At 41.5% G+C, this 138,957-nt stretch overlaps 13 protein-coding genes across 23 annotated transcripts in view; 4 read left to right on the top strand and 9 right to left on the bottom strand.

Annotated features, from left to right (window-relative positions):
• Positions 1-483: 483 nt before the first annotated feature.
• On the bottom strand, positions 484-2,484 carry gem (GTP binding protein overexpressed in skeletal muscle). The gene is made up of 4 exons (XM_022766218.1): positions 2,080-2,484; positions 1,675-1,751; positions 1,348-1,552; positions 484-1,248 (listed from the first exon to the last, which is right to left on the bottom strand). The coding sequence occupies exons 1-4, from the start codon at positions 2,432-2,434 to the stop codon at positions 965-967; spliced, it is 921 nt and encodes a 306-aa protein (XP_022621939.1). The 5' UTR covers positions 2,435-2,484; the 3' UTR covers positions 484-964.
• Positions 2,485-10,539: 8,055 nt separating this feature from the next.
• On the bottom strand, positions 10,540-23,503 carry rad54b (RAD54 homolog B (S. cerevisiae)). Of its 2 annotated transcripts, none has more exons than XM_022766178.1 (16): positions 23,476-23,503; positions 22,171-22,349; positions 21,837-22,032; positions 16,258-16,506; positions 15,216-15,515; positions 14,852-15,014; positions 14,471-14,696; positions 14,040-14,126; positions 13,830-13,950; positions 13,611-13,750; positions 13,243-13,533; positions 12,867-13,030; positions 12,494-12,755; positions 11,446-11,512; positions 11,148-11,345; positions 10,540-11,067 (listed from the first exon to the last, which is right to left on the bottom strand). In XM_022766178.1, exons 2-16 carry the CDS (start codon positions 22,315-22,317, stop codon positions 10,844-10,846), a joined length of 2,835 nt encoding a protein of 944 aa, XP_022621899.1. In that variant the 5' UTR covers positions 22,318-22,349; positions 23,476-23,503; the 3' UTR covers positions 10,540-10,843. The 2 variants fall into 2 exon arrangements, with proteins under 2 accessions (XP_022621899.1, XP_022621898.1); XM_022766177.1 differs by having other exon boundaries at positions 23,401-23,497.
• fsbp (fibrinogen silencer binding protein) lies at positions 17,699-19,258 on the bottom strand. The gene is made up of 2 exons (XM_022766179.1): positions 18,858-19,258; positions 17,699-18,254 (listed from the first exon to the last, which is right to left on the bottom strand). The coding sequence occupies exons 1-2, from the start codon at positions 19,232-19,234 to the stop codon at positions 17,699-17,701; spliced, it is 933 nt and encodes a 310-aa protein (XP_022621900.1). The 5' UTR covers positions 19,235-19,258.
• Positions 23,504-24,683: 1,180 nt separating the features above from the next.
• Positions 24,684-27,725, top strand: LOC111237197 (RING finger protein 151-like). Its single transcript, XM_022766193.1, has 6 exons — positions 24,684-24,925; positions 25,053-25,259; positions 25,422-25,561; positions 26,582-26,744; positions 26,853-26,973; positions 27,251-27,725. Exons 2-6 carry the CDS (start codon positions 25,054-25,056, stop codon positions 27,653-27,655), a joined length of 1,035 nt encoding a protein of 344 aa, XP_022621914.1. The 5' UTR covers positions 24,684-24,925; position 25,053; the 3' UTR covers positions 27,656-27,725.
• An 805-nt stretch (positions 27,726-28,530) lies between these two features.
• On the bottom strand, positions 28,531-42,773 carry virma (vir like m6A methyltransferase associated). The gene is made up of 28 exons (XM_022766192.1): positions 42,697-42,773; positions 42,138-42,250; positions 40,647-40,733; positions 39,688-39,736; positions 39,440-39,602; positions 39,172-39,291; positions 38,442-38,663; positions 37,122-37,852; positions 36,625-36,762; positions 36,316-36,542; positions 35,668-36,195; positions 35,395-35,549; positions 35,228-35,310; positions 34,620-34,713; positions 34,047-34,435; positions 33,784-33,939; positions 33,454-33,689; positions 33,118-33,367; positions 32,802-33,019; positions 32,537-32,669; positions 32,231-32,374; positions 31,934-32,088; positions 31,611-31,707; positions 30,542-30,708; positions 30,067-30,416; positions 29,060-29,206; positions 28,858-28,938; positions 28,531-28,827 (listed from the first exon to the last, which is right to left on the bottom strand). The coding sequence occupies exons 1-28, from the start codon at positions 42,757-42,759 to the stop codon at positions 28,709-28,711; spliced, it is 5,415 nt and encodes a 1,804-aa protein (XP_022621913.1). The 5' UTR covers positions 42,760-42,773; the 3' UTR covers positions 28,531-28,708.
• A 983-nt stretch (positions 42,774-43,756) lies between these two features.
• Positions 43,757-55,893, top strand: esrp1 (epithelial splicing regulatory protein 1). Of its 4 annotated transcripts, XM_022766197.1 has the most exons (17): positions 43,766-43,832; positions 43,946-44,077; positions 44,531-44,689; positions 44,837-44,953; positions 45,342-45,453; positions 45,984-46,127; positions 46,515-46,569; positions 46,708-46,818; positions 46,958-47,090; positions 47,252-47,294; positions 47,987-48,306; positions 49,178-49,402; positions 49,493-49,745; positions 50,925-51,102; positions 52,477-52,618; positions 53,137-53,226; positions 54,628-55,893. In XM_022766197.1, the coding sequence occupies exons 2-17, from the start codon at positions 43,946-43,948 to the stop codon at positions 54,760-54,762; spliced, it is 2,349 nt and encodes a 782-aa protein (XP_022621918.1). In that variant the 5' UTR covers positions 43,766-43,832; the 3' UTR covers positions 54,763-55,893. The 4 variants fall into 4 exon arrangements, with proteins under 4 accessions (XP_022621919.1, XP_022621921.1, XP_022621920.1 ...); XM_022766198.1 differs by having other exon boundaries at positions 43,757-44,077; positions 49,493-49,733; XM_022766200.1 differs by having other exon boundaries at positions 43,757-44,077; positions 53,137-53,259; positions 54,628-54,701.
• Positions 55,894-57,525: 1,632 nt separating this feature from the next.
• epb41l4b (erythrocyte membrane protein band 4.1 like 4B) lies at positions 57,526-74,876 on the bottom strand. 2 transcript variants are annotated; one of them, XM_022766154.1, is made up of 23 exons: positions 74,578-74,876; positions 71,948-72,052; positions 71,813-71,855; positions 71,287-71,365; positions 70,954-70,998; positions 69,502-69,554; positions 68,530-68,650; positions 67,817-67,904; positions 67,638-67,726; positions 66,689-66,758; positions 66,410-66,579; positions 65,563-65,672; positions 65,068-65,101; positions 64,737-64,770; positions 64,495-64,598; positions 62,039-62,178; positions 60,951-61,072; positions 60,742-60,855; positions 60,591-60,646; positions 60,351-60,503; positions 60,012-60,132; positions 59,698-59,831; positions 57,526-58,627 (listed from the first exon to the last, which is right to left on the bottom strand). In XM_022766154.1, the coding sequence occupies exons 1-23, from the start codon at positions 74,854-74,856 to the stop codon at positions 58,564-58,566; spliced, it is 2,328 nt and encodes a 775-aa protein (XP_022621875.1). In that variant the 5' UTR covers positions 74,857-74,876; the 3' UTR covers positions 57,526-58,563. The 2 variants fall into 2 exon arrangements, with proteins under 2 accessions (XP_022621875.1, XP_022621876.1); XM_022766155.1 differs by lacking the exon at positions 59,698-59,831.
• Positions 74,877-77,288: 2,412 nt separating this feature from the next.
• On the bottom strand, positions 77,289-91,547 carry LOC111237175 (tyrosine-protein phosphatase non-receptor type 3-like). Of its 2 annotated transcripts, none has more exons than XM_022766157.1 (27): positions 91,404-91,547; positions 90,629-90,695; positions 89,919-90,060; positions 88,739-88,873; positions 88,537-88,579; positions 88,262-88,343; positions 87,562-87,606; positions 87,416-87,468; positions 87,107-87,224; positions 86,895-86,982; positions 86,697-86,785; positions 86,554-86,617; positions 86,039-86,241; positions 85,819-85,944; positions 85,204-85,365; positions 84,643-84,736; positions 84,484-84,561; positions 84,279-84,335; positions 83,438-83,594; positions 83,156-83,331; positions 82,736-82,826; positions 82,437-82,498; positions 82,179-82,325; positions 81,309-81,437; positions 79,910-80,044; positions 79,591-79,726; positions 77,289-77,965 (listed from the first exon to the last, which is right to left on the bottom strand). In XM_022766157.1, exons 3-27 carry the CDS (start codon positions 89,985-89,987, stop codon positions 77,943-77,945), a joined length of 2,562 nt encoding a protein of 853 aa, XP_022621878.1. In that variant the 5' UTR covers positions 89,988-90,060; positions 90,629-90,695; positions 91,404-91,547; the 3' UTR covers positions 77,289-77,942. The 2 variants fall into 2 exon arrangements, with proteins under 2 accessions (XP_022621878.1, XP_022621877.1); XM_022766156.1 differs by having other exon boundaries at positions 79,899-80,044.
• A 4,871-nt stretch (positions 91,548-96,418) lies between these two features.
• On the top strand, positions 96,419-99,957 carry LOC111237181 (serine/threonine-protein kinase Sgk1-like). Its single transcript, XM_022766165.1, has 12 exons — positions 96,419-96,599; positions 96,946-97,021; positions 97,121-97,190; positions 97,301-97,326; positions 97,508-97,565; positions 97,653-97,736; positions 97,860-97,991; positions 98,295-98,407; positions 98,776-98,995; positions 99,087-99,242; positions 99,330-99,419; positions 99,513-99,957. Exons 1-12 carry the CDS (start codon positions 96,533-96,535, stop codon positions 99,672-99,674), a joined length of 1,254 nt encoding a protein of 417 aa, XP_022621886.1. The 5' UTR covers positions 96,419-96,532; the 3' UTR covers positions 99,675-99,957.
• Positions 99,958-100,033: 76 nt separating this feature from the next.
• LOC111237182 (transmembrane protein 244-like) lies at positions 100,034-103,049 on the bottom strand. Of its 3 annotated transcripts, none has more exons than XM_022766166.1 (6): positions 102,967-103,049; positions 102,454-102,539; positions 100,938-101,011; positions 100,722-100,847; positions 100,585-100,629; positions 100,034-100,487 (listed from the first exon to the last, which is right to left on the bottom strand). In XM_022766166.1, the coding sequence occupies exons 1-6, from the start codon at positions 102,997-102,999 to the stop codon at positions 100,393-100,395; spliced, it is 459 nt and encodes a 152-aa protein (XP_022621887.1). In that variant the 5' UTR covers positions 103,000-103,049; the 3' UTR covers positions 100,034-100,392. The 3 variants fall into 3 exon arrangements, with proteins under 3 accessions (XP_022621887.1, XP_022621889.1, XP_022621888.1); XM_022766168.1 differs by lacking the exon at positions 102,967-103,049 and adding an exon at positions 102,651-102,678; XM_022766167.1 differs by lacking the exon at positions 102,454-102,539 and having other exon boundaries at positions 102,967-103,010.
• A 1,210-nt stretch (positions 103,050-104,259) lies between these two features.
• l3mbtl3 (L3MBTL3, histone methyl-lysine binding protein) lies at positions 104,260-114,707 on the top strand. 3 transcript variants are annotated; one of them, XM_022766176.1, is made up of 22 exons: positions 104,260-104,320; positions 105,782-105,916; positions 106,275-106,470; positions 106,605-106,803; positions 106,902-107,031; positions 107,217-107,268; positions 107,835-107,929; positions 108,031-108,135; positions 108,256-108,391; positions 108,493-108,584; positions 108,701-108,852; positions 109,106-109,182; positions 109,604-109,689; positions 109,794-109,904; positions 109,989-110,103; positions 110,334-110,433; positions 111,068-111,262; positions 111,416-111,517; positions 111,626-111,690; positions 111,792-111,964; positions 112,234-112,296; positions 113,231-114,707. In XM_022766176.1, exons 2-22 carry the CDS (start codon positions 105,806-105,808, stop codon positions 113,357-113,359), a joined length of 2,484 nt encoding a protein of 827 aa, XP_022621897.1. In that variant the 5' UTR covers positions 104,260-104,320; positions 105,782-105,805; the 3' UTR covers positions 113,360-114,707. The 3 variants fall into 3 exon arrangements, with proteins under 3 accessions (XP_022621897.1, XP_022621895.1, XP_022621896.1); XM_022766174.1 differs by having other exon boundaries at positions 109,106-109,209; positions 113,231-113,359; XM_022766175.1 differs by lacking the exon at positions 104,260-104,320 and adding an exon at positions 104,543-104,580 and having other exon boundaries at positions 109,106-109,209; positions 113,231-113,359.
• A 10,829-nt stretch (positions 114,708-125,536) lies between these two features.
• On the bottom strand, positions 125,537-134,633 carry msh5 (mutS homolog 5). Its single transcript, XM_022766203.1, has 25 exons — positions 134,514-134,633; positions 134,302-134,425; positions 134,061-134,141; positions 133,708-133,761; positions 133,472-133,593; positions 133,255-133,364; positions 132,890-132,925; positions 132,486-132,568; positions 132,346-132,391; positions 131,824-131,962; positions 131,619-131,681; positions 131,402-131,530; positions 130,954-131,026; positions 130,749-130,858; positions 130,478-130,558; positions 130,309-130,396; positions 130,141-130,208; positions 129,226-129,344; positions 129,022-129,148; positions 128,303-128,452; positions 127,982-128,056; positions 126,378-126,524; positions 125,945-126,082; positions 125,782-125,855; positions 125,537-125,681 (listed from the first exon to the last, which is right to left on the bottom strand). Exons 1-25 carry the CDS (start codon positions 134,631-134,633, stop codon positions 125,561-125,563), a joined length of 2,478 nt encoding a protein of 825 aa, XP_022621924.1. The 3' UTR covers positions 125,537-125,560.
• A 1,750-nt stretch (positions 134,634-136,383) lies between these two features.
• Positions 136,384-138,957, bottom strand: part of LOC111237215 (SPRY domain-containing SOCS box protein 2-like) — a 2,781-nt gene continuing 207 nt past the window's right edge. The window contains exons 1-3 of the mRNA XM_022766220.1: positions 138,810-138,957; positions 136,880-137,663; positions 136,384-136,742 (exon numbers count right to left, since the gene is read on the bottom strand). The exon at positions 138,810-138,957 is cut by the window's right edge and continues 207 nt beyond it. Coding sequence (XP_022621941.1) covers positions 136,612-136,742; positions 136,880-137,621 — 873 coding nt within the window. The 5' untranslated portion in view covers positions 137,622-137,663; positions 138,810-138,957 and the 3' untranslated portion in view covers positions 136,384-136,611. The remainder of the gene's footprint in view (positions 136,743-136,879; positions 137,664-138,809) is intronic.

The raw sequence follows: 138,957 nt of genomic DNA on the forward strand, positions 1-138,957 counted from the left end.
TTCGGTGTCACACTGTGACCCAAATCTCTGATCAGTCCCTGAGCAGTCAAATCATTGTACCCAATCAGCTAGCCGACACACACACACAGACACACAAACACACACACACACTTTCTTTCTCTAAGTTCAGCTTTAATGACTCATCTTTTATCAGCTCAGTTGTTTGTGTAAGTGAGTCTCTCTTGTGTCAAAGCTGAGTCACACATGGCGATAGCTCATTAGTGAGGGTTGAGATGACAAAAAGACAAAAGGAACTGTTTTTTTCCCCCCAAAATCAGATGATGTCACTTTATTTCATCAAGCAACACTGAAACCACGTCCAAGTAGCAAAATACGGTAAATTATCAATCTGGTATTTATTTACAATAAGTGCAAAATACAGACATTATAAATAATGTCAAAGGAACTACTCAATGATCATCTTCCAAAAAAAAAAAAAAAAAATCAGAGACAGTAATCACACTTAATAATCAGTAGCTTACAACTGGTTATCTTAGCACTTAGGGACTGACAGTCAACAAAACCTGTCAGGGATGAGAGCAAAAAGATGAGGAAAAAGAGGAAAGGAGAGAGAAGGCTAATGTCTGAACTACATCACCTCCCATCAGTTCATCTCAAATCTCCAACATTTCTGCCGCACATACAGGGGAAGTCTTCACGACAAGAAACGCTACTTCATTGACTGATAGTCTAGTCCATTACAATGGCTGACAAACGGAGCTCAGTCCACTCAGTCTAGTTTTGACTGCAACATATGAATGTCAGTGTAGAAATGTGTTGCACACCATTCCTGGCTGTGCTGAGGGTGGATGTGAACCCAGTGAGGACTGGGTTTGAATCACCCAGCTTTCAGCCCTTTAGAAGCAGTCTTCTCTCTCCAGCCCATGTCCATGAATTCTGCTCTCTTGGCTGTTCACCTCCTCATGGGTTTGGTGTGGAGTTAAAATGAATTTCTGTTGGGCCCCTACAGCACAGACAGATCATGGCAGGACTTAGACTTTAGCCAGAACGCCATACTGGGGTTGTTCTTTGCCACCACCTTGTCGAGGAAACGTTTGGCCTTCATAGGAAGGCTCTCGCGGCGTGTGTTACAGTTTATGTGCCTGCGACGTTTGTTGGCTTCCTTGGAGTCTCGGCGTAGACGCAGTTGTCGTACTATGCCGTGGAAGGCCTCCCAGACATTGTGCTGCATGGCAGCTGAGGTCTCGATGAACTTGCAGTCAAACACAGCAGCACAGGCACGGCCCTCTGAGGAAGAAACTCAAAGATCAGCACTTGCATATAGAAGAAAACTCAGAGCGACTAGTGTTCATCACACACAAACACACAGGGATTGATTCTCCTCACCAGTGACTGACACCTCTCTGCGTCGCACCAGGTCACACTTGTTCCCCACCAGGATGATTGGTGTGTGCTGAGCAGGACGGAAGCGGCGCAGGGTGATCCGGAGCTCAGAAGCTCGCAGGAACGAGGCCCGGTCAGTTATAGAGTACAGCAACAGGTAGGCATCACCTGTCTGCATGTAGCACTCCTGAGCCCATTCACCGTCAGTCTGAAAAACACACACATACACAGAGCTAGAGAAAGGATGTAGAGGACGGTATATGTGCAGGCATCCAGAGTGATGTGCTCTCTCCTCTGATCCTCATTAGTCAAGTCTGTTTTTCATCTCACCTCTGCGTCCCAGGTGTCCAGCAGAGTTACAGTGGCAGGTTCTCCATCCACTTCAATTGTCTTTTCACACGTCTCATCTGAAATTAGACATGAAGAAAAGTGAAATCATAGTCCTTTTGACATCAAGGTGCTGGACATAATCATACTATCAAAATGATTAGTTTCATGATATAATTCTAGGAGATTGTAAAGTGTGTGGTTCTTAATAATGATCTTGTAGACACTATTTCAAACATTATGATATTTCATTTATTCTTTCTTTAGGTCTATGTTCACATAATATGAAATTTTTATGGTTTAGAGAAGTGGCCTCCGGGACCGTTTGTACATTTCAATTTTTATTATAAAAATAAATAAAGATCTGTTGGACAGTAATGTTTCAGTAAAGTTAAATACTTTTCTCACCTTCACACAGCTCGCAGTCATCACTGTCCATGCTGTCTGCTGCCCCACCGAAGATGCTAGCGAAAGCCGTTTTACCGACTCCACTGGCCCCTAACAAGACTACCCGGTACGGTCTGCCGGGTTCCGCCGGCTCCCAGGCGGAGTCAGTGGAGATGACCGAGTCTGAGGAAGACCAGCTCCCGCGGCTGCCGTCCGACTCCCCGGCGGAGCTGTTGCAGGACTTTGAACGAGAGATGCAGGCGGGGACCCGGGCCAGGAGGCTGTCCGGGAGCAGGTGGCTGCCCGGGTCGCAGATGCTCCAGCGGTGGAGCTCGGTCTGCAGGCGGAGGCTGTGGCGGCGCACAGTGGACAGCATGGTGCCGGTGACAAAATTAGGATGAACTGGATTAATCCACAACGGTGGGATTAAACCGTTTTTCAGGGTGGTGCTTTAACCTCCACAAAAAAAGAGTCAAAAATAAAGTAAAACGAGATTTCTCCACTAAAGTTCACGCCTTCAAGCCTTTCTATCACTGCAGATAAACATTATGAATGTCCTTTTGTTTCATTCTGAAAACCAAAAACTTGAACCAAAAGTGCCTGAACTCTGAGCCAGAATTATGACAATAAAGGAGAGTAAAGTCAGTCTCAGTTTGCTCTCTACATCCCCACTGCAGTTATACCGACAGTAACTTACTGCACCCTCAGTGAAGCTGATGAAACCAGATGAAACTCTTTCTACGAAAGAGTTCAGATGTAAAAACTCGCAAAAAAACCCCAAAGATTAAATCGGGCAATGGAAAAACATTTGATTAGTAGATCCAGGAGCGACATTCACAGCTCGTGTCTCCTTGATGTGTCTGCTGCCGTCTGTCTCAGAGATCTCACGCTGAGTGTGTCTCTGTAATGCTCTGATGGGGTTTCCCTGCGGTTTTTATAAAGAGGAGGAGGAGGAGTAGGAAGAGGGTGGGGGTCACACAAGTGGAGCATGGATGTTTACTGTGGTGTGTGGTGGGTATTTACTAATGTGATTCATGTGCATGCGGTCAGGGAATGGGCTACTGCTTGGATAATATTTACAGCAAAAGGATATTTAATTGTGCAACAGGGATAAACTGAAGACTATATAAATAATTTAATATGTAATTATATGAGCAGCACTGCAGCGAGACATGGGCTGGATAACAGTGGTGTAATGTCTTCAAAGTACATTTACTCAAGTAGGCTACTGTGGTTAAAGCAGGACTATGCAACTTCTGAAAGAAATGCCACATTTTACTACTTAGAAATGAAAAGTTGAACTTATAAGAAATCCAACATGGTGTTGATTAATCCAACGCTACAGTCTGACTTGGTCTGGTATGACCAATATGGTGGCTAATGTTAGCAAACTTTAGGTAAATATTGCTGGGTAAGGCCACATTCAGTCTTGTTTTAAGTACAGTTAAGGGGAAATATTTTACTTTTTACTTCACTACACTTATTTAACAGGTATCGTTACTTTGCAGAGTCAGACTTTAGATAGAAAACCTATGACAAGTTTATAAAATATGATCCGTTGTCATTGACTTCACTACCCAAATGCATATTAATTTACACATAGGTCCTTTAGTTTATCTGATTGTCTCAAAAGCTTGGAAAAGAAGTCAACACGGACTATTTTAGACTATGTTGATTACTTCAGTAAATATTAATAATTATAGAACATGTTTTATCTGTAATGTATCAATTTTGCTGAGGACATGAAGGACAGAAAATCTGACGATGTAAATTATGCATTATAAGCTCATTTATTTCTGTCCTTTACATTGAAAATTCATTCACTGCATTCTGAATGTTTATATTCATTTGTGGTGTCATGTAAACTGATGTGGGCTGGGTGTAGTGTTAGCATTAAAAGATCACCATCAATAGTGAAAGTGAATGTTGATTGAAAGAAAGATAGAAGGAGAGAGATAAAGAGGGGAGTCCTTGACATCCTGTATCTGCTGTTCTCTAGCCTGAAAAGACTTTTAGTCTGTGGGAAAAACATCTAGATTGTACAGGCCATCTTATGAAACATAAACACTCTCAATATTTCGTTTTCTTTGCATGTTTAAGTGAACACATCTACACAAAGGCATTCTTTTCTAAAGAAGACATATTACCTTTCTAAAGGGGGCTCCATTGAAATTTAGTGTCAATGTAATTTCTTTTTCCTGCAGCAAAATTGTTGTACACAGCAATGATCGGCAACAAGTGGAAAAACGTGTTTTGCTACCAGCATTGTTCTTTCCAAGTACACTTCTAAAAATCATCTGAATGTAACATGAGGAGGTCAAGAGGAACTCTGAAAAATCACTAAATGACTTCAACTAGAAAAAGAGTTGGAGGTAAAATAGTACACCAATAAAGAGATATTACAAAACTTTATAAACCAAATTTTTTTGTTTGAACATCACTGGCTATGGAGTCGTGTTTCAAGGTGTTTCAGGTGGAATTTTCATTTAATCTCACAACCTAGATCTGAAATAACTATTATTCAGTCTTTCAAAAATGCCGAACACTGCCTACTTACAGATCCTTCATTGTAACAATTTGCTGCTTTTTCTTTGTCTAATATGGTAGTAAACTAAATATCTTTAGATTTGGTCGAACAAGCAAGCAATCCAATGCTATCATATAGTCTTTAGTTGTAGCCCTATTTCAATGTCAATACATGATAAGGGGAAACTGCATTAACTTCCTATCTGCTCAAATTAGAGGCAGATTTAGTTTGAATATGAATTATTGAAACGTATTTGAAATTGTGCCTCACAAGAATTCAATTTAATTTATAAATGTTGGCAGAGTTCTATGTGGGAGCTGATGAAAATAATTGATCCAAACTGGTGCTGCTGCCTGTTCAACGTGACAAATGATTAACAGACAGATTACAAACTAGGGCTGTAAAGAAAGAATAGAAATACTCCCAGATCAGAGTTTCAATCCAATCTTCACATCTATCGTGACATAAAGCTACTAAAGATCACCGATTAGGAGTTAGTATCTAGGGAGGTTAATTTTGATTTACATAACTTGAATTATCATTTTAACACTTTTTACCTTTGTACCAGAAAGGTTCATATACTACAAAACCATTCAGCAAGGACACAAGCAACAACTTCCAGGAGCAGCTCCGAGACAAAAACAAATATTCACACTGGTTAGAATCATGTAATCTATTATGAAGACATGGCTCCTATCTCAGTGCCACCAACACTGAAGTGAATGAAGCATTATCAGAAAGAGCCCTAAAGGTAAGGAGCGGCACAGAGCTGATAACTATTTTATATCAAATGAATCCACATGGGTACATTATATAGCACAATCATTAGCTGTGATTTGTGAGTCAAAACTCAAATCTATTATGCCTGACGTCTATATTAGTTTGTGTTGACCTTTTCTGACAATATCGAAACATAGCTTCCTATCAGGTGTTACTGAATGAAAGCTTGGCGAAGAGGCTTAACACGTAAGCCTGAGATCTACTGTCAGCACCACCAGTATATTGTTAATGAGTTGGAGGCCACCAGTTGGTATTTTGTGAATAAACCATCTAACAATGTACACAAATGCCCAGAGCGACCTTGCTTCACTTCATGTACTCGCTCAACTCGTAAACATCGGATTTTCATTCGCCAAAGCACTTTGTGTGTGTGAGAGAAAGAGCGACTGAGATCAGGGAGAGTTATTACAGTAATTGTAGGATTATGCTGCTTTTTCGGCTGTTGTTTTTCAGGACTTCTGTATCGGGTTGTGGCCTCGTCCACAGGACCTGCTGCTGTGTATTACAGCTCCGATCTGATCTGTCTGACAGATGATTGGGCGACATTAAATCCTTGTTAAGTGCTGGAGCAGGACCAGGGTCAGGAGGAGGGGATGGAAGGATGGAGGAGGGAGGGATGGTTGTGCTCTGACACGGCAGCATATTGGCAGGGTGATGTTGATGGCTGTGGGTGGTAGCAGAGTGAGACGTGACCTCCAAACTTTATGCTATTATAAAGACCGCACACAACATCAATATATGCTCTGGATCAATACAGGAGCAACACGCACAACAAGAACAACATTTTAATTTCTCAAAAATAAGCAAAGTTCAAATGTAGTGGTTTGCAACCCAACAACCAAGGTACTGCCAACAGAGACAACAGCTTGCTCACTATTTAATTACATTGTGCAGAAATCAATAACTTTATTTATCCAAGGGAAAGATTTGTTGAGAGTAATGATCTCTTTTTCAAGAAGGCCCTTACACATTCACACATAGAAGCTGCTCAGAACAACCCCAGTCTGATCTGATGGGACTCTCCTGTGTAAAATAGAGCTCTTATAGCTTTTAATGCGACCCATTCAACAGTGGAAAAGCCATTAAGATGGTGTGTAAGGCAAGTAATAATGCTACGTTTTGGCACCGTCTCTCAAAGGAAGAGTAGTAAGGGGTCACATACTTTATCTGTTTAAATTAATTTACTTGATACTATATTGTCAAACACTTCAGTTTAAATTGAGAAACCATTTCCTAAATAGGTTTAAAGGGTAAATAAATCTATAATAAATTTAAAAAAAAACAGCAACTAAGAGTCTGTACTTTTGCTCACATTCATCTGACATTCATCATCCAGACATCAGTCTCAGGAAAGCTCGAGACAGAGGCCATTTGAAGGCTATTATATCAACACTAAGAAGAAGCAGAGGAACTTTATGTTTGGGACTTTAACCTTCAGCTGCAGTGACCTTGGTTCAGACTTCTTTCACCTCTTTCGGTTCACATGTGGGCGAAGTAGTTCATTATACAATCAAGTCAAAGCACAATCAAAGCAAGAGGTACTATTTTAACAGCACAAGACAGCAAGTTCAAGGAAGCTCAATCCAGGCCCACCTATACAATATGTATGTATATATATATATATATATATATATATACGTATACGTATGACAGCCTATAGCACGTGTGGCTTTAATGTTTAGCTCAGTGCAGAAAGTTCTGTGGGTATTTATGCCACAGTCGCATTGAATTTTGTATTTTTGATGTACATGAAGTGTTTTTTAACTTTATTCGATTTTCTATAGATGCTGCACATTTCAGGCAACAGATTGCACTTATTGATGACTGCAGCTGTGTTGAATACCAGGCCAGATGTCTTTCTGTGCCAACAACACCTAGCCTGACACTGCCTCACTTGCACCTAACTTCTCCCAAAGCAAACTACACTCTCCATGCAAGCTAAATCTAGGGCTGCAACTGATTATTTTCATTATTGATTGATTTTATTGAGATTAACTGATTAATCATTTGGCGATAAATGTCTCCAAATTGCTTTTATTGTCCAACAAACAATATAAAACCTAAAAATATTCAGTTTACTATGAGGTTAAACAATAAGTAAAAGGAAATACTGGAATAGTAGTGAGATAAAGGGACAACAAAATAAAGGGAGAGTAATCTTAATGGTCATCTTTGTCCTCAATGAGTCTTTGTCCTCATTTTAAAATGAAATGGTGGTACAATCAATAAACCTCTGAACTGTCTATAAAGAGAGCAGTGCAGATATGAACATGATGTTAGACATGAAATCCTCTGTGCTGTTGAGGATATCTAAACTCTCTCTCCCTAATAAACAGCTTGATCAAGTCTGCTGACACTTAAGTATATCCAGTCCAGTGCTATCAATCCTGGAGACTACGTCTCGAAACCCTAAAGTACAGAAACAGCAGGTCTGCTCAAGGCCTGTGAAGCTTGACTGTCAATGATTCTCAGACTGATACTGAATGAAATGTGAGAACTGTGACCTCATTAAAGGTTAATACCAGATGTTTCAACATCTACAGTACATTCAGATCTTCCTCAGAGGCCCTGGGATCAAAGGGAATAAACTTCCAATCTGTTCAATTCAGTCTCACCATCAAAACAACTGTATCCCTTTCTCCCCCTCCAGCAGTGGAAAGTCATTCATTCAATCCATACGCCAGGTCTTTGAGCTGACGCGGCTAAAGCGTACGGCTTAAAAGAGGGATTGGCGGTGCGGCCAGCAGCGGCTCCTAAGAGCTTTGCACAGACAGACAAATTCCGCCTCATGCACCCACCAGCACATGGCCTCTGAGACTGTTAGAGAAGTGATTTGGATCAATATCCTGCTTGGACGAGTGACACTCGTCTGTCAGGCACGTGTCCCATACCAATAACAAAGAGCTGGGACACAAAATGTGATTGCTCTGAAACAACAAACAGCATCTTACATTGCCAAAGCCAGGCCAGGGCAGTAGCTGTTGTAAGTTGCTTGGTGACAGTTGCTATGCCACCACTGGTTTCAGTCTGAGCCTCTTTAATGTCTGGACTCGTTGACTTTGTGTTGTGGTTAAGATGTGTTTCTTAGCCATGCTTTCTGCTCGGCTCTATGGATGGTCTGACAGTCAGTTGGTCCAAAACTTTGGTCCAGATTGAAATACCTCAACAGCATGAACTTTTCTACAGACATTCAAGGTGCCTAGAGCATGAATCCTAATAACTGTGGATGAATCCCTGATGTTTCCTCTATTGCCACCATGAGGTTCACATTTGTGGTTTTGTGTGATGGATTGGAAGGACAGTCATGAAATCTGGTGCAGATATTTATGTTCCCCTGAGGATGAATTGCAATCAATTTGATGATCCCTTCACTTTTCATCTACACCACTATCAAATACTTCAATTTGACTAAATGCTTGCAAAACAACATTCCCTCAATCTCAGCTAAGATGCTGAACATGCTAAACATTATACCTTCTTAATAGCAGCGTGTTAGCATTAGGACTGAATTGACTAGTCCCTTATTCCATCGGCAAGGGAAATGACAAGCAGCAAAGATCCCCAGCAGGATCTGAACCAAGGACTACGTAACCATGTGGGATCCCTGGGTCCTTTTTAAAGCAGAAAAGGACAAAAAACATTCACTGGTTTAAACGTCACAATTATATCTATTTTCTGGTTTTGCTGGGCTTTTATGATAATGAAATGAATATGTTTGGGTTCTGGACAAGACATTTTTAGGACATCACGTTGGGCTGTGGGAATTTGCAATGGGCGTTGTTTTCACTATTTGCTGAAACTTTATGGACCAAATGAGTTAAATGAATTTGATTAATCGATGACGACAATACTCCTTAGTTGCAGCGCTAGTGAGCATGTTAGCATGCTGACATTAGCATTTAGCTCAAAGCACTACTGTACCCAAGTACAATCTTACAAAGGCAAACCTAAACTGATGAGCTTCTTGAGGGCCTACATTGGATCCCAGACAGAAAACGACATAATTAATATATTAGGAAATATTTAAAGGTGCTATATGTTAAGTTGTCTGTGACGACGAATGTGTTTTCTTGCCAGGAGCGGGTGGTGGTGATAATGGTCGTCGACCAAGAGCTTCAGCCATTGTTGAAAGACAAGGTTAGAAGACACCCTCCCATCAGCACTACGTCTTCATGCTCTCATGCTGAACCGAGGGCAGACTGGACAGTACAGTCACTCATTATCGCAAAGCAGTATCATGAGCCGTGGTGATCCAGGGCTCGCTGGTTAACATGCAAACTTCACATGAGGCTGGAGACTTTGAAGCTTGGCCTAGAACTTGCATTAACAGTTTAAATTCACACTATGGCCACAGAGGAACAGCATGTGTCTGCATAACCGCCACACTGTCTCCAACACACTGCACACCCTGATAGGGAGCAGAGCTTCAACTGTCATACGCATAAAGGGAAAGTTTAACACCCGAGAGACCCAGTTATTGCACAACAAAGTTGCTTAACAATGACACAGAGTGGCAATCATCCAATAACTAATAATTACCCTTTTTATGTAAAGACACACATTGTATTGGCGCTCAGTCAATCTGAAAGACCCAAACACAAATCACATGTGAATTCAGGGCACGCACACACACATACACACGGATGCATGCAGCAACACACAACTACATAACTCCCACGCAGCAGCTTTGTGTTGAAGAGCATGAACAGACTAGTGTTATCCAAAATAACAGACTGAACAGATTGCAGTATGTCCCACATCTAAAACCCAGCTGATTTACCAGACATTAATGTGTAAAGTCATTAGATAATAAACTGTGATATCAAAGCACAAAAAGTCAGGTAAACGCACTTGTCCTTGTATGCTTTCATTCTTCTATCAGATAGAATACTCACTATGCCGCCAGCCAGAAACTACATCTTTTTCAATGAATGGCTGTATACGCTTTCTCTCCATATCACCCATCATCTGTGTCATGTAATCATGTCTCAGAACAACATCAATTTTCTGACACAGAAAATAGCACTCTAAATGGGCAAACAAGTGCCTTTCCTGCGTGTTAATCTACAGTATGTGGATATAAAACACCAACCAACACCAACATACCAGCTCTTCTTTCCACAGTAAGAATTCATCAGTCAATAAGAACTGTTCAACTCTTTAAAAACCTGTTTATTACACACATTTCTTTTGAATGTCATTCATTTAATGACATTCTACAGCAAATGTCTTTGAATAAATATAGAAAAACGAAGACGCTCGAGACAAGATACAGAATCTCACAAGCAATGTCATTTAAAACTGTTGAAAATTGTATTGCTGTTGTTGTCAAACTGTTAAAACATGGGGCAGTTGTTGAGTGTTTGACCACATATTGTATCCAGGCTGCAGACAAAGCCCAGAGAGGCTGGAAACAAACATGTAGAAGAAATTTATGTGTGTGACTCATCTATATCTGAAGTGTAATCTAGTATGTGTTTACTGAGCTGTGTGAGAGATGGTGGTCTGGAAGGCGAATGTGATGTGGTTCCGTGCGTGATCGAGGTAGGGGTCTGAGAAGGTGTGTGTGTCACCAGAGAAATGTCTCCACTGCATCAACTCGGACATGCTGAGATGCTTCTGCGCCGTACCCCCTCTACGGTCACCCTGACGACCGAGCTGGCATGACCTATCAGAGACCTGGTCCTCCTCCTCTGTGACAGCTGAGAATGAGGACAAAAGTGAGTTAATGAGTCTCAGTGAAGTCAAATAATGGTGTGTACTGGCATGTTTATGAGCCTACCCTGGACTGAGCCGTCCATGCTGCAGCTGCAGTTCAGCAGGTCGTGAGTTAGAGACGGAGTGTCCGTCAGGCTGAAAAGATCTCGCAGTTCATTGGTGGAGAAGCTTGTGTGCTCCGCCCCTTTGCCCAGGTCAACCACAGTCCCAGAAAGCCCCTGTTTGGACACCTGTCTCTGGAATATACGCTCCTCAATGGTACCTATGAGGAAGTGACACACCCAGGACATAAAACTGCAAATCAGTCTGATTTATAGTATGCTGAATTTTCTGGCTCATTGTGTATGTTGGTGTATTCTGACCTGCAGTGAGGAGACGGTAGATGTGCACAGTCTTCTTCTGTCCATCTCTCCATACTCGAGCCATGGCCTAGACACAGTACAGAAGGTAAAGTTGCATTAGAGAATGACACACATGTACACAGTGCCACCTGGTGGATAAGGATATATATCAGTGTGTTACTGTATAGTCTGACGGCGCTTTCACACCTGTAGTTTGGCTCATTTGGTCTGGACCAGGGAAAAAGACCTACTGTTGTTCATATTCACATTGACTTTGAACATTGACATTGAAGACATCAAGAGCTCTGAGCATAAAGTCGAGTGGACTCACAGGTAACTCATTAACTGGACAGTTTTAGTGATGTCATCGTCAGGACACACCTAGGGAAATCAAACTGTCGTGATCAAGAGCTAATTATTCTGCATTTTACTGCCTTTTATGTCTGTTTTCCGGTGTCACAAAAGTAACTGATTATTAGTTCAGATTGCAAGTGGACCTTTTTTTAATTAACAATAACTAGTAGGTCAGATCAAAAAAGGACAAAGTAAGTTGGTTTTCATCATAATAATACCTGGGTGGGGTGTGCGGTCACGATCTTTCACTCAATTTTTAATGAGAAACTTCCAAAATACATGGATTAGAACAACACGCCTCTGTTGGAACTCATTTCTATTTTCCAACTGGTCAGGTAAAATCCCCATACTCGCCAGGTGATGCACATACAGTACTTGTTACTATGGTTACCAAATTATTTGTATGCATGGAACTCATGCTAAAATCACATCTCAATCTAAAATCATAAAATCCTGTGATTGATTTGCTTTCATACTGCTTTGAAGTGGACCTTTACAGGCGGCTTCAGTTTGATTGTTTCGAATAACAGCTATCACAACAGCCCAACAAACCCCACTAAACAGGCAAACACACCAGAGTGACAGAGAGACAGATTGGCGTAAAAGCATAATCAATATTTGTGTGTAGGAAAGACAGAGCAGCTAGGTCAAAGAAAACAGTGTTACAGACTTTGAACTTTGTTGGCACGACTCTGTGCTCGTGTGTGCGTGTTACCTGAATGTCATTGGCAGGGTTCCAGTCAATATCATACAGCACCAGGTGGGACGCGCCGATCAGATTAAGCCCCACCCCTCCTGCTTTAGAGCTCAGCAGAAACACAAAGTTCTGAGAATAGGGGCTGTTAAAACTATCAACCAGCCGTTGTCTCTGGCTGGTGGGTGTTTGTCCATCTAGTCGGCAGAAGGTGTAGCCCATGTGCACACATAAGTCCTGGAGCAAGTCAAGTGTCTGAGTGTAGTTAGACACCACGACCACCCTGCAGGAGCAGAGATACACTGTCAAATCTGCAGATGCACAGTTTATACATACAAAACTACACTCTACACTCATGTAAATACAAATCTGTCCCAGACACACACACACACACCTGTCTGAAGGGCTGAGCTGTTTGATGGCAGTCAGCATGTCCGACAGAACCAGCAGTTTTCCAGAATCAGCAGTGCTGAATCCTCCTGAAGAGTAGGATTCTGGGAAGAGGTCAACCAGACCGTCATACAATGAGCTCTCCATTGATCCGTGGTCTGTTCTCTCCTGAAAACAGGACATCAGAGTACTCACAGTTAGGACGGGGATTCGGCCAAATCTCCAGGCACACAAATGTAATTATTACCTTTACCACAGAATGTATTGCCCACAATGATACTCAGAGTTTAATAAATAACTACAACATAAGTCAAACGACTACGATCATTATGTTGTGAGACTACTGACACTCCCGTTCTGACTAATAAAAAACATGTAACCTTGACAGTAGAGTGGAGCAGACCAGGGTGGTTACAGAGCTTCTTCAGTGCAGTGATGCAGGCAAGGTGTGTGTGAGTTTGCGTGGAGCTCTGAAGGCAGGCTCTGAAGACTCGATGGCACAGGAGATGCCTGTAAAGCTCTAGCTGCAGAGGGGACGGGTCACAAAACAACGTCCAGTCGAGACGAGGAGGCAGGTAGCGGTTGATGATCTCCTGTGTCCGCCTCAGGATGAACATGCCAGTCAGACGGGAGAGCTCAGCTGCACGCTCTTCTCCCAAAACCCTCTCCTCCTATTGGCAAAGAAAGATATGAGATATCTCTATACAAGGGATGCAGATTCACAGAAAAGAGACAGAGGGAGCATTACCTCTCTGCAGGACGGTTGTCTGGAACGTAGAATTGGCTCCTCATACACTTTCCTATAAGCAGTTGATGACCCAAGAATCCCTGGGTTAACAAAATCTATAATAGCATAGAACTCCTGCAGGTCGTTTTGTACTGGGGTGCCTTCAAAACACAAACACAATTTGTTAGAAAACCTTTACAAGAAGTCCTCCCATCTCTTTCAGTCACAGCGTGTGTTTACCTGTAAGTATGACCCTGCGATTACAGCTGAGGCTACTGAGAGCAGAGGACGTTTTGATGCTGCTGTTCTTTAATCTGTGACCCTCATCACAAATTACAAGACCAAACTCCACTTTTTGTACCTGGAAACACAAGGAAAATCAAATATAAAAACATGTCTCAACTGGTGCATTTGAAACAAGCTTGAAAGCGGGACTTGAGGGGAACATACCTGCTCCAGGCAGCGCAGCAGCATCTCATAGCTGATCACTAGAACGCTGTGCAGAGGAGATAACACAAACTGCTCTATCCTGTGGTCCTTTACATCAACCAAGAATGGATATAAATTATTTAATGCATGCTAGATTAAGGTAAATGCTTGATTCTGGCATATTTATAAAAAAGGTATTAAGTGTCTCCAGTAAATCCATTAAACCAAGAAAAATCTGACCAGTGGATTATTACATAAAACAAAACTGTAAATGGAAGAAAAAGTTAATAATTGGAAGAAGCTCTTAAATGTAAAGCATAATTAGCTTACTTGTAATGTAAAGTGCTATATAAATAAAACTTTGGAACTTCTGATCTACTAGAAATTTCTCTGCTCAATTTGCTATCTTGCTACATCTTCATGTAAATCCAAAAAATAGAATAGGGCCCCACCTGATCCACAGTGAAAACGCAGATCCTCTCACGGCCCAGCCACTTGTTAAATTCTGCACCCCAGTTCTGAACTAGGCTGCCAGGTGTAACCACAAGGATACGCTTAGCAACTGGTCTCCCACCGTACGGCCCCTGCTTAAGCATGGTCCAGGACAGTGCCACGCTCTGCAGGGTCTTCCCCAGACCCATCTCATCAGCCAGGATAGCACCGTAGCGACCCACAGCCCTGAAGCACATACACCAAACAGATCAACACAATCCATTAGGAATGCTGTTAATGGCCTGTGTCTACTCTTCCAGCTGTCAGGCTAAAACTGATTCATTTAGATGTTTCTTTAAACAAGCATTTGACAATACATGTTACAGGAACAGCTCCTTCACCTCATGCCCATGACACACTCATAGAGGAAGAGCAGGCCATCTCTCTGGTGGGGTCTCAGGTGAGTGGTCAGGTATGGGTCAACCACAACATCAACTACAGGAAGCCCGGACTTGTTATTAGACCACTGGTGGTTGGGGGATGGACGAGGCATCACCAGTGCACCTGAGGATGTGCAGTATATACACAATATTTCTAAATTAAAAGTTTTCTATCACAGCAAAATTTGACAAAAAGCTAAATATGGTGACACATATTTGCAAGGCAAATGATATTAAGACCCTTTCAGAATATGCATCTATGCAAAACCACAGATGGGAGTTTGTGCAGATGGGAGTTTTCAAGTTTCTGATTTAGACTACATACCCGGTGCAAAGGGGTCATGGCGAGGCCTAGAGGTTTGTTCCTCCTCTGGTTTGGTTCCTGGATGCTCTGCTCTTCCTACCTGGGTTGGGGGGCAGAACGGTTTGGATGCAAAACAACGAGGAGGGGGTGGAGCTGACTTTATGTGTGGCTCCTCTTTCTCTATTTGGACCTCTTGGAAACAACGTCCCCTGGCAAAGTCCTCAGCAGAAATGATGCCCATCACCTCAACCTCCTTCCCACCGATCATCAGGGTCTGTCCCTCAGAGAGAGAGGCCAACTCTGACACCTTGTAGCCACTACCTGCACACAAACATCCCCACTGAATTGACTGTATATTGGGAGAAATTACCTACTACTGCTCTTCTCAGCACTTCTCAGCAATTATATCGCTCTAAATGAGGGTTAAACTAAATGCCTGATAGATTATTTTTCATATCCACAAGTCTTGTTAGAGGAGTCATAGAAACAGATACCCATGGCAACATAGAACAGTCATGTGTATTGTCACTGTTAGTCTCAGTGGTGTTATAGGTTCAGTAAACCAGCAGAGCATCTCTACGAGAATGACAACAGCACAAATGAACAATGAATCAGACTAAGCTGTAAATTAGAACATACAATAAAACAACACAATACAACACAGTAAAACACAGTTAGTTCCTTAGAACAACTGGATTATAAAAAATGTGATCGGTTGGCTACATCACTACACTACACTACATACTATTGTGGTTTGGTCAGTAAAATCCAAAACCACAATAGGATGTAGTGCACAATACTTACTGTCAGCCATTTATCAAGATCAAGTGAGTGTCAAAATTCTGAGTGTGAAATGTATGTACTATACTGTATAGTATTAGTGTCCTCTCACAATGGAACAAAAAAGTTACATTTACACAACTTAATTGCTACTACTGTACCACAACTTCTGGTATTAAGATTTGCTCAAATGCTGCAGGCAACATGAAGCAGCAGCTATACTGCTTTTTCAATAATCACACAAAATTTGACACACTGATTGAACAAACAAAAAAGGTCTCACCTTTTCCGATGTCCTTTCCCTCCATGTCTTTAAGTGTGGCTGTGCGCCCTCTTGTCACCAGGACAGCATCACCCTCCCAGCGCTTGTGTTTCTTCTTACTGGCCTTACACCACATCACACTGAGGTAACGTGCTCCATCCTGACCGCAGGCAGAGTCTGAGCCTGCAGCTCCATTAACACAGGCTGAGCCTGCAGGAGGCTGCGGGGTTTGAGGAGACTTGGGAGTCAACTGAGGAGAACCATTCACTCCTGCAGCACAAAGACAGTGGAAAAAAAACCCAACAGAATGAATTTAGACACAAGTCACAGAAGCCATCAGCAGAGGTCACTGTTGCACTTCAGTCTGCACTTCACAGTAGACCTTCAACCAGGATGACAGTTCCCCTTCACATTCAAGCACCTGGAGCCACGAGTGCTTGGCTCAGAATGAAAAAAACAACATTTGACCAAGGAAGTTGTAGCAACATGCAACAGTGCAAATGTACGTTTATTTGGTTACCATGTAATCCTTTGCTACTAACATCTGTAACAATTATTAAAAATAAGACAAAAGACAGAACAGCTGATGTCAGGGATGTCTGACATGTAATAAACACAAGACCAGTAGAATACTGACCTTACATTTTTTTAATAGCAAACAATTGGACAAACTGTAAAAGAAACTGACAACACTTATATACCAACATTACAATAGAATCAATGTTGTAATTACATACTTTAAATAACAGTAACATCACAAAACCAAAACCACATCTCCCTTCTTTTGTTCACCCAACTGGCCAATTCAGCAACCAAAAACAATTTCTGACTGACCTTGATGCACTGAATTTGTCGTTATTAGCATAATACATTAAGGCCTTTGAAAGTTTAACTTGTGCTCAAATCCTGGTACGTCTGAAAATTTCTCAATTGATCTGGAGTTTTCTTTTTTCTTAACTCACAAAATTAAAATGCCTACGTTTTTTAAGTCTTATTTCTACAGACACCAGATTAGGTGGTGATTTTCAACAGGGCACTAAGCAATCTCCTTGATATGATCTGGTGCATACAGATGGGAGAAAAAGCACCAGCAGGGTACAAGTCAGTCACTACTACATATATTCCCTTCCAAAAGCTGGACTTTAACATTTATTTTACCTGTTTTGGCCCGTCACAGTGTCAGTAATGTGAGCATTTACACATTTTGTCATCTCTGCTCTCAATAAGTGCAGGAATGATGATGAATATCTAACCCTGATGAGCAACATGATGACTGATGGCAACAGAAGACAGTCCTGTCCTTCAATATTAAAACAGGCGATCAGTGTCTGTACGAGGCACTATGTTTCCAAAAGAAATTCAAGTTCTGAAACAGCTCTCAAACACAAAACTAATGAGAGTGATTGCTGCTCAGATTCTCTCTCTTTCCAACACTGGCAACAAATGTGTGTGTTCATGCTTGTTATAGAGGAATTGGCAGTCCGTGTCTCAGTCGCGCAGCCCTTAGTTTCTCCACTTTGATCTTGGCTCTCAGAAGTTCTTCCTCCAGTTCCTGCTTCCTCTTCAGCCCCTCCCTTTTCTCCTCCAGGTACAAGGCAACCTTTCTGTGATTGGCTAACACCAACTCGTGCTCCTCTTTGGCCAGGTGCAAAGGGCGAAACCTGTCGGGCTCGTGGTGAGGGTAGATGTCATTGGGGTAGAGGTCGTGGCGTAAGGGCAGCGGCGAGGTGGAGAGTGGGAGGTTAACAGAGGAAGGGGTGGGAGACAGGGATGCTTCGTAATCGTGGATGCTGCCCAAGTCCTGCTCCCCCTCCCGCTCCTGGCCTCCGTCCAGCCCTGGCCCTGTGTGCGTGGAGAGGATGGGTAGATCTGGCGGTGGTTTTACATCCTCTTCAGGGTCCAGCTGGACCACCTCATGGGGGATACTTGGGACAGCTGCTGAGTAATCCTGGAGTCCAGCCAGAGAAGAGCTGCTGCCAGGATGTTCAATTGGAGAGTTGTGCTTGCTGTATATTAATCTACAAATGGAAAGAAGGGTAAAAATAAGTGAAACTAGAGTACTTAAACTACATTTACTGAGTGTCTACATCTGTTGGTGTTAATGCACACTCAATAAATCAATCATAGGATTAATTTATTAATCAGAGTGGATGCATAAATTACTAATTTTTTTTGGCTGCTCGTAACAGTGGGTAAGCAAGTTCAAAACATAATTTAGGGTTTTAACATGTGATAAGTATTTGTCTCAAAACAGCACAACAAAAAATGCTAATTGACAGATTAATCAATACCAAGTGCTGAGTATTTTCTGTGTGAATGTACACTAACCAAAGCACAAACTACTAACCAGCTACCAGTAAGTGACGGCAGGACATGCTGTATTTTCCCGTTCAGCCTGACGATGTACAGAGTGTGTGTATTCTGAGTGGGCTTGGGGAGGGTGAGTTCAGCCCCTCCCCTCCCTCATCCTCTAACAGTTGAATCAGTGTCATGACTACAAACTGTGTGGAGCTAAGGATGGATGTCTGCGTTCACTAAACTCTCACCTGACTGTTGTGTTATCCTACAGGTTCTTTATTAAAAATGTGCGCCTGTGTTCATAGGCATATATCACATTGTACCTGCGCAGTGCCTGGTCCTTTTCGTGGATGGGCACATGGTGAAACAGGTGAGGGATCATCTCCATAATTCTCCTGGTTGGCTCGGAGATGCTCGCTCTGTACTCTGGCTGGGCGTGTCTCCGCTGCATCACTTCCTGCTTGGCTGACTCCTTCAGTCTCTTGTAGAGAGTCCTGAGGCCCTGAGCGGTGCGATGGGGTCTGTCCCCTCCCAGGGCGTTGTACTGCTCAGCCACAGTGTCCCAGCACTTGTTCTTGTCCACGATGACTGCATGCTTGTTGGTGTGCTCCTCCAGGATGCGGATGTGAGGACGGACCAGCTTCAACAGGTCGAGCTTCTCAGAGAGGGTGAAGTTGGAGGAGCGAGCTTTACCCACCATACTGGACAGAAACACAGAGCTGGACGCCATCTTATAGCATAGCGGACTCACACAGACCAAGTCAGGCCTATGGTTGTCACCCCTCAGTAACCACACTCGGTACTGTGGCTCTCCACTCTTCCCACCTGTCTTTTCTTGTCCCTGCTGCTGGCTTCTCTTGGTCCACGGTGATAAAGCTACCACTGGTCTAACTCCCATGCATGTCTCATTTGGCTTCTCTTCTTCTTCTCTAAATCAAGAATAAGCTATGTCTAACATGTGCATGGATTCATACACTACTTCTGGCTTCCCTCTCAGCTACGTTGCAAAACAAAAACAGGCTGTGCAGCACACAATAAGAATCAGGCTTAACTAGGCCAGCCTCGTTTAGGCCCCCGCCTACCGCGGAGGGCTTTGGATGAATTCCTCCCAGCTTAGGCTGACGTAGCTAAGCCGCTTAAGCCCAGCCCGACCTACTTACAGCTCGGTCTCTGTAAACCCCAAACCAAGCACAGCACAGAGCAGAGCACGGCCACACTGCCTCTACATTATAAGGCAAGGATGGCAGCTGCGGCTCTGTGTCCTGCACAAATGGGGGAAACAGTCTTCTGACAGCGTGTGACAGGTTATTGGAGGTCAGGAGTATATTTTCCTAAAGTGAGTGAGGTTTTGAAATAGCGCTGGCTTAACTAACTGAGTGGGGGAGGGGTTTGTGAGCGCGCTGCGCATGCCCGTCAAAACAGTCTGGTGGATGGTTACAATACGTCGCAACTCGGCATTACAAATACCGATTCATATTATCACAGCACGTGTTCAGGGCGCGTGTGGAAACCGTGCCGAGCCACACGCAAAGTGTGTGAGCTGAGTGTTTTCAAGGTGGAAAACAGAGGCACTAGTTGCTCTTGCAGACGAAGGGAGCGGTGGCTCACTGATCCCGAGCACAGTCCTAATCTGCCCGGCGCGGCCGCCGCACTACCCCGCTAATTTGCATAATGCTGGACCTGCTGTCACTCAACCTCAGACCGCTTGGTTTAACATCTATATTCAGTGTGTGTGTGTGTGTGTGTGTGTGTGTGTGTGTGTGTGTGTGTGTTTGTTTTATTATTAGCCACAGAGACGGGACAGTCAAGCAATGAGAAATGAGAGAGCGCTGTCACTCCGGTTCACTTCTCTCAGTAGCACACCGTTATTTGTGTAAAAAAAAAAAAAGGTGACAAACGAGGGAAATGAGGGACATTTAACTGGAGCACACGGGGCTTAAAATACAGTTCATTACCGTGCATTCAGATCAACTCAAAGCAACATCGAGGCTGTGTTGTTGTGACCATGTAGTTAATGTTTAATAGACGAATCTGTCTGTGTGAGGATAGAGACGAAGTGGTCAGATCTTGGCTGTGGCTATGTATTTAAAACTGTCAGGGTTTGAGCACATGTAGGCTATTTTTAAAGCTACTTTCTCATTTCTCTGATTCTGTAACGGCGTATGCAGTGTGCAGTATGCAGTGATTTGCATCAACTAGTTTACAGCTGAAATATGAATTTAGTAAAGAAATAAAACGCAACAGAGCAAACACATATTATATACGTCATGTCAATGATTATAATGACATTCCCTCCATTTACACAGCACAAAGTGGAAGACACTTATGTAGGTAAACATCATGGAAAAGTGATACAGTGTCAATTAGAACATTAATTATCGTATTATATTGTATATTTGGGTTTTTCTTGAGCAATGTACATGTACACTCACTGTAAATAACCTAAAATAAAGACAATGGGTAATAAAACAGGCATAAGTCAATTGAGAAACATTAGTAACTAAATTACCCACATCTAATTGGAAATGAACTAGTTCCTGGATGCTCTAAATAAGCACTTGTAGCAGAAAACACACTATATATTCATCTTACAGTTGATGCTTGCATTGCTTTTTAAACACACAGGCTTGGATGATCTTTAGCCCCCCTCTATTAAACTGATTGCAAATTACATTTCTTGTTAAGGTCTCAGAGCTGGCTATTTAATATTTTCTTGAATACAAATGTCTTTAGTGAACACTTGAAGACACTCAGCAGCCATCATGGGAGGGAAATGATAGCTTGTGACAGAGAATATACACATTTTTTGAGAAATTAAAAGAACTAAAAGTATATTTACAATGTCAGTACACGTGAGATCAGTCACAACTTTTTCCAGTTATGATGTTTCCATCTTCTGCATGACATTTTGAGTGTCAATATGGTATCAATATGAGTTGTGAATATGCATTCCCCAACTCTCACAAACTTCATACAACCATGTGATATCAGTATTACTGTAACAGGCACCTGAAGTTCCCGCAAAAACAAATGTGAAAAGTGATTATCATGCCAGTTATTTTGTTACATACACAATTTTCATTTCCTTTGCATTGTTATTTGCCTGAAGAAAACTTGGGACAAAATGCCACTCGATGAAACATAAAGGAGTTTTAGTGTGCAGGTGCCTTTCTATTTTCTCAGATATTTTTTGTATCCAGCACACACCAACATGGCCTCAACTTGTTGGTGCATTACAATCTGCAAATGGCTAATGTTGCACACAGCAGGTATTGTTTCAGCCATAAATCATTGTGTCTTACCTGCTGGTCTGTTGTCTTCTGCGTAGTCTCTGGTGCCAGCGTCAGAATATTCTGTCTCCTCCTCATTTTCCTTACTTTCCGTTGCACTGAGAATACGAGCCAGAGCCCTGGACAAGGCTGGAGCAGCCTGTCCAGCTTTCGGCTGGACATCACAGCCTGTCTTACTCTGAGCAGGTGCTGCTAGACTTCTCTGAACCTACATGACGAGAGGAAAAGAAAAGAGAATTTATAATTGGAGGAAATTTGAAACGACATTGGATGATGTATGAAGATGATGGGAGTCAAATGAATACTGAAAGATCGGATTGCAGGTAAAACGTTGTGAATAATTTACCTTTTCCAGTGCATTGACTAATCCAGGTTTCGGGGTCAGGGGCTTGGACTCAGCCATGTGAGATGAAGTAGACGCTCCGGGAGGCACAAATCGAGGCTTTTTCACTGCATTTCCAAGGAGCTGGCTGGGAGCTGCTGAGCGCCTCATTCTTATACTGGTATCCCACAATAATCTGTCTCCTAAAGAAAGAAAGCAATGACTATCAACACAATAATTAATTGTAGCAGCTAATTAGATCATAACAAACCCATTATCATATCTGCTAACTCAGTAGTCCAGGAACATCCAAGTATTTTTTAAGAGGCTCTGACAAAATGAGAAAGAATATGGTTTTCCGTTTACTAATCAGTACAGTGAGCTGTGTATAAGGTAGACTAGTGGACAGGTGGGTTTCAATCTCTTTATTGTTCATACCCATCTAAATCGGTGTTTCCTCTGTAATAATTCGATATTAACAACATTTGACCACAACAGAGATAAGGTTTAGTGGTGTATACATTTTTAACTAGCTTAGACACAGGAGAATAAAGATACATCCTAATATTTAGAGTTAATGTGCGGTATTATTTCAAGAAAAACTAATTGATTACAACTTCGACACAGGCTCGATCTCTTTAACAACTTATCACACACATATACCAAACGCTGTTTTCGTTGCATCTTCAAAAATACAACTCATATATACATTTCCCTCCTATTTCGTGTCACTGTATAGACACCACTTTGGATCTGTTATCTTATTTAGCATTTAACATTTTATTAACACATACAGTATATGACATTATTTATAAAAATAAAAAAAAATTAATTAAAAACATTTTAAAAAGTAAAACTGATTTATAGTGACAACATTCTATAAAAGTATAAAAGAGAAACATGTCTCAAAATCTGTACTATGTGAACCGTGAAGTCAACCACGGATTTTTTTGGAGATAAAACTAATGCGACCCATTCAATCTTAATTTTCTCATAGAGCGATTCTAAACAAGGGCTTTGTACCCTTTCATCATGTCTCAACATCTTTAACATGGAAAAAAAAAACAGCCGGCGACCGCAGGTTAACAATAATATCTCATCAATCTCTGTAGCGACATTAACCTGTTACATCGCTTTGGCAGGTTAGCAAGCGAGCTAACTCGCTAGCAACAAACACTCGCTGACACTGCTGACACGGTCTAAACTCGGCTGTAATATCATGTTAGATAACGTGTGACAACGTGTCATACATACCCAGGCGAACTAAAAGTTTGATGAAGACATTTAAGGTCACAAATTCTCACTTAATTCCAACTAAACTCATCTTACTTTTTCTTTACTAGCACTCGACTCTGTTCCGTTTCTCCCGCTGAATGGTTTGAAGAACCTGATTGGTTGCTCCTCCATCGAGGGGCGTGGTCAACAAGAGTGGGATGCGTTTGATATCTAATGTCACCTAGAGTTTACGCGCTAACATCCTCATTGGATTTTCAGCAATCCGCCCATCCCTGAGTTGTAAATCGAGCGCACCCAGCATGTTCCAGTCAACTGACCTCACTTCATCCCTTCAGCACCAACGTACACAGAGGAAATGATTAGGAAATGTAAATACGATGAGTTTGTTGTGAATTTGAGGGGATCTTAGGTATTGTGGCTTCGAATATGATTATAGTTCCGCACTGTTCCTTGCAAAATTGTTGTTTAGGAGACACTAATGATGTTTAGTTGAATTAATTATATTAAACAGTTTTACAGTAATTTGTTGTTGGAAAAGTAACTAAATACATTAATTTATACTTATGTACAATTCTTAGGTACAGGTGCTTCTCTTGAGTATTTTTGATTTAATGCTTTATTGCCTACTTCAATTTCACTTGAGTTCAGAGGGGAATAGTGTGCATCAAGAGCATAAAAACATAGGATACATTGTTATTCAGTGCATTAAGATCTACAGTATTACATAAAATAGTTAAATCAGCTTCACACCAACCAGCAGTAACTTTACAGTGCTGCTTCCAAATAAATAATAGTCAATAATACAAAACATACTAACATATGTTTACTTAAACATATGGTAAATACAAAATCTTTTCTTGTAATTGAATATTTTTATTTTGTAAAGGATCTGTTCTTCCATCACTGAGTCTAACCTAACAGACTATAAAGGGACTGGGATGAGACCAGGCGTTTGGGTCACCGTTTGATGTTTGTGGTCTGAGAGTATGTGCCATCTGATGTCGTGCAGTCTGTAATCCAATCAGGGAGAGAGAGAGAGTGTAATCCATGTTAATCCCACATCCAGAGAGAGGGAGAGGCAGAAAGAGAAACCTAGGATAGGGTGGGTCATTAAGAGAGACAGAAACATTTGAAGGACAGCAGTAATCTCTGAAGGCTGCACCACAACCCAGTTTTATTGGTAAGGCAGTGAGGAAAACACACTGCTGCAGAATTTGTCTGTCTTTGAGTGTGAGTGTTTCTTCTCCTGTAATTCTGTCTCTCTGATCTGATCTCATCTGACAGCTGCCCTGCCTGTGTCCTGAAACCTTGTTGTCAGGGATACCTCTCCATGGAGACACAGTCCCAAATGCAAGGGAGGGCTTTAACAGAGAGGAGACCCTCACCCTGATGGAGCAGCAAGTCAAGCGAGAGGATGAAGAGGGAAAAGCTGTAGTAGTAGAGCGTTAAGAGGGAAGGTCACCTGTGGAGGAACCAGTGGAGTGGAAATCAACAGAAGGAAAGAAGACAGAAGAGTTGGATGAAGTGAAAGTTACCTTGCCAGGTAGGGAAATTATTGTCAGAGCTGATAATCAAAAAAGTAAACAAACCAATGAGCCAAAACTGTCACGAAATTGGACTTTCTTCCCAGTGTTTGTCATGTTTTGTATAATCTATCTGTGTGGTTGTAGGATGGGCTATGATCTTGAGAGGTTTGTGGGCTATGTGAACGAGGATCTGCTGTGCTGTGTGTGTCGAGACGTGTTGGAACGCCCTCTTCAGGCTCCCTGTGAACATGCCTACTGCAGCGCATGCATCAGTAACTGGCTGGTCCATCACCACTCCTGTCCAGAGGACAGACTGCCGCTGGATGTGGGCAGTCTCAAACCACTGTACAGGTGTGTCACCATCTCTGCAGCCATGTGTCACTGTCTGTGGTTATGTCTTTGTTTTTCATAATTAATTCTTAAGTTTTACAGCTTTACTATTCAGTGGCATCATAAACTTGTACTGCTCATCTCTCTCTGATAGTATTACTGTCTTTGTATGTTTGATGACAGGTACATGCGCAATGACCTGAACCGTCTGCAGATCCGTTGTGTGAATGCAGGACAGGGATGTGAGGTGGTCTGCACCCTGGAGAGCTTGCACACACATGAGGATGAGTGTGAGTTTGCCTTCATATCCTGCTCCAACACAGGTATGACACCTCACACTGAATGTCATCTACTGTGTTGTTTTACTTCTTGCTTTGAGAGTAATTGTATAATCAAAAAATTGTACAAAGGTAATGTGACACCTGTGTGTGGGGGAGCAACAGGTGGCTCTTTTGTCGTCATGGCTACTCCACAAACGAGTGCACCGATGGGACTCAAAGCTCCCACAGACCTCACACACAGAGTGCACTGAGGGTCGACTTCCTATCATTCTTTAATAAGCATTTTAGCAAAGTGTGTAAGTGTATTTACAGTATATACAAACATGCTATCTGGTGCTCACAAACTGTGACTGTGACCTGTCATTGGCAGGTGGAGAATACATATGTTACCACTGTGGTATGTATAGTGACAAGTGACAGAGTGTGTGCATGCAGTGTGACTTTTTTGCAGTGTTAAATACTACAGGCACTAAGAGCAACATACAGTTTTTACACAAGAGTGAACCTGATATATCTGTCACTGTCTGTGATTGCTGTGATCTGTGAGACGTTTGTTACATTTGGTCAAAGATGAGGCATAAAATAATAATAGTAATTATAATAATTACAATATTCTCTTTATACTGTAAATGGGTACTTTTTCCTATTCTTTTGTTTTGTGTACATTGTAAAATAAATCATTCTACTGTCACACAAAGAAGAAAGCAGATTTTCAATGATTTTCCCTTGAAAGAATGACAGAATAGCCAACTATTATGTTGTTGGAAAATCAGGAGCATATTCCATTCACATTAAGTTGGACCTTTTAACCTTTTAAGGTAATCTGAGATGTTTTTGCATCTTGATATTGGATCTGTGCATCATGTATGATCAATCTTTGCGATTTGGTCATTTTGCATGGGTCATTTCCAACACAAGGAATCTGTGTGAGCTATATTTAAGTCAAGTGAAAGATCTATTTGAGTAATATTTCAGTGCTGCCATTTCCTTTTGTAAAATGTTTGGTAAGCCCACTTTTGTTTCACATGAGGCTTATGCATCACTGCTCTTCTTTCTTCCCAGGTTGTCCTGTGCAGGTAGAGAGGCGGGGTTTGGAGGCTCACCTGTCAGAATGTAACTTCCGCAGCAGGGAGTGTCCCAACGGCTGTGGCCATACACTTCTCTCCACTGATCAATCACAACATAACTGTGTAGCAGAGCTGCGCACCGAAGTGGAGATGCTCAGGTGTGTATGTCTGTGGCGAGGAAAACGTCTTCACCCTTGTACTACAACTGAGCAGTTTGAATTAGCTTTGCAGGTCATAACTTCAGTCTCATGTGATGTTCCCGGTAGGGCCGAGATGCTGTGTAAGGTGGAGGAGGTGAGGCGAGAGATGGAGTCTCGGCTGGACTCACAGAGGAGACATATGGTGCAGAAAGAATCGCAGCTGAAGAATGAGGTGGAGGAGCTCAAGGTGATGGGTCAATCCCGCTCGTAAAATCTGCAACACCTCAGTTTTAAGATAACAACATTAGACAAAATACATTTATTCAAGAACAGAAGTGAAGCAAAGATTTGAGGTACTGGAACATTACTTAAGCTCTTCACTATATTTAATGGTTAGCTAATACTGTGACACTAGAGGCTTCACACTCAAATCATGAGAGAACCACATTATACGAGAGTCCTATGTTAGAATACTGTCTATCATGTTGATGTACGTTGAGTTATCTTGTGTCCTCTCCACGCAGGGTCAGTTGTCCCGTGTGATGTGTGACATGCGAGCCCTGTTAGGAGCAGAGCGTCTGAGGAGACAGGAACTGGCAGAAGCAGAGCTGGAGAAAAGGGAACTGTTGGAGCTCCTCAAAGACCTGCAGCCCACCAGGAGTCAGCATCCTGTCGAACAGGCGGCAAAAGACCAGCATCAGGGAGCGCAGCAGACACCCGGTTGGGAGCTCCACACAAAGCCGACAAGACACCAGCAGAGGGAGGCATCCTTACACGCCTCGAGTCTATCTCTACATTCAGCTCAGGCTATAACTGTATCAGGTCCACCGCCATCACCGCAGCTGGGTGAGGGAGCACGCAAGGGTGGTACCCGGAGTCTGACTCTGGACTGCATCAAGAGGAAGAGCCGGGAGGTGACGGTCATCTGAGTGGACAGGACTGATGGGATTTTAGCCAGATGAGGAAAGCTTAAATCTTTATTTTTTTAATGTCCGGCAATAATTTCCAACAAGGGTTTAGTCATTAAAACAACAAGTACAGTGCATGTGCAGTAAGTCATGTAGTTTCTGGTAGATTTTTTTTTAATCAAATATGTGTGTGGATTTGTTAAAATAGAAAGAAATCGATACGCTGTGGACTGAAAAAGTGAAAGTGATCAGACAATTCTTTACTTTGTAGACTCATGCTCAGCTCACCCCTTATCCTTTTTGCAAACAGATCATGGTGTAATGTCCCTTGAATTTTGTATTCATCAGTTTTCAGTTAAAAACAGTTACTTCAAGTAATTTTCTTGATCTCAGGACTAAATTATTTCCAGTGTTCTCATTACTGATCTATCATGTGCAGGTGGTTTCTGTGGAGAATTTTTTTTTTTTTTGAGTTTCTTGGAAGGACTTGGCATTACCAAACTCCTATATTTTTGAAGTCTAAGCTAATCTCAAATGTTAAAAATACAAAGCAACTCTTGGAGGACAGCTGGTGTAGCTTTCATGTTATATAATGTTGAAAACGTAATGTGTTTTGGCTGCAATAGTCAAGACGACAGGGCTGCATGTATCACTAACAATATAAAATTTGACATCAGAGTCGGGACCTGGATGTTCTGGTGTTGCAGTTGATCAAGGCTATATTAGTTTCAAGTCAAATTGTACATCATGTACTTCTGCAAGTTTCACTTTATAAAGCATCATATGGGTAATAAGATCTTTAAGGAAACCTTGTCTCCCAAAACAGGCAACCGTGTTTAATGTCTGCGTCAGCGCATTAGGTGTTTGCTTAAAAACACAAGTAAAAACTCAATTACGATCACCTTTATTCTCTGATCACAACTCAAGATAACAAAAAAAAAAAAAACATCAACACAGAGTCTGTACGTCATTGTGACAATGTCATCTCGCCGCATTTCCATGGAGTCAGTGTATATAACATCCTGATTGGTCCATTTGTCACCATTAAAGGCTTCAGTCATGGCCCAGGTGAATTTACCTGGTGAAGGAGCGAACATGTCTGCCCCTCCCACCTCCACTCCCTCCCCCGCCACTGAACTTGCTCCCCTGAGATCCTCTCCCCCCACCACCTCCTCCTCCACCTCCCCCACCCCCTCCACCTCCTCCTCCAGCACTGCCGCCACCCCCTCCTCCGCTAAGCCACGACAACCCGGTGCCTCCTCTGCCCCGTGGAGCTCGGTCCCGAGGAGCCAGGCGATACGCACCTGGGAGAGAGGACACAAAAGCACCATATTTTTTAACAACATGTTCAGAAATTCATACTGCATATTCATGACAAATGTGTGTGTGTGTGTGTGTGTGTGTGTGTGTGCGTGTATATCATACTTGCTGGCGGTTGTCTGGAGGGCAGCGGTCCTCGTGTGAAGTTGCTCTGGCCACCGCGAGGTTCACTGTAGGTCCCTCTATGAGTGACAGCTGGAACCTGGCCGCTCCATGATGAACCTCTGCCTCCTTCTCTTCGTGTGTAGTTACCTACCGAACCAAAAAGAAAACATTTGTCACCCTCTAGTGGCCAAGATGTGATTTTGACCTGCACTGTGTGTAAAAAAAATCCAAACTACTACTATCTACTCTACACTATACCAATAGTTACACATAAAACCTGAGGTTCACTTACTACCTTTTTGCAGAGCTTTCGACCACATCTCTTCATCTATATCAGCGAGTGAAATTTGCTCAATTTTCATGAAGATGGTTGTCATCACGTGACCAAGGTATGGAACGAACAGGTGGTTTCATATACAGCATATGGAGGGATGATAACTGAGCAACTTTAATCTGCTCATTAAGCTCATCTGCCCCTGACAGGTGGTTGAAAGCTCTGCAAAAAGCCAGTAAGGGGACCTTCACTTTAGATTTTTGTGTCAAACTTCTGTTTCCAGGGTCATGAATACATTTTCATGTATACAGTGTATAAATATTATTCAGCATATGTATGAACACAGCATTAGTGAAATGTTATGCATGTGGCGGCAGACATTGATCAGGTTGCAAATTGAGAAATCGATCAAGTTCACTTTTAAACTCATTTCATTATGTGTATTAATGACACAAATAGTTGGTAAAGAGAACTAATTAGGTTGACTGTGCAGTTACCTGAGCAATTACACAACTGTGTCATATTGTGAAAACATAGTGTCCATCAACAATACACTTAAATAGAATGATATTACATTACAGGATGTCTCATGTATGAGCCTATAAATACTTAAACTACACAAACTTACACGATCATAAACACAGGTCTTATAACACAAGACAATGGTTTTATAAATGATGGTTGCAGGAAGTGTGTTTGTGACTGAATATGTGCGTCTGCTGTGTGTACCTACCAGACAGCAGAACGCCTTTCGGTTGTGGAGGAGTAAAAAAGCGAGTCTGGCTATGGAAGGTGGCTCTGCCTCTGTTGCCAGTGAACAGTCCTCTGGTGGGGGGTTTGGGGGAACTCTTGGGTGGTCGTTTAGGGGGCAAAAGTCCAAGCGGGGTCGTAATGTCTTTAAACTCTGCCGCCACAAAGTCATCCACGTGCATGCTGGGGGGACGGGAAGTGTTCTGTTTGCGCTGGCGGAAGATATCATGGGGACGGGAGACATTTTGTCCGAATCCTCCTCGACCCCCACGGCCCCGCGGAGCAGCCATGATGTGGGCTCTTTTTGCAGGCTCAACGTAGTCTGATTTACCGCTGCAGGGAGATGCATGAGATGACATTCGGTAAGTTTACTGAAACAAGATTCTGTGAAAAGTTTACAGTACAGATATGAAAAAATACCCCACAGCGTTAAAAGCAGCCAAACACTGAAACTGCACCTTGATGTAATGAACGTTTCATGCTTGTGTTTGCCCAGTCTGAAGCCTTTTGGAGCCTTGGTGTGACCAGGAGAGGAGGGCTCAGACAGGAAGGAGCGCTCCAGCTCCGCCTTCAGGTCCAGTTCTGGACAACACTCCTGAGCCAGACCCACCAGATCCACCTTCATCTGTCGGACAGAGAGAGAGAGAGAAGAGTTGTGACCGTTTACAAACTATAGACCCAGACACAGATAAGACGCAGAGCTTCACAACTGTAGATGATCAGTAATAGTCCATAACTATTTTATTTTCCAAAATTAACAGCTGTGTAAGAGATCAACATGGAAATGTTTGCGATGTTTCTTATTCCTCTTGAAGTCCCATATGATTTATCATGCTCTTTTGCTACACAGGCTTGATAGCCTTTAAAGCGCCAGCTATCTTCGCAGAGAAAGAATGAAACTTTATATAAACAGTTTGTAAAAATGTAGAAATAGTTATAAACTAAGCTATGAATCTAGGGACTCTGGTCAAGTCTGATCATAAAAACATTTTAATTTAAATTATTGGTGTCTCACATTTGGACATGCTTTGATTTGAACCACTTGCCTTGTGATTTAGCAATTATGCAGTAATTATACATTATTTGAATTTGTAAGAATGACATTCAGTAGTAGTAGAAAAAACATTCACCTTGTTTTTTTGCTACTGCTGATTTTATTGTTTTCATCTTTTATTTGGGGTATTTTATTTTATTGTAAATGTCTCATTTTACTGCCTAAATTATAGTTCTTCGTGTTGTAATATTGTCTAACCATGTTGTTTGTAGCTTTGTGCTGTCTGTATATAAAGTAATTATTATTATTAAGGCTGCTATTATTTTGACAAATACTGCACTGACTAAGAAAAAATAATGTGCAAAGGAGCAAAAAAAAAAAATAGTTCCCTCAAATGGTAATAAAACAAGTTAAATAACTGGGATAAAACATACAAAATAATCAGGATAATACCTTTTGCCATAATCGTGTAGCCCTAATGCATTTCCCAGATATTATAAATGTACAGTATGTACACATACACACACACTTACCATGTCAAGGTCTGTTTCTATGTCATCAGTTTGGAAGGGAGAGAACCACAGAGCCTTCAGCTGCTCATCAAGAGCTTCTGACAGAATGAATACTGTCCTACAGATAACAATGCACACAGGTAATAATTAGTTTATCTCACAGCAAAAGTCATGGTTTACACCATTTTGTTATGAATATCTGATTAGATCATTCTTTCATTTTAAATGAATATTTTCCTTGACTCGGATCGTAACTGCTTCAGTAGTGTGGATGACAAAAAGGACACAGAAAAAGCAGAAAAAAAATGGATACAGAGAAAAACCTTGCTCTCTGTTATCCATACCTGTGATTAAACTGGGCCCCAAGTGTCTCCGGCGCTGGCAGAGTGGGCTCAGTATCAGCTGCTGGAGGCGTGTCTGTGGCGTTCTCCAGCGTCTGCCTCAGAACAATCACATTTTCCAACATGGTCTCCAGGGACTCATCTTCTTTACATAGTTTCTACACACACACACACACACACACACACACACACACACACACACAGACACACACACACACACACACACACACAGTAAGTTGAATGTCAAGGCAGCAAAACCAAACAAAACAAAATAATACGTTATGTGCGCATCATTTGTACCGTAATCTGTTTCTCTAAAGTGGGGAGCGGATGTGACTCAGACTCCTCCCACTGCAGCAGAGCTTTCATCTCAGAGCCCGACAGCAACCGTGGAGGAGGAGAGAAGGAAGACTCCTCGCCAGACCCCTGACCCTCATCAACACACTGAATTAGAACATAGACAGATCTAACAATAAAACACTCTCCAAAAGATACAGGAAACAAGTCTCTGAAAAGTCAGCTGTAAGCTTTCTACAGTTTCATTCTTGGTATTATGTTGTTTACTTCAATGTAAAACATGAACCAGCCATAAAACCAAGTACTTACCATTGTTTCTGTGTTGAGGATCTGTCTGAGGAAGTCAAGCAGAGCTGAGAGCAGATCTGCTGAGTCCTTGTTAAATGAAAACACCAGCCTCTTTAACAGTGAGCACAGACCTGCACCATGTTTCTTCAGAGAACTGAAACAAAGATGAAGTGTAATCAAAGTCATGTTTGACTAAGATAAGGACACTATGCCCGGTAGAAAACGAATCACAAAGGGAGACAGTGGTAATGCCAAGAAACAAAAAGGAAAGAACATTGTCATTTACATTTTGAGGTGGTAGAGTCCATAGTCGTGCTCTGTGAGGAATGTCAATGTCCTGATACAGGTGAGCAGGAGCGGGACACTGCTCTCTGCATTCCCCAAAACCTCCAACAACGCATTGCACACTGATGACATCATTTCTCGCCCTGGAAGTGCATTAGCCAGCTGCTCAGCCTCTGACACACAGCTTTCACCAGGTGGAGATACCACCAGAGAAATGTCCTGAGGAAGACAGAGATTTCTATTTTAGGCTAAATCCCTCTTCGTGTACAGAAATGTTTAAATGTGCTGTTTGACTTTCAGTGCACTTCATTTCTTACCTGGTCACACAGTGACTGTAATATTGTCCCCACTAGTTCGCTGCATTGCTGCTGTTGTAAGGAGTGGTCAGTTGGAGGAACCAACAGGGACAGAAGCAAGGGGAACAGCTCAGCCAGTTGTTCATCTCCCGACACTGACCCGGAGAGCAGGTGTAACGCTGCGCTCTTACAAGCTCTCTGTGACACCAGGGCATCCATCAAAGACAGCAGACGCAGGGCCTGGCCCCAGCACACACCTTTACCCTCCACCCTGCAGTCAGCACACATTACTTAGAGTTAAAATACAATTTACAGCACAAACACAAATAACTAAGTGCGTGGGTGTCTTTCACTCACGGCTGCAGCTCCTCCAGCAGCAGCTCCACCAGGGTTTTCATGATGAGTGTTGCAGTGGGTGAAGACAGGTCTGCCAGCTGAACACACACTCTCCTCAGCATGGCTAAGAGAGGAGGGCAGCTGGTTGCACACACACACCTCAACGCCTCAGAAAACACTTTCCACTGCGCCCGTATGTGCATGCTCCACAGCTTCCTCGTGTTTAAGGCTACAGCCACATCTTGGACTGATATCACCTATGGAGAGAGCAGTATGTCAACATAAACATGTTTACCTTGACTGGAATCTTTAGGTGAACCAAAGGACAACATAGCTAGTGAGTTAAGGTACCTGAGTGCTCTGCATTGGCAGTGGCAAAGGCAGGAGCTCAGACAGCAGCGTCAGGCCAGAGAACAGACCTTCAGGGGCTTTGAGCAGTGAGCCCAACACCTCCTTTAGCATCAGAGACCAGGTGTTACTGGCCAGAGTCTCTTCTGTATGGGTCACCTGCAGGAAACACACACATCGTCTCAGAAAAATGACTACCAGCGACACTTTCTGTATCATATTTATTAGCTAAACAAAGATGCCTTCGTCCTGCCTCACTCACACACCTCTTCATTGACACCCTGCGTGAAGGTGAGCAGCACATCAACAATAAGTGCCTGCACCCTGGTCTCCTCCCCGTCCAGACGCCCAGTAGCAGGGATGGAGCAAACTATCATGTGGAGCGTCACCAACACACTGGCCACACGAGTGTCCCTGAACTGGAAAGCTCCCCCACGGAGCAGCTCTGTCAGCATGGTGCGCAACAACCTGAGTGTGCTGATACATATGCTGAGGATCATGCAGCGCTGTGGCGTGGGCCCCATGTGTCCGTGTACGCGCCATGGCTGCAGCAACACGCTGCAGAGCTTCTGCAGGACACGCACACACGTGTCCAGACCCTCACCTGAGAACAGCTGGACTCCTGCAAGACTCCACTTAAGATCCCTCTGCTGACCTACAGAAGGGAAGAAAATGGTGATCTTTTTTTGCATTCAATTCATGGCTATGTAGAGAATACTCTTTAGACTAATATTGCTAGTCTAAAATGAACCTTTAAAGAAAGAAAAGACAATGGAGATCCAGCATTTAGTTTTTTAGTTTAACGAACACTTAAAAAAAATCATGTTTTGTGTCTTTACCTTCTACAGCAGGAGGGGGGGAGGCAATGTGGCAGAGGACCCTGAGCGCAGTGACCAGTCCAGTTCCCTCAGCGGTCAAAACATTTTCCACATTCTGAATTCAAGTGAAAACACACATTGGAAAAGACATACAGCACTCTTCATTTGCATATAGCCTTGACTCAAATATGCTACACAGCAGGTATATGTCTGAGCAGTTCAGACTTGTCAGTGACGCACTGCAGGACGCAGGCTTTTGTAACAGTTTTGCTGTTTAGAAAGTTTGTATTCTTATGTGGTTTTCAGTGGAGGTTTTCAGAGCCATGAGCCGCCTAGTCAGCTGGTCTGGTTATAAGCAGTGAAAACATTGTACTGTTTTCCTCTGATGATAATACTGAATAAGTTCTTTAAATATCAGTTGAATAAAAACCATTACGTTTTACTCTGAGAGGCCAGCCCCCCGAACACTGCCAACTATTGAGATTAAACACTCGCTGAATTAATATAACTCAAGAGTTATGAGGATTGTCTGCAGGTAATATAGGAGAGTGAAAGACTAAGTTACTCAAATTGAAAACACAGTGAAATGTTGGGTTACTTCAGCAGTATACACAGTGAGATATCTGTACCTGTTTAATGTAGTCTATGAGGGTGGGAATGCTGCCAATCTCGAAGCGAAGTTTCTCCAGAGGCTCCAGCCATTTACTGAGCTCTGAAGAAAAAAAAACAAACAAACATTCATACCAAAACTTTCTTACATGACATGATACGTGAGTGCTACATTGGTAATAGTTACCCTGTAATTTAGCGTTGGTGTCATCAGCCTTGGCTAAGGAGAGTAGTGGAGCAGCAAATTGTTCCATCATCCGCAGATCGTTAGAGCTCTGCACGACCAGTAACACCAGCATACAGGCATAATTATATGTCACTGCTTTGCGAGCCTTCGCCTCACTAAAGGAGAAGAAGACAAAAAAGCGAAAACATACTCAGACATTAATGCAAGGTTGCCTGAAATGTAACCAAGTGATGCAGAAAGAGGAACAAAAGAAGGAGAAGACAACAGCCCTACCCCTGTCCATCTTTGCTGTGGTGCTGGAGCAGGGTGACCAGACAGGAAAGGTTGTTGTCCAAACTGCAAATGTGGGCCACGGCACTGCGACCAGTCTGAGTGAAGGTCATCAGGTAGAGTGCATGGAGCATGCCCAGTACCTCTGCGTTGTCACCTTCCTCCAGCCCAGCTCCCCCGTCTCCTCCTGTGGCCACATGGCTCATGAGCTCTGACACACCCTGCAGAGCATGCAGCGCCTGCATTAGCCACACACCAAAGCCCTCTTCACCGAACCCTGGCCCTGTGAGAGCTCCCTCTCCTCCGGTCAACGTGCTCTCCTCACCCTCGGCCTCTGCCATCGATGCCAGAAGACGCAGCAGCAGGTTGGTGGAAGTGGGCTGGGCGAGAAGGAAGAGCAGACCTGGCTGAGTGAGCGACAGGAAGCGCAGGAGCTCTCTGACTGCCTGGGTGACACTTAAGTGCCCGGCTGCTGCAGCGGCCGACAACACCACTGTCGTGCTCTCCAGGAAATGGCATGCATGCATATACCTGAGAAAGGAGAAAGTGCAATATTATAAATCCAATGGATAAGTCACAACGACATTCAACTCTCTTTCTGAGTTTCTACATTGCATGGGGTTTGAGATCATGGCTGTCATGAACATGTACCTATACAGTGTTGGATATGGATCATCTCTCTCCTGTGGTCCTGTTATTCTGGCAGAAGTTGGGAAGGCTTTCCCAGGTGGCTGCACCATGCAGTGAGGGGCCGTCTCTAGCAGGTGATGCAACTCTTCCAAAACCCCTGCCAACCTATCAAGCTCTGCTTCGCTCACAGGGGGTGAGTTTAGTGATGGTTCCTCCTCCATGGGACTGTCAGCATCCTCCATCTCCTCCTGTAGGTGATAGTTGTGATCAGCACAAAAAATACTTAATCATTGAAGTTGCAGACACAGACCTGTGTGAGTGTGTAAGTACCTGCGGTGGTTCACTCCATGCTGCTGCTGTACGCTGTAGGTCGAGCAGGACCTCGTACATGTGACTTTTCTGTAGTATGGCGTTGCCAGCGGTTATGACCCTCACCGTTTCTTCACGCAGGAAAAGCTGGACTAGATGCTGGAAAAGACATAAAGCTCGGTGACTTCTCTTAATTAGGAAAAAATACTTAAAATAAATAATATTGTTTGTTCAACTAGTCAGTGTTTCCTGATTGCTTTCTGCAAATGTGAAGGATGGGCAGTGAGTCCTGAGTCTGTGAAGTGGATTAGCTTCTTGTTCAATAACAGGATCAGTTCAATATGTGCTGGTTCTCACTCTTTTAACAAACTGTAGACACTTTCTCATTTGCAATTATATTTTTTTTCATTTTGAAGTGGAAGTGAAAATCAAAGAATTTTCATTTCACATTTGTTCTCTAGCTCTGGGAGAAAAAGCAAGTGTAGAAGTTTGTATACTGTTCTGTTTGTGCTGCTAACCTGATAACCACTCTTCTCTGAATCTTTTGCATGTAGGAAAGCCTCCACCCCATCAGGAGCGCTAGTCAGAGCATCCAGAGCTCTCAGGATACTGAGCTTCAGTGTGGAAGAGACGTGGTCCGCATGGAGCAGCTCCAATAGCACACCCAGGGCCCCCTCACGCAACAGCGCTATGAGGCCCTGTGGGCACTCCGCCAGGTACGATGCTAGCTTGGCACCAGCTTTCAATTGTCTGAGGTTAAGAGCAATGGGCTGTGTGAGAGCGATCTCCATACTCAGAGCTTGAAGAGCCCACTTGACTAAAACTCCAACAGGATCCTCCACCTCACCCTCTCCCTGTTTAATTAAATAAGCCAACCCTTTGGCCAGTAGTCCAGGTGCCTCTTCCAGAGCAGTGACCCAGCGTGCATCTCTCTCGTCGCCTGTGCTAACTAGTAACTCTTTCAGCTGGGCAACAGCCTCAGCCTCCTCTCCAACTGCTGGTCCTTTTGTACCACCAGCATCCCTGGGCTCCTCCACACTGGCCTTCTCAAACTGGGTATCAAAACGAGTCTTGTAGGGAGGGGTGAAGTAGAGCAGGGGTCTGAGTTCTCGCTCAAAGGGGTCATACTGGACGGGCGGGACAGATGCCAGGTCCTCAGGAGTGTAGTCCATGTCAAAGGTGGGCAACTTGAAGCTACCATTATCCAGGTCATCTTCATCGCTGGAAATCTGCTCATAGCCGTCATCACCTGGTAGGATGGCAGAGACAGGAGAGAGGGCAAATTTGACAAAGTTAATTTACCGCGTAGAAATTCTAAAAATGCTTCAAACAATATCTAGGTCATAAAAATATGCATGAGAACGGATGAGAATGAGGAGGCCAATGACTTCTACATATTCCCTTGCTTGCTCATAAACGCATAATCTGACAAACCTACTCACACATGGCACAGCATCACTTCACACATGCAGGGTTAGTTGGACATGCAGGATGAGACTACAGCACAAGCTCAGCCATGGCTGTGAGGATGTGTGAGGTACGCCTGCACATGACAGACTTATGACACTTGATCATAAGCCTTCAGAGTAGGGCAGGGCGGGCTAGCTGAGAGTTTGGAGAATCCAGCGGTTGTGGATGGAAGCAGCATGCCAGAGCACACACTCTCTCCAACTGTCACTTAGTCCCAAATGGACCCTTCTCCCGTGGCCCCCTGGGAAGTCTGATGTGTTTGCAGTACCAAGGGGTTCAGGGCCGAGAGTCCATTTGAAAATGTAGCCTATCCTACTCTCACGTAAGAACTCCCCTACCTTCCTCCATCTCCTCTTCCTCGTCCTCACCCTCATCTTCTTCCTCCTCTTCTTCCTCCTCCTCCTCAGGAGCGCTCCCCTCTGTCCGGGCATCCTCCTCCTCCTCCTCCTCCTGCTCCTCCTCTTCCTCATCACCTTCTTCCTCTTGTTCAGCATCCGAGTACGTCTCATCAGCAGGCAGGGATCTCTCAGGTGACACAGCCTCCAGGTAGTCGTCGCGACCCTCACACGGCTCGTCTTTGACCACGCCCACTGTAAATGTCACAGCACAGACCGGAGAAGGACACACAGTTTAACCAACGCACCCACAAGGCACACATAAATATGTAAACTATGTATTTATCTAAAATAAAGGCCTACTTAGGGATCAGTTTAGGGATCATATTGGTGTTGCATGTTTTAACCTGTTTAAAAAATATCTTTCATAGGGAAATATAATCTGCAACCATTTTCCCAAGCATAAGTTTTTTTTAGTTTTCCCAAATGGCAGGCAGCCACTGGTTTTCATTCATTTCAGTACATTGTGATAATCAGCATGCAGAGACTTGCTTGGGATGTGTAACCCATCATAGTGAATATTATGTGCCCCTTGCATGTACAAGAAAACATTGGCAGAATTTTCAGATTTAAACTCCACTTGTACAAAAAGTAAAATGTACAAAACTTTGTAGTAAATGGGCTAAAAATGCAGCATCTCTGTCACTGCTGATAAATCAGGACCCAACAGTAATGTGATAGCACACAGATGTGCAGCTCTGACCTGTCACTTGGACCTGCTCCTCATCATCGTCGTCCGGAGGTGGAGGTCCAGGTGGAGTACGAGGTCCTCTAGGTGCTGGTCTGGGTGGGCTGCCATTGTATTGGTCGTCTTTTTCCCACTCTTAAAAAGACAAACAGTAGAATAGATTTAGGATGTGACAAGCAAATCTGGCAAAAAGGAGAGATTAATTATTCAATGGATGGTTTCAGTTTCAGGAGGTGGGTGTGAAGGCGAGAGCGTTGGGTAGTTTCAGCTTAATGATGCCCACCTTGTTTAATGATCCTCTTGGGCCCGCTTGGCTGTTGAGGGGGTGGGGGTGGCGGAGGAGGGGGTGAGTCCTGGTCATGTCCATGTGAGCGCTCTGCCGTACCATACACCGCAACAGTCAGACTGGTGTACCAGCCACGCAGCACCAGGCCGTCTGTGTTCACCTGCACGCAAAGAAACATTCAGTTATTCACAAATCAAAGGGGAAAAAAAACACTGAACTGACTTTGTTTGTGGACGACCATTTACCTTTCCACTGGGTCTGAATACAATGGACTTGTTCTCGTCATACTCCAGACTGAGGGTAGAAATCAGGAAAGGGAAGATTAAAATATCAGCGCAACTATAACTTTACCTCTTCAGACCTTTGTAAATTAGTCACATAAAATGATCTGAGAAGGAAGATTCAGTCCTTGGTTGAATTGGTCTCAACCTGGTGTTGTATTGCAAAGGACTCCAAGTACACATCATTGTTTTATGGTTGGAAAAACACTGGTCTTAATCGCACACCATGTAAGTGTAATATCCTGGTTTCAAATTTGGCCAACAATATTTGTAACATGCCTTCAAATACACCACTACTATTGTATTTTCTGTCAAAAAAAAAAGCAGCAAAACTCATCTTGTTTCAAAACAAAACAAAACAGTATTATCATTATAATCTGGATTATCCAGATCCTGATCACAAAACCACCTGACCAATCTTGGGCTAATAAATATTTGTCAAAAAAACATTTCATTCACATCTGTTTATAACATTTGGAAGATATTTTAATAGCAATCAGACAAGTTAAAAAAAATCTCCTCCCATATTTCTCAGCAGAGATAATAACTTGGGTGTGTCATTACGCTCTGGTGCTACTGTGCACACCTCTGTTATTATGAGGTTAAATTAAAAATGCTTGACGCAGACATTCCACTATTCATCTATTTCATTGCGACCTCCAAGTTTTTGTGTCGCTTTCACCTACTGTGTGGGTGGGGTTGGGTTTCTGGAGAGACCAGTTAGCCAGGATAGAAACAAAGAGACATGAATATGGGTGGGTGCAGTCTGGCCTCTGAGAACAGGGCCTGCAAAACTGTGACTGGTTCTACAGGTGAGACCGACTTCAGCATTTTTAAGATCTGACCAGGATATACGGAGATGGAGAATGAGGAGAGGCTCATAGGAAAATATAAACAAAACAAAAAGTGAACATCATTCTGACCTGCCCAGTCTGTGGAAGGTGGGGCTGTTGGTTTTGGTGACATTATTGAAGAATAGCTCCAGCTGGAAGGCGTGAGGGGATGTCTCCCTGGGAACACAGAAACACAGGTACAGTAATGAGACAGTTAGGGCTCAGTACCCTTTTTATCTAAAAGCCTTCACTAGGCATGAGAGATGTTTCTATTTTCTTATCTTCCCAAATTACATACATGAGCAGGAACCCGAATATCAGAAATACCTCTTGATATAATGCAATCTAGTACAACACCACCACTAACTGATGACTTCAGTGCTTTAGGACAGTGTCAACAAAAACCAGATTTTCCGTACTGTTTATGCTGTAGTAGATATAGTTTATCTCTATATATATATCTTATATATCTCAAGTATCCGTAGCAAACAAACATTTCCAGAGGTCACATATCATTAACACTGAGGTTAAATATTTCCTGCCACTAGGGATGAACCAATACAGTTCTGATACTTGGTCTCAGCACCAATACCAGTGCTCTCATTTCCCCAAATTTAAAATCTGCACAGCAGACATTGTAGTCATACACATGAGGGCAGGGAATGCCATGTTGCTGAAAACTAAGAATGAATGTAACAGTCAGTGGAAACACTAAACCTCATAATGATAATGACTAAGAGATTGAATTTATTATGAACTGGAAAGTTAAACACTGATACTGATCCAGCATATTGGACTGGTGCATCCTTATCTGCATCTACACTACAGAGCAAAAGTTTTAGGCCCTTCAGATGTTTACATTCTTATCCATCATGCAGTACCATCAAAGAGGCTTCTGATCTGCAGCATGACAACGACATCAAACATACAGCCAGAGTCATAAAGAAATATCTTAAGTGACATAATGAACAAAGAGTCTTGCTACAGATGGTCTGCCCCTCACAGACCCCTGATCTCCACATCATGGCGTCAGCCTGGGATTACATGAAGAGACATAAGACACAGTGACAGCCGAAATCCACAGACGAACTGTGGCAAGTTCTCCAAGATGTTTGAAAAAACCTACCTGAAAATCTGCACAAGTGTACCTAGAGAATTTGTGCAGTTTTAAAGGCAAAGGGTGATTCCACTAAATATTGATTTGATTTAGGTTAATTGCACTTTGTATAAAGTTAACTGATAAATCAAAACAATGTGTTGCATATTTCTGAAGTGACTTAAACTTATGCACAGTACAGAATATTCAGTTGCTGGTCGATTAGCCTACATCTAAATAATATGTAGTGTACCCTTGTTAATATGAATTGGATGGACAAATTATTATAAACACCTCTCTGTATGGAATATTATAATTTATCTGTTGCAAAAGGACCATAAAGTTGAATCAACACCTCTCTAAAAAGTTATAATGGCAGCTATAATAATAAGATTTACTGCATAGACTGCATAAGTTTGAGATAAGTGTGCCCAATAGATGTGAGCTGAGTGTGTGTGAGTGAGTGAGTGCATTTTTGCACTTACCCAAATGCTCTGTTGTCAGGTAAGTTGCTGTGAGCTTTTATCCCTGGAGGAATGACCCGCACCTCTGTGATCAGCACCCCGTAAGGAAACCGCACCACATCCACGTTGGTTAACTGAAGTGCAATTATCATAATTAGTACAAACATTTACACTAAACTGACCAGAGTAGTCACTTTGCTGCCCTCTCTGAGGTAAACATGGACAGGTCGAGACTATAAAATTAGCATTAGCCACCTGGCTAACTAGCAAACAAACTGCAAAAGGATGCAAAAGAAAACAGCTACATAGGTAAATGATCAAATGACTTAGTAAAATATCGTTTACCGCGTGTATTTGGTGCACTCAAGTGTGCGGTTGTGTATGGTTCAATAAAAACTGTGAACTGCAACGTTATCAAAACAACATGACACACTAGTGCTACTGTTAGCCAGATTACCACCGTTAGCCTAGAAGTTGAGCATCACTGCCGAAAACTCCTGAATAAACAAGAGGTAAGTTTTGAAAGCAGGTAGATCTGGAGTAAATATACAACAACATGTTAAGGCATCAGATATATTACCTCTGCACTCTGATGTTTAAACGTATCTAGAAAAAGAAGCTCCGTTGAAATGTCCCCCGCCATCGCTCTCTTGCTGTGGGTCGGGCCAGGAGTAAACTTCCGGGACGGTGAACACTTCCGGAGCAAGTTCAGATACAGCGAGAGAGGTCTGACGTAAACATAAACAAACAAAAACATATAAACATGAACAAACCGATATACATGAACAAACATATACATAAACACAACCAAAGTATTAGTTAATAATACTATTCAAAAGCAAAAAGATACGTTTTTTCTTTATAAGATTGTATTACAAGTTATATTACAGGCTAAATAATAAGACTAATGATAATAACATAAATATTTTTTTAGCTGTTAAATTTGATATGTAGGCCTATTATATATGTTATATATTTAAGATAGTTGATTATTCTGGGACTATATAGCCTAATTGTTATGATTATGGGTTTGTTTGTTTGTTTGTTTGTTTGTTTGTTTGTTTGTTTGTTTGTTTGTTTGTTTTAGTTATTTAGTGCATACTTTTATGCTTTTGGGTTATCCTTTTTTTAAAATGACAAAACATGGACACAACGTTATTCAATATATTCATATATTGCAATATTTCTGCATGGATTTTTAAGTTTTCTGTATTTCAAGACAAAATGTAAATTTGTTATTTCATTGTCTATTGTCCTTGTTTTAATATACTCTAACCTTTCAAACAAAATTATTTATTTTAATTTCTAAAAGTATTTAACACAAAAAAAGAGAAATTTGTTTAGCTCGTGGATAAACGTTTTGATGTTTTGTGCGCTGATTATTCAACTTAAATTAGGTGACAGGTGACCATTTTACCCTCAATACCTCATGCCACAAAATCATTACCCAGAGAACCACATGAAATGTATTACACAAAGAAAAGTGCATATTTTTCTGTTCTCCATGCTCTGCCACGTCCTAATGTGTAAACCACCTGAAGGAGGGAGGGGGCAGGTAGAGAGTCACGTGGTCACACAGGTAGATGCACTACAAAAGCGGGGAACGTTCAGCCATTACTTCGAAATGGTGACTGCGGGAGGTTTAGCGTAATACTTCACACGCCACGAAACCTGGACTTACGGATCTCACCTTTGCGTTCAGGTGTCAAAGTAAAGGTGTTTATACCTCTCTTCTCCCGCGTGTGTCCTGTCTCCGGCGTATCTTAACTTACTGTGCTTAAGTTTTGTGTAGTATTATATTGTTTTTGTTTGGCGGTGTTTGTGCTCAGATGACGGCACAGGTAGACTACCTGGTGGTGGTTTTCACCGCCACATCTGGCGCGAGCGGAGAGCTACTGGGATCTGACGAGAAGGAGCTCGTGCAGTTGGTTTGGCAGCTGGTGGATGTAAAGAACAAAAAGGTAATAACTTATTACTACACCACTTGTTATACTTAAGTATCGTTACTCTAATAAAGGAAATGTAGTGGTAAATAAAGGAGTGAGCAGGTAAAATGAACTCCAAGCGGATAGACGCAAGTGCAAACGATAGCCATAAATGATAACGCTAATCTTTATTAAATCATAAATAAAATGGTGAGCAAGGTGACCTTTTTTCTTTATACACAATTGTTCTGAAAACATCCACAAATTGAGTCATCCAGTATCATATTAGGTGGACAAATGATATGTAAGGTAAACAGCTCCCATGCGTTTGTTGCTCTTCCGTGTTATACTATCTATGTAATAAACATCTATTTTACGGCCATTTAACACTGTTATATGTCACAGCGCAATTAAACTATATGTCCTACACCCTGTGAGTTTCTGTATAGGCCTCTTTCAAGACTGACGTGTTTTTTTTCTGTGAACCAGTTGGGCAGGGTGCATGAGCTCCTTATTAAGCCTGACCTCTCAGACTTGACAGAGGAAAAAGAGGAGGAGGATGTGGTGGAAGAAAGCGTTGAGGAGCCTAATGGATCCGGAGCAGATTGTTCCTCTACAGCTGCAAGTCTTGAGGAAGCGTTAAACCTGGTAATAATCTCTCTGAAGTCAACTGAAATAAGTTTTTTAGCTGTTTCATACACAGTAATTATTAATACACAGTTGGTTGAGATGCTGGGACGAGATTATGAATGTTTTAATTTCTTTTTTCTAAATGTTTGACGTCTACCTTTTCAGTTTCATTTACAACTGACAAACGACGTGAACAGTGCGGGCGCAGGCACGTCAGTGTGTTTGTGTACAGACGGGCAGCTCCACATCCGCCAAGTGATTCACCCTGAGGCCGCGAGCAAGGTGAGTGAGCAGCTGGGTGGGTGAATGCCTCGCAGCCAGGGTGGATATTCACTAACTGCTGCAGGAGCCTTCAGCGCTCACACAGCAGCGAAGGGATGTGTTGTGTCAGCACTTTGCTCCTGGTTCAATTTAATGTTACGTAGAGAGTTGAGAGCCAGTGCTGCAAACCTGTCTAATGTCACATGCCCGTGCACATACCGTACCTGTACACGTAAAACATAGCCACACAGTGAAGCTGATGAAATTCTCCCACATGTCTTACTTCCATGTGAAGTGTTACACAGACTACTCTACTGGCTTGAACAAACAGCAATATGAGAGCAATAAAATGGCAGCTGTTGATGGGCCACACGTTCACATCCTTTCATTTAATCTCTTCCCCCTGCAGAACATCCTGGTGCCAGACAGTTTCTACTCTTTCTTTGACCTTCGGAAAGAGTTCAAGAAGAACTTCCCCACATCTGACCTCAAAACTTTGAATGTATACAACATGTCAGAGTGTATCCTTCAATGTTTACATTCGGTGTGCTTGTGACTTTATTATGTACGTATTGTATTTAATGTTTTTGACATTTTTTGTTTTGGTTACTGTTCTGTGTGTTTTACCTGATCTTGTGTGTCACATATGACACTCAAAAACACACAACACACTTTTATTAGAAGTTTTATAAGCCACGGGGTGTTGGCTGCAAGACTAGAGGTTTTGAAATGCAAATAGGAAAACAATGGCTGCACCTTACCAAGTGCTCAGTGAAAGAGTGTGTGTTTAACCAACAGAGCAAATCCCACACACCCTCTGGAACAGGAAAACTAACATCTCGCTCTCTGTGTGTTTGCTATATTTTCTTTTTTGAGCTCTTCTTCAGTTTCTTTTCCTTGTTATTTCTCTCATTCACACAGGAACCTTTTCATTTTACCTGTCAGACACCCATCTACACAATAATCCCTTTTTTCCTCTTGTCTAAGAGTTTGCCTGTTTTTATCTTTTTGGCTTTTCCTTGTTTGTGTTCCTTGACTCCCTCCTCCTCAGCTCTTAGTATACCTGTTGATGTGCCCCCCATGTGGGATCCCTCAGCATCTCCTGATCCATCAGCCATATTGCCTGCAGAAATAGCAGTACAGCAGGTCCAGATTATGACCAGCATTGTCCTTGCACTGCTTTCTGAGCCATTCTGTGAGTACCATACATATTTTACACTATGAGTAAAACATTGGGAATGAGTTAGTTTGTTTGACTAATAGACCTATTGTGTGTTTAGATCAGAATGCTATGCCTCTCTATTTTGAAAATGTATTTGTTGTTTTTGTCATTTTTCAAGCAAAAACTCACCTGTTGCGGACCAAACAATAAATCAATCAATTGGAATGATAACTGTAAAAGGAAACTCTCCGTTTATAAATCCAAAATATAGTTTCCATTTTAGCCCAAGACTTTAGACAGTTGTCATGTAGATTACAAAGTTACATAATTTGTTTTATTTATGTGCTATCAACTGTGATTTGATTTCAAATGTCAGTTATCTAATTTTGGGAACCAAACTCTGTTGCTCTCCGACGACAGGTCACACGTTTTCTAACTCTGAGAGAGTTAATGAGAAGTTTGAGTCTGGAACTTGGTGAGTAGAGTTTGCTCAAGACAAGATAAATATTCTTTTTGTTCTCTGCCTCTGAAATCGACCCCACTTTGACTCCTGCCGAGCTAATATGTGTGTGTGTGTGTGTGTGTGCGTGTGCGTGCGTGCGTGTGTGTGTAGCAGTAAGATGGAGAAAGTGTGCGACAACACAGTGATCAGAGCCAGAGGGTTGCCATGGCAGTCTTCTGACCAGGATATTGCTCGATTCTTCAGAGGACTCAACATCGCCAAGTACGTTGTTATGGCATGCTCATGTACACAGGTTTTCATATTGATTTTCATTCATTAGCATCATTCATACTAATAATACTCTGAGGCCTGCTGCTGACATATCAGAGTGCTATAATGCTCTGTATGTTGTGTTGTATAGAGGAGGGGCCGCACTGTGTCTTAACGCTCAGGGGAGGAGGAACGGAGAAGCTCTTGTTCGTTTTGTTAGTGAAGAACACAGAGACCTGGCGCTGCAGAGGCACAAACACCACATGGGCAACAGATACATAGAGGTAACCTGTCTGAACCCAGCTAGCCGTTACAAATGAAGTGATTCAGCCACTCTACCTAGATTTATTTTATATTTAATTATATATTTTCCCTTCATACACCTGATGGCATTCCACTAATAATGATAATCATTCATCATTAAATCCTTTCCTTCTAATGGCAGGTTTACAAAGCAACAGGAGAGGACTTCTTGAAGATAGCTGGAGGTGAGGCAATAAAACTGTACACATAATCCAGCCTTCCTTACCAGCATTAACCTGTGTGTGTGTGTGTGTAGTAAAAGTTGGTTAAAATGATCTGGTTTGAAGGTGAGATTCCTGGAACCAGATTCAGGTCACCTGACTAAAGAAACATGAATGAAAACTCACTCACCCAATATAATTACCCAGACTTTTTGTTGCATGTATGAGTTTGTATTTATCTATTTTCATTTATACATTTAGATTTATGAAGATCAGAATTCTTGCTGCTCCAGAAGGAATATTTTGAGTGCACGTCATACATCCATTAGGAGATGAGGAGTCCAGTTATCTCTAAGGGAGCAGGACAGCTTTCAGTTGAAGTTAGCTACTATGACCAAACTTCGCTATGACTATTTGTTTCTTTCTCAGGATGAAGAATGCACAGATTGCTATTAGTCATTTGACCTGTATTTTTTGAATGTACTGTAATACTAACCTGTTTCGATTTTTTGTTGAGTTATTCGACTTTCATATTAAAAAAATGTATCCCCATCATCAATAATAGAATAAGACAAAAACACTCCAAACCAATACAGTTTGCTGCTCACGGAAGAAATACTTGATGCTGTTGAAATCTATAGTGTGATAATTTCTGTTTGTTTACTTGTGGTTAAAATAGGTGTGTCTCTGTCTTTGTGTGTGTGTGTGCGTGCCAGGTACCTCAAATGAGGTGGCGATGTTCCTATCCCGTGAGGATCAGATCATAGTGAGGATGCGAGGTCTTCCTTTCTCCGCCACACCTGAGCAGGTGCTCGCCTTCTTCTCCCCTGGAGATGGTCTTAAAGAGACGTGTCCAGTCAGTGGAGGGAAGGATGGCATCCTATTTGTTCACTACCCGGACGGGCGCCCTACGGGCGATGCCTTTGTTTTATTTGCCTGTGAGGAACACGCCCAGTGTGCTCTGAGGAAACACAAGGAAATCCTGGGGAGAAGATATATTGAGCTATTTAAGAGTACAGCAGCAGAGGTCCAACAGGTATGTCAAGGTGTCCGCCTGGATGTGGGTGTGCTTCTTTGTACATTGTGTACTTTTGCACAGTGGATTCATTTGTGTATTTATTTTTAATTTATAAAATGTTTTCTGTATTTGTCTCATCATCTTGGATTAACGTTTGTTGTTCTGACACTTTTTTGTCTTGTTTGTTTTCTAAGGACAAATAGAAGGTTTTTAGGAATTCTGTGTTTGTGTGCACACAGCGGAGAGTGACAATGTGTGGGTGTGCTTCTTTTCTCCACAGTTAGTTGTAGGAATAATTGGAGTAGGGCTTAAGGGTGGGGGCCTGCATAACAAGGGACTGTGTGTATATTTTTTAAATAGATAAGTACACACAGTTACTTTAGATACTCTTTCTGTCTGTCTTTCTTTCTTGTGTAGTTTTCTGTAGTTTTATTGTTCTTTCAGTATTTCTTGTCTTCCTCCACTCCACCACCTCACTCGTGAGCTGACCACATGTGGACTAATTTTCTTATCTTTGCGGACTGATAAGCATACACCCACATACATATCTATGCTGAGGCCTTTCGTCATGCTTTTATGTATGTCAGACTTGGTAGTTTTATTGGCCCTCTCCAGAAATGCAAACATGCTGGTGTCCTGCTGGCAACAAGCCCGCTCCGGTCTGATACTGCAACACATTCAAACACAATGTGGACATGTCTTTGTTGTACACAGGATGTCTGTCAAGTCATAGTGCTTAAGTGTATGTTTGAGTTTTTCCTAAATTTTATCTGAGCAAGCGGAGAAATGACTCCCTCAAACAGTCTGTAGAGAATTCACAAAGACAGCATTTTTCCGCTCGACAGTCTTTACTATAGGCAGTTGCATAATTTGTAACTGTTTGTTTTAGGTGTTGAACCGGTACTCATCAGCCCCTCTGATCCCCGTGGCCCCTGCCCCCTTGGTGTCAGTGCTGCCCGCGGTGTCACTCCTTCCCCCTCCTGGTGGTTTAAGGGACTGTCTGAGGCTGAGGGGGCTGCCATATACAGCGACTATAGAGGATATCCTCACCTTCCTGGGCGAGTTTACACACGACATCAGACCACATGGTGTGCACATGGTCCTCAACCAGCAGGTACATGCAATAACCGCACTGACACACCCATACAATAAACCATGCTGTCTGACACAATTTTCAGTCATTTTTGACTGTGCTTGTTTCCAGGGTCGTCCGTCAGGTGACTGCTTCATCCAGATGACCTCAGCAGAGCGGGCACTTCAGGCCTCACAGCGACTCCACAAGCACGTGATGTCTAGCCAGCGTGGTGCGAATAGCCGCTACGTGGAGGTGTTCCCCTGCAGCGCCGAGGAGATGGGCCTGGTGCTGATGGGAGGCTCGCTCTCACACACACATACACACACACACACCCGGAGCAGGAGTGGGACAGGGCTCAGCCCGCCGCCATGTAAGTCCAGACGTAAGTGCTGCTGGGAGCTCGGGGTGCTTCGGGACTGCAGGGTAGGTGGGCTCCTGCCGTGGGGGCAGTGTTGCTGGGTTTTCTCCAATCTAGTACTGTGGGAGGATGAGGACATCTGGTCTAACTAGGAGGATTCAAAACTATGTGTGTGAGAGTGTGTTTGTGTGTGCGTTTGTGAGAGTGTGGTACCTCTTTGTAATTTAGTGTGATTAAATTACCCATCTGCATGCACTGAGAAACCTCACGGGGTAACAGTTTATTCTACACTTTCAATTTTCACCTGTGTTCACACATTCTGATTGAATCTTGTAGTTCATCTTTTCAGCAGCATGTTTGTTACTCATTCTTAATTTTACTCCCTTACCACTGCTTAAGTAATTCATAAAGATCTGAAAGGGTTGGAAAAGTGTAAGCAAAACAGCTTCAGTATCATCTAGCCTACAATAAGGCAAAATGGCTTACGACTCTCCAGTCTTATCAGATTGGTAGTGGTGGTTGTGGGATTTAGCCTCAATAGACTTGACGCATCTCAGGTGTGTGCGTCTCCTGTGCTTGTCCAATCAGAAGCTGTGGGAAAGGTGGGCAGAGCTGAATGCTGGTGCGTAGATGTGCCTTGTTCTCCGTGTCTGTAGTCCTTCACTATAAAAACAATGTTTTTGAAAGCAGATGTACACATGAGTGAAAAGGATACAGCACAGGGATTCAAGGCGAGACGTGTGTGGGTAGTAGTGAGGTAGTATGATTCTTGAGCAGAAATACATGTTGGACAGGAAGTCCCTGTTCCTCGTAACAACAAACTGAACCCGTGGCCTGAAAGATATTCTGAGGAGGGGGAAAGTGACCAAAAACTAATGACAGGCCTAAAATGGCACGTAGAATATATTGTAAATTGGGTATTACCTCATATAACTTGTTTTTCTGCAGAATATATCAACAGCCACTGCAGAACATATTCACAGTCCAGTTCAACGTATACTGCACAAAGTCACTTTCACTCTTTAACACATACATACATGTGTCAGGTGCTGAGTAATGATAAAGGAGGTCATTGTTTGCGAGTTTGCATGAGCATCTTGTTCTGAAGCAAACAATGTCCAGACCATTGTGACTCTGTCTACTTCTGTTGCTGCTTGTCCAATTTTAAGTCTTGTGTCTCGCCCTCTGTTCTCCTCTCTCCAGGTTTATCCCCTCCATCCTACTCCTTCACTCCTGCACAGCCTGTCTTGCCCACAGAGGCTGCTGCCCTCTACCCTCCCATTGGTCAGGTGTTACTGGCACCTCGCCCCCTGCCGCCAGGACACGCCTACTACCCCAGCACAGCTCAGCTATACATGAACTACACAGCCTACTATCCCAGGTAGACAGTGATCATTAAAGATGAGCAGAAGCAGACACATTACTGATTTGTCAGTCTAGTGACTTTAATTCTGATTCTAGTCAACTTCTTTCAGTAGTTTTCCATCTTACCATCTCAAAAATGTAACCAATCCTCACATTATTTGTAGGTTTAGGTGGTATTTCAATACGCAGGGTTATCATCTCTTCATATAATATCATGACAACAAATAGACAAAAAATTATAGCGATATGTGGTTAATAGCTGTCAATCATGAATAAATGGTAAGTCTAAGTTTTACCAAGATCGGTCACAGCATGAAATCTTAAATTCTTTGGAAAATTACATGATTCTGTTCTAGTAAAACTCCCCAAAAGTGTCTGAATCGTATAAATATAATTTTTACTTTCAAATTATTACTTTCAATAATCTCTAGTAGCATACTGATGTGATTAATCCTGATAATCATTCGATAATTCATTCATTTGTCCAAAAAAGTGTCAAATTTGTCAGAAGTCAGAAGATGTTTGCAAATTTATTGTACGTGGTGCTCACACTTTCCCACATAAAATGAACCGCTCCATAACCAATACAAATAAATTTCAGAGCCAACAGATTTTCATGCCCTAAACTGAGCCTGCCACACAGTGTTTACTTGCAGGCTGTGTGGTGCTGAGTAAGCAAATAAGAAACTAAACCAATATTGTTTACATGTTTGATTTTTTTAACCTTCTGTTTGCATGGGTATTATTATGGTAACTTGAAGCACATGAGTGCACTAAAACATTTCAAGATACATTTACTAGAACCAATGAAATATATATTGTTGATTGTTGTTCCTTTTGAAAACTAAATATAATTTCATTGATCACTTGCCATTTTTGTTAAATATTCCCAGACTTTTATAATGCAGAATAACACAAAGACTGTCTTAAAGTGTTGCCGCAAATTTAATCCATTTGGCTGCAATGTTTAATATTAGGTAGGAGATTGTAGATTAGTGGGTTTTTTCTGCACCCCTTTGTTTGTATTGTTGATTCAGTTTGATTCACCAAAAATAGACTCTTGTTCAAAGTGGAAAAGGAGGAACAGTTCGCCTTTGATTTAAATGCATCTTGCCAAGGAGAAAGACTGGAACAAGGGTAGTTAATAACTGAACACTGCGGTATCAGAGAACATGGTAAACATCAGTGACCTCTGTTTCTCCCTTGTCAGCCCTGTGTCCTTGAGAAAACAGACCATTCATAGACAACACCCAAAGTTACTCCCACTTCTGTGGTTCTTATGTGCTTTGTTTGCCCAGAAATATGCAGTTGACAATACATTGTTTTTGTTGCTTCTTAGATATTTTCACGATAACAGTCTGTCCATACCTTCTCTCTTTTCTTCCTCCAGTCCACCTGGCTCACCTACCACCGTAGGTTTCTTCCCCTCCCCCTCCTCCCTCTCCTCCCCAGGGGGGTTGGTGCGCATGCCAGGTTTGACCTACAACAGCAATGGAGTCAAAGACCTCATTAATGCAGTGCAGGGATACCAGGTAAGAGACAGTTCTCTTCAAACACAGTAACTCATTAATCCAGTCCTTATATATGCAAATGATCTGTGCGCTCGGAGTTCACATGCACATTCACTGTAAGATCCATGTGTTGTATTCAAATCTCCTTCTATTGTGGGTGTATGTTGTCAGGCATCCACTGTGTTTGCCCAGAGGCTATCAAACTAGTTTATCCTGTCTACTCTCCCTGTTCTGTCACTCATGCACTGTTGCTTGCTTAGACTTGAATTGGAGGAACTCAAACCTTATTTAAACTTGGAAGACATTGAAGAATCCCAGGGGTATGACAAATAAGTGGATTTATACCAAAGTTATACCAAATTAAGAGAAATTAATTAAAAATTTAAAAAGTTGGACTGATTTTTTTTTCTTCTCATGAGCAAACTCTTTCACCTCCATGACAGGTTTTACAGATCCATGTGGTCTTTAGGTTAGTTTCTGTAGTTGCTTGTATCTCAGCCCCATGTCTCTGTCATTCCTCCCCGTTCCTCAAACCACAGTACGCCCCAGAGGATGCTCTCATGCACGCCCATGGGCCTGTGCACGCTCACGACCCGACCAGGACATTGCTTACGCAGCCCAAAGAATGGGTGTGTATTTAAGGTGTCTGAGGCAGGTGGCAGGTAAGGATTGGCTGAGGGCTCAGTGAAGGGGGCTTTAGTTTAGACAGTGATTGTAGCTGTGGCTTGGGTCTTAACTGGTCCCTGTGGGGTACAGGTCTCGACACAACAGTGATATTTTTTGTGAAAACAGAAAATTTTCCACTAACTGCACACGGTAGCAACAACGGCTGACTGAGATGAGTGGTTAGAGGAATTTTTCTTGGATTTTAGTCAATCCTTGGGTTTTGTTTTGAATCATTTTGACGGGATGCTGCTCTGACCGACTGTCCGATCCTTTTATGGAAGTCTGCTTTATCAAATACTGGCTACTATTGCTGTCATCTCAAGAAGTCTTTTATGGGATACAGCAATAGCTTAAAGGGTCAGTTGACCGTTCACTAAACCCGCCCCAGCTTAGCAACTAGAACTAGGCATGGCAGACCTGTCAAGCTTTGGATTTCTCTATATGCCAAAACAGTGAGAATGTGTCTCTAGTAAGAGCTTTACTTGGTATCTCATGAGTTTGGATGGTGGTGTTTTTTTTAATCACTTTTTAAAAAAAACAAAAACACAAGGAACATGTGTAAGGAAGATAATAAACTATGTGTTTTTCTACTCTGACGTAAACTGGATTTATAAAAACTAATCAAGCGTTACTTTCAAAAGGACACGTAATGAGCAAACTATTATGTGAGGTTACAGGTTACATAATAGTTACAAAATACAATATTTATTCAGAGCTGGAACATCCACTACGTGGGAACTAAGGTGCTAGCAAAGCTTCGATTATGTTAGCAGCTCTATTTTAGTTTCTAGAAGAACTGAACTGAAGAAGCCTTTCATGCGAGAGGTGAAATTTCTTCAAGAACCTCAAGCAAGTCCATTTGCCTTTGTAAAGCTCTAAGAAACAGTTTTGAGAAGTTTATCCTAGCACTATATTTGCCAAAATCATTTTTATTTCCTCTTATTCCTTTAGTTTTTAGTGTCAATAGTTTACTCTAGCTAGCTACAGCTGATAAAATCTGCTAGCAACAGTTGGGTTGTCGGCTATAAATGAGATGCCTGCTTTTGATTACTGCTGTCATCTGTTATCGTTGTAAACTGCCTGTGTGTGAGAATGAAAAGCTTGACAAGCATAGCAACAGTAACTAAGAGGGGCGTGGCTTACTGAATGGTCAGTTGGTGGTGTTGTAGTGTAATAGTACAATATTGGATAATTACAGGTGTAACCCTCAAGCGGTTAAGAAGGTGATGGGTAACATCTGGTGCTGGTGTAAGGGCTCTGTGTTTTACTCTGTGCTTTTACTCTGGGATAATGCTCTTCTGTCTCTCTCTCTGCTCTCCTCCCCCTTCCTTACCCCAAAACTCTCCCTCCTGTCCCCCCTCCAGAGTCCCGCAGAGTCTGTGTCTCTCCTGAGCAGCAGTCTGATTGGTCAGTCCAGCGGAGGTGATGCTCCTCTTATGTCCCTCCCAGCTCTCATGACCAAGCCGGCGGGACAGTACCTGGACCTGACCCTGCTGTAGGGTCGCACATTATACAAAGGTCATGTGACAGTGACTCGTAATGTATTGTTAGGTTTTTAAAAATAGTCTTTTAGATGTGTTATTTATATCTTTAAGAACAGAAATTAATGTATTTTATACCAAAATCATTGTGGCCTTAGCCAAAAATAGCAGTTTTGTCTTATATTGCACAGTGTGTATTTTAAAAGCTTTATAGAGATTTTTTAACATGTTATGATTTTATTATCGACTATGATATATTTGCTAGCCAAACTAGAAAAGAAAGACCTAGTAGCAACTGAGCTAAATCTTTCCTTAAGCTTTTCTGTGAAGAGTGAAAGTGTGTGTGAGTGTGAAAAAGATGAGAATGAGTATTATGCATGGCTGTGTTGATACGTTTTAATACTTAATCTGTTTATGCAATATATTTTGTGTTTATATACATTTGATACAGTACATAGTGATTGTATTGGAAGCTTTAGTGCATGAAGAAGTTAGTAGTAAAACTTTAAGATGTTTACATAATGCCAAATATCAATGCACTGCTAATCAATAAGACTATTAATGAATATAATAGCAGTATCTCTGAATGACAATATGTTACACTGTGAGGTTGTCAAGTAGTCCGGTCCTTGCATCAGACTTCACTTACAAAAATGTGACATCTCACACTTCATTAGCCCCCTCCTTTCGTCCTTTAGGCACCCTATATGGGTCCGTTTCTTTGTTGTGTAATGCCAATGTTGTCTTGCCTTTTGTTTTGGAGTAACACCTGAGCAGAGGACAGTCCCAGTTCTAGTAACCTAACCACAGGATTGCATTCTTCAGAAATACTTGTGTCACAAGCTCTCACCTTACCGAGTGGATATCAGGAGCCAGAGGTGTTTCTGACAGATTTTATTAATATTTTGCTCAGATAGGACCAACAGAGATTCACCCCTTTGTCATTTCCCCTCATAACTAAATCTTTTGGAGAGTAGCTAAGAGGGAGAATATTTTGTTTTGATATGTATCTTGTGGATTTAATTGCCATTTGTAGCCCGAAAAGTTGCTGTTTGGGCTCCATGTTGCTGTACGACGTCCTACAGTAGGACTTTAAACTCCAGCTCAGGACGTCCTGCTGCGGTAATGCTGAAAAAACAATAAACACAACGTGAAGTCTGCTCGTCTCCAGCTGTTTGATTTCACTATTTGCCTTCCGTGTGTCTCAATTCACTTTGCAGTGTACTTATTGTCTGTATTTTGGGAGGGTTTGTGAAGTGCAGCAGCACAAACACACAGGTGGAGCTGGTGATGACAGAATGTGGCTCGAGGCAAAACTGGGGGATCTCACACTGTCCTCAGTGATTAACACTGTGTTTCCCACATTCACACACATGCTATGGCAAAGAAACTATTGTCACTCAGACACACTAAACACATTATGTGAGACGATGGCCTTTTTTTCACAGGGTGGAAAAGTGGAGCATAGAGAGTGCAGGAAGGGGCGAGAGAGAAGGAAGGCAGACAAAACCATGTCAGACCCCCTCAGGGTAGATTTGGCATTGTGTAATACAATCTTGTGCACCCCACCCAACTTGATCCCTTTTAAACACACTCACTCATTCTCCCACTCACAAAAAACACGGTCTAAACCAGCATAGCAACACCATTAGTATCCACGCAACAAAGCCCAGAATACTTCTTTTTGTCCTTAACCTTTATCAGAGTTTACTGATATATGTTGTCTACTGTGGGGGGAAAGCAGCATGTTATATAGTTTCATAATTTTAAGAAATTGTTCCCATGTGAAGTGCTAATCCTGGGATAAGTGCAACCACTTTATCCCAGTTTAAAGTGTTTGTTTCATTTAAAATTAAAATTTGCATATTAGAATTTTGAGTTTATTATAGATTAGAAGAAGCATTTGAATTGAAAAATAATTGCGTCTTTGATTAAGTATAATCCAAAGGATATTAGGAACTGTGGGGGAGGTGTGGACAGACAGAGGGGGTGGTTATGTATTCTTTTTTTTTGCTAAAGGGAGTGTAGTCAAATTTAACATTGTCTCTCTAAAAAAATGTTTCACTGTTGTCTGTACTTTATAGTTTATACCAAGTTACAATAGCACCACCGTGAAGTTAAAAGTGTCATATACCCTTAGCTGTTAATTAATATAATGAAAGTCAGCAGCCACAGAGCTTGTGTCTCATTTATTTAATCAGTGACTGTGGTTTTAAATGTTAATTTAGAAGCTTTTGGTTAAAAAAATAGAGAAACCAGATGCACCATTTATAATGTTAACCATCATTTTGGCAATTGCATATTCCACTCCTGTGTGATTTGGTCAATGTAAACCCTAAAACCCCAAACATAAGGTTCATGCTCCCTCCCATTGATGATCTTGTTTACTGTCTTGCCCACATGAGTATTTCTGTCAAATCCACATTAATTTGTTCAGTTATAAAGGCATTAATGCACACTCTCTTGCTAATACCAGAGCCTGTCTGCTGCTGCACTGTGACTTGAAGATGAATTATCTAGCACTCAGTGGTTCACTGAAGGACAGAGTAGAGGTGTAATTACTGGCTGACTCATTGTTCTGTACCTAACAGGTGTGTAGAGGCAGATAAATCAGTTATATTCTTTATAACAACATTCCCTCACTGGGTGGGTTAGGCCTTCATACACCCTTAACACTTATCCACACTTAGCCACGCAGGGCGAGGCCGATCCACATTCCCATGTAAGTGCAGAGACCAAAGATGCTGCTACAGAGTTGTCAAACCGATGATGTGGCTTTTATTAAGATCCAACTGAGGGCAGGAACAACTCAACACATACAGTACAGCAGCAGATCATATGCTGCCTCAGATGTGGTTGTGACAAAAGAAAGCCGAGCAGCAGGGTCATGCTTACTGATACCAAATTTCCAGGAACTTGACATCTGAGAACAGTTTTTCACTTGACCTGTGATGAAAACACAAACTGCATGTAAAAAAAAAAATTAAGCAAAGTGATCCATGATCTGTTCGTCATGACAACCTGTCACACTGGCGCTACAGGAGCAGTGTCTGCACATTTGTCTCCCTCTAGTGGACAGATTGAGACTGCAGCTTCACAGTCGCAGTACAATCCAGTCTCAACACCTCGTCACAATTCATTTTCACTCTGTTCAGGAAGTTTCTTCAACCTCAAATGCTGCGCATGTTTTGGCATGTCAAAGTGGATGTCTGAAGAATAAGAATAAATACAATAAGGAAGTAAGCATTTACAGTGCCTGCTCTGTTACAGTATCAGCATATTTATTACAATGTCTATTTACATTTTGAAGAAACTGATTAGAAAGTGAAGTGACTTTCCACTTCAGCAGTGCTTTTTTAAAGTGTTTAGCTCAATGCTTCAACAGTCGCTGTCTGAAACACAGTTTAGGCATCAACGTGGACACAGTGATGATGAAATCACGGAAAAACCTAAACATAACCCCAATGCAAATCAGACAAACATTTCATCTTGTGATATAGGTATCATGCAGGCAGCACCAGTCATATCTGTAGCTTGTCTGTATTGTGTGTGTGAGTAAGTCAGTTAACTAGTGAGTCCATTTCATTCTATCTCACTTATAGTTTATACAGTTTCAGTTTGATGAATATAAAGAACCGTTCTTCTAAAATAACATTTAAGCAAATATAACAATTGGCTTTATGCAAATATATATTTATAACTGCTGAACGTTTTATGCAAATATACAAATGTTGATTGCAGCCAACGACTTTGGGACTTCTTTTTACACTTCCAGTTAACACCTGTTTTTGTCTGTCACGGGGGTCAAGGGTCAAGGTCTCAGAGCTCCGTCATCAGGAGGGCTCTTAGTATCTTCTCTCTGTCCAACCTTGTTTCCTCTCCGCTAAACACACACACAAGCATACAAACTTATCATTACAACAAGTTTAAACAATTAAGTTTCCTTTATGTAACCTGGTAAAAGTCTCATTGAGAATGAAATGCAGTTTTCAAGGAAAATGGCAGCATAAAAGCAGTTTTACAACAATATAAACAACATATACAAGGTAAGACATTTCTGCATCACAAAGGAAATAAGCAGTAACTACAGAGACAAAGAAGTTAAAAAACTGTAAAATTTGTAAAACCTTACTTGTAAATTTTTTTAGGCTGGTCATAAATCACTGTCACAGATGTTACATAAAACCTTTTTCAGTGACTACATTTTATGTTTGGACTATTTAAAGGCTTCAGGGAAAAAACATCTACAAACAAGTTCTTGTTACATGTTCTTGTTTCTTCTTAAACTCTCGTCCATTTGAATTCATGAGCTAGTTTAGTAAATTAATCTTTAAAATGCTTAACCACTTTAAATGATGTGAATTTCAGCAGTCAGAGGCTACAGAGACAGCAGGCTTCTCTGCTAAGCTATAGGCTATTAGCTTTCAGCAGGACTAGTTTATCTTGGTAATTTGTGATTTCGCTACTGTCTTATTTAGATTACAGGCTCAGTAACAGACTTTGTTACTAAAATGTTGACGCATCAAAACTGATTGTTTGTCTGTTATAAGAAGTGGGTATGCTACCTCACCAGTTAGACATAAAGATAGTTTTTTCAAAAACCAAAATTACACATTTCTATGTCATGTCTGCACCACAGGGTTATCCTCATTTTTGTGAAATATTTGGACCTCAAGCAGTTATTTAAATGAAACCATCCGCTGGAAACCAGTGGTTTATATCTAACAATGCCTTGCATTTCATTAAACTAATCATTTGTTTTTATGTAATATCTTCATGTGAAAAGTAACTACAACCGTCAAATAAATGTAGTCGAGTAATTAAATTAGTATAAAGGAACATGAAATGGAAATGGAAAATACTCAAGTAAATGCAAGTGTAAATGTACATAGTTTCACTGGTAGAAAACCAGTGTATAAACGTGTCCCAAAGAGCAGAGTAGAAGTGTGTTACCTGTCATTATGGGCAGAAAGGTAAGGGGCCAGGTGAGGAATGGAGCTACGGTAGTAAGAAGGGGACAAGTGGGGGGAAGGTGAAGGAGAGGGACAGCATGGACTACCCAGCTCCAGTGCTGGCATATTATCCACCTGGAATACACATTAGTATATACGCACACAAAGACATATCTCTGTTTACTTACAGATAACACTGAAAGACTGAATTAATCCCCCCATAAGTGGAGTGAAGTGCACTAAACAAACGTGTGTGTGTGTGTGTGTGTGTGTGTGTGTGTGTGTGTGTGTGTGTGTGTGTGTGTGTGTATTTACCTGTGGGTATATGGAGGGCTGTATCTGTTTGTCCAATGAGCTGCTAGAGCCTGACTTTCCTGTACTCTGGGAGGAGATGGCTGCAAGTGCCTCTGGCAGATTATCTTCATCTTCATGGTTACTGACGAGCAAAATAAATTGAGAGACTGTATGACTTACATGACCTGCAGACTGCTCTGAACAAAATGTAATTTTCAAAGGGCGGAGATAGCAATGCTTTTGCTTCAAGTACTCTGTGGAGTATTTGTTTCAGGAGTGCAATTTCCCACTCATAGAAGCTCAAGTGTTGCTCTCTGAGCTCTGTCCCTTCAACAGTAATCAAAGGTGGTGTGTACTCACAAGCTGAACTGTCTGACCAGTCGTTTCCTGCGGTTGCTGCTTGGGTTAGCTTTGGGTTGCAGCCTCTCTGGCGTTGGGTTGCGGTCTTGCCGGTGGGGCGTCTTGTCTGCAGTCAGACTGGATGCAGCTGAGTCTTGGGATGAGCTCTGGTACCTGAAGACCAGTTAATATATGGAGAGTTAGTCTCAGCTACTCATGTGTAGAAACATAAGCATGTGAAGGTAGTGTAAGACCACTGACCTGTCATTGAGGGTCTCATTTGAGTTCTTTCCTCTGGGTGTTGTTGGAGCCTCCTTCTTCATATTGGAGGAGAGAAGGATGAAAATATTTAGCCTCTTGTCTGCATTGCTGTTAGATACGCAGCACAGTACACAGAGCTCCATCAACTCACCCTGAAAGCTGCCTCCATCTGGGCTTTGAGGATGTTACATTTAAGGTGGTCAGGGATGATCACCGGGGAGGCAGGAGGGTGCAAAGACTTTTCAGACAGCTGCTTCTCCTCTCCCTGCCAGGGGGAACAAGCAGGGCAGTAAGAAGACCTGGGTAACGCCTCTTTACGTAAGCAGAATAGAACAACAGTGTGTTGGAAATGTGTCTGACCTTGTTGTCCATGTTGATGTGCAATGAGGGCCAGGGAGGAGAATCGCTGTCTGACTCCAGAGCCTTGAGCAGAGACTGAGAGATGTCCAACTCATCCGCTGGGCAGGGAGGAGCTCGTCGTTCTAATATACACAAAGTTTAATGATATTGTACACACATAATATTTTATAGGCAACTTTGTTCTTTCTTCAGACTCAAAGAGAAAGAAGAGAAGTGAGAAAGAAAGAAAGAAAGAAAGAAAGAAAGAAAGAAAGAAAGAAAGAAAATATGTTAATAAAAAGGGGCAGTTCATACAAATCACAAAAACGTAGTTTCCCACTGTACTCTTGTGGTATCTAGCCATACTGTATCTGCCACAACCTCAGTCCAACAGAGGTGAATGAATGGAAAAACAGCAACTTCACTATGCAGAGACATTTTCCCAAATATTCTGGGTGACAAACAGATCTTACTTTCAACAACTTTTACAATTTTGTCTTGGTGAAAACTGTCCACACTGAGGTTTGAGGATAATCATATTATATACTTATAGCATATATATATATATATGTATGTATATCCATCTATTGGATTAATGGCAGAAGTCAAAGCTGTGGATATTTCTGTGTCCAAACAAAACCAAAACTATCTACATGGCTAGATGCCACTAAAGGATAAAGAATTAACTGACAGGTTCACATTTTTTTTAGGCCGGTTTAAAACAATTCTCTGGAACCCATATGAACATTGAAACGGGTTTTGCTCGCTGTTATCATTTCTCATGTTCATACTGACCACTGTGTGCAAAATTTGTCTCTCCATCACTTACACTGGTATTGCACTGGGGAGGGGTCCTTTAATGGCCACTTTGAACGGGAGCGATGATTGCAGCAAGCAGAACCTGTTCCAGTGTTATATTGGGCACATGACTGTTGTCTTGAAAAAAATGTGAGTGGGAAACTATGGCTTGTTTGTGATTTGGATGAGCTGCCTGCTGACCAACATACAGCGCTGAACATGAAAAGAGCATTAGCGTACGATCTAGACATATGACAGATTTGCAGACAGACACTGTTTGGACGGCTCCTCCTCAGGCTGAGAGTACTCACTGTTCTTGGTGTGTGTGTGACAGAGCGTGTCGTGGCTGTGTGTGTGGCGTCGGTGATGGTGGTGGATCTTGCCAGAATACGAAGTCTCATTCTCCTCAATGCTGAACTGATGGTCTGAGGCGGGACCACTCAGAGGGAAACTGAAGATGACATGTAGGCTAATCAAAACAAGCCCCCCCCTCCTAACAACATTCAATTTTTCTACCAACTATAATAGTTCTAATAAATCATTAATATCTAACTTTCAATCATTCTGACTTCATGACTCAAGTTTCTAAAGCATACTCATCAACAAGAATCATCCCACTATAGATGCTGAAAAAGACAGTAAATGACCATTACAACTGGGCTTAAATGATAAAACAATGAAAGACAGATCCTTGCAGATGTTAGATTTTTTGCAATTACAAACATTTTGTTTATTTGAAAAGCAATAAAGAGATATCCCTAAAGGCATCATGTGATTCGAGTAAACATCGCAGAGTAAAAGGCAACACACGAGAAAACCTTGGCCACATTTTCTGTAAACAGTTGTTTGATTTAGTTAATCCATAACCTGACACACAATTAATGTTAAGTTTATTCAACAGCCTCACTTGGAAAGCACAAACACAACATACGCAGGTTTTCTATTTCACACTGATCTATACATAAAGCAGCTTAATCCCTAAACCAGCATACAGTATGTGCTTAACTGGACCCCCTTTCACCTGTTAGAGAATTACCCTATTCAACACTCACATCACTTTATTCAAGTCTACATAAAGTGATTTTGATAAATTAGCTGTCATAAGATTTCTAAGGCATAAGGATAAATCTAGCGGCAGATTTGAGAACTTCTAGTAAACACAGAGTGCAATTGAAACACAAATCACAAATACATGTAAATGTTCACAAGCAAACCAAGGCACAAAGCTATTAAACCTTATTTATCTTATTTGTGTCCCATTGTTGTCTTTTAGTCTATATCAGCAGTTTTAAAAGAATCAGCCACAACATTAAAGCCAGTTACCAGTTTTAATGTTGTGGCTGACTGGTGTGTGTGTGTATGTGAATGGATAGAGGAGAGAGTCAGCGTTTAAGAAATATAACAACCATGTTAAGACACACTGAGCAATAAAGTGCAACATGAAAAACCAAAGACTAATCAGTCTTTGTCTTATTTCAACTTGGGAGATAATTAAGCTCTAACTTTTGGAAAATTCACACAATTACGGGGCCCCAGGGTGTTAACAGGAAGTACAGTGTTGCTATTAAGTGAGTGAGTTAGCGGTTGGCTACAACATGAGCACTGTTTTTTTGTTTGTTTTTTTTGCTTATATTTGTTTACATTCTGGCACCGTTAGATTACGCTGAATTCCCCATTTGAGGTTCATGTTTGCAATGTGCCCATGTATGTACAGATAGCTATCACTGGATTACTTTGATACTAAAGAAAACCTAAAACTCAGGCAAGTTCTGGAGATATAAGCATTTAAAGTTTTCAATTCACAATAGAGGATAATGATATCATCAGAAAATTAATGACACACTAAATCTAAAAATATGTGTATTATGTCCATTGACTCATTGAGACTTTTGGTGCAAATTGCAGATATCAGGTTTTTAAAGTACCTCAACTGCCTCCATGAGCTGTGCGTCACAGCCACTGCTGCGTGTTGATAATCGGGCCAAATTAAAATAAATAACTTCCCGTTGTTTTCAGAACACCAGCATGCACGCGCTTGGCCCTTTCACCTCACACAGTATCTCTGCCTCATGTCTCGGCCCTTTGCCTCACAGTTTGAAAACCTCTGGTTGACGTGAAAAGGTGTTTTGCCCTTATTTAAAGAGGGAGGGAAAGTCAAAAATGGATGAAGACAGAAGTGATGATGGTGATGGGGACAACTTTTTTTTTTTCTGTTGAGTCCATCAACAGAGCTTCTCTCTTTGGGGCACCAGCCTGTGTTAGCTTTAGTGTTATGAGTCTGGGTTTGGAACAGATTCCCAGAACAAACAGAGGTCAAAGTGCGGTCATGACTTTGTCCCTGTAAACCACACTCATGGGTCCCCGAACGGTGCTGCTGCTTCGCTCCGGGATGGGAGGATGACTGGACACAGGACTCGCAGCCTCAACAGAAGGCCTGAACATGACAAGGAGATGGACATCACACACACACACACACACACACACACACACACACACATATACACACACACACACACGCACACACACACACACACACACATACACGAGTATGGGGGGTAGACATACAGACAAACAGACTTATGAGGTGTATGAGTGACATGGAGTGTGATGAAACACAGATAATGTTGAGTACCAAAACAGAGACAGTGAGATGAATGACTTTGTCTAAAAATAGAAACTTGTCCTAAGACCACGTCCTCGGGAATCTCTAAACCCTTCCCTCCTCTGTGTGTGTGTGTGTGTGTGTGTGTGTGGTCAGTGGTCTTACCTGTGTGGTGGCGTGTGTCCGGAGGGCTGCAGGTAAACTGGAGGTGTGAGAGCGGGGTGGGGCGTGTGCCACGGCTCGTGGCCAATAGGAATGTTGCGCTGGTACTAGAGGGGAGGAGAGGAGAGGAGAGGGATTGAAGAGATGCTGAAATTAAATGTTGTCACAAGGGCGAAGCCAGATCAGTGGCTGCGGCATGTGTGTCTGTGCGTTTGCATGAAAGTGGGTTATCTGAGGTCACTCACTGGATGCAGGCTGGGATCAGGGCTGGCGTGAGAGCTGGGAAAAGAATGACAACAATCATTAATAGCAGATTAACAAACTAACTGAAAAGGTTTATTTCTTTATGTAGCGGTGTTGAAAAAAGCTACAAAGTGAGGACATTTTACTTCTCTTTTACAAAGGGCTATTTTAGTGTTAGCGTTAAGATTATCCAAGCCGTTATGTGGATTAAGGTCAAGGTTAGGGGATAAGGAATGAATGAAATAGATGGAATGTCCTCACAAGTACAGTAACATGAATGAGCATGTGAGTATTTTGTATACTCATGGGTGTATTTGTGTGTGTGCGTTTTACCTGATATGTGGGGGCTTGGCTGGAGAAATGGCAACTGACAGAGAGAAATGGAGAACAACACCGTAAGCTTGTCTGTTAACTTCATTTATTTGTGTTTTTCCTCAGGGGTTATGGAGTTTAAGTCTGATTTTTCAGCCCTCACTTCACTCTTCATCCATTTTTGTATTCCAGGGCTGAATGGCTGTTCAGACATCGACTAAATAAAAGGTGTTTGGACATGGACACTGGCGGTCTCAGAGTAAATGCAGTCGGCACTCGATCAGTTATGTATGTACGCCTGTGAGACCACTGTAGCTGACAGAAGGTGGGAATTATGGAGGACTGAAGAGTACAGCGGGTGCTTTTGACGAAGAAGGAACGTGACACAGCAAGTTGAAGTTAAAATACACTGAATTAAAACAGTATGTGACCTTTATGATTACATGTGCAAGCACGTAAAGGAAATAAACATGCACTGTTAGTCATCAGCGTTTTGTACACGCTGATAAGACCCACCTTTGCCCAGCGAATGTGTGCGGGAGGGGTATCGCTTGCTCGGCCTTCTCTCGAACGTGCTGGCTCTCCTCAGTCTGCCTCCGTGAGTGGCCTGATATTCTGTCTTACCACTGACACAGAAACACAGAGGAGTGTGAAAAGTACAGACGTTATTACGATACAGGGAGCACACCACAGGCTGGCTGCAGTTATAGGGTTTATTTCTCTGCCGAAGAATTTAAGCTAAAAGGATGTAAAGAAATATATACTTTTGAAGGTTTTAAAATGTAGACAAATGTTATTGTGCCACCATCAGGAAAAATTATTTAACTGTCTTGAAATGTATTACTTTTTTGCTTTTAATATATTTTCTTGAGCATACTCAATTGCTCATTTAATTTCTGTTATGAAATTAATTTGAAGTTCCACATAAGTGACATTGGTATGTTTATCATACTGGATCACATTACAGTGTACATGTGTTCCTGTTTTTATTTCTACCACCTGTAACTTGAGTGTTTATCCACTTATTCTAATGTGAAACAGACTTCACACTGCTTTGTTCAGCTGCTCCAACAAATGACAGGAAGTGCCCTTCAAGTGTGAGAATTTGCTCTGACCATCTCTGAAAACAAACAATATGAAGGGAATATCTCGGTCACCATAGGAACAGATCCACGTAACCATAGATACACTGTAACCATAGATACAAAAGCTCTGTTTTATGTGACACACTATTCCCCATATGCTGGCACAAGTGCTGGCCACAACTCCCTGAGTGAGCCAACTCGTATTATCCTTTTTCAGTCGGGTATCTACAGTCAGTGAGAAACGTTCAGTTGTTAAGGAGCTGGTCACCGTGCTCTACCTGAATCTGAAGCGGGACCCGAGTCGTGTGAAGTCGCTGCGGCTGGCTTTGCCTGTGGCTGGTTGTCTTAGTCGGAAGAAGGCATGGCTCTCCACAGCACACTTCCACAGGTGTTTGCAGCTCTTGGCGCTGGCCAGCTGGAACACAAACGTATGCTCCTGCTCCCGCCCCTGCACAATCAGGAGAAAAACAAAAAACAAACAAAGACTGTTAGTCGCCTTTCAGCTGAGCGCCTGAGGATGTTTGTGTCTAGGCATCTGTTGGTGGCAGGATACGAACCTGATCATCGTCCTCCACCACAACCAACGTGAGTCGACTCTTTTTAAAGTCCAGGCGAGTGATTTTGGGCCTAGATAACATACAAAGACACACAAACAGACAAGGCAACCAAGGACTCTGTATTAGTGCCTTAAGTGTGAGTGTTTTTTCAGGACGTTGTTCATCCAAAGGGCTTTTGTTTGTCATGATACCCCACCATCATGTCTGTCTCCATCAAACCAACCAACTGACGTCAAAGTGAACCATCATAAAAAACAATTAAAAAGCAGTTTTACGTTATGTTGCTGCAGATTGATATTAAACTTTTTCATATTTGAGCTGACACTAACAATAATTTTCATTATCATTAATCTACCAATTATTTTTTCAATACTCAATAAATAATTTAGTCTATGAAATGTCAAAAACAATCCAAAGTTGTGTCTTATTTTGTTCAACCAAAACTTCAAAACCCAAAATATTCAGTTTACTATCATATAAAACAAACAGAAACAGTTTCCAGTTTCAGGTTTGAACCAGATATTATTTGACATTTCTTTTTTATGATTTTTACCTTGAAAATTACTAAAACTATTTATCGATTATCAAAATAGTTGCAGGTAATTCTTTTGATGACTGATTAATTGACTAATCATTTCAGCTGTAATTCACATAAACAATTACTGCTGTGTCCCTGGAAAAGTCAGGAGCCAGAAAGCGTATTGCTTTACTACTAACAGCGACTAACTGTGTCATGCTGTCATGTTATTAGAAGAAGAAGAATATTCTTACGTTTATTGCTTATTTTTTTTATCATTGTGTGTGATGAGTTTGAAAATGTAACATATAATGCTGTTAATGAAAATGTTGTTTTTTACTTAAGTGTACAAAAAATTGGAAATCGCCTTAAGTCACCCCACACCCCACACATCTGTTGTCACCCCACACCAGATATGTTTGATGTACTTACCAAAAGAAGAGGCCGATTTTGTTGGAGCCCTCAAATACTAAGATACCAGTAGGAGTGAGACCTAGTGCATATTCTCCTCCATCTCTGCCCTGAATACAAAACACACACACCTTTAGCGCTCTTGTAATGTGCTGACACATATTAAGTGATATTTGTGACAGTAAAACACATTCACACACCTTGACAAAGTGCATATCTACTCCGTAAAGTTCCAGCCACTTGCATTTGTTGAGAAAAGAAATCTCTGCTTGAGACGGGCTCTTTCCCCTGAAGATTTAAAATAAGACACCATGAAGAGTTGTCACAACGAAAATATAACCCCCCTCCATCACCGCAGCTCTGACACTTGCAGCTCACCCTGAAAAAGAAAACTATCACTAACAACAGTACTCTACTGGTGTCTGGTGTTAGCTCTAAGGGAAATACTCGGTGAGTAACTATCTGGCTGCATCATCCTTGACTCAGTCTTGATTTTGTGCATAAGAATGACTGTGAACTCAGTGTGGGTTCGTCCTTGTGTGGCTTGGTGAAGCGTAGCATATGTGTGTGTAATCTAATCCGAGATGGGAGCAATCAGAGCGCGGCTGGGTTAAATACTGCCTGGAATCAATCAAGACCCTCCAGGGATTAATCCTTTAATCCTTCACACAGACCAGTGAGAGCGAGGCCGAGGCGGAGGAGGAGAGAACGGAGGGACAGTGAAATTTAGACATCATCGTCGGTGGAAACACTGATAGGCAGCAGCACACCGACTTCCTTTTCTGCTCAGTGCTCACCTGTTTGCCCCAGCGAGGAGAGAGAACTGCTCAGGCCAAATCAGTGAGTTGCTTTAACGCAGCAGAAGTATCGTTGCAACTAATCCAGATGCATGTGAGGAAATGTTATGTCTCACCTGAGCTCCAGCCACTGGCTGAAGATGTCCGCCTCCATGGCCTCGCTCTGTTTGGGAGTGAAACGAAACTCAGACACCAGCTCAGGAGAGTGATCCAAGGGATCACAGTCTCCCAGCTCACCTGAATGAGGGTACACACAAAAACATATTGAGCATAGACCTGTAAGACATTACACACACACAACATGCTGTCAAACTTATAAAGTCTACAACAAAGCTTGTGTATTCTTAGTGCAGATCTATAAAGCTCTTCTCTACTTGTGCTGCTATTTTTTTTAATTGTTTTACCATTTACCATTATGCAATAATTGTCACTTGTAGTCACAGTGGTTGTGTAGCGGGAACAGAGTCTTATTTTAACACGGCAAATTCCTGCATCTTCAAACAGCTGCACCACAGTGTATGAACATCTAATTGTAGACTAAAGACATGTTTGACATGAATAATCTACTTGGAGTATGTAATTGGTGTTACTTAACAGTGTTTTGAAAAAATGTCCTTGTTGGTGCTTTTAAGCGTTGACATCTTAGATTTGAGAACAAGCCACAGAAAGCCAACCTTTCTAATGCAAGGAACCAACAAACTCATATTGTACTTTTCACAGAATCCATTTTTGCTTATCTTTTGTCTCCTGGGTTTGATTTGAGATATGGATGTCTTACTTTTTGGTTTCTGCAACAGCAAGGAAGTAAATAAATGTTTCAAGTTTCAAATATGCAAGATTTTCATATCCAAATGAAATGAATGGAAATGAACTGCTTCCAGAAAGGTAAAATCCAACATAATTAATGTAAAAGCTTTGTATATGCTTTGGAAAACAGGTAGCAGTAATAGGAATGATCTGTAGTTACTGGGCTAAACATGTAACACTACCAGTGTGGTCCTGTGAGAGGAGAAACCTCTTACTATAACTGTAAATATAAATGGATACATGATACAAATAATATAAATGAGTATGTGAAGTCTACTTACTTTGTAAACAATAGGCAGCAAGCTCTACTGAGACATCATACGGACACTTCAGTCTGAAGAGTGATAAAAAGAGACACAGATGATGAGCTGTTTTCAGTGTGAGTGCATTTACACACACTTCCAAAATCAAGCACACGGCCCTATCCATGGAGTGATGTGTACATGTTATCATGTGTCAGAAAGACATAACAGCATCTGAATGACCTACACTGTGTGTGTGTGTGTGTGTGTTTGTGTGCGTGTGTGTGTGTGTGTGTGTGTGTGTGTGTGTGTGCACAGATGTGTGTGTGTGTGTGTGTGTGTCAAGGAGGAGAGGAGCAACCCTTTTCCTAAAATAGGCAGCACTCTGCTGTTCCTGATCTTGAGCTTTATAATAGAGCTGGACTCTGGGGATCTGTGGCCCAGATAGAGCCAGGAGGAGAGAGAGAGGGGTAATACACTGTCTGAGAGTGTGCTTGTGCACACAGGTTTGTGTTTTTGTTGAAGAAGCAGACTCCACTGTACAGAAGTCCCCCAAACTCTAGAGTAGGTGACCTGTGTGTACACTCCCACAGGTGGGTGTGCGTATAGCAGTTTTAATGCTACTTGTGAGATCCAGATGTGCTCACAAATGAGGGGGAATTACCAGAAAATGACTAGCGGGAACTTGTTTTGTCCTCATGAGGAGAGACACATAATTTAAGGTGAAGGTTCTCCTTTGTTTCAGTTACGGTGGGTTCATTTATATGCATGAGAATTTAAGGTTACGGTCCGAGAATAAAAAGCCATGCATTCATTCCGCACTTTTCATTTACTTATTGCTTTAACTGTCTTTGCTATTAATGCACCACAGACTTGTATATTTATGTATTCACAAAATTATGTCAGTACTCACTGCTAGCTAAGACTTTTCAGAGCTCATTTCAAATGCATTCACTCATACTCCACAGAGCAGCTTCATCTTACATTACAAGGTCAAATTTCTATTTACAGTAGACAGAGATTAGATCTTAGATTTCAATTTAACTCCATATTGTCCACAATGCATCATCTTTTTTTTTAAGAAACATTGGTTATGTGACATGACCTGACTTCACCATATTGATCAACAACTATCAGATGGATGGATACGAAATGTTGTACAGACATTCATGGTCCCCAGATGATGAATCATACTGACTTGGGACATCCGTTCACTTCACCTGTAGAGGTTTTTTGTGTGAAATGTCTCAACAACAACTGGATGGATCGTCATGATTCTTTGTTCAGACTTATTCACATCAAGCATACCTCTCCCATCTCTCCCTTCTCCAGGTACTGTTTGTTCTGGGCTCGTAATATGCTAAGACACCTCCATACTGTGTTTGTGTATTGTATATTTACATGTCTGTAAATAAACATCTGTCACAATGTTTTCCCAAACAATTTCTGCATGTGACATATGTACGCATAAACGGTGACAAAGAAACTTACTTGCCGGACAGAATGTCCTGCCGCAGCTGCAACACAAACAGATACCTGTTGGTGTCAAAAAACAAAACAAAAAAAAAACAAAAACAGAGTGAGAGCCTTACACTGAAGGAGAACATAAATCAATTGATGGATCACAGGCTTCTCCTCATCACTGACACATAATTTGCTTTAACAAGTCTCTGTCCGTTCGGCCTTGATTTGAATCTGCCCACAGCAGCAAAGTAATTAGCCTCACATCCCCTTTGGACCTGTACACTGGGCTCCAGAGAAAACTGTGTGTGTGTGTACGTATATGTGCGTGTGTGTGTTTGATTTGTGTGCATGATTTCTTACCTTGTAAATTCCTCACGCAGGTTGTTTGGCTCCGATGAGTAAAATTTCACTCTGAAGAAGAGTCTGTAAGGAGGCCCGTCTGAAAGAAGTGAGGACAGAGGGAAAAGTGTGAATAAGGACTCTGCAGGAAGAGAAAGAGGTGGAGAGAGATGAGATGTAATTTATTGAAAATTAATTTAATCAAATCTTCTTTATTCATTTTATCTCATCCGTTCATTCTATTCTTCTCATCTACTCCATCTATCACTTTCACCACGGCCATAAATCTTAAATTCTTTCCTGTTTAATTTCAACATCAATCAGATTTTTTTAAGCCATTGAACTATAACACACATACACACACACCATATAATTTATCACCGTTACAAGTTGGAGAGCAAACAAGGGTACGCCTTCTAATGCAGATACTAATCGCCATGTCAACATTTGATAATGCGCCACCTGCTCCCTACTTACCTGCTTCCACATGCACACTGCACCTTTTCCTGCACAAGTGGGCCTAACAAGAACAAACAGGGGGACTCACCTCGGATCTGCTTCTTTATAAGCTTGGACATATCCAGCCAGTGCTAAAGGAGAGAGAAGAATAAAAAAAAAGGTGAGAGTGAGAGTTATATCCGCTTGTGCTCTACTGTGATAGAAGTAAGCACTTGTTACTCACTGAGACTTGGTCTGTGTCCATGAACTGCAGTCCAAAGTAGTCTGTCTCAACCAGATCTATGTGATACATGATCTGGTCAAAAAGGTCCTGGCCTTTGGATTTGCTCTACAACAAAAGAATGAAAGGTTAAACATTTTTCAACCGAGCTGCATGTGTGTTTATTGTTTTATTTCTTCTGCTGTACTAACATTATCTTGTCTGGATGAATGGAGTCTTTAAAACTGAATTTTGAGTTTCACTATTCAGGTGGCTCACACACTTCCCGGTAATTCAGGAACAGACCTGGTGTCCGTAACAGGAGCAAAATGAGGTAGTAGGTGTGAAAGTGGCTGTTTTTGTGTGTGTGTGTGTGTGTGTGTGTGTGTGTGATGTGTGTGCGTGTGCATCTGGGTCAAAAAGAGAAGGACAAGCCCCTGAGGGAAAGGCCCTTATTCAGGCCTTTTGTCATTAACACACACAACACAAGAACACAAGTCAGGGCACTTAACTCAACTTTCAGCTTAATGTCCCAAACTTTACGAGCAGATGTGTGTCATAGCCTCACATGAAGACCTTCACCCACGTCTCACCCATATTACACACGGTGGGCGTGCAGGAAGATGACAGCCTTGTACTTTGGATCCTGATAACCAGTCTAAACTTCCTGGTGAGTGTATGAATGTGTGAGGAAATCAGTGGTATTAAAGGATTGGGAACAGAAAACGCTCTCGCTCATTCTGCTGCATGTAGTTTAGAGAGGCTGATTGAAATCATAGCCTCTATCACATGGGCGCACATGCACCAGCAGCATGAACGAGGCAAAATTGACCTCACGCGGTCGCTCACAGTGAAGTGAATGTTTCACCGCTGCTGTTGTACCTTTTGTCTTGGCTGCATTCAGCCTGAAGTGACAGACTAATAAGCTTTAATAGGTGAGTTTCAGCTCGGTTTAGCGCACCAGTATCAATGCCTGTGGGAAAACAAGTGGACATGAACAAACTTGTTCCAACACACCTGTGACTAAGCTGCCAGCTTGACAAGCCATGTGTCATTTTGTTGCTGGAGCTGTAATACCTCAGCAGAAGCTATGGCCTTGTGTTATTGCTGTAATCTCCCTGTAGGACAAGAGAAAGACTCTCCACCCTTATACCACTATTCACTGGCCGAGCATTTTCAGGAGGTGACGCATGCATGCAACAGCTTCAGTGACACACACAACCTTCAAAATGAAAACATCTCACAAGAAGCCACTTACGCACGAGTGCCCACGTACTCGCTCATCATCCCACCTACCCCTGCACACACTCGTAGCACTTGTCTGTGACACACAGTCCCCACATTTGGTAAATCAGATCAGGGAGTCAGGGAATAGAGAGAGACATGGAGCGCAGGAGGGAAATGGAGAAGAAGAGGGAGGATGAGGAGGCAGAGTGTGAAAGAGTAAGATGATGAGCAAGGGAGAAGGCCTCAGAGGGAGTGTAAAAGAAGATTAGGAGGGAGAGTCAGGTGGGGGGGGCAGCGGAGATTGCTTGAGATCAGATACAGGCAAATAGACTGAGGGAGAGAGAGAGAGATAGAGAGAGAGAGAGAGAGAGAAGCACGTGAAGGAAAGATGCTGTAAAAGAACAAAAAAGAGGGGGCAGCTTCAGGTCTGTAGATTTCCCAACAGTCAGTACGGGGAAGTAATGTGATGAACTGGCTGATCATACCACCATCTGGAGCTGCACCTCTCAGTGTACACACACACACACACACACACACACACACACACACACACTATACGCACACTCATACTATATAGGCCACTATGATACTACAGGCTGTGAAACTTTGGTAAGGACAAACTTATCTGTGCCAAACTCCAAACTGACACATTTCAGACACATGTCGTTGACTTGAGCTTGGGATGCAACTATTAGTGATTTGCATTACTGATTAATCTGTTGCTTAGTTATTTAGTTAGTCACCAAAATGTCAAAAACAATGCCCTGGATCCCTTATGAGATATTCAAGTTACTCATTTTGTTTGAACACGGGCCCAAAACTCAAAATTATTCAGTTAATGTGACAGAAACAGAGAAAAGTAGAAAATCCTCATATTTGAGATGCTGAAAAGAGTTTCACATCAAACTTCACTGTCAATCCATCAATCCATTAAGGACTAGGCTAATTGTTTGAACCCTAATTTGAACTGCATGTCTTCTAAATGAATGGGGAAATAAAAAAAGTGTAACAGGACAAAACACAGAGTACATTTTTCTAACATATTCTCCAATCAGGATTGTTTTTCCTTAAACTTTTATTATGGAAAAATGAAGTATTTAGTATCAAAACTGTCCAAAACTGAGTTGCAGTTTCTCCTCATATTTTTAATTCAAAAAAGTTGAGCATAAACTGAAAACAACCCTGACTCCAGACTCAGTTAGATAAATTACAGTAAATTAAATTTATGTGCAGTAACCCTGTCATCTTTTTGCAGGGGACCACCAGGAACCGTCTGGTCCCAACGCGGTCCCCGGGCCACACTTTGACACACACTGATCTAGGCTACCACCTGGTCCTGCTACATGTACTCTGTTTACACACTCGGCCGGCCAGTGTAAACACACAGAGCCGCTGTCAGGACACCAGACAGGCTTCAGCGCACTCACAGGCAAATCCACATTGACATCCGAGCCGTCCAGCAGCAGGACGCGACAGGTGATGGTGGTCCTCGCCGTCCCGGCCGCAGGGATGTGAACCGACGCCCCCCCGGCGACCACGGCGGGCGCGTGTACGACCTGCTGCTGATGGGCCAGGAGCAGGGGGTTCCCGGTCACCCCTCCTCCTCCTCCCCCTCCTCCCCCTTTACCGTCCCGCTCGTCCCTGTCTCTCGCCTGGAAGCGGCTCCGAGAGCGGCGGCTGAACGTCCGGCGCAGAAAGCCCATCATCTTCCTGATCCACGAGGCGAGGAGGTCCGTGTTGTGTCCGTGAAGACTGCTCCACACAACAGTCGCTGAAGCCGGGGTCCTGCTTCTGCTGCCGCCGCCGCCGCCTCCTCCTCCTCCTCGTCCTCCCCGGGGCGAGGAGTCACTCAGCAGGCACGGCGGAGACTTCAGGGCTGCCGATCAGTCCTCAGGCTGGATGTCGGCAGCAGCGTGGGGACTCCAGCCGCATACTAATGAAACTAACACAGATCGACCACAGAGGCGCCAACCAGTTGATTTCCAGTCATTCGGTCCGGTGTGGACGACAGGACTCTGTCACGGAAATACAGGCAGCCCTCCTCCTCCCCCTGTCCTGTCCTCTCCTGTGCACCTGCCTCCTACTTGGCTCGCTGTTGCGCACCGACTCTAAAATCCCGGAGAAATCCCGTCCGACGCTCCGCAACGGGAACCCCTGAGTCACACGGGGCCGGGGAAGGGAGGAGGGAAGTCTTATCACCTCTGGACCGGAGCGGAGTTCGGAGGTCGTTGTTCTTTATTCCCACCGGCGAACCGAAACTAGTCTCTCTCCCTCTCTCTCACAGGTAAAAGTCAACCAGCGAAACTGGACAAACAGCATGATCTGCGCCTGCGTAAAAACACAGCGCAGAACAAACTTCTGTTCCTCCCGACTGGCCGACCCATCACTGCCGGTCAACCAGCGCCACCTGTCTGCCAGGGACCCGCCTGTCTATAGGGAGTGTATAGATTATGGCAGATCATTAGTGGTTCCCAACGTAGGGTCCGGGGTGCCCCTGAGGTCGTCAAAGGGTTTCCAAGAGGTCCCAGCATGATGATGATGATGATGGTGATTTATGTCACTTTATTCATCTGGGTCATGCCCAGGAGTTAACAAATACTGAGATAATCAAACTTTCAATCAAATTTGACTTGTATAACACCTTTTATATGTTAAAATTTAATATAATTCAAAGTGCTTTATAGATGACTGACAAACTGATAAGAAGGGTTAAACCATTATATACCAAGTATTTTATATTGAAGATAATATATAATGGCTATAAAACATTCTAATCAAAGGCAAGGCTAAAGAGGTAGGTTTTAAAAAGATCATGAGTCAGTCTTCCCAAAACAACCCCATCATACATTTATTTAACTACTTGAATTTTTGATCAGTTGCATTTTCTGCAAAATATTTCCCAGCACGAAGGCTTAAAAGCCCTCTCCACGCTGCCAGGAATTAAATTCTCTTGGAGAAATACTAAATCCTTTACTCTTCTATTGGCTAAAAGTGGTCAAATCACAGTATATTGACATTACAAATACTGGAATCTGTTGTCAAGTATCCAACATGTGTTGTTTTCACAATCATGCACAACATCAGCACTGCTCATTTACAAAAAAAAAAAACAGCACATTTCCAAACACAAAACTCTCCCATATCACATTTCCACCCACACACATTGCAACAAGAGGGATCAACCAAGTAACAAAGTGGCTTTCTTATTAATAAAAAGAAAAAAGAAACAATACAATTCTAAGAGAATGAGCCAAAGCAAAACTCCCACCTCATCTTTTCACTTCACACTTGAAATATAAATATTTTTCTGCACCATTCCACATCCTGTATGACATTTTCTCATACCCAGCAACTTTTGCTAACTCTGTTATTCAGTCATGAAACGAAGACTCGCCAGGTGTCTCCCAGGACCTGAGAATAATTTTCTGTACAATCAACATTGCTGTCTGGATCGTGTCCATGTGTAAGTTTTTAACTGTGGACTTCCAGCATGACCTTACAAACCAGCTGCTTATCTTCAGCATAACATAAACCCTCACTGATGCATCTCCTGGGTGAGACTTCTCATAAATGTGGATTTTCCTGCAGAAGCCTTCTGGTTCTGGGTATGGTGAATCTAATTTATGAGTGAGGTGATGAGATTCTGTAGCATTCTCTCACATATCTTATTGGTAATAGCGGGTACATTGGGAATAGTCTACCTACTCTACATGCCCGAATTTTTTTGTATCCTTATGAAAAAAGAACCACAGAATAAGGAGTGCACAAATATACTGTACAACACAGTGAATCATACACAACATTCTTCCAGAATATCATCATCATAAACCTGCAGAGACATTTTGTTGTAGTGTCTTTCTTTAAGCCAATATTTTGTCATAATCAGACAGGTTGGGCTGATTTGTGATGCTGAGATAGTGTCACTGAAATGATGCCAGCTTTCAAGGCGCTCAGCTGAAGGTTAAATAAGCAGACTACTCCTCGCTTCAGTGAGCAGCCTCATTCTGCAAGGAAGTGTGAAAAAGGCTTGTGTTGCCTAAAAGACATCACTGAGCCTTAGACAGAAAGTGGCATCCTCTCCTAAAGATCCAATTCATAACGTTCACCATCAGAAGAAATGACAAAGCAGACACATCAGTATAAATCAGTGTGTTTATTTAGTGTCTTAATAATTTAAGAGTGATGAGCAGTGGATTTGGTGCTCCTCTGGTGGACAGCATGCGGTGCTGCACCACCTCGACTTTACAGTATTATCTGCTGTAGTGATCTAAAGCCTGCCTTGCTCTTCGTCTTTGGACACACAGATAAACTACAGATTACAACCATCCTGGTCTGCCTCTGCTGCCCTCTTCGATCCATCGACTGGGAGGCACGAGTCTAAGGCACACATAGCTTAATAAGTGGAGGCATCATTCCTGAGTGGCCTCGTGGACAGAAATTAGCAGCTCACGTCAGTCTTACATCAGTCTCTATGGAGACCACAGCCTCTACAAGCTTAATGCACGATCAGCAAAAACTAAGGCCGACTAGCTTTAAGATTCATACTCTAGGCAACGCAGATCACAGACACCTGTGCTCTGAAGCCAGTTACACTCTCACTCTCCAGTCTTTGTACCAGTCCCATAGGCATGACAGAGGTTAATCTGTTATAGCTCCGGGAGTCCCTCGGTGGAAGTTGCTTTCTATGAGATGAGGCTGAAATGGAAAGTGTGTCTGTTTTGGTCCTGTTGCTGATTTGAGTTAAGGTGCTGTAGATCCCCCCTGCTTCTCTTTATAGACTCGCAGAATGGCCTCACACACAAACTGGAACTGACACTGAAACACACAACATACCAAGTGTTATTAGTTATTGGAAAACAGTGCTGTTTTTAAAAGGATAACACTGGTGATAGTCTATATTTTGCTTATTGTCAACGGATCCCATGAAAAGAACAAACCATCAATCAACTGATCCTACAAACAATTATAATCTGTGTGCTGTTATATTATATTCCTTTGTGTAATAGAGCTCCAATGGTGTCTGAAATCTATTAAAAACACATGAATGAGCCACATGGTTGTGCTGGGTGATGTGCTCCTTCACTACCATGAACATGGGCACCGTGGTGGATTTTTAAATCAATCCCACATACACCATCCTGCCGCAGATTAATACATATTTGTGGCTGAAAATAGTCCCACAAAAAATGCACTTTTTCTTACAACTATTTGGGGAAAATTTCGCAAACTGCAGTACTCAGCAAACCTCTTTGACAAGACTAGGAGTAGTTTATCATGTTAGCATGCAAACCTTTGGGAACCTTGAATCTCTGCATATATGAATATTTAACATTTATAAAGTCAAAAAGGATTGAAATTGATTGGACTCATACATTGTTTTCATGGGATTTGTTGGCAACAAGACAAATACAGAACAATGCCAGCCTTATCCTGTGCCACATGGACCCTTGACAAGAAGGTGTGTCCTCTGACTATGCATGTTTCCATTACTGAGACACAAACATATGAGGGGAAACCTGCACAGCAGCACAAAAACATCAGAGAGAAGAAGCCGTAAGGGCCGGATCTCCTTTCAAAAATGAGGGTGATAGTGGTAGCAGCAGTGCCCTAGAAGTGGGCATGTGACTCAAGGGCTGCCAAATTCCCAGCACTACCTCCTATCAAAGCAGTAACAGTTTCCTCTCCTTCGACAACTACCACGGAGGTGCCACAGAGCATGGCTTCCAAACTCAGCTTGCTGCTCTGGCTCATCAGTCATTAGTATAAAACTGTGGCAGTCAGGTTTCTGTGAATGCATGAATGAAAATTACAGATGACAGCGCTCTACAGATGTCAAAATATTGGCATGACATTGGCCTTTAAAAAGTTCTTCTGGACACAGTGAATTTCACAGTAAGTCTCCTCTCTGTTTACTTACAAGATATTTTCAGAAAAAGTTTGAGCACGCAACTCATTTTTAATCTTCCAGAAGCTCTCTATTAAACCACATTCCTGAAATTTCAAACTAATCACAGTGGGTGTAATGAAATATAAAAACCAACATGTTATTTAATTCATACACGCACTTGAACAGCCTGCACTGAGCCAAGAGAAGGCATGTGGCTACAATGTCATTGTAGCATGCAGCATACCACACGTCACCTAATGTTCTCTGTGGTCACATCCTGCCATATGTCAAGCCTTTAAACTAAGAAAAAAAGATTTCTCCACCTGACGGCTTTTCCTATAAAACAAACAAAAATGCGAAGATGTTTTAGACCACATGCAGAAAGACAAATCAGCTGGACCTTGTGATAATTAAAAGTTTGTCTTGCTATCCGCCAAAAGATATTTAGAGCTACAAAATCTTGTTGTCAGGTTACAAGTTATCATAATGTAATCGAACAAAAAAAAGAATCATCAAATGAGCAAATCATAAATCTTGTTCTGTTTCTTTGTACCGTGGTCTGAACCATCATGGCTCGTTGATCTCTCAGTGTTTTGACAATGTCCAGCGGGAACACTGGCCGACCCTTTTCCAACAGACTCAGCGCCGTTTCCATGGTGATCAGAACACCTGTCCGTCCTATCCCAGCGCTGAAAATGTAATTCGAAACAAACACGGCATTAGGTGTATAGCAGAGGCGGGTACAGTACATGCTGGCGGTGTTCAATAAGAGTATAACCTGTGTATGTGAGAGTGTGTGTGTGAGAGTGTGTGTGTGTGTGTGTGTGTGTGTGTGTGTGTGTGTGTGTGTGTGTGTGTTACCTGCAGTGTACCATTAGTGGCTCTTCGCCTCTCCTCCTCTCCCTGACTGAGTTGATGAACAGCAGGAAGTCTGAAGGGTCATCAGGTACACCGTGGTCCGGCCACGCAACATACTGCAGGTGTGTGACTGCACGCTCCTCACCTCGCTAAGCGCACACACACACACACACACACACACACACACACACACACACACACACACACGTACATACAGTATAAGAACACACAAATGACAAAAAGAGACCGATAATTAGAGATAATTAAAGTACTGCATAACCACTAGTTAACATGATAAACAGGTAACCTTTTGGGAAACATATCACCCACATGAGAGGAACGCTGCAGCACTACAGGCTCAGACACTGACATTATTCACTATGTGAGAGGGTGCAGTGGAAAAACAGAGCAGGTGAGGAGAACAAAACATGCACGTGACCAGTAGGTGACACTGAGATTAGGAAGTGAAGAGGGACACAGAGATGAAAACAGAATAACAGGTGGGGTGGAAAATGATAGAGGAAAAGACCAGATTTGGAAAAAAAAAAGAAAAAAAAAAAAAAGTGAGGCGGGGAGGAGAAGACTGAGTTTAGAGTTTATAATGGGCATGTGGCCTGTGACTCCATGCAGGGATTAACTCGCTCCGCCAGAGGAACAGATGGGCCCACACAGCAGTATCTGTGTATGCATGTGTGTGCATTCATGCTTCATGCCTCCTTGAGCATTATCTATTTATTTACCTGTTCGTTATGGATGTTTATGTGGAAAACAGCTCTTTTATATCTGATCATCTACCATATCAAGTGTTTTAAACTTGATCAGATTAACTTCTCAGAAATACCTGCATACCAACACACCTGCCCATCCACCCATACACAGGTGTGCTTCAAAATATGTTAATACACACTAATGCACATGCCCACCCACGCACACATACAGGCCGTGCTGCCCACACGGAAGTGACTGTATGTTAGCAGCAGTTAGTTTGCCAGGAGCGGCTGCTGCCTGTGGTGTGCTCTGTTATGTGACATATGGCACAAACATGGTACATGCCACTGCAAACATACAAACAGAAAAGCATCGTGTGGTGTGACTGTGGTCATGCTTTGCTCATGTTTCATGTGGATATGAAATATGTTGACTATTTTCTTGATCGATCAGATTGTTTGGCCTATATAACATCAGAAAACAGTTTACCAATGTGATGCCAAAGTCTAGTTTTGTCTGAATCCAAAAAATATTGAATTTACTTTAATATTAAGACAAGGAAATGCAGCTAATTTCCACATAAAACGAGCTTAAACAAGAGACAGAGTTAGATTTTGTTCTTAATATTCTCTTGCTGATTCATTTTCTATTTAAGTAGTCGACTAATTATTCAATTAATCAGTGCATCCTCGTTTGCTACTGTACCTGTGTGTGTGTCAGAGTGAACTGTCGCGTCACATACGCCAGGTTACACTCCTCTGAGTGACACTTCACCCGCATGTGCCCGTAATCCTTCACTTCAGGGGGATGCGGCCAGTACTGGTGGCACTTGGTCTGCAAAGTGTATGACATCACCAACAAATTACATGACTTCTGACATGAGTCATCAGTCGGGATACATTTTATTACTGCTGCTACATGAGCTGTGCTCCGCTCTCATGAAATCAAACCCATATTCAACAGCATGGTGTGTTCAACCTAGCAGTCTGAGGAACAAAGGCAATTCATCAGAAGCCGGATGTGAACTGATTGTCAAATTGTGTGTGTGTGTGTGTGTGTGTGTGTGTGTGTGTGTGTGATCCTCAAGTAGAGAGAATCTCAGGGCACTTGACGAATATCAGAAAAATGATCAATTAATGAGAGCATCTGGTTACCAAGCAACAGGCAAGCAGAGACAGAAACATCTTCATTCAACAAGACCTTGATATCTCGCTGCCTCCGTCTCTGTGTGGATGTGACTTCACCCTCGAATTATTTATCACTGGCACCACACACACTCTTTGCATTTAGCTATTCTCTGCACAGTGAGACCCTGTAATTACTCAAAACTGTGCCAATTGATTATTTCTGTGTGCAAACATCACCATCAAACCTTTTATTTACATTAATCATTTATCAAATGAAACAGCATGGAATAATCTGCTGCTGCAGTAATCACGTTAATGCGCAGATGATACTGAGTTGTGTAATTTCGAGTGTTTCCCTCGCTGTTTACTCGTTTTCCATTCCTGTATGTGTGCGTATGTGTGTGGCTGTTTACTGTATAGAAGTACGAAGGTGTAGAAGTATGTATACCCGTCCCCTCTCTGTCAGGGTTGTAAGCATGATGATGGTGTGTGTCTTTTGCTCCCAAACAGTCTGCCAAAAGTGAGTGCAGGTCTGTGGCAATGGACCCTGTGCCGCAACATAACGTAAACATACACCAGATACTGGGGGCGCCACCTAAGAGTCAGACAAATAAACACACACATACACACACACAAAACAGAGGATCAATTTACATAAAATGCCAGACAGGGACAAGACACACAATTTCATATTACTGATGTTCACCGTGATGTGGCTGGCATTGATGTAGTCCTCCTGGCCCTGGAGCACCACTCTGGTAGTATCATCTGAAAGGAAAGCAGGACAGCAGCGTGTGGGGGTCATAACAGAGCCGTCCATGCACCGCATGCTCAGCCAATTAAATTTCATGACGTGCCACAGCGGTGTGCTCCAAATAAATGTTAGAAAGGTAGCACAGAGTTGGGGGTGGAGGGGAGCAAAGATGTGGGAGGGGGTGTCCAGGTAGAGAAGAGGCAAACAACAGGGCACAGAAAAAACAGATAGTCAGGATAAACAGCACTTACAAGGCAAAACATCCTTGTATCGATTCTTGTCCATGTTCTCAGAGAGCCGCGCACAGTTTAGTGACAAACCAGGCTTCCTCCTGTATAAATTCTAGAAATTACAAGCATGCAAACACACACAAACACACACACACATGCGCATAAACACACACAGAAACATACACAAACATAAAATACAAATTCCAGGCCCTGGCCCCTCTTTGTTTTAGACTGTCAGGAACAGAGTCCAAGTGAAGATTAGGGCCAACATCTGTCCCAAAAACAGCACTTAACAGGCTCATTATAATCCAAACTAAATCCTGCTTAAAATAAAGACAAATACGCCCATTTGGGTGTTTTAGTTCTACATATATACATACATATATATATACACTGTTAAACACCTTTTCACTGTTTCGCTCCCACTTGCATTTTAAATACCTCAAAATGGAAACAGAGCGTGCCAGACTGTATTCCTCTCTCCAGCTCTCTCATTGATTCTTCTAGAGTCGTGACGCGCTCTGACTGGCCAGGTGACTGCACTTTGTCTCCCTGTGATTGGCCGGTGAGTGTGAGGGCGGGAGGCAACTGCAGCAGGGGTGCCGCCCGGCCAGGACCTGGAACACAAGGACGGTTCAAGGCTGTCATTAATATTCATGAATACATGTCGGACAGAGTGCACGCTTGGATCACGTGCTGCTTCAGCACTTTTCTCTCACTCACCTTTACGTCTGATGAGCAAGGCCAGCTCTCTGGAGTGCGACTCTCTGCTGGCTCGTATGAACATGACAACCTGGTCATGTGTGTGTTCAGAAATGTCTCGACCGTTGATGAGGACCACCAGGTCTCCCTCCAGGAGTTTGGGCTCACATCGGCCGGCCTACAAACAACACAGGGTCATTTAGACAGATACATATCACTATCTGTGTATATGTCAGCTGATAAATAAGAAATCCCAACAGAAATGCCAGTGTCTCCATTACATAGTTCATCCACCAGGGATCACTGATAAGTTGTTTTTTCAATTGTAAAATATCCCACTCAGTGCTTATCTTGGTCACATATAATAAAAAAAAACAAGTTTAAGGAACAACAGGGATGTATCAAGATATTTTGTGTACTTTTTATGTTTATGTCAAAAAAAATATTATCATCCAATATATCATTACTGAATTTTTTAATCTCCCAAATAACAAAAAAACTAAAATACATTATTGGACAACACATTTTATTGATTTTCATTATCAGTTAATCAGTCTTAATAGACTAATCGCTTATTTAAAAGAAAGAAAACATGTCTGAAAATAATGAAAAATGTCTACCACAATTTCCTCAAGTCAACAGTAACATCTTCAAATTGTTTGTTTTGTGAGACCAGCAGTTCAAAACCCAAAGACAGTGTCCATTCAACGAATCAGCTAACCATTGCAGTTCTATTCAGCTCAGTACATTTGGCTAAAATATCTATCAATACGTCCATGCTGTGCTCACATTTCATCACATTTCATTATTTCGCCACAACCTGGAAACAGCAGACAGTCAAAACACAAACACATCTTCTTACCGGAGAGTCTGGTTTTACATGCGATATTGCTAGAGGCATCTTCTGATCCACCCCACCCTGGGAGGAGTTAAGAACAACAGAATGGAGTCAGAGTAGAGTAATCACAACACTAACACATTGTGTGTATAAAAAGAAAATCTAACTTTGCTTTGTGTGGTGAGTGTGAGCTACATAGAAAAATTGTTAGAGAGCGAGAAAGACCCACTTTAACATTGAAGCCAAACTTGCCCTCATGATCAGGGGCAATACATATTAGCATCAAGTCACCATCACCGAGAGTACCCTGCATAGACACAAGTACTCTGAGTTAACACACATATGAATGGATACACACTCATTTAGAGCTGATAATAAGAAAACTGACCTTGTCATATTGAGGTGAGCTTTCCTCCTCTCCTATACTGTCATCATTTTGGAACAAAGGCTCATCTGGGCCTCGGGTGTAACTGCCGGAGAGGCTGAAAGAGATTAAATGAGGAGATTATTTCACTGATCTGTAGCTTAATACATGACTTTCATGTTTGTGATAATATGATTCTAACTATTCTCATATCTTTATCATTTTGTGCTTTTCTCTCTTTTAAATAATGCACACATTATTACACAACATTGTGACTGTGTTTTAAATGGCTGGTATTTCAGGTACAGGGTGCGGCTTATTCTTTCTTAAATAAACCATCATTAATAAACCTCAGTAGTGTTAGGTTCAGCCAAAGGTAAATGCAAAAAATAAATTTCTAAATAAACTCACAAAATGAAACTAAATCTCAGCAGCTCTTTCCATTCAAACATAAATCCAATTGCAACTTCATCACAAAAATGATTAAACTACCTCCTAACATACGTCCTGCCACTGAAGCCTGCTGAATCGAGAGAGAGACTGAGAGTGTGGAAAGACACCGTTTCTGTTGTAACTGATACTAACTTGTGTGGTGAACTCTCTCCCTCACTGTCCTTGCTGCTGCTCACAGACGCCCTGTAAGTGTAGAAGACATCCTCCCCCTCTGACATCTCCTTCAGATCATTGGCCAGCTCCACTGAGGATGGACGGGGTTTACGGATGCCGTGACGGACTCGAGGACTCCGCCTGCCAGAGAGATAAAACAACAGTTTTCAGGTGGTTGCTGCATGGTTCACCAGAATGAATTTAAGACTTTACACGTAGGGTGCAATAAAACACCAGTTTCCTGTTCTCAGTGCTTCCCATCAGTACATGTTTTTTGTTTTTGTTTTTTTTTAGCTGAAATCCCATATAAAACATTTTATAACTAATGTTAATGGACAATGTTTATGGAAGACTATAAAAAATAAGATGTATGTAAATTATTTCAAGACTCTTTTTATGACCTTTTTAGGCCGTTTTTTGAGGAAACTGAAATCAATCGCTTTTTATGACCTGCAGATTCCTGATTTTACTCTGAACCAGGTCAGTATAAGATTTTGTTACATGACAGGACACAGTCTGAGTTCAAGAGAGGGAAAACGATGATGAATTTATTTCTGAGTGCAGCTGCTGCCTTTTCAAGGTTGCAGGTCATACCAGTTTGGGGTGGATGGGGGCGATCTTGAGGGCAGACTCTTGGTCTCGAGATGCTCTGATGAAATCGACCTCCGGAGGACTGGGTTCCACACCATCCCTCCCACCACCCGCTGACACACTGGACCACTATCAATTTAAGATGTGAAACGCAGAAAATTTGTCGAAAGTTCAGTATTTATGACAAGAATATTTGAATATAAACATAAAGGTAGCGGCTCACCTTTCAGTTTTACTGTTGCCGAGGCCCAGGTGCTGTGTTATCAGCTTTGTGTAGGACTGAACTGCGCTGCTGTTGTGCTTGGGGCTCCTGCCAGTTCGATTGGAGCAGAAGAAGGAGTGATGATCCACACAGGACCTCCACAGGTTCTTACAGGTTTTGGGGCAGGGCAGAATCAGAGACACCTCACAGTCCTGGGTCTCCCCCTACAACATACAGACTTTAGATCCCTTGGGATTCTTTAAAATGCATCATCTCTGAAAGCTGCTTAGGTTGCTTTGTTGCTGGCAATAAAAAACTGCCTGATTTCATATTATTCATGAATGATTTATTACTTGTCCCACAAAGAAAAATAAACTTTTCTAATTTTAGCTCTACAAACACACAACTCGATATATAAAAACAATCAAAAAAATGTTGTACTGACTCCACATTTTCAGTGGAGAGCAATTAAAAGCGAGTTTGTTCTTTGCAGAGCTTTAAACTATTCAGAACAAACAAATGGCAGAGGGACTCACATGTTTCCGTTTCAGATGTATAAGCAAGCGTTTCCTCTTGAATGAAATCTTGATTATATTCCCCCTGAATACAGAGAATACAATTAGGGAGAGGCTCAGAAAATACAAGAACCAGCCATCTAATTAGCAGCATCATTACTCACCAGGGGAAGAAACTGGAGCAAATCATATTACAGAATATTGCAACACCACTTGAGGCCAAACCCACCATCAGGCGGGCATTGTTGACGTCCTGAGAAAGAAAGTGTGAGGGAATGACATGAGGTGCCATACATGAGATGAATCAAAAGGATGCAGAGGAAGTTAAAACGGAACATGATATAGAAAGTGAACAACGTTACCATGGCTGCATGCAGCTCCACTCCATACAACTCCAGTGTCCGTGCGGTGTTGAGGAAACACAACTCCGCCTCACTCTGCTTCAGCCCCCTGGGAACACACAAACGCACACAAACACACAGTCACACAGTCACACGCAACAACAGGAACCAACTGCAAAACAAAAAAGTTATTTTTCAGCGGCAGCTACTGCAGATGTAATAAACTGAATTACTTGTGCTGTGGATGCAGGTCCTCCACTTTACACAGAAAGTCTTCATCTTGTTCAGGGATAAAGTGACACTTTGAGAGGTAACCAGGGAGCCGGGACGGACAGTGATCCCCCATCTCCGCTACAGATGGTGGAAAGAGACACTGAGCATCCACACAGAAACAAATAACCAGATCCACAACATATGCACACACTGACATCTGGGGTATTGTAAGAGAGCTGCTGCTTATTGAGAGCATCCTCAACAGGAGTGATTACTCACACAGTTATTATTAAGTCATTAATCATTTGTTTCTAAGAGACGGGACTTACACTGCACAGCGTAAGAGGCCAACACTACAGCTGCACTCAGCGGGCACTGCAACCTGCAATCATACTCCATGATTACACACTGTAACAGCTCAATGCAAACGATGCACAAAGGGATGGGCGTTTTTGTGTTTGTGTGAGTTACTAACCGTCCTTCTCTGATGTCGCTCCTGATCTGGAGGAAGTACAGGTGTCTGCAGGGACAAGACAATAGGAACTTTACCATCCAACACCTGTATTGTGTATGTCATGCAGAAAGTGGTCACTTGTGGATGATTCCCATGATGATGAGCAATCATGTCATCAACATGGTTGTATGATTACAGAGTTGGTGGTGTGAGAATTAAAACGCTGTGTACTGACAATTTTGCACTATATCCATTGAATCTGGGTTTAAAAACATTGAATCACAGTCTTTGGCTGATGTGAGGCGTCCATATTTGGTTTTTTTTCCATCACTTTTGTATTGTGCTAAGTCAAGCTTTCAGAAAAAATCAGTGTTTCCAAGCTGCAATTACATGTTAGAAGTTGATGTGAGTGCTGGTATTTAAAAGTCTGAAACTCATAATTACAATATGACATGAATGCGGCATGAACAGCCTAACAGAGCTGCCTGTGTGATTTTCAATTAGTGCTTCCACTGCATCACAAAAACAGGGATTTATTTGTTCGGCCTATGCGTGAGCCAAACATTGATAGTGCACTAAAAAATGTCAAAAATAAATAGACACCAACAAGTCAGTCCTTTGTTTTTATCCACAACCCCTATCTGTGCCACATAGCTTCTTCAGATCAAACATAGTGATATACTGTAAGTTCGCTATACAACAGAGAAGCACACCCATTCACCTTATCTGTTCATGCTGCAGAGAGTTGGGATCAGAGATGAAGAATCGTACTCTGAAGTTCAGATAAAAGGGAGACACAAGACCTGCAGAGAAATGTCATCTTGTAAGACATGACATACTATATCTATGGCAGCAGGTTTACCTCAATCTTCTACTGTCCCTCTTCCTTCTTCTTACACCTCCTCTTTAGCTATGCATTTAAATTAATTTGAAAATATGTATTTGACTAGAAATGTAATTCTAGGTGAAGACAGTGAACTTTCTGGATTCAGATACCTTTTATCTGCTTCTTCAAGGGTTTCTCAGGCTCCAACCATCTCTGAGAGAAAGAAATTCATTAAGTGTAATGGCTAACCGGGGCTAAAAAAAAACATTTATGTAAGTATACCCTGTGGTTATCATTGTCTAAACAGCAATCAGCGAGTGCAATACATTACAATCTCAGCCCAAATGTGCAGCAGATGAACAGTGAGCTCACAGGAGAGTATGTGTTGGCTGTGATAGAGGCGATGGCTGTGCTGGATTCTCTGATCTGCAGACTGAAGAGCTGCCTCTCCTGCAGGCCCAGGTGGTCACATACTTGGTCCAACAGTACCACACCTTCATCCTGTTTCTGAAAGATGGAAACAACAAACAACATTTTTACTTGCCAAAACTGTGAGTGACATTTAACAGTTGGTTATTTGTACATGTAATTATACCATGCCATATGCTGCTGTAGTGCTCAATGTATAGATAGGGCCGCTTATTTAGGCCTTTATGTTTCAAAACAGCAGTGAACAAAATCAATAATACAATCCTCCAGGTAAGAATCTGATTTCCAAAAGACAATATGCAGCATAACACTCTGTAGTTTAACTCTTCCTTGTTTTATTAGTCTCTCTGAGGGATAACCTGCAGCTCATCTGAATTTTCCCCAATTTTTCTCTCCACTTCTTTGTTGCAGGAAGAATATTCACATCACAAGAGGACCATGTTTACTGTAAACTGCCGCAAATAGTGTGTTCTTGCAGCAATAAACACAATAGTTTTTGATGTGTGTGGGCACAAAATCTTGGTGAAGATCAGTACAAACGAGCCTCGCAACCCTTCAAAAAACTTCTGGTTCTTTTTGTTCTTTTACAGTGTAGATCTGCAAAAAATGAAAACAATGAGCCTTATCTAAAGGCAAGAAGTGCAGGTGTCATATAAAGAGAGCAAGGAGTTTAATATCGGAAATTCTTCGTACATTACAACCACAGCACACTCCCCGCTCTCCCACTATTCACATAAAGATGCTGCACAGCTGCTGTCCTAGAAAGCAGTATTGTGACTGTCTTTCTGCATGTGTGTGAATGCTCGTCGAGCTGCGTATGACATGAAAGGCTGATGATGCAACAGGCTCCCAAGTGTGACAAGCTCTGTGAGCTGCAGGAGCTGATCGTGTCCTTCAAACCAAGGTCAAACTGTTGAACGAGAGATGTGGATCAATGCGAGTAGGAAAGAATAGTCTGCCACTATATCATGCACTGACATTACGATCATTAGCAGAGCAGCAAGACAGATAGGAGCAACACATGATCTTCTCAACTACAGACAGGAAACAGTGTGTGTGTGTGTGTGTGTGTGTGTGTGTGTGTGTGTGTGTGTGTGTGTGCGTGTTTATGTGTGTTACGCACGCTGACTCTGAAGGTCTCGATAGTGCCGTCCAGCAGCTGAACTAGGCAGAGCAGGTCCGGTTTTGGCATGTCTGTTACCACGGTAACTCTGCCTCCCTTTCAAGACAAACACCCTGCCCTCAGCTCGTCACTGAGAGGGGACCTGAAAACACACACACACAGACACACAGATACACACCCAAACACACGCGCGCACACACACACAACCACAAAAACAGTGTCAGATGTTTCCAGGCTGTTGTCTTCCAATGAAAGCACCTCCCTCAGGATGACATTGTGTGGTGACTAATATATGTGCTAGATGGAGCATCAGGCTGCAGTGAGTAATGCATCGTGAATGCGAAGGAGTGACTGTGTGTTTGTGTGTGTGTGTGTGTGTGAGTTTGTGTAATTCCTTATTATTTGGCCTGGGTCTGAACATGTCCCTTCCCTCTCCCTGCTGCTCTCCTTCTGCATCTCTCCGCCTTTTGCAGGCAGCTGAATGATAAGAATGTTAAACATTTTCAGAGTTGAGCACGCCCATCTACAGCACTGCAACTGATCTCAGACGAGCCGCTGTAAGCAATGCATGAACACAATAACACACACACATGCACTGCTAATGCATGCATGCACGTATGCGCTCGAACTTACCCCAACTTTGAGAATATCTTTCTATGAGTGTGTCTGTGTGTCTGAGCATCTGTATGCATCCAAGTATATGTACGTACATGTGTCCTGTGTTGACTTCCAGGTGAACAATTAATGGATCCAGGCCAGCCAGTCTCACTCCCGTTTCTGAAAGCACACACGGTGTTAGAGTTAATGTTTGAACACAGCAACACACTCTGAATACATTAAAAACAGAGCTGTTCCCAGTTTGATGACTGGTTTTCCATAATACCCCCCCCCCCCCCCAGGCCAGCCTCTAATGAACTTACAAGTAAATGCTACGTTTAAAAGCAGATTCATTATGATGTGGAGGCTATGACTACACTAGATGTTCTGGATCTTGCATCTATTTTTTGATATGTTGAAGTTTGTACCCACGAAAGTTACAGATGAGGAAATGAACATAGACTTATTTTATGATGCTTTCAACATATAAATACTTCGCTGTCATAGTCTAATCTGTACACGTTAAAAGTGTACGATGAAGGATAGAAAACACCCACTTTAAATCTCAGATCTAGAGCCTCGTCTCTGCTGCTTCACCAAAATTGTTCATTTAATAAATAACCAGGGCCTGTCTGAGTATGAGGCCCATATTTTTGTTCTCCGACCGTCCCTGCCTGTCGATAATAAACTATGCAGTGATCTCGCTGTACTTTGAGCCGCAGCGCGAACAAGGAACCTGTTGACTACCTGAAGTTTTCTACAGCTACACCCAAAAGGAGGAACTCAGCACGGGCAAACTTTCCTCCAACCACGACGGTCCTCGTAACTACGACTGAATGTTTTTTGGGGGGGAAGAAAAGGTTTAAAAGAAGGAAAAGGCATGTCTACCTCAGTCGTCCCGCTTCAGAGACAGATCATATTCCTCAGACTGTCCGCTGTGAAAGCCTCGGGACGGGGCGCGTTGGAAGAGCCAGGTAGAGTTAGGTAAATATCCGGGACAAGTTTCTCATCCCTGGCTGCGCTGCTGGCTCCGCGCGGCCCCGCCCCTCCGCCGCCGCGCGCACGCGCGCTCCCTGTGGGATGCGCGCTACAGGGGGCGCGCTGCGAAGCTTAGCGAATGCAAACTAAACAAGTAGGAAGAGCACTCATCTGCGTAAAAGTAGTTATTCCACACTGTAAAAAAACAAAAACAAAACTCCATTACAAGTGAAAGTCCTACATTGAAAATTATAATCATGTAAAAGTATGTAAGTATCTCAAAACCATTAAAAACCAATTTAAATTAGGCTATCAAAACAATTAAACAGAAGAGCAGCAAATTCTTACACCTTAGAAGCTGGACCATGAAAAGTTTGCATTTGCATGAAAAATGTCAGGATAGCTGAAAATTAACTGTCAATCAACTAATAAATTGTTTCAGCTCTACTTGTAGGCTATATACTACATAGGCTATCTTGTTCAATCCAATCTATAACTTTGTATCATATTTCATAAGGTCTTGATACAGTATGTTTTAATTTGTAAAGTAGCTAGTAACTAAAGCTCTCAATTAATTGTAGTGGAGTAAAAAGTACAACATTTGTCCCTGAATTATAGTTAAGTGGAAGTATAAAGTGGCATGAAAAGAAAATGATAAAGATAGGTGATAATAATCAAGACATTGTACTTAATTAAGTAATGACAGTACTTGAGTAAATGTACTAATGTGCTTGTTGTTATTTCCTTTATTTTTTATTCAGTATTATATTGTTATATAAGAAATAGTAGCCTATAGTTTATCATACAGTAACAGAGGGTTACCATATATTTGTTTTGATTTTAATTTCATTCTATAGTTTATAGTTTTATCTAGTTTATTATAGAGGAACACCAGTGATAGAAAATCAAAATTGAGTGTGTGAAGCCTTCATCTGCTTCAGATCAGAAGATTTACAGACATTTATTTGTCCTTTTCACTGGTGTGATTGGGGTTAAAGGCCAAGGTGCTGGTTTTGTCCATTTATATGAAGATATAGAAATCCCAAAGAAATAGGAAAAATAGAAGGAGTTCCTCTGGTTTGCTGTCACCATCTTCAGGACAGATGGAGTACTACTGCTGCCATGTAACTATCCAGCACAGAAAATCTACTGTATGAAGAATATTGCATTAGGCCTATATCATTCAATCACCAGTAATAACTCCAATAATGACCTTTTTTAGTGATCTGTAACAAACTGATGGAAATGTTGTTATTTTATAAAGCATGTTTCTTTTATTGAATTATTATTGGACATTCTATATGTTGTTGCACATCCAGCAATATGTGTGTGTTTTTAATGTTTCTCCCATAAAGAACACACATGCCTTAAATTAGATCTCATATTCATTTTCTATACTCATAATCATGCTATTTCTATGGAGACCTCTTTGTATACACTTTAAGTTTTCTACCTCTCCCGCACAAGCTTTTGTTTATATTAAATTACTGTATATCTATATATACTGTATGTAAAGAAAAGTATTTGTCAGAGGGTTTCATATAAACATTTTAAATGATTAAAAAGTGTTTCAAGGAAAATACAATACAAATGTGCATAGTGCATAGTGTTTTTTCGTCTTTACTCCACCATTAATGATTTCACAAACCCTCAGATTTATAACATGAACCTTTGGAGGGGCGTGACCCCTAGGTTAAGAACCACTGGACTAAATTATCCAACTGCATGTAAAGTGATTAAAACACACACATCTAATAATGTCATACACATGGGTGCTTTTATTTTTGATACTTAAAGTACATTTTGTTGATAGTAATTCTGCACTTTAACTTCAGGAGTTCTACTTGTATTCTACTTTTATATTTGTTATATTAATGTATTGTTACTTTTACTGAGTACTTCTTCCTGGTTGATCTGGTATCTTTTTGGTGGCTTTCCTGAACACTGTTTGACTGTTGAGATGTGTGCTTGGTGTTCAGTGTCACCTGTTGCATGCCTGCAGAAGCCAAAAACCAGCCACAACCAGTTTGCATGCTGTCAGGGTGATGGGACAAGAGGTTGCAGTCTGAGGGCGGGCAGTCAGACTAGCAGAGACTGGTTCACTTCAGGGTGGCAGGGGCTCTGGCTCTCCCAACCCACCACCACTATAACAGAGAGGATCCTCCCCCTGTTGCTGTACCAAGGATCAGCTTTCTGCAACAGTAATCAAGACACCCTGTACTAACTCTGTCCTGAACCCAACAGCTCCAAATTTAGACACCATGACACAGGGACAAACCTGGCATTATTTCAGTATCTGCACTTCACGTCCCATTAATCTGATTCACACCCGCTTACTCTGATCTCACACTCAATTCCTCTGGCACTTATTTCCAATTTATGAGGATTCTTCAAGTTAAACCTTTGGGTTTAATTTATCTTGTGACAAAGCCCAGTCACTCCTTTAATTGCCCATATGTGTGTATTACCTATAACATCTTTTGTTTTCACTGAAGTGTGAGATACATTTTGTTCCACTACATCTCTCTCCAAAGAATTTGTTTACGACTAACTGTGCCAAACTCAAGTTCCTATTTCTATTTCCACTTATTATATAATTACATATTCATATAAATTTGCTTATGTAATGTAATCTCATACTTTCATAGAATGAGTGTAGGAACAGCTTTGATATAAAATGACAGGTCACTATGACTGTATGTGATATGCTGCAGGAGTTTGGTTGTATATCACAGGCATTAAACTGGGTCTGGTTTGGACAGGCCATTTCTCCAACAGGCTGGGCGGCTGCCACATGACACAGGAAGACACATATAAAGAATTGTCATGTGCTGGAATGCTGTCATGAATGAACACACGTAGTATAGTTTCCATGACCCATTAACTATCCTTAGCTTCAAGAGGAATGTGGGCTCCATAAAACCCCTCTCATAAAATGGATATTCTATGTATGCTGGAGTGTGTTTGAAATGCCCCCAAAATGACATAAACCAGTCTGTGAATCAATTATCTATTGCTGATTATACTGCTGATTTATTTTTTGTTGTTAGTCATATAGGCTAATACACACACACACACACACACACACACACACACACACACACATTAATTCAGTAGATGTCCTACTATCAGTGTTGCCACCCACTCACAGACTTACTGGTGGTATGCAGTCCTCCCTCTAACCACCTGTGACTGGAATATGTGAGGAGAAACCCATACCTGTAACAAATACGCCAACAGATACAGAAAGAAAGAAAGAAAGAAAGAAAGAAAGAAAGAAAGAAAGAAAGAAAGAAAGAAAGAAAGACTTTTTACAAAGTCGTAAAAAAAGTTCCCTCGACAAGAAAGTCAGTTGGGTTACTTTGCAGACTGCATGGTCACAAGGCACTGTCAGGTCATGAGCGCCCAGTTCCACTTTTCACAAGGGAGCATGAACTCACTATGTTGCCTTCATGTGCCAGCAGCTTGTCACCTAAAGAGCTGAAGTATATTACAACTTGCTGTGCATTCAGAGACCACACTTTTCACCTTCCCATCCCTCTCTTTTGACTGCAAAAAAATGACACATAATAGTACAGGAGTTCATTTTACAGGCCTCTTAACACCTATTTTGTCTTTCAAGCACTTATTGAGTCACTGATATATATGTCTGACCTTCTCACTTACACTTCAGTCGCATCAGGTAGTGGTCTTCTAACTGAGACTAAATAAGTTCCACATCTGGCCAAAAGGTGCTTTTGTTACTCTGGTCCTCGCTGGAGATCTTTGACACCTGTTTCCACTTTCAAAAGCAAACTGAAAATATTTCTGTCTGTTCTGTGCAGTATAGAATTTGATTTATTCATAATAATTGAATGATATCTCCCAAGAATAAAGATCAATAAATAAAGGAAATGAAAAGTAAATAAAGGCAATACTTAAGGTGGGTGAGTGTTTGCATTTGCATTTTAACATAAATACAAATGTTCAAAACTGAAGTTATCAACAATCAGTTACGAAAATCAACTTCAGTACCACTTTCAAATAGGACACCATTTATAGAGCTTTATAAACTGTAATTTATGGATTAATTAATGGTTAATAGATCATTTACTAATGCTTTATAGATCAGTTATAAGCCATTAATAAGAACAAGTTTTTTGCTCTGTGATCTCTTTAGTTCATCAGGGAGACCTCACCAATGGACCGTTTGACCACCTATCATCTGGAAAAGAGCTGTATGACTAGAATCCATTGATAAACTTCTTATTAGCATTTGCAGCTGCAGACTTGATGGACTGAGGTACTTTTTATTAACCATTTACTAACATTCATAATTGCAGGTGACTAAACAACCGACAAACATATTTGGCCAAAGTCCTGATATACTAATGAGGTACAAAAAGTATCTCAATACTAAGTTCCATGTCCCACCTGACTGAGGTGGCACAAGGCTTGCAGCTCCATGAAGTAACATGTAAGTGCCAAAGCAATGACATTTTTGGGGGGCGATGGGGAGGTGGGAATTTTCTGCAACATAGCATCCCAAAAGGTGTTCTCCTTAATGGCTTATACCCGATCTATAAAGCATTAGTAAATGATTTATCAACCATTCATAAATTACATCTTTTAAATAAATTGATGCCTTATCTGAAAGTGGTACCATTCCCAAATGAGCTCCCTTTGTTTCCCATTAAATGTTGATTCTGCTGCAAAGCTGCCCTAGTTCTGCTCCTAGACACAGCTCAATACTAAGAATGACTGTCCTAGATTCTGTTCCAGATGCTGACATGGAAAATTTAAGGATGTGGGGGTGAGTGAGCAACTGACTGTCGGCTATGAGCGCACACATCACAATTGTGACTTCTCCGAGGGTACGTAAATGCGACATTGCCCGTACTCTGCGTGTGTTTTACGTCAACGGTCTTTAACAGAGTAGCAGGACTCTGACGGTGTGGGACAAGCGGGACGGCCCTGCTGCAGGACAGTTCGTGTTCACCGGTCACCAACCTGTCCTATCTTCACAAAACTTCTCAGTCAGTCAGACAGCCTTCATCCAGATGACCGTGACTCAAGACCGGCCGATGACCTACGCCAAAATGAGAGGGCTTGTGTCGTTTTTCTCAGGTGAGGCTCAACTAACCGGCGTTTTTTTTTCTTTTTTTACGTCGGGTAAACCGTTAACTGTAAACTAGCAAATCATACGTCATAGACAGATACAGAGAAGTTTAGTTAGAAAAATCCTGCTACAAGAGACAAAATGAGTATAAAATATCATAGGCCTATTCAAGTGATTAATCAAGGCTTGTTCTCTTTAAAATATAAAAAAGAAAAAAAGAAAAAAGAAAACATAACCCAAACGTTTGTTTTAATAATTTAATGCTTTCATTGTAGTATGTTCAAGTCATGAAGCTGACCTACTAAGTAGCCTACATACTGCTGTTGAACTACAAACCCTCTGCCTGTGTCACAGCTCTGCTCAAGGGGAAGAAAGTTGGCCTCAGTGACCTCTTACACAAACTTGTTTCCAGTCAACAACTCTGCCAACAGTAAGTTAGGAAAAATAATCATTTGTACAATGTATTACTTTGTGTTAGAAAAAAAAAACTCCAAGTAACATGTCCTATTTTTGACCACTTGATTTGAAGCTTGGACACCCAGAAAATCCTGCAGCGACAGAGCAAACTGAGAAAGGAGAAGGACGAGAAAAGCGCTGTGGTGAGTACAGAGAGGAGGTTTTTAAAAGACTGTGCTGAGTGTTGACAGGAGATGAAACCAAATCTGACCTCCTGACCGTTCATGTCCCTCTGTGTCTTCTTTCTCCTCAGAGCTCAGTGAACACAGAAACCTCTCAGTAAGTCATTTTTCCCACTGACAGAAGAAAACTTTTGCTGTTTTGCTTCATATTACTGTAATAATACATTCATTATAATTAAATTATTAGTGACAGTTGAAGAGTATACCTTATTATGTAGTCCTGTGTATCTTTGTATCGTAACGTATATCTGAATGTTTTCTGTTGCTGTATTAATCAGGATGAAGCCATCAGACTTTGACTACCTCAAAGTTATTGGCAGAGGAAGCTTTGGAAAGGTAGGAGTTGTCTATCCTTGAAAGTTTCTGTTTTTCTTCCAGAGTTTGGTGCTTAAACACTGAATGTCATATTTCAAACTTTTACAGGTGCTGCTTGCAAGACATAGAAAACAAGGAGGCTACTATGCTGTCAAAGTGCTGCAGAAACAGATGATTGTCAAGAGGAAAGAGGTTAGAATCTATCTATCTATCTATCTATCTATCTATCTATCTATCTATCTATCTATCTATCTATTTATTTATCTATCTCTCTATCTATCTATCTATCTACTCACTGTATCTGTGTCTCTGCAGCAGAGGCATGTGATGGTTGAGAGGAGCGTCCTGCTGAAGGGACTGCAACATCCATTCCTGGTGGGACTCCACTTCTCTTTCCAGACCCCAAATACACTCTACTTTGTCCTTGACTATGTTAATGGTGGGGAGGTATGTGTATGAAAATGACTTCTCTCTGTCAAACCGTTTGATGGTTAATGAAAATTCAAACATAATGTTGTTTTGACTCAGAGTAGGATGTATACATATCAAGAATAAAAACAACAGAATTAGCTACATACTTCTCAAGACTGTATATATAATTGAATGTTTAAGATGCTACAAAGAAACCAGCAGTCACCAAAACTGGGGTCAACCTGTTGTAACCACTCTCTCTATGGTTCTGCTGTCCTATTGAATGTCATTGTCATTTATGAAATCTGTGTATTTAACCACTCATCTGTTTGTCCTCAGCTTTTCTACCACCTTCAGAGAGATGGATCATTTCCTGAACCCAGATCTGCTTTCTACACCGCAGAGATGGCTATGGCGCTGGGCTACCTCCACTCTCTTGACATTGTTTACAGGTACATACACGCACATATACATGCATATAGACACAGCGCTGCAGAGACACTCTTCCAAGTTTTCCTCGGCTCTCTGCTTGCTCACTTTCTTTGCTCATGTTTGATTTAAACATGTTCAGCATGTTTAATTTATCTATGCAGGGAAATCCCAATGAAATGTTCACTTTGAGAGCACTGCATAGAAAATGATTTCACAAAAATACCACCAGCCACCAATGGCCTCCAGCAGCACATTAAAAAGTAAAGAGTAAAGAAAACGAAGGGAAACAAGGGAAAACTGAAAGAAAAACAACAAGATTAGTTAATATAAGTTTTTGCCAGAACTTGTAGACTAAACCAACTTTTATTCCCATCTGTTTCTCTTCCAGAGACCTCAAACCAGAGAACATCCTGCTGGACAGTGGCGGTCATGTGATGCTGACTGACTTTGGGCTTTGTAAAGAAGGTGTGGCCATAGGTGGGATTATGCATACATTCTGTGGGACTCCTGAGTACCTCGCTCCAGAGGTGCTACAAGGCCACACATATAGTCCAGCAGTGGACTGGTGGGGGCTCGGTGCTGTGCTTTTTGAGATGCTCTATGGACTGGTAAGTAATGGTGATATAATCTTTTTCCCTTTTATCATCTCACCTTCCTCAGCAGCTTCACCTTACTCCATCTCTCTGTTCTCCCTCTCAGCCTCCATTTTACAACTGCATCAAAGCAGAGATGTTTAAGAACATACTACATGCACCCCTGCAGCTACGTGGTGGGGTTTCTCAGGCAGCACGCTCACTGTTAGAGGGCTTGCTGGAGAGGGATGTCTCCAAACGCTTAGGGGGAAGCTGGGACTTTGTAAGTGCATACACAAAGCAGAGAGACAAACTGTGATCCACACAAACACACATAACCACAGAGGATCTAATGTTGATGTGTTTGCAGGTGGAGCTGCAGCAACATTCCTTCTTTGCCTCCATCAACTGGGATGACCTCCTGGCTAGGAAAGTGAAGCCCCCGTTCATCCCAAAAGTGGTATGAGTGATTCAGAAACGAGTGGAGAACACTATTGTTTTTAATCAATGCACAGTGTACCTGAGTGTGTGTGTATTCCTCTCTCTGCTCCAGACTGGTCCCTGTGATATCAGCCACATCGACCCCGAGTTCACGCTACAACCTGTCCCTGCCTCCGTAAATGAGCGGTGCCAGGCGGGCGGGGTCAGCGAGGCCTTCCCAGGATTCTCCTTCATGAACCCAACGGAGTACATGGCAGCCCAGCTGGTTTCATAACAATGCCAAATCCTCTGGCAGCATGTTTGTTCAAATATTTATTTTTTATGTCATAAATTATTAAATCAAAGTTTATTTTTAAACACGAGCAAAAAAACTCTTCTTACTCTAATGCTGCAATCCACTGTATGTTTCATTGGTTACACTAAATTATGTGTATATATATTTTTGGTACTGTTATTTTAAGTATTGGTATCAGTTCATAATGTGAAATAGGCTGGTAACTATTTCACAAGTCCTTGCAACCTTAATGTGTAAAGGGATGAAACAATAAACACCTAATTCAAGGAATTTTATTGTTTAATATTTAATATTTATATCTTTAAATTATACTGCAAACATGTATTGCAACATTCCCATTCAGCTATTACATTCACAGCTTACAAAGGTACTGCGAATACTTCACAGGCTGCCTTGAAATCCTGCATAGTGACTAAGGCATTGTGCATCACAAGAGAAATACAGTGAACATCTCCTTGTGGTATTTACATGACAGAATCGGATGGTATTCTGTTGACAACCCTTAAACACAAATCAGACCCAGCGCTGACTTTACGTGTGATGGTGAAACCTTTTTTTAGTGACAGAAAACAGAGAAAGCCCATCACCACGGAGAATCTAATGGGTGTCTCAAAGAAGAGAGCATCTGGTCTGATCCTTTCTACTCCACTTCACAAGGCTGTTTCTGAAACAGTTTATTCAGTTACTTGTCTGTGTGTCAGTAGATGCTGAAGGAGGCGTGGCTCTGGTCACTCTGGCAGGTGAAATAAGCTATCAGCTGACCATTGCAGATCATTAGAAACAAGCCACTACCTATGGAACAACAAAAAGGTAGAGCATTTAAGAGAACTGAGCTCACAAAATTAGATATAATAACTTACAGATAAAGTGCCAGTCATGTTTGTTTTACCCAAAGCCAGCCACCACTGCCACACCATGGGAAACTCCAACATCACTGCAACACAGAAACAAACTATACAGTTTCACAACACGTGGAGTAATATGTTTGAGTAATCTGGGTGGATACATTGTTAGATTTCTGCTCACCAAGGCTGGTGATCATTACATGCAGAAGTGTGACAGTGAGGGCGTAGTCCCACACCCGCCTCCTCACCACTGCAGCAAACAAAAGGCCGCTGCAAAAGTAGGTGAGCTCCAAGGACAGGAGGTTCACTGAGGGAGACCAACACAGCAGGACAATACATTATCTGTACAAAGTTCACACTCATTGTTTATTATGTTGGCTGCACGAAGAGTGCTCACCCAAGTATTTGGAGTTGGATTCAGCAGGTTCAGTCTTAAAGTCAAATGGAATCAGTCCGTCAAAGTGATCCAACCTAAATGAGGAGAAATTACTTTAATTGGTGCTCTTGTATTATCTACCTGGCCTCAGGTCAAGGGAGTCTCAATAAATAGGCCAGACAATATGGAAAAAGTAATGCAAACGCAAATCAAATACCGCTGCAAAGGTGGTTCCATGGTCAGATTAATCTGGTAATGTTGGGGCCCTGGAGCAAAAATAACCTTATCATTACCTTTAAGTACCCATTAAATACAAAGTTCAAACTACGCATGATCCAGTAAAAAAAGAGCAAAGGAAAAACAAAACAAAACACTTTCTTCCCTGGTTTGTATGTGTTATTATTTTTAGACTGTTTTATTTAATAATATTCACCTTGTAAAGATGACAATAAATAAAGTTAATAAAAGTTTCTAAAAGGCTATTCTGACAGGAGAACCCTCTACAAAAGGGCGTCACATTGAAGGAAAGATGCAGGACACAAAAAAACATTACCATTTACCATTACCAAATTGCAGTTCATCAATTTCGGATGTAGAGTGAACCTGCAGCTCTTGGGGATCAGGGCCCCTGAGGGTCTGGAAGTTATGATCATCATCACATTAGGTTTCTTGCCTTCTATAGTTTCAATTTGTGTGATTTGTGGTTGTCATTGCAGAATCTGGTACACATCACAAATTCTGAGACAGTTTATTGATTTATTTATTAGATAACTCTGCAGTTATTTTGATTGATACACTTGGAACTTGGTCACAGATATTTAGGCCTAGAAGTATCAATTAGTAAAAGCACTCGACAGGAAAATTGACTGCCTGAGTGAAACACTATTATATACTGTTAAATATGTACTGCTGATCCATAAATGTGCAACTAGCTGTAGCTGTATAATTTGGTAACACTCTATTGTACAGGTCATTCAGCTTCCGGTAATTTATTTGAAAGGAAGTGACACCACTACAAACTAAGCTGAAGATTCATGGAAATAACTATGTAATTTGGTAATAATTATAAGAAAAAAAGGCACATTGTTCAACTAGTACCCTTCCAATTAATTAATTCGACTGAACTGGTTATGTTACCCAAATATTTTTACAGTCAGTCATTAAGATTTTACTGTAGTTGTCTTTGTATTTTCAACTCAACTTATTAAACACAGAAACAACAGTCTCCAATTCTCTATAATTTACTATCATTTCTACGAAATGGCCACATATAAATATTTGCTGGTAATTCCAATTAAATTACTGGGAAGTAATATGACCTGTAAAATAAAAGTGTTAAAACCTCTCTTTTTAATTACTTTGTATACTGTTGTTTAATCTGTATGACTATGCCTTATATTCTCACTACATAGTTTATATGAAAAATGTTGGTAAGGAAACTAGTAACTAAGTATGAAGTGGGGGGGTTGGGGATGCTTTGAAGAGTATAGCTGTGCTTGCATGTGTGCCTGTGCGCATGCGTGTGAGGGATTCACACCTGAAGGCACCGAAGCACACACTCCCAATCATGTAGAAAAGAGAGTAAAATATGAGCAAACACAGCAGCAGATTGAAGAGCACGGTCTGTGGGATTGAGACAGAGAAGGAGTCATTATTTCACAATACAGTATCTAATCTGTCTAGTAGGCAACACCACATATTCTCAAGGTATAGCAACAATTACCAAACACTAACCTGAAGCTGTATGCAGTCTTACATATTATAGGCTACCAGGCTGCAGGGGGGAGGGATGTGCACTGTAACAGGCAGATAGCGACTCTTATCGCCTGCAAAGCCTGACCTGCTGCATACAGTTTGGATTATGATAAATGGCAAATTATGTATCTGTATGTTATAAAAAAAAACAGTAACTCTTAACACTAGCCTGTCATATCCTCTTCAATATTTTGTCGCACATGATTTCCCTACAGTCGGTCCCGACTGACAGACTGAGCGACCACAGAGACGCCTATTGCAGGTTAAATCATGACACATTATCTTGTCCTCTTACCTTCGAGTCGACCGCTTTGCCTTTGAATGCCATCTCATGGTTTGTGCTTGATGTTAATACAACAAAAATAATCCAGGCTGCAGCAGACTGAACGACCCGGTTAATCCCTCAGAAACTGGACTTCTCCTGCCATCTAGCGACAAACGCAAGACACGAAGCAGCGCCGCCGCTTTTACAGCCGAGCCTGAACTCATTTCACCTCGTATCAAGGCGGCCTTTGTTGACTGAAATAAAGACTTTTCTCAACATCTACCTGTTAACCAGCAACAGAATTCATAGTTGTGGATATTGTAGCAATTTTGAGCTTCGGGTGCTGTCTGTTTTCAGAAAAATGAAGGAGAAAACGGCGAAATCTGTACCGTATTATTACCGGAGAAACCATAGCCGCCCTATGTGGGAGGGATTGAATACTGCAGGTTAGCTGGAGATAATTTGGGTTGAATATTTAGTATATGGACCACCAGCGACCCAACAAATACTTAACACCAAGCAGACAAGGAATAAGTACCCTGTAGTAATTACGTGATTGACTTTAAATGGAATAGCTGTCACATTAAAATCATAAACCATACATCAAGTAGCATTGAAGTGCCTTAAGAGGTGGTACCACAGTAAACGTCGCAGGAGATTCTTTGCTGATGAATATCAGTGAAAATATAACCTCATTGCCGCAATTTAACATATTAGACGTAGTGCTTCGATAATGTTAGATAAGGATAAAAGGAATGAGTGTATTTATTTTGCCCGACTTCCCTTAACGTTGCTGTTTTTTCACATTTTAGCCCACATAACTCTAGATGTGTATAAAGAGCCAAATCAGTCCGGACTCTAGTGTAGCGACGTGTACGCGTGGTTTTGGTTGAAACTGTTACTTCGAGTGATTTTACAGGCCTGAGTATTTAATCCTACACTTGTACACTGGCGCTTACAAACTGATTATCGCCTGTTCTCGGGTGGTGTGTTCATAAACTGGCCGTCAAACGGTTGTAGACGGTTGTAAACCGAGGAGAAAACAGCCGGTTTCGCCACAGATGAACCGAACGCTCCTGGACGCTAATGAGACAGACTGCGGTCCCTGCGCTCCGCTGATACACACTCGTACTTCTTATGTGGGGGGGCACTTCTGAGGCTGCTACGGCCAAAGGGTGAAACATGACCCCCAGTCCGTTGGTAGTATTGGTTATATCGGCAGTGAACTGAGTTTTGGGCGTGTTATGAGTGCACACAGGCCTGGTATTGACCACCGATAGTGTACTGAACTTTTCCGAGACCCAAAGTTGTCAGGCAGCGCATCTTACACGCATGCGCACCCCTCTTCTATCCAGCTCTAAATAAGAGTTAAAACAGAAACGAGGTGAGTTCCACATTTTTAAACAATACGGGCGCTAATACTCATTTATTGCACTTAACAGTGGCGAAATTTGAAAAACCGACCTTCGTTTTGCCAATTGGGGTTAGTTCTCATTATTTCCACTCTGATTTAAAACGGCGAGAATAAATCGTTTTTTTCAAGTTTCTATTGAAGAAATTAATCAAGCAACAATGTTGAAGCTCGTAACAGGAGCGTCGTGTTATTGCGAGTGTGTGCGATGTTCTGCGAAACGTTAGCGTTTGGTAAAATGCATTTTCCTATTGTTATTAACCGGGAAACTTATTTATTACAGATTGTCCTTAGCTGGCTGCATCCAGTCACAATGCTACGGCTAGCCGTGAAGCTATCCTCCGTTCAGCTGGACGGAGTGGAGCTAGCTGACTGTTAGCTTCATGTCAGCGCTAGCTAGCAACCTGGGCTGACATTCCGTGACAAGGGGAAAGTGAAGAAAATAACCAGAGTGAAGGAAAACACCAAGTCAGGAAATTACACAGCACGCATTTGGTTTTGTTCGACGCATAGCGGCTTTGCATGATTTGTTTAAATTGGTAACTTGAGTAATTTACATAGTTTAAACGTGTTGGTGGCCTCTTCCTATGCTCCGCCATTTTGTATAAGACGAATGCTAATCATGGGCGCTCTTACATACACTTTATTTATGGACAGAATAAAACTGAGGTATGAGCTGCAAAGTCAAACTTAATCAAGATCCATTAGCTCGGGCTTTTGTTTACTTTTCACATGGTTATGGCCACCGTGCAAACAGAAAATACCACCTTAATTCATTGTTGATCATGCGTCAACACTAAAACGTTATATCATAAAATTAGTCGAATTGAAACGTTTTTAAGTTTGGCCAGTCAGTGCACAAAACAGTGTTCTCCTTAAAATTGATAAAGAAATAACCCTCTCACTTGTTCATGGCCAGGCAAACAGCCGGTTTTAAGAGATACTGTTAAAACAAGGAAAAGATGAACTTGTGTGGTTAACTTAAAGTTGAGACATCTTTCCTCATGTTTGTCAATGATCTTGATGAAGATTTACCCTAATGAGGCCGTTTGTGCATGTATTTCCCGGTTAGTTGACCAGCAAAACAATATTATTATTGACTGTTTTGTCTGAAATCGAAGTGCATGGTGTATCCTGCAAGCCAGCACACAGTCGCCATCTGGCGGTGATGCTGCGCGATGCTGTTTACAAGTGCAGGAAGAAACTGCATTTGTAGTTGGGAGCACATTGTAGGTAAAACACTAGGGGGGGGGGGGTCTGCTTCACAGTGATAATCACACGCAGTCAACGCAATAGACACTAAACAGTGTCTTAATTAAAGTCCATGCTGTGGACTGAACCTAATTATTTCACCTGTGTTATATCTCTTGAAGATTTGAAATGCTTTTGTGCCAATATATGACAGCGTTTTTGATCTGACTTATGTTTTTACAGGTTGGGGATATTAGAGGAGTGGGAATGACTGACACTCCACCCAGTGATGGCCCCTCCCAGGGAGCGGAGTTTGACATGATGGGTGCTCTGGACTGGAAGGATGGTATCGCGACGCTGCCAGGCAGCGACATCAGGGTACGAGAGATTTGTTTGTGTTCTTGTCCATTCTTCAGTATTGAAATGTTAATATATCTCTGATTACACTCAGATTTGTAAGAGCATGGTTTCATGCAATGTTTTATAGCAGAGGTGAGCTACCTTGAAGTAAAGACCACATCTGCAAGCATCATAGACGATTAACTTGTTTTTTAAGACTAAATGTAAACCTTCAGGGGAAAAAGAGAAGAAATGCCAATGTTAAGGAGTGTGTATTGCTTAGGCAGTCATTTGGAGACAAGCTGAATGAGGATCATGGTGGCTTACCACCTCGGCTCTGCAGTTTCCTTTGAGGAAACCTGATGCATATCTGTTTTTCCTCCTTTGTGACTTTCAGTTCCGCATGACAGAGTTTGGGACTCTTGAGATTGTCACAGACCTAGAGGTCAAAGGGCAGGTGGCAGAGCCTAACCGTGAGACCTTGGACCCAGCTCCCTCTCACACTCCCACCCCTCCCCCAGAGGGCCAATCACAGACCGGCATAGCCAAAGCTCCAGCCAATCAGAGTCAGCCAGGGTCGTCCCAAGGCAAAGGTATGACAGCGCGTGTTTAACCCTTACAACACTGTTATTATCAAGAATTGCAGTGATTATTTTTAATGCTCTATCCATGTTTTGTACAGTGAACAGCTTCAGTTTCATCCCCTTTCTTCTTCTCTGTCCTCTAGCGCCTGGTCCTGTGCTTCTGTCTTTAGAGGAGGGCCCCAGTGTGGAGGTTGGTCCCAGTGTTGAAGTTGGCTCTAGTGCTGACATGGGCCCAAATGGGGAGCTGTCAAGGTGCCGTGCCTGTGGTGGCCGTGTTTCCCGGGATGCCCTCTTTCAGGGTAAATTCTGTAGCTCCATTTGTGCACAGCCCTCCAGCGGCAGGTAAAACCCCACACTTTGTATTCTCCGATGCCTTTTCATTGTTCAGATTATTTTGGTTTGTAATTTCGCCACAAGCCAAATCTTTCTTTTTTTTAAAGATCGTCTCCAGGGGAAGCGCGAGAGAGTCAGGCAGTGGAAGGAGAGAGACTAGGTAAACGTGTGCGCAAAAAGAGGAAGATCTACATGGATTCTGGTGACGAAGAGGAAGATAACCAAGAGGAACCAGAGGTAAGGAGGAGGATTCTCTTAGGTTTCGTCACCACTGTTTTTATCTTCCAGAGCTACTGGCCCACTCAAGTGTTTAGAACTGTTTTTGCAAACAAAATATCTTCTGGAAAATTTTCCATTCTTATTATTCATCTTTGCTGATGGTGTTGATTATTGATATGTTTCATTCAATTCACCTTTTGTAGGAAAAGGCCAAGACTACCAAAGGCAGGAGAGGTGCCAAAATTGCAAAACTGGGTATGTTATACTGCTACCACTGTAAGGGGAAGGAAGGATGGAGAGAGTTGTTTTCCTGTCTCTGTGTCTCTACTTCCTATGGAAATCTGTAAATGTCTGACATTGTTACCTAAATTCAAGGCCTTAAAGAGTCTTGGACACATCTAAAAACAATGTCGCAGTTTGTTGTTGCACTGTTCTGGAGAAAAAATAACCCAGTAGTGAAGACTGTCCTCTGATGTATCACCAGTAACTTTGTTTTCGAATATTAGATTAGATAAACATTAGTCCCTTTTTCTAATTGGCATTTAAATGTCTTAATTCTAATTTAACCCTGCGTCTCTAAGAGTGATAGTAGACAAGAATGAATGAGAGCTGATATATATACTGGGTTATTTTCTACATATTAATATTATGAGCAATTTCACATGTACATGAAGTATATAGTTATAAATACATTTTTTTCACTAATTATCTGGTGAATTTTCATGCCACGATTTAAGAAACTGTCAAATAATACTTTAAACTGGGTGAAGAGGCATATACCGTATGAATTATGTTTTTGTTTTTTTTTGGCCTATCCTCAGTGACTGCCCCTCCCAATAAGAAGCGGGCATGGAGCTGGCCTGCTTACCTTGAAGAGGAGAGGGCAATCTCTGCTCCTGTTAAACTATTTAAAGAGGTATAATTCCCTACATACAGCTGCCACCTTAATGTTGTTTAGTATAACCAGATATTTATTTTTGTTTATCCAATGTGTGAAACTGATCTGGATGTTCGCAGCACCAGTCGTTTCCTCAGAGTCGGAACAGTTTTAAGGTGGGGATGAAGCTGGAGGGACTGGACCCGTCTCACCCGTCTCTGTTCTGTGTGCTCTCTGTTGCAGAGGTACGGGTGCTAATGGTTTTTTTATGAAGAGCGTGTATGTCTTTATCTCTGTTTTATAATTAGGAGTATCACACTGTTTATTTGTCCTGAATATGTCCCCGGTGTCTCTTTGCCTCGCAGATCCAAGGTTACAGGGTAAGGCTTCACTTTGATGGTTACCCAGAATGCTATGACTTCTGGGCCAACGCTGACTCATGGGATATGAAACCAGCTGGCTGGTGTGAGAAGAATGGACACAAGTTATTGTTGCCTAAAGGTAGCCTTGTGATTTTACAAATAAAAAATAAAAAAAACATTGGCTATGAAACATTTTTGTAAATATTAGTGGCAACTTTCATGACAAAGTTTGTCTTCTAGGTTGTAAGGATGGAGAGTTTAATTGGAGCATGTATGTGAAGAACTGTAGGGGTCAACTTGCCCCAAAACACCTTTTCAAGAGCCTAAACACAGTGAGTATTAACCACACAACCGCACTCTGAAACCATCAGATGGTTATTTCATTCAGGGGCTTTCTATGCATTGTGTATACACAGGCTAAATATGTATTTTCATTTTTTTCTTTCAGTCTGTGACTCCATCTGGATTTAGAGCAGGAATGAAGTTAGAGGCAGTCGACAGGAAGAACCCTTCATTGATCTGTGTAGCAACCATTGCTGCTGTTGTCGACAACCGCCTGCTCATTCATTTTGACAACTGGGATGATACATATGATTACTGGTGAGAGCCTGGTCTAAGACTGAAAGAACAGGGTGATCTGAAGATATTCCCTAGTCCACTTCGAGCTCTGCTGTAGCTAGAAATCAAATGAAATCATCTGGAGCAAAACATCTGTACGACTTCTTAGCGATGCTGCTATAGTGTGGGTAGGAAAATAGGTACTGGAAATAAATGTGATAAGGTTTGGAAATTTGGAAAGTAGGAAAGATACACATTTCATGCATGCGTTCACCTGCATATTGTGTTGTGGAAGGTGCGATGCCAGCAGTCCATATATCCATCCTGTGGGGTACTGTGAAGAGGCTGAGCTAACTCTGACCACTCCAGCTGGTAAGACACAGACCAAGACACATGTGGGTCAGTATAAACTACTTTAATATACTGTAGGGCCCAACTAATGTAGGATTTAACACTGTCAGAGATAGTTGCTAATCAAGATTTAGATTCTATTGATAAAGCTGATTCTTCTAACTTGTGCTATAGATGTATTTTTCTATAGAAAGTATTCTACACTTTTATGGTATTTTCCAAATTTTGTTACTACGGCAAGAAAGAAATGACACAAAACTCTTTTTAAGCAAATATATTAAGCTAATTTTATAGTGCTGGTGAAATGCATGCTGCTGTTGCTTCCTGTGGATGACCAGATTGTTTCTATTGTTTCAGCTATGAGAACATAATAGTGTCTGTGTTAATGTGGACTGTCTTCACTGATGATGGAACTAATGAGTCTTTTATTTCATCTCCTTAGAATATAAGCAACCCAAGAGTTTCTCATGGGAGAAATACCTGGAAGAGACAGGCACACAGGCAGCTCCTGCTCGGGCTTTCAAACCAGTATGATTTACACACACACAAATACAAGTACATCAAACTTTATAGTGATGTATGCGCTGCAGTAGCCTGTATAAAGTCATGTGATTTTTATTATGTGTTTTCAGCGACCTCCACATGGCTTCCAGATTGGTATGAAAGTGGAAGCTGTTGATAAGAGGAACCCCATGCTTATCCGTGTTGCAACTATATCAAACACAGAGGACCACCGACTGAAGGTACGACATGTCGCCTCATCGAGATGGTCTTTGACTCGACTGGGCTCGTGTCTAATTTGCTGGTTTCCCCTTTTTCTCATCTAGATCCATTTTGATGGCTGGAGTTCAGAGTACGATTACTGGGTGGAGACAGACTGCCCTGATCTGCACCCTGTAGGGTGGTGTCAGAAAACAGGACACCCACTACAGTACCCTAACGGTGAGAGACACATCTGTCCTGCATTCTACTCAGTGAGGTCAGTCAAGGTTTCTTAGGAGAGGGATCCAAAATTGTAATTTCAACAGATGAGTCAGCAGAGTTTGTCTCTGCCTTCATTTAACTTCTGGATGTGGTGGTGGGAGGAATCTATAATGAATTCAAAATGGAAATGGTCTTGCAGTTGTTTGCATAGTTTTATTAACACTCCCTTGTGTGTGTGTATATTCCAGGCTCCAGTGATTTATTGACTGCCCCAGGACAAGGATGTCCTACCCCAGGATGCAACGGGGTTGGCCACATCAGAGGACCTCGCTATGGGACCCACTATACGTCAGTACCACGTACCCAGTTTTGTGCTGTCACAGTCTCCTGTTCTTTTCTTACTCTGTTTCACATTACTTCGCCATTTTCATTTCATAGGGTGTATATATATTTTCCACCCCCCTTTATCTCAGTGAATATATTATACATGAGTTTTTGTCTCAGTGAAGTCAACCTCATGCACCTTGTAATGATGCAGTCCTACTTTTAAATAATTTTAAGAAATAAATTTAAATTCTCAATTTTTGAAAGTGATCCAATTTTTTTTACTTTTCATTTCCCATCAGTACTGCTCTTAACAGCAGTTTAATGAGAATTATTTTCAGATCATTAACGTTTCATGTCTTCATATTTTATCAGTACGAATGCAATAAGTACAGGAGTAGAAGATAGTGTTTTCGTTTGACTGTGTTCTTAAATGTCATTTGTACTTGTGTGGGCTGCTCGTAGTGTAAATGGGTCTACGTGTGTGTGTGTGTGTGGGAGTTTTGAGTCTTTAAGGTTTTTTTTTTTTTTAAGCTGCTTTTCCTTCCTATTTCTCAAACCCTATTTAATCGTCTCATTCACAGTTATGGAATGAATGTTTTTCTTTGAAAGGTTCATTTAATGCCAGGGTAAAGTTTGTGTGTCTTCATGTGTGCAGTCAGGTGAGCTGTCCTTACTCTGAGATGAATCTGAACAAGGAGGGCTTGCTGCCAGACCGCCTCAGTGGAGAACGACCTCTCACCCTGAGCGGTCCACATCCTCGTGGGCGACGTCCCGATCCTCACACGAACACTACGACACAGACCTCCTCAACGCCCGAGCATCCTGAAGGAGCCGAGGACTCCCAGAACAGGTTTGAGGCTGAACATGTACAAGAACAACACTTTACAAAAACAGCATGATCACTAAAACAGCTACTAACACTCCCAGGAGGACTCCTATCAGTGTTTTGCATGCAACTCTATCCAGTGGTCAGTACCTGAGAGGGGCTTATCTGTGTTGCTAGGAAACCGGCGACAGTGGAAGCTGAGCGTTTAGGTCGCAACAACCAGCCTGATCCACCGAGTGGAGCCAGTGAGCAGGGCCACAATGGAACAAGGCCTAAACGGTACCAGTCATGAAACCATCGCAAGAAACTCCTGCAGAAGTTCAGTACAGAGGATGTTGGCGTGTGTTATCGACTACCTTCTAATTTGTATGTTGATGTCTCCTTCAGGACTGCTCCAGTTCCTAAATACCTGAAAATGCACTATGTTAAAGAGGAGATTGGTGACAGTAAAGGTACGTGTGAATGTGTGTAAATCGGGATGAGATTAAATATGTAAATCACCACCTCACCCCCACTGACTGCTGCCTCTCCTCCTCCTCTTCCCTCTCCTCAGCCTCTCCAGATGCCATCTCTCTCCAGCAGGCCCTTCACGAGTCTGTGTTCTCCCCCGGCATCTCTGCCTCCCCCCCCCACCGGGTGGCTCTCTGCTGGGACAAACACTGCCAGCTGCTGCCTGAGGTCCTGGGGCTGACTGCCAAGAGAGTGGCCACTTGGAGTGCTGAGGAGGTCAGACATGCTTACTCGCTCACACATGAAAAGCAGACATTCTCCTCATTCACTTACCCAACATGAAGGCACCTAGTTGTTTAGAGAAACTGCATGAATTATCAAGTAGAGCTGTGGTGCTTTCTTTCTGCCTGCCAGGTAATCAACTGAGATTCAATGAAGACGTATAAACCACTTTGATCAGTAAATAAACATTTACTAACTGGAGTATTATATTTGGCAGTCTGTCTGGAGGTATTCTCTGTATGTTGTCTCTTTTTGTTCATCAGGTGGCCAGTTTTGTCAAAGGACTCCCTGGATGCAAAGAACATGCTGCTACATTTAAAACAGAGGTGAGCACTTCATAACTAACTCCAATTTCAATCTAGTGACATTAATCAATTCAGTGTGTGCTGCTGCCATCTGTATTTGGTCCTCTGTCTGACATAAAGCAAACAAATAAAAGCCTGACGTGTCTACACATAGTGTGTTTGCTGTGCAGACGCGTGTAATTTTATGCAGTTCCACTGTGTTTTTCTTTTGCAATTTGCATACATTTTCATATCACGAAGACATTTCTGAAAAATGTGATTTAAAAACACTTGATTCACAACTTCTGCAGTTTTAATGTTACCAAACGATTCATAGTCCATTCACTTTTCCCCATCAAGCCCATTATGATGATTTAGGGTTTCAATTATATATTGAAATTCATTACAGCCCAAGAAATGCACAAGTGTTGATATGCCCCCATTCACTCTGATTATATCTGTAACAATTCTTGAAGATCAACAAGTTTTTCATATGATTTAAGTCATCTAAAAGTTCTACCAGTCAGCATCAGTGTGCACAGCAACCACATGTATTTTCGCAAGATTTTTATTCACAATATTTTCTTTGTTCAGGTTTGAAACAAACCTTTTATTGTTTTATTAAAAGGGGACAGAGAGTTAGCAACTAGCCAGTGAACAGTGCGGAGCATTTAGCCATTAAACAGCCAGACATTTTCCCTCAGGAGTTGGTAGAGACCAAAAACAGCTGAAACTGAGACAATATGGCTTAGATTCATCAGATGGACAGAAACACGACTCCAAATGAATGATAATGTTGCTTTGTAACTGCTGGATGTATAAATGAGTAACTGTCAAAAAGGTTAATGAATAAAAAGATGGTTAATATGAATCAGCAGTTTCAGCTAAAAGAATCTTGGGTTTTCAGTTAAAAGTATCCGACTCTGTATTAGTCTGTAAAACAGTGATATGGAGCTGAATCTTTTTTTCTCTTTAGCAAATAGATGGCGAGGCCTTCCTGTTACTCACCCAAGCGGACATTGTCAAGATCCTTTCAATCAAGTTGGGACCTGCCCTGAAGATTTTCAACTCCATCCTCATGTTGAAGAACGCCGATGAAGAGTAAGACTTGACTCCACGAGGAATCGTTCCCTCCTCACAGGTCCCTCAGCTCCGGTTTCATCGACACTCAGCTAAAGACATTTGACAAAATCAACCTGAATGAGCTTAATCGGTCGATCTCTGCGACGATGCAGCTGCAGAACAGGAAGAAGAGGAAGCCATCATCTCAAAAAACGTCCATCTCCCTGTTTCCTCTCCTCTCTCTGTGATGGACACCACTGTTCAACCTGAGGGAGAGTTTTACATGATACCATGAGGATTCCTTAACTTATGTTGTGTTTGTTTACTGAATCATTAAAAAAAAAAAAAACTACAGCACCTTCAAGGCTTCTTAACATTGTACAGTTTATGAATTGGATTTAGTGTCTTGATTCAGTTGCATTTGCATTCTTGTTTTATTTGAACTGTAATGAAATGGTGCTTGAGCTCAGAGCAGATGGAACAAGTGTGATTGTTGCTTTTTATTCAGCAACAGAAAATTTTTTTAAAGCTGCAAAATACAATCGTGAGGTGGTGAGAGGTTTTTAAATGTGAAACCCAGTGGAGCAAAAGCACTATGTAGTTCAGCTTGTCTCCTCTAGATGGAGAACATGGGCCGCTCCTCAGGCCCAAAGGCAAGAGAGGTCGGTTAGTTTGGTTGACTGAAGCTTAGATTGAGTGGGGGATGGTTAAAATTGTGTGTCTGTGTGCGTGTGTCCAGATGTGACCAAGTGTGTTTGAGAAATGAGGATGTAATTTTCCACCAGCCCGTTTGCGTTGCTTTACTGGTCGGGATTGTTTTGTGACGAGCAGGGCTAAGGGCTAATTGTTGAATCAAGGAAACTTGCAGTCTTTTAAGGTGGAATGAAACTATGAACCAGCTCTGTTTGTATCTATCTGCTTTTTTGGGGAATGGCACATGAATATGAATGTTTAAAAAAAAAAACAAAAAAAAAAAAACGGCTTTTAGTTGTTTCGTTGATATTGATCATCTTGTTTGGTTCAAATAACCTCTTGTCATTCACCTTGTAAATAGTATACAGCTACAAAAGGACTGTCCTTGCTTCCTACAAGGGTTTACTCCTGCTTGGTTATGCAAAGCCTTGACATCGGTCTCCAGGGAAGGACATTGTGACAGTGAACTGAAAAAATGAGCCTCAATTCATACATAGATTTTGAGAAAAGAAACAATGTCAAGTCAGTGTCTTTGTAAATCAATGTGCACTTCAGCAAGTTGGAATGTGTACATCAGCAACTGTTTATATGCAAACAGCTTTTATTTATGTATTCTAATTTAAGGGGTAATGGTACGCTGTTCTGGCTCCGAGGTAGCTGTGTTTGACGGAATGTGTGAATGGGTGAAAATAAATGAGATGCACACCTCCTGCTGTCCTCAACTGACCTCAGTCATTTCACCACACACAGACACGCAGACACATGGTCTGAAACTATGGTCTTTATCTGTACATTTTTGTATTTTCAATGGTGGAAAACACATTCACTCTCAAGTACTCCACTTAATTAATTTTTTAGGTACAAAAGTTTTATAAAACAGTCACATCTAAGGGTTCACCTACGAGCTTTTTACCATATCATGGATTTCAAAAGCAAATGGAGTTTCCTCAGTTTTTATGATGACGGATCTGTTGACATGAGCTAGTATCTGTTGAAGTTAAATTGACAGCACTTTTAGGACATGTAATCTGTGTTGGGTTAAAAGCAATTTTGTACTGCATTTAAAAGCAATTACTTTTTACAAAACACTTGCAGTTAAGTATTTCATTTTTTTGCTACTTTATGCTTCCACTAAAGAGGAATACTGCACTTCTTACCCCACTACATTTATGACAGCTCTGTTACTAGTTATTTTTCAGATTGGACCGACAATAATAAATGATGAGCCTGTTAAATATAATGCAACACTAAACTTTAAACTGGTGGTTTCATTGAAATAACTGCTGGAGGCCGAAGTCCATGAATAAATATAAACTCATGTATTAGAGCTTTACTTTTTCTTCTTTTTTCTCTCATTAATCATCTCATGACCCCTTGCATTTATGTTGTGGTCCTTCGGAAGGGTCCGGCCCATAGGCTGGGAACCACTGGATTAATCTACCTAACTGCTACTTTATACACAAGGAGTTAAAACTAGCGCCACCCTGAGCAGATACAGTAGTAAAATGCTACCTATTCAATGATAGTGTTAACGTCACATAATAATATGTCAGTTACACGGGCCTTTTTTTCTGATTTCTTTTACAGTGACACTTTCAATAAATTTTGTTAATAACAGTAATAAGTAGTTTCAGATTGTTCTTTTGATACTTTCCCTCTGGATCTTTATACTTCTTCCACCACCGGTAGTTTGACAAAACAATCTCAACTAAAAGGCAACTTACTTGCCTTTTCCAGAGCTTTCACCTGTATTGCAGTCTTCAACATTTATCTATTGACATATTAGCTCAGTAGTTGTTTTCCTATTCCTTAATAGCACTTCTAGGATTTTTGTCCGTGTTTTTTTTTCACTAAGACTTGTACTTCAGTATTTTTACACTGTGGTATTGTTTCCATATAAATTGCAAATTACCGTATGCACACCATGCTTTCTGTGTAAGAAATGTAAATGTGTTTTTCTATGGTTCCATGCAGCCACTGACAAATGTTCATCTCTGTACATCATGAAAATCTGGTTGCAGACTCTCAAATCCATCACAGTGAACATTGTTTGTATTAGATTACACTATAATCACAAGCTAATTCACTATAGACTTCAAATCAATGTGCACGTGAACTTCCCAGAATGACTTAAGACCAAGGTAAAAAAGGAGGCACTTGGATTTAAGCCAGTGCAATGGTCTAAAAATAATTCAGCAAACAAAATATATATACTCAATTTCATTCATTTAAAAAAAAAGTTTAAACCTTTAAAACATTAGGTAAAATTAAAATTAAAAAAGCTCTAAACTTAAAAATTAGAATATTTCAAGGGCTGTGACCCACATTTACTGTAAAATGATAGTAAGTTGGCTTTGCTTTTAGATGGCATGCTGCAGTGTGGTCACGACTCATCATGTAACTGAAAACTGGCTTGCTGTGTACCACTTTTACATGACCCGTATGCAAATAGAAAAAACCCACCCACAAACCAGTATGCTGTGTGGGCCACACATCTGGTCGTGTATGCAACAACCACCACTGTGAAACCATCATGCTGTGTATTGACTACACCTGGCCCATAAGGAACAGGCTGAAACACATGTGCATGCCATGTGGGCCAGGAAACAACAATGAAGCATGGATAAAAAAGAATTAACACAAATGTGATATGCATTGTGATGGATTTCACAACTTAACAGACTACACAAGTTTAACATTGCACTCCACTAACATTGTCAGACTTTAAAAAAAGAAAAAAAAAAGCCACAGAACTTTACTAGCTTCTGGGCTTGTTTTCGCTGCACATGCACATTAGTGTTTCCCTCGCTGGCACTGCCTGCACACGACCCCTCAGCCCATAGACTTTACACTGAGGCAACATCATCAAAATGAAACTCACTTTTCCAGACTATGGGACATTTTTACAAACACAAATCCTCCATTTATTAAAATTTAACTAAAGACATTGTAAAAAACTTTCTTGTTCGTAGCTAGAGGTGTCCTGTCAACAGTTTTACATAGATCTTTTTTATAATGGTGGTCTATGGGGAAAATGCTTTTTGGGAAAGGGCAGATTTGTTTGTTGCAATACTGTGAGTGGCCACTGGGACAAATTGAAGGGATGAAAGGATGAAAGCAGAGACAGCAGAGAAATAGAAGACCTTTGATGAAAGGCTGAAAGGCTGAAAGGTGGTGCATGTCCAGCTCTCTCATGCATCCATGCTTCAGACCCAGCTGATGCTGACTCAAGTTACATCACTTGAGGCATTTTATCGGCTTTCAGTGTAGGTCCCTGTGGAGCCACAAAAGGCTTAATGCAAATTTTTTTTTCCACATATGCAGCAGTACTGGCCAAGACCTATAAACAGACTGATGTGTGAAATCAGTGGAAATCCCCTTTAAGTAAGATTCAATATGCAAATGCTGACCTCAATGGAAACCACAACTGTTGCTTGGAGCAGTGGGAAAAGTAATCATCCAAAAATCTTAAACATGTTTTTTAAGAATAGACACCAAAAATGTAAAGTGTACAGGATGAGTAGTTACTGAGATATAACCTGAAAAAAACACTATCGTGTCCCTTTAAGTAAGAGGTATGAATTATAACAATTATATTTACGTTTAACTTAATTTTAGGTTTTTGGTGGAGCACGGCGGCTGCTCCTTCACTAACTTTAGTCCTTTTAAAAACACTTGATGGCTGGTGATCACTAAGAATAACTGGGCTCAGCGTGGGACTGGCCTGGACCAGCCACAGATTCCCACGACCCCTCCTCCACACACACTCACACAAACCAAAACACGGGGCTGCATAGGCGCACAAGCAGCGGGGAGACAGAGAAGCAGAGCAGCTTTGCACCACTTTTAGTAAGGACTGCTATTCACACTTAAAGCTTCATTTCGGGCTCAGCGGCTCCTGCTGTTGCGTTGGCTCACACAGTGAAGCCAAGGATGAAAAACGTCTTAATCTGAGGAGGGATTAAGAGAAAGTGTGGATTTACCCGCGAATCAAAGTGGTGAAGATACACGAAGGAGTGGGAGGAACAACGCAACTCAGGGTGATTTATTTTGATAATGCTGAGGAGCCAGTTTGTGCTTCGGATTTACGTCCAAAACAAGGCAAGTATCCAATCTGATTTCTTACTGACTGCCGTCAGATAACCGGACAGTGAACTGCAGTGAATGAAGCACTGAATTAAGATGTAACATAAAAGATGCATGCATAAAAGCACTTACGAAGCCTGACTTAATTTATCATCATCATTTGCCTCCTGTTCAGTCACCCGTTATGTTATGTTCACTTGCCTCGGAGGAAATTAAACTATGAGTTCAGTTGGAGCTATTGTCGTAGTAATGTGACTCCATTTTCATGACTGCAGTGAGATCGTGAAGTGAAATCACAAGGTCCTGAAGGGGGTCAGTCGTGTTTTATTGCCATGATGGTGAGTGAGTGGTTCAGTAACAGTTCAGCCCGGGTTCAGAGGGGCTGCTGCGGGGTTGAGTGGAGAGAGTCTGTGTGCTGCTCCACAGAGACACTGGAGGAGCTGCAGAAGGGTTGGCATCTCATTAACTCAGCCACATGTCTTATTAAAGCAGCTATTTCCTGTTGTGTGCAATGCTCTACAACACCACCAGCACCCCCCCCCTCCCCCTGATGCAACACTTTCTTGCGTAATTCTTATATTTCTGCTCTTAGTCCTCTTTTCTGTGTCTTCTTCTTCTCTGTTCAGTCTGAAACCAGAGGATGACAGCAGCCAGTCCAGTCTGCAGCCCCGCCACCTCCCACTCTACCCAGTCCTCACCTGTTTGCCTCCCAGTATGCCACAGACACCTCAGGAAAGGCGAAGCCCTCCAGACCAAGCTGCACCTGCGCTCTGCCCCAGGTGTGTGGCTTCTGTTCGGTGTGGTGGTGGTTCTGGTGGGGATGTGTGTAGCAGTGGCGGGCTATGTACTTGAAAAACAAAAGCCCTCGGGTGGCCGCGGCAGCATCCATGCTGAGAGGATGAAACTGGCCGGGCCCGTGATCATGGGACTGGGCCTGTTCATCTTCATCTGCGCCGCCACGCTGTTGTACGAGAACCGGGACCGCGAGGACCTCAGACGTGACACACCTGATGATCTTGAGGATCTGAAGGGAGGAAACGGCTGGGAGGATTCGCAGGAGCAGTCCAGCTTCGGCTGCCAGGAGCAGTGGGAGTGTAAAGATGGAGAGCAGGGATCCTGGGCCACTCCAGCCCACACACTCCCCCTCTCAAACCAGAACTGTGGCCCTGCTTCTCTGCCTCGCACGAACAGACACAACACGAGCAGCAGACCATCACCACCGCCTCTTCCGGATGCAGGCAATGGAGATAAAGAGAAAGTGGACAGAAAGGAGGAGGAGAAGGAGGGAAGGTCAACCCTGCTGGCCCGAGTTCTGCACCACAAGGAGCCGATTCCTCACCCTCCCTCCCCCTGCCTGTCCATCTCACACTCCTCCATCTACTCAGACTCCTGCAACTCTAGTGAGATCCACTTTAACATACGGACAGACTCTCCTCTGCCACCTCAACACTGAACCTCCTACTGGTTCCACTTCTACTGTCTCATAAAATATGCATGATGAGATACAATTTAAAGTTTCACGTGCCAACACACAGTAAAGACAGTAAAGACTATGCATTCCTCAATAAACAGATGAAATGTTTGTTGGTATGTTTTAGTGCCTCTGAGTGGCGCAGAGTCTCTGAGTCACTGTCTGTGAAGGGTGTTTTTGTCCTACATCGTTCTCTGACTCACCCACATTTGAAAGATTGGAGCTATGCTGTTTGATGTCAACTCGCCATCTTGTCGTCTTTGAACTTACCCATGCCCAAAAAATCCTTAAAGCCATGGCTTGTTTGACCATATTTGGACGTGAGGAGGATTGTTGAAAAGTTATTTGGGTGCCATACTCAGTCTTGGCTTTCCCTCTCCCTCTCTCCCTCTCTCTCTCACACACACACACATCCCTGTAGAGGAACAGCGTCTACATTTCCTAGCTGGAGAGGTTCAGCTAAGTGGATGAGCAAGATTAGGTCTCGAATGAGTCTTTATCTAATCTCACACATACTGTAATCTGCTCTTTATCTGAGGAAATTGTGTCTCGGTATAAACAAGAGAGGCACACAAGGCCACACTCCTCTCACTCGACTCCTACAGCCACGCCATAAATACCAGCTGGTGCTTTGTACACATGCAAGTTTGGACTTCAGTTTCAATTTTTTTTTTCTGTAATTCAACTTTTTTTTTTTTTTATTCAGTGTCAGTGGCTCAGTTTTAGCTCTTTTATCAAGTGCAGTGAAGCGAGATCTTAAACAATTTGGATAGAATGAAAAGAAAGAGCACTGACTTAAAAAAAGCAGCAAAATCTGGTGAGGCTGGTATGAGTTATTCCTGACGCAGTTTAACTGAGAAAAGCAGTCCTGTGATTTGAGTAACTGAAGCCTCAGTCTCCCACCATTCCGACCTTTCATCTCCTCTCTCATCATAATCTGATTCCTACGCTTTATTCATGTCCTCCATCCTCCGTCTAAATCCTCGCCTTCTACGAAACAGCAAAATAGCCAAAATAGGGCAAAACAATGCAGAGTATAATGTTATCAGGTACAATTAAAAGTGAGCCTGTTTGAACAGTCAGAGAGGTACGGGGGTAGGATTTTAATTATCGCCAGCATTTTCTCCTGCAGCCTCTAATTACACAGGGGATCAGTCTGAAGGTTTTTATAGGTGCTTTAGGACTACAGTATTTCCTTGTTGTTTGGGCCCATGCTGGGATCCTGCCATCCAGATGACGACTGAGACTGAAGATACAGTCATTTTCAGCCACACATTCCACTCGCTAAAAACAGCACCCATCTCTCCCTCTCACACGCTCAGTGAAAGGATTTGTGTAGGTACAGTATTCTGTTCAAAGATATATATTTCAGAGGCAGGGATGAGCTGGGGAGTTGTGTCTGAATCTTGACTGAATCTTGTAACAAGCTGCCTCCTTCGCACTTACCGCTTAGAGAAGCAGCTCTCTCCTCACTCTCGCACATACATGAGTCCCTCTCAGGGTGAGATGCCCTGATGTGTTTACATTTAGAAGGAAAGATGCTCGATTATAGTGCTGCAACCGATTACTGTCATTAGTGATTAAACTGCAGATTATTTTATTGATTATTGTCAATTTTCTTTCATCTATACTCAGTTACCAGTTTATTAGGTACGCCTGATAGCTTAAAGACAGTCCTGTAGTAAATCCTCCCTTCATGAAGGTTATAATCTTCAGTATTTCTTTTGACTCAACTGCACGATAATTTTTGAGGCTTTTATTATTTCATCCAGCCCATTTATATCAATGAGAGCAGGTGAAATAAAAGAAACACCTTTTCATATAGTAAATTCAACAGCACCATGAACTACATCCTCCAAGATAATGTCAGATGAAAGCTGTCGGAAAATAGTGTAAATGGTGCATGACAATTTCCCAGAGCCCAAACCAACGTCTTCCAATTTCTTGTCCTAACAACAGTCCAAAACTCGAAGATATTGAGTGTACCAACATATAAGACTAAGAAAAGCAAGACATCCTCACATTGAAGAATATTAATACGATTAATCGTTTATCAAAATTCTTACAAATTACCTGAGCCAAACAACTCAACCAGTTGCAGGAATAATGTCGCTCCTGTTTCTTATTATACATGCTACATATAACATTTTATTTAGCAGGCATTAATCGTGATTTAGATATGAGATCTCTTTGAATCTGACAGTGATCTGACCAGAGGGAATTTCAGTATCTTTACACACCTGCACACATCACTGCAGCAACAGAGAATTCAAGAAATCTGTGAGGTTTGTGTGAACACACAGCAGTGTTACATAATTCAGTGACACACGTTTTATGCTGCATTGAGAATATAACTGAATTGAATCCCCTGCTCTGAGAGAGGGCTTTGTGTGTGTGTGTGTGTGTGTGTGTGTGTGTGTGTGTGTGTGTGTGTGTGTGTGTGTGTGTGTGTGCATTGATACATATCTGAGCAGACGGACGGGAGGCTGTAAGCTGCTTAACCCTGTGCTGACTCAGGACACATGCAATTTCTCTGTTCCTTAAGAGAGAGAGGAGCTATGATCAACATTTTTTGGCACAAAAAGATGAGAGTGACTGAGGATCAGTCAGCCTGAAGACACCAGTTTGAAAAAGTGTTTTTTTTTTTTTTTAACACCTGTTACAGCAGGAATAGGGATTGAGTTAAGAAGTCTTCATGACCAGATGGAGAAATGTTTTCCACCACTGAGGAGTTTTAACCTTTGTCTGCATCTGACATTCAGTATTTTTTTTTAGAAACGGACAGACGAGTTACCAGCTTCGTTTTATATGTGACGTTCACGTTGTAACTTCTGTTAAAACAGCTATTAAACCAAATGATGTTTTCTGACATTTAGTGAGGCATAAAATCCTTCCTGGTTGCCAAACTCTACATCCCACCTCTCTTGTATTGCAGCTGTTCCCCAAAAACGTCTCTTCTTTGATCATTTGCAGCCCTCAGCAGCTGTGATTGGTGCAGGACAAATAGCAGGTGCATTCCTGACTAATCCAATATCAGCCCTGCTTCCGGTCTCCTCAGCAGTGCTCATGGTGCAGTCAATGGAGGAAGTATCGTGCTGAAAATGAGAGAACTAATATTCTGTGTTTTTGCCGTTATGATGCTCGCACCTACTCAAGGTAAGATGACCTATTACCAGGGTTATAGTAAGTCTCCATTGACCCAACAGTATATCCTGTTATCAGCTAATACTGCTACTAGAACTTGTAGATTCTACACCTCAAACTCCAACAACAACAACTAATACAACTGGGCATTAAAATTTTAATTAACTTCTGGTTGATTGTTATTAATGAACAGTTTCTTGCTGGTTTCAATAATTTATGAATTATGTACATATAAGGATTTGATTAGTATATAAATCCAATGCAGCGCTGTGATGTACAGTGCTGTCAAAAAGAATTTCCCCCGGGAACAATAAAGTCTAACTAACTAACTGTCAAATACAACAGCCCTGCAATAAACAGGGTCTGCAACTAATGGTTATTTTCATTATTGATTAATCTGCAGATTATTTTCCTAATTAATCCAGTCATTATTTGCTTTCTAAAACTTAGTGAACAATTTCTATCCAAGTTGAAGTTGTTGTCTTTAAATCACTATTTTTTTGACCAAAACCAAAAGATGTTCATGTATTTAACATATATTAAATGTCTATTTAAAAGCAGAAATTTTTCACAGTTGAGAAGCTGTAACCATCAAGTTTGGCATTTTTGCTTATCAAAATAATTGCTGATTAGTTGACTAATCATTGCAGCTCTATAATAAATCCTCCCTTCATGAAGGTTATGTTTGTGTTGAAAGTCTTTTAAAAGAGGTGTTGTTTTATTGTCACTTTTGAGGCTGTAGTTTTGTCTACCCTCACTGATTTAAATGAGGTGCAAAAGATAATAGAGACATATTATGTAACACAGTGCAACAGCACATACTACTGTGCATCCTCCAAAATCAACACCTCAAACAAAACAATTTTAACCGTTCATTAAAGTAGGATTTACTTCAGGACTTTTGCATTCAACTGCATTAGACAAGGTGTACTTAATAAAGTGGTAACTGAGTATAGATTTAGGACATAAAAATTAAACAATGAATACTACAGGTTAGAGACACTGGACAGTAAGTCTGTTATTGTCTCACAATGAGTCCCACTTCACTACTCTTTTGTCTGCTTGTTCACCTGACCTAGCATTAGCTAACGAGATGAGAGGGGATAAGGATTGTGAGTCTCACTGAAACACATCTTAAGGCCCTAATGAACAGATTAATCCTTTTCCCAGCAGCAACCAGTTGCAGCAGTGAAGCGTGTTCTCACAATGAACACGAAACCTAAATCTCAGATAAGTCATCCAGAACTACTTGGATACTAATATGTTGTTGTGTCCAAATAAGCTACCTTTATAGTTCCAGGTCCAGTATCTGTCTGGTTAATAATAACCACAATGCTGCCCTAAGACTTGGAGCACTCTCTGAATAACACAAGTCATCCACTCCAAGAAACAAATTCCAGACCGCTGCAGAATAAACAAAATATTTCTGAGATGCTTGAGAGCTCGGCAGAATGTTGCTCATCAGTTTGGCTTGATGTCCTCCAGCAGCGCTCCAACACTTCACACATTCTGCAACCCCTGAATAATAAATGTGTCCAACAAGCTATTACATAAATGCCTCAAAATCTGAATATTAAAAAGAATTTTATTCATGAATCTGACATACACTGTGCACTGTTTATGACTATATATTCTCTGGCCTTCACTTATTTTAGTGTTTTTAATATTTTCATGTGTTTTTAGTATAATTTTTCAGTTGCCTGATTTTGTATAATTCTATCTGCAGCTTTTTAGTCTGCCATCTTTCAACCTCAGTGGGACTGTAAATAATGGTTAAATTAACACATATGATTTGTATGTCACATTCATGTTTTCCAGCTTTCAATATAGTGGACAGTATTTATTTTTTTACCTATTATTTTGCTAATTATTTTGTATTTAGAGACAGTCTCCCGTCTTAAACAGTGCTGTGTTTGTGATGTTCTTTGGGCTCAGGTGAAGAGCAGGAGCAGCTACAACTGCAAATGGAGTCTGTGGGATTAGCGGAGGAGGAAGAGTTGCTGGAGTGTTTCCGTTGTGATCTGGGCTTCTGGGACGCCTGCTACACCACTCAAACCAACTGCAGCCTCGGCGAGCGATGCTACACAGGCCGAGGGAAGGCAGGTGTGTTGGATAAGACTGTATTTTTAGTCAGTATAAGTTTATCAATTAATACATAAGCATTAGAAAGGTTATCAGGATTAATCTATTTTATTTTAATGTACTGTAATGACTAAATACCATTATCTTGTCTCCCTAGCTGATGTTCTGGATGTTAAGACTTTAGGTTGTGTGAAGGAAGAAGAGTGCGATGTGGAGACCACGGTGGAGCTCTTTCCTAACAAAACCATCTTTGTCATGACCAAACACTGCTGTGATACACCATTCTGCAACTCGGCTCACAATCTCCCTATATACACTCTTTTGTATCTCACAGTGGCTTTCCTAACTACCTGGCACATCACTGAAGCCTTAACGGGATCACAATAAACAACCTGCATTTATTTATTGATCTCAAAAGACTGTGGGAAGTGATGCTGAAAGGACTTCAACCATATCGTGAAGAAGTATCTGTTTTCTGTCACATATAATATTTTGAAACACACACACAGTGTTTAAATTTAACAAAATGCAAGAAAAAAATGACCTGGGTATTTTGTTTTGCTACAACATAAACCTTTGTAACACATGCAGGGTATTAAATGTTAAAGTGTTACAGTAACAGCATTCTAGTCATGTGTAGATAAATGTATCCTGTCCTGGTAGAACAGCACTTAAAGCCTGCCTGCTTCAAAAACCGACTGACAACACAGGAATGAAGAGACAAACTGACCACTGAGCTGCAGAAAAAGTTTGCAGAAGCAGAAAAGTTCAGCTGCGGTTCAGAAGGTCTCCAGTGGAGGGCAAGAGCTCGTCTTTCATGAAGCGTTGCAGATCCAAATCTTTGTCTTCCAGGTCAAGGTTCAGAAACTTCTCCACCACAGACCTGCACCTGTCAGTAACACACACGTACACACCTGTCTGCTTCACACACACACTGCTCTCTAGTGTGGGGTTTTATTGTCTTTCTGTGCAGTTTAAGTTTAGCTAACCTGTTTGCCTGCTCATCCGATGATGCTTTGTCAATGCGTTTAATGGGCCTTCCTGTCCTGTACAGTTCAGACACCTGACCAAACACACACCCGCAAACAGTCAGTCTATATGAGCATGCTTCTGTGTACCACTGTGTGTGTGTGTGTGTGTGTGTATGTTTACCTCCACCCCTCTCTGTACAAGGCTAATTGGCAGGCCTGCCAGTGTAGCGATGTTGGCAGCATAGCTGGACTGGCAGATCCCTTCCTTCAGTTGGTACAGAAACACCAACTCATCCCCGTCCACTGCTGTCTCTAGAGTCTAACACACACACACACACACACACACACACACACACACACACACACACACACACACACACACACACACACAGACACACACACACACACACAAAAATCATATACATACAAAATAAATTTCTACTGACGTAACACATATCTGCAATGCAGCCTCATTAGCTAATTGGTCATTTGGAAGTTGCAACTGCTGTCAGTGTTATTCTGCAGCACATTAGTTCACCATCATGAAAACTTGCTGAATATTCACACAATTGCTTTGCTTATTGTGCAATCTCAGTTGAGGTATCCCTCAATACCAGAAGAGACAGCAGGACAGAGGAGGGTAGGAGGCCCAGCTGCAGCAAACTGTGGAAGTTGGTAGCCAACAGAACGTGAGGAACATCTACCGCAGCTTTTCTCAGCCAATGAGAGATCGATGCAGCCAGCAAAGACAGTCCATCCACCTGAGGGGGAACATTATATTGTTTTGCTGTTTTTCTGAACAAGCAGGAAGATGCTATGGGCCAAACTTTTCAATTTCAATTCAGGTTCAGCTCTTTAAACCTTCTCTTGATAGCCTGATTGCGCAACATTATGTTAGAAGAAAAATGTAAACTTAATTGATACTAATGTTATAGATATATACATATCTATACATCTTTGCAAATGACTTACTATTTACTGGTGATAATCATGCCACAGTAACCTAATTAATATTACAGGAAGTCAGTAATAATTCATTAAATGTATTAATTTATGACATATATATGAATCCATGCCATGATAACAGAAATCATTGTTTACTTTAAAACTGTTGTTGTATAAATACGTTGAACACTGTAGCTGTTCTGTCATTGTCGACCACTTGAACCACCTAAAGGAAAGGAAATTAACAGCAGTAATTTCAATATGCAGATGTAGACTTTTTTTTAATAGTACATGTTGCCACCTACAGGAAAGGAAAGCAATAGCAATTTTAATACGAGTGTTTTCTTTTTTGGAGTTGTTGTATTATTTTTGATTATGTTTGTACACTTTTGACTTTTTGGATGTCTGACAGAACTTATTCAAACTAAACTGGTAATTTTATTTTGTTTGGCTTCTGCCTCCCACACCTCGTTTTCTTCTTTAGACGAACAAAATTGGTTTGGACTTACTCCATTCCTCTCCAGAGTAACCTGTCAGACAGTGATGTAGGGTAGAGAACATAAAGAAACTCAGAACAGTATGAACTCTTCTAACTATTTAGCAATAAATATGCTCCAGTTACCAAAACAAAATAGGTATTTTAACACTCTTTACATGGACATTGCCCAAGACCTAAAATGTAATTTGTTATTTCCTGGTAAAACTTTATTTTAAGTCCCTGTTTAGCAAATAGATGAAGTATACAAACATGCAATAAATGGTTTGTAACTTATTATAAAGTAGTTGTAAGCAGATAAGTGTTTCTTAATGTATTTATCAACTATTACTCCTCCTTTATGCACCAAGTGGAGACTGGTGTATGAGAATGAATCACAATAAAGTAAATTACATTTGTAATAATATAAAATGTATCTTCATAGGGAGAAATTATAAGTTGTAATGACAAATGCTGAACACTAACAAACAATTAAAAAATTTCATGTCCTTACATCTCCTTACGAACTATTTATTAAATGTTCATACTGCTAATAAATGATAGAAGTTAAGTGTTACTAGCTCCCTTGCCTGTAGATGGTGCACATCAAGACTTCTATATTTACAGCTGCTGCAAATTTCTTGCTGATAGGTGGTACGTGTTGGTTCAGGCTGCAGCTCTAAATTAGATAATATTGGCTGGGATTGGTTTCAGGTGCCTCACATTAATGACACTGTGTGTCCTCGTTATGAGTATCCATATGGATTTAATTCACAAAGTGCTGCAAGTCCCTCTTACTGTGTTAGTTCCTTTTCCAAATTCATCCACGAGAACTAATGAGTTGCCAGTACTGCTGTTGAGAGCCTGGGCCATCTGGAGAATAAAGACATAAACTGTTACAGTATACTACATTTTGTTGTTTTATTGTGTGTGTGTGTGTGTGTGTGTGTGTGTGTTATGGTTGTAGGCAGTAGTTGTTTTATAAAACAGTCTTGACAGGTGGATTGTGGGAGTGGAGGACAGGAGTGTTAGAGGTTGATGTCTTTTATTTTCACACCCACACACACAGACACACATACTGCACACACAGAGAGGCTTGCATGTGTTGAGGTACCTAACCTGGTTGAGGTCAATCATAAAGGTGCTGAGGCCCACAGACACAGACTCTCTGCTCTGCATACGGGTGAAGATCCCATCCACCAGACCGATCTCTGCCTCCTTCGCCGGCACATCTGAGCCAATCAGAGCCATGAACACAATCAGACCTACCTGCCAAATCAGAAAGAAAGATGATTTACAAGTGCAAACCTCCCCCACTTGAGAGGCTTTTTCTACTAATTAAGTTAATTACAGTCTGGAAAGGTAAAATGTATCTTATATATCTCATATATCTACATCTGATGCGTCATGGCAGCATGCTGATGTAACTAGTATCCTTAATGCAACTACTGGTGCTGAAGAAACAGATGAAGGCAGATTATTTGCAATTATACATTTTCTTTGAATGGGTATCATCTCCTGTTTATATAGCGTTTACTTTTTTGTAACTGATTGCCTGAACACAGTTAATCACTGGGTGTAGCAAAAGAAAAGCAAAGAAAAGTCTGTTTAGCCCCAAAATCCCCCAAACATCAATGACAAGCCAATTTCAGGTAAACAGGAAACTGAGGTGTATACACAAGTCAAAACGGTGTGACTGATTCTGCAGCAAAGTGACACAGAAGGTTGAGTATGAATGAGCTAGTGAAGACAAGTTGTTTATCATTGTACCTGTTACAGAGTTGATAAAACTTATACGTATTTGTCGGGGACAGATAGTTTTTTCTGACTGTCCTGACCTGTTTGAGATAGATGCTCTTGCCAGATGAGTTGGGTCCAGTGATGATCTTGATTCTGCCCTGCAACTCTGAGCTCTCGAAGGAGTTGGCAACAAACACAGGAGAACACAGCTCCAACAGCGGGTGTCTAGAAAAATGATTAAATACAGAAATGTACAATCTTGTACTGCAATAATTATTTCCATCTCATGTATACGAGTCTACCTGCCCTGCATGACTGTTATCTTCCTATGGCTGGCAAGCTTGGGTGAGGTATAGCCGTACTCCTGGGAGGCACTGCTCATAGCCATCAGACAGTCCAGCTCAGCAGTGAGATCCAGGACCTACACAACACACATTAAATACGCTAAATGTCCTAAAGAGAGGTCCTCTTACCAGTGACAAAGCAGGCGGCATGTGCTCTACGTGCACAAACAGACACACACTCCTTCTCTCACTCTTGACAGGGTGATGAAAGTATGCATTCATGAGCATTCATTTGGAAACTGTGTATTTAATCATATTTTGTTAAAAATAGGAGCATTTGGAACATGACGAGCAAATGCACAGCATAGTTATGTTATTGGAGAGGTTCACAATTTGTCATTGGATGTTTTGATAATTGAAAAACTTTTTATTTTAAGAAATGATTGTAACCACAGTGAGGGTGTGTGAGAGAGACTTTGAGTGAAGTATCACTTTAACAAAGCTTGAAACCCTTCAAAAATGTCTTCAAATAAAACTCAGTGTTTCTTTTAGATTAATTTAATTGCAAAGATGCAATCTGCTTAACCACTAGAGACGTCTAACCACAGCTACAATACCGTAAACACAATACTTCATCATCTGACCTTAGTGCTCATTCTGCCCTCAAAAATAACAATACAAGTTGCAGTTGCAGAATGCAATGGATCATGTAGCAAATATCACAGCACTTGAAAAGAACTTGTGATGGGATCAAGACCTGTTTCATAATCAAAATGAACAACACATCCCAACCAAAGGAAACACATAGTTAATCACAACAAAACCCACCTACACACATTTACAGCATTACTTCCACACCAACAGTCATTCATCAGAGTGGGAGTCATGTTTTTAACACTCGGAGGCTGGAAGTGCACAATGACGCAAACCAACCTTGTGGAGGGAGCTGCTCCTCTCGAGGATTGTGTTCTGCAGTTGTGTCATTACTGCCATCTCCATGTCTGAGAAACAGGGAGCATACCATCAGGAAAGTATCTTGGGATTGTTGTAAAGTTATCAGATGCACAGATCTCAGGTGTTTTCTGTTAGTGGGAAAAATACCTCTGATGTCACAGTGTAAGTCTCCTAGGAGGTCATCTAGCTCCTTGGTTCTCTGGCTGCGGTAGTGCAGACGGTCCTCTGACAGGAACTAAAAATGACAAAAACATGAGCAATTTTGTCTTTTTTAAAAACACACACACAAACAAAAATGACAAGTTAACAAACACACCATAAAATCAAGCCCCTCTATCTCAAAATCCTCCTTCTCCACCATACTGGACAGTCGAGGGACAGAGAGAAGGAATCCAATCTGTAAGAAGAATCAAATAATGAGCACTTTTATACAATATATGGAGCCCCAGAGTTTTCTCCATATCTGATATTGAATTCCACCCATAATACACTACATGCAAGCAAAAGCATGGTGACTAAAAATGTTGGAATGATATATATATATATATATACATATATAAGTAGATGTATAGACATAAAGACTGGACCAGAGGGATGTAGATGACACAGCAGGCGGGGATGCGGGCATCCAGATGTTCCAGCTCTCTTCTGGCAACATCTGTCAGGAAGTCGGACAACCCCATCATCCTCCTCTTTTCTGACAGAGGGAGAGAGAGTAATTAAGAGTTCAGTTCAACCAGAATGTAAAGTCACATAGGTCCACAAATTAAACTGACACTTCTCTGTACTTACTCTCATCTATTGCGGGGTCCACATTTGGTTTGATGGTGAAGCGGTTCTCGGCTATGCTGGTTTCAAAATCGACCTATGTCTCAGATTAGAGATGGAATCAATCTCAATTATACTTTTCATTCAGTCATTCATTCAATGTTTATTTAGACAGGGTGGTCCAATGAGAGCAATTTCACTCTCTTTTGCATGGATGCCCTGTGTACATAGAACAATAAAAAAGGGACATATTACAAAGCAGAAAACATATATTTTGAGAGATTTATAAACTGCAGATAAGAGACAAGGATAAAATGGTAAAAATATAAGAACAAGTTTTAGTAAATGTTTGTTTCTTTTATCTAATAGAACAAAAGGCTATAAATATTACTATGAAAGAACAAACAAAAAACAGCAAAACATACAAGTCTGGGGTGGGATTTGAGGGCACAACATAATACGAAGAACTCACAACTCGGCTGATGATGGAGGAGATATAGTGGAGGTCATCAGAGAGCCCCTCACTGATATCATGAAAGAGCTGAATGGATTGAGGCAGGTGTCGCACCATGTCCCTAATACACACTGCACTGGATACCGTCTGACACACAACACACACAACATTTTGTACACATTTAAAAGAACCTGTCACGTGGAAAAGGTGTGCATGGTAATACTGTAGCTCCAACCTTGTAGAGACTCTGCCAGTCAGTCACTTTGGTGTGAGAGAGAGACATCCTGTGCAGAAGAGTCTACCCCACACACACACACACACACACAAGCATGTAAACTGGCTGTAGACAGATGACATAACGTTAATGTTCAGGTGGTGACACATCAGGTAAAGTGGTAAACAGATGTGACGAAAAGAAGATAATTGGCCACAGTTGTTACTGGTATGTTTCTGATGTTGCGTAGCAAGGACTGCAGGGTACTCTGTGCGTCTGAGTTCCGAGGTGATGTGAAGAAACGTATCACTTCCTGTCTTCTGTGTAACACGGCCAGGTCCTGTGTTGGCCGCAGAAACCACTGGCTGACAGGAGAGAAGACACTTACACCTATTGTACTTCTATAAAGTAAATAGTACAAACTTACAACTTTTACACCATCCTATCTCTTACAATAACCAAAGTATCTTGTGTGTATGCAAAAATAATGGTTGTGTGAAGAAAAATTGCAGATTTAAATTAATGTACATTCCCACAATAATGTAGCAAGGAATTAATGATGCAGTATGTTGGAAAAGATGACACAATTATTTTGTTGAATAAATTTAGCACAACTGTTATCAGTTTAGTTTTAATGGGAACCAAAAACCTGTCCAAAGAAATAACAGCCGTATATATTTTCTTTTCATGGAGTAAAGAACCCTTTATTACTTTTGTGTGTTATTCTGTGGACTGAGGTGATTCTCACCGTAGCAATCTAGAGCCAAACTTAGACCTGCAGCGGTTTAGTATACCTGTAATAAACAATAGGACAAGTAGTTAGTGGTCACACCATTACATTAGCAGGGGAAGAAATAAAACCGAAATGCAACTGTCTGAGCTGCATACCATAAAGACTGAGCCCTTCTTTTTCGCCTGAATGGAGCTTGTACACTGATGGGTGAAGTTCTGACTTGAAGATCTGTAGTACACTGGAACAATACAAAAAATCCATTGTGATCTCTCATTCATCCACTTCTTTTTATCTATGTGTTTGTCTGCCTCATCCAATGATAAACCTGATCTAAACAAGGTATTTCATACAATCTGATGCAATACATAGTGTACATAGCAAAATGCATCAGACAACAAAATAAGAACAGCAGACATAAAATGACTGATATAACATAAGAAAGTTAGAAACAATTTTAGTTTTTATTTTAGTTAGAACAATCTAACAAACACATTTAACAGAGATCATTTATATAATTATGGCAAAACCTTGGAGACATTTGCAAACTGTGCCTTCTTACCTGTATGTGTCTCGGTCAATACACACCACACCTTTCCTGTATTAGGATGAAGCCAATTGAGCCTTGATCAGTTCTAAGCAACAATTTTCATTCATGAACTGAGAGGTTTGGTTTGCTCTTATATAAAGAAGAGAGAAGTAAGGAAATAAAGAGAATAGGGAAAATGTAATGTAGTAAATGTGCATATACTCTGAAAACTTGCTATAAGTAACTGCTGCATGTTTCACAGACTAAAACTGGTGGAGCTGAACACAGAGAAGTAAAAAGTCATTCTTCATTGAAAAAACTCTTTCAGTGTCCTCATTATGGAAAATGTGTAATCACAATGTTGTGCATGTGTATATGTGTCTGTGTGTGTGTCTTACAGCGTGTAGGCGTTGAACTGTAGGATAGGAACTCCAACACTGCTGTCTTCCAGCTCCACTCCCACTCGCCTCCTGTCCAGACATTTTAGCAGTGCACCCACTGTCCTCAGCTACGTAACAGATGCGCACGCACACACACACACACAAACAAAAATGAGCAGAAAGGCACAAGAAAATGATTGGCAGTTTGAAGATGATAGGTAAACTGTTGGCTCACCATCAGGGGAGAGTCAAAGGAGATACAGGAGGAGAGGTAGGACATTTTGTCTCTCTCTGAAACAGAAGTAGGAAGGAAAGGTAGATGGGCAGAGAGCAGCCTCTGTTTACCAACCTCCAGGCCTGCAACATTGAAAATTAAGCATTTCATTATGGAAAATCATGCAAATGTAATGCAAACAGACTACCAAAAAATTGATGAGAATATTAGGATATTATAGATGGGCATTTCTTTACCAAAGTCAACATATGGATAAGTAACCACCTCTGGTTTGTAGTCTGGGTTTGAACCTAGGATATAACAAAGGTGAAAATTAATAGTTAGTCGTTTGAATGAAAAAGTTATTGTCAGCGTTGTGGTTTAATGGTAAAACTGTAACTATAGCGTGCTCGAAAAAGCAAAGCATTTTCTAACAGTTATACAATCACTTTTCTCCCTTATCACAACTAGCTGGCTGCAGTGTCCCCAATCTCATTTTAGTGCCTTGACTCAGAAACTTCTTGTCTCACGCCATGTCAAAACAAAACTTTCTGTGACATTTTTCTTTTTCCCATTCTCTATGCATAGATAATAATGTCCCAGAGCTCACCCAGTTTGTGCAGGAAGCGGGTCATGCAGCGCTCCTGCTTTGCACTGGTAATGATTACATGGGGACTAACCTCCTGAATAACTAAACAAAGGAAATTAGAAGAGGCGTATATTAAGTGTGAGCGTGACAAACACAAGTGTCATTTTATGGACAAATATTTTGGCAATTTAATCCATAAAAACATGAATGTAATTCTGTTTGAAAAAGAGACTATCGTGTCAATAACAGGTGTAGTGTTTACCTCTGGCCAGCAGGTGAAGCTCATGGTTGTCAGGAGTGTCTATCATATAGTGTAAAGAGGAGTCTGTGCTGTCATAGAAGCAGAGGCCCACCTGTCCATTCTGGGCCAAAACACTCAGTAAAACCTAGAAATAAAGATATAAATGCAAGAGTATGCATCTGACTGTTGCAACTATCTACTACTATGCTGGTGAGTATGACACCTAAGCTTACCGCAAGTGAGTCTTCCTCCTCTTCATCTCCATTTATACCTGGAGGATCAAAAACTAGCCCCCCTCCTCCTCCTCCATCTCCTCCTCCTCCTCTTTCTCTCAGACCTTTCAGTGCTGCCATGAACAATTAGGTCTAAAAACCAGCCAAATTAAGGTAATTATTGCTCAACATCAGTCATTTGACAATACAAAAAGGCACAATATTCAATCCAGCAATAATTGTTTGCCCACTGTTGGGCAGTGGAAACAAATTGGGATGACAACATTGGCATCATTGCCTTTTAAGTTGAAATGGTGAACAAGTCAGCAAACAGTTGCTTATTTACATATGCAGCAGTTGCAGGGTGAAATTATCACTCATTCAGAGTTGTGTTTGTGTCCACCTGATGAATGTAAGTACAATATTCACTGTCTTTTAGCTCTATTTTTGGTCTCCTGCATTCACTATCTGCGTCTGTATGATGACCTGTATAAGCGGCACTCAACGGTGTAGTTAGTCAAAGTGCCTCTCAATTGAACAATTTCATATACAGTTGAGTGCTTTAATCTATAATAATGCAACAAAAAAAAATTGCTTTACATGTAAAATCTTAAACTGAAAAATGACTATTAACTCAATCTGTCAGATAAATGTAGTGGAGTATAAAGTACAATATCTGCCTCTGAAATGTGATGTAGCAGAAGTATAAAGTAGTACAAAATGGAAATAGCTGATACTTAAATAAAGAACTAGCACTAGCACTAAGTATAGTACTTCAGTAAATGTTCTTGGTTATTTTCCACCACTGCAATTAAACCCTATCACACTGTTATTATAAAAAAGTTGATTAATGTTATAGCCGCTTTTAGCTAACCTCCGGTGAGCCAATTTAAGGAAGTTAGCCCCGTTTAGCGAAAAATAACAGTATTATTTGCAGTCTGCATTTAGTTAGCTAACATATACTCACAGGATGGGTTGCCAATTATTACAATAAAGCCAACAAGAGTTATTTATCGATGGTAAGGCTCGACTCATAACAGAAAGGAGGTTGATAAAGGTTTTAGCTTTAGCACTCTTCTATCGCGCGGCTACTTTGCGTGCTGTGTAGGCTTCATATCCTTCTGTTGTCATGGCAACAGTAATGTGAATGTAGATAAACGGAATTTAACAAAGACTTAACACAGGATGAAACATGGACAGTCTTCAATATATTTTTGATTTAATCAATCAAATCAATCAATTATTTCATCATTGTATTGTTAGCTATTTTACTAGCGGTTTATTATTATACATACATTAAAATGTAAGCAGTATGGTGGAGCTAATACTGCTTTGCGTACTGTTGGATTGTGTAATCTATAATAATCACCATATTATCATATTTTAAAAATCACGTTTATTATTAATTTTCTGAAGTCATCCGTGCTTCTAATATAATCGTCAAGTCATTGTGCTAATTTAAAGAGTTTTGTTTAGGGATAATTAATTAGTTAATTAAGTAAGTAACCATATTTTCCCAGGCATCAACATGATTTAAATTATTATTAGTGTCACCGCCATCTGTAGCCTATAACCAGCAGGCTTTAAGTCCATTTAAAGCAGATGTAAGTTTATATTGACCCCTCTGCAGGAAAAGGTTTGGCTGTGTAACATTTTTTGGGAAGCTCAGGATTGTCATAATAAGAATCATTCATAAGTTATTTCTTCCTTCTTATCCCCTTTTTCCATTTCTGAAAGGACAGCCTCCACACCACAGCACAAGACTGCCAAACTTTTCTTTTGCAAATGAATGGAAATTGTAAAACAGAAATAATGACAACTTGAAATAGGAGTCATTTTTTTATACAGAAATAAAGAAATGTTCAGAATATATTTCATATACGCCTTCAGTTTGTGAAACAACAGTGCTCTCACAGTTTACAAATAAGTTTCAAAATATTATAAATGGACTATGTATACATCACATTGTAATAAATAATATGAAAAGTAAATACACTTGTCTAGCCATAATGTCACATTTACTAATTTTTCATATAAAAAGAAATGCGTCATAAGTTCTCGGTACACTGTGCAATAATTGACAAAAGCATTCCTACTGTGTCCATGTGTGTGCGCAAAATTAATGACTAGAAAGCAGGTAGTGCTGGAGAAAAGGGGGTAGAGGCAGTTTGTCAGTTTGACTTTGCCTCTGCTGCCCTAAAAACTGACGAATTGACAGTCCACATAAAGCCATCAGAGCTGGGGGATCACCTGAGAATGAAAGAGAAGAAAAAAGTATTAGTTTCACAGTATGTTTTTTATAAGAGCCAAGTTACAATAACCCCAATTGTCCCGGACATTGTTATTCTAACCAATTCAAATCTGTTTAATAATGACTAGATACTCACATGTGGCACCATTCAGGTAGCGTAGTTGTATGGTGGCTCCCCCTCTCACACTACTCACCGCTGGGAACAGATCCACTCCACGAGGAAGGTCTTTAAAAGCTACGCCAAGAAAAATGCCATCAACAACGAATCCCAGAGTCCCTGCGTCAGCATCCAGGACCAGCAGGACACGTTCAAGGATGTGGAGAGGTGTCTCTGCCACTTTTGTGTCTGGTGAAGAGGAAGATTGTGGCTTAAAATCTGCAGCCTCAGAGTCACACTTCCTCCTCTTTCCTGGGTAAAGTCCTAGACTCTGTCCACCATGCCAGAGCTGATTGGTTTTGAGTTCCCAGCCCCAGGACTGTGTGTCTCCACCCACCAGCACATTGTACCCTGAGGCCTGCAGAGGACAATCCTGCCTGGAAATGCCCATGACAGCGTGACTCCCTCTGTGGTCGGGGGTCCACAGCACCTCCCAGACATGAAGCCCGCTTTTCACCCCCATCTCTGCTCTCACCCCATCGCTGCTAAGCGCAACAGGTGAACGTGTCACTTTCTGTTTGCAGGCAGAGAGCAAAAAGTGAGGAGAGCGGTGGACTGAGCTCCAGTGTGAGCGACTGTCTCCTGGAGGAACTGGTGAAGAGTTCAGAATGACAGCGAGGCGAGAGCAGGTCGGAACAGCCAGTGGAGGGAAAGCTGATGAAGAGGAGGGAGGGCTGTCAGCTGCCCTGCTGTACAACCAAGCTGACAGCGAGAGACCCATTGGTACAGTAGTCTACAGAGGTGGACACAGGCAGGCTCAGTGCTAAGGGGAGAAGACAGAAAACAAAACAAGTTAATACAAGTTATAAGTGTATACACTTTGTTCATACATTGTTAGAGTGCAGTATGAGAGTAAAGTAAGGTAAGGAAAAGTAAGGTTAGGTTTTTACCTGAAGAAAATGGTCAGGTCAGATTAGAATAGAGTAGAATGAGGAAGAGAGCAGACTGAAGTAGCAGACAGCAAGATAAAGTAGAGAAGAGTGTCAAGTAAATATAAGGTAAGGTAGAGTAGATCAAGTGGTGTTGAGTGTTTAGAGTGTTTAAAATAGCAAATAGCAAGGTAAAATAAGGTGAGGTGAAGTGGAGTAGAATAGATTGAAATAAGTACAGCTTGTAAAGTAAATTTGAATTGAGTACAGTAGAGCAGAGGAAAACAGGTAGTAAAGAATTTGAATGCTAAGGCAGAAGAAAGTAAAGTATCTGAAAACAAAGGAGTGTTAAGAACCGGTATGGTACAGTTAAGTATAAGCAGAGTTGAAAGAAATAGGTAGTTGATTAATCAGTTGAGTGACAGAAAATGTATCTGCATTTTCATAATTGATTAATTGAATATTCTGATGTCAGCGTCTCAGATGTGAAGATGGGGATAGATTGATTGTATTCTGATCTTTTACTTAAGGAAAATAGTAGTACCGCTCTGTAAAAATACTCCTTTAAAAGTTTTGCATTAAAAACTGCACTTGAGCAAAATTTACTTAAACTACAAAAGTTAAAATACCCACTGTTCAGACAAAAACTTGATACTATTTGTTGAATACAGATGTATTTGTAAGCAGCATCATGTTGTTGTGGCCCAGGTGAAGCCAAGTCTAGGTATTTTACATACTGGTAGTTTAAATGTATTGTTCTTGAATTTACAGTACATCTCAGTTTATATGCTCAATACAATATTTCCCTCTGAAAGGTAGTGCAGGACTAGTAGCATGAGATTAAAACGATCAAATGAGTGAATACAGTAAGTGTTAGTTAGTGTTAGTTTCCACCACAGGGTAAGGTAGAATAGAATAAAGTAACACAAAGGGATATAGCAAGTTAGAATAGAGCAAAGTCCCTACACATTTAAAGATGGTTAAGATGATTTCACCTGTTGGAGCAGATCAGTATAAATAAATAGTCTTTTAAGTCTTACCAGCTGTTTTGACGAATCCTTCCCTCTGGTCGTTACAAACAGGCTGTTTCCACACATCCTCTCTCTGTGTCCGTATCTTGTTTTTAAGACTCTCTTATCAAGCATCTCCTACGTCTTATCGCAGCTCGGTAACGTAACCGCTCTGTCT

Source organism: Seriola dumerili, unplaced genomic scaffold, assembly GCF_002260705.1.
Source record: "Seriola dumerili isolate Sdu_G_001 unplaced genomic scaffold, Sdu_1.0 BDQW01000814.1, whole genome shotgun sequence".
NCBI lineage: Eukaryota > Metazoa > Chordata > Actinopteri > Carangiformes > Carangidae > Seriola > Seriola dumerili.

Excerpts from the sequence above, each read along its gene's own strand:
- fsbp (XM_022766179.1), bottom strand. The coding sequence starts at position 19,234 with ATGGTGGGTAAAGCTCGCTCCTCCAACTTCACCCTCTCTGAGAAGCTC. Across the intron at positions 18,255-18,857 it reads AAGGACCAGGCACTGCGCAG|ATTAATATACAGCAAGCACA; the intron begins GTACAATGTGAT and ends TTCCATTTGTAG.
- LOC111237182 (XM_022766166.1), bottom strand. The coding sequence starts at position 102,999 with ATGGCATTCAAAGGCAAAGCGGTCGACTCGAAG. Across the intron at positions 102,540-102,966 it reads GCAAAGCGGTCGACTCGAAG|ACCGTGCTCTTCAATCTGCT; the intron begins GTAAGAGGACAA and ends TCAATCCCACAG. Across the intron at positions 100,630-100,721 it reads TGTAATGATCACCAGCCTTG|TGATGTTGGAGTTTCCCATG; the intron begins GTGAGCAGAAAT and ends TCTGTGTTGCAG.
- LOC111237197 (XM_022766193.1), top strand. The coding sequence starts at position 25,054 with ATGGGCTATGATCTTGAGAGGTTTGTGGGCTATGTGAACGAGGATCTG. Across the intron at positions 25,260-25,421 it reads AGTCTCAAACCACTGTACAG|GTACATGCGCAATGACCTGA; the intron begins GTGTGTCACCAT and ends GTTTGATGACAG. Across the intron at positions 25,562-26,581 it reads CATATCCTGCTCCAACACAG|GTTGTCCTGTGCAGGTAGAG; the intron begins GTATGACACCTC and ends CTTTCTTCCCAG.
- epb41l4b (XM_022766154.1), bottom strand. The coding sequence starts at position 74,856 with ATGATGGGCTTTCTGCGCCGGACGTTCAGCCGCCGCTCTCGGAGCCGC. Across the intron at positions 64,599-64,736 it reads CTGATCCCAGCCTGCATCCA|TACCAGCGCAACATTCCTAT; the intron begins GTGAGTGACCTC and ends CCTCCCCTCTAG. Across the intron at positions 60,647-60,741 it reads AGATGGAGGCAGCTTTCAGG|AAGGAGGCTCCAACAACACC; the intron begins GTGAGTTGATGG and ends TCCAATATGAAG.
- msh5 (XM_022766203.1), bottom strand. The coding sequence starts at position 134,633 with ATGGCAGCACTGAAAGGTCTGAGAGAAAGAGGAGGAGGAGGAGATGGA. Across the intron at positions 134,142-134,301 it reads GCTTCACCTGCTGGCCAGAG|TTATTCAGGAGGTTAGTCCC; the intron begins GTAAACACTACA and ends TCCTTTGTTTAG. Across the intron at positions 128,057-128,302 it reads TTATGATTGACCTCAACCAG|ATGGCCCAGGCTCTCAACAG; the intron begins GTTAGGTACCTC and ends TTTATTCTCCAG.
- esrp1 (XM_022766197.1), top strand. The coding sequence starts at position 43,946 with ATGACGGCACAGGTAGACTACCTGGTGGTGGTTTTCACCGCCACATCT. Across the intron at positions 44,078-44,530 it reads TGGATGTAAAGAACAAAAAG|TTGGGCAGGGTGCATGAGCT; the intron begins GTAATAACTTAT and ends TCTGTGAACCAG. Across the intron at positions 47,091-47,251 it reads TGGGCAACAGATACATAGAG|GTTTACAAAGCAACAGGAGA; the intron begins GTAACCTGTCTG and ends TTCTAATGGCAG.
- rad54b (XM_022766178.1), bottom strand. The coding sequence starts at position 22,317 with ATGAGGCGCTCAGCAGCTCCCAGCCAGCTCCTTGGAAATGCAGTGAAA. Across the intron at positions 14,127-14,470 it reads GCGTTTTCACTGTGGATCAG|GACCACAGGATAGAGCAGTT; the intron begins GTGGGGCCCTAT and ends GTTGATGTAAAG. Across the intron at positions 13,751-13,829 it reads TCGCAGGGTCATACTTACAG|GCACCCCAGTACAAAACGAC; the intron begins GTAAACACACGC and ends TGTGTTTTGAAG.
- virma (XM_022766192.1), bottom strand. The coding sequence starts at position 42,759 with ATGGCGGGGGACATTTCAACGGAGCTTCTTTTTCTAGATACGTTTAAA. Across the intron at positions 34,436-34,619 it reads CCCCCCTCCTGCTGTAGAAG|GTCAGCAGAGGGATCTTAAG; the intron begins GTAAAGACACAA and ends TCCCTTCTGTAG. Across the intron at positions 33,020-33,117 it reads TACAGTCACTGTGTGACCAG|GACATTTCTCTGGTGGTATC; the intron begins GTAAGAAATGAA and ends TGTCTTCCTCAG.
- gem (XM_022766218.1), bottom strand. The coding sequence starts at position 2,434 with ATGCTGTCCACTGTGCGCCGCCACAGCCTCCGCCTGCAGACCGAGCTC. Across the intron at positions 1,752-2,079 it reads TGACTGCGAGCTGTGTGAAG|ATGAGACGTGTGAAAAGACA; the intron begins GTGAGAAAAGTA and ends GTCTAATTTCAG. Across the intron at positions 1,249-1,347 it reads CAGAGAGGTGTCAGTCACTG|AGGGCCGTGCCTGTGCTGCT; the intron begins GTGAGGAGAATC and ends TTTCTTCCTCAG.
- LOC111237181 (XM_022766165.1), top strand. The coding sequence starts at position 96,533 with ATGACCGTGACTCAAGACCGGCCGATGACCTACGCCAAAATGAGAGGG. Across the intron at positions 98,408-98,775 it reads TCTCTTGACATTGTTTACAG|AGACCTCAAACCAGAGAACA; the intron begins GTACATACACGC and ends TTTCTCTTCCAG. Across the intron at positions 99,243-99,329 it reads TAGGGGGAAGCTGGGACTTT|GTGGAGCTGCAGCAACATTC; the intron begins GTAAGTGCATAC and ends ATGTGTTTGCAG.
- l3mbtl3 (XM_022766174.1), top strand. The coding sequence starts at position 105,806 with ATGACTGACACTCCACCCAGTGATGGCCCCTCCCAGGGAGCGGAGTTT. Across the intron at positions 107,032-107,216 it reads ATAACCAAGAGGAACCAGAG|GAAAAGGCCAAGACTACCAA; the intron begins GTAAGGAGGAGG and ends CACCTTTTGTAG. Across the intron at positions 110,104-110,333 it reads CCCACTACAGTACCCTAACG|GCTCCAGTGATTTATTGACT; the intron begins GTGAGAGACACA and ends TGTATATTCCAG.
- LOC111237175 (XM_022766156.1), bottom strand. The coding sequence starts at position 89,987 with ATGCCAAAACCGGACCTGCTCTGCCTAGTTCAGCTGCTGGACGGCACT. Across the intron at positions 85,366-85,818 it reads CCCCCATCCACCCCAAACTG|GCGGAGTCCTCGAGTCCGTC; the intron begins GTATGACCTGCA and ends TCTCTCTGGCAG. Across the intron at positions 82,499-82,735 it reads ATACAAGGATGTTTTGCCTT|ATGATACTACCAGAGTGGTG; the intron begins GTAAGTGCTGTT and ends CTTTCCTTTCAG.